The sequence below is a fragment of the Camelus bactrianus genome, chromosome 20, assembly GCF_048773025.1.
Source record: "Camelus bactrianus isolate YW-2024 breed Bactrian camel chromosome 20, ASM4877302v1, whole genome shotgun sequence".
Classification (NCBI taxonomy): Eukaryota; Metazoa; Chordata; class Mammalia; order Artiodactyla; family Camelidae; genus Camelus; species Camelus bactrianus.
The window spans coordinates 44,338,270-44,482,448 of record NC_133558.1 but is presented as its reverse complement, the minus strand read 5'-3'; the positions used below and the strand labels follow the sequence as shown (position 1 = coordinate 44,482,448).

The 144,179-nt window shown below is 44.5% G+C and overlaps 2 protein-coding genes and 4 pseudogenes across 2 annotated transcripts; 4 read left to right on the top strand and 2 right to left on the bottom strand.

The window, feature by feature from the left end:
• Nucleotides 1–77,880: 77,880 nt before the first annotated feature.
• On the bottom strand, nt 77,881–79,309 carry LOC141574152 (ryanodine receptor 1-like; annotated as a pseudogene).
• A 360-nt stretch (nt 79,310–79,669) lies between these two features.
• Nucleotides 79,670–92,310, top strand: LOC105080962 (mitogen-activated protein kinase kinase kinase kinase 1-like; annotated as a pseudogene).
• Nucleotides 92,311–93,042: 732 nt separating this feature from the next.
• Nucleotides 93,043–102,057, top strand: LOC105074288 (mitogen-activated protein kinase kinase kinase kinase 1-like; annotated as a pseudogene).
• Nucleotides 102,058–102,573: 516 nt separating this feature from the next.
• On the top strand, nt 102,574–116,005 carry LOC141574151 (mitogen-activated protein kinase kinase kinase kinase 1-like). The gene is given in 29 exon segments (XM_074347940.1): nt 102,574–102,634; nt 102,680–102,735; nt 102,857–102,904; nt 103,070–103,112; nt 103,206–103,277; nt 103,813–103,945; nt 104,355–104,417; nt 104,646–104,727; nt 105,230–105,346; nt 105,574–105,652; nt 106,157–106,215; nt 106,289–106,332; nt 106,410–106,454; nt 108,020–108,062; nt 108,512–108,628; nt 108,630–108,694; nt 108,782–108,857; nt 109,227–109,311; nt 110,201–110,288; nt 110,385–110,439; nt 111,248–111,351; nt 111,449–111,522; nt 111,694–111,797; nt 112,339–112,513; nt 112,815–112,876; nt 113,075–113,165; nt 113,250–113,316; nt 113,976–114,035; nt 115,817–116,005. Coding segments are annotated over 29 exon segments (2,238 nt in total). The 3' UTR covers nt 115,887–116,005.
• A 90-nt stretch (nt 116,006–116,095) lies between these two features.
• Nucleotides 116,096–128,813, bottom strand: LOC141574150 (ryanodine receptor 1-like). Its single transcript, XM_074347938.1, is given in 15 exon segments — nt 116,096–116,334; nt 116,481–116,532; nt 116,722–116,828; nt 116,919–116,983; nt 117,384–117,540; nt 119,170–119,304; nt 119,561–119,614; nt 119,616–119,708; nt 120,116–120,176; nt 120,278–120,408; nt 121,674–121,716; nt 127,327–127,425; nt 128,299–128,417; nt 128,509–128,728; nt 128,809–128,813. Coding segments are annotated over 15 exon segments (1,437 nt in total). The 3' UTR covers nt 116,096–116,238.
• Nucleotides 128,814–129,584: 771 nt separating this feature from the next.
• Nucleotides 129,585–142,043, top strand: LOC141574149 (mitogen-activated protein kinase kinase kinase kinase 1-like; annotated as a pseudogene).
• Nucleotides 142,044–144,179: the final 2,136 nt, after the last annotated feature.

The following is a 144,179-nucleotide window of genomic DNA, read 5'->3' as shown; positions in this document are numbered from 1 at the left end:
TTCAAAATATGAGAAAATGCTTCAAAGTGTCAATATGGCTTTTATGGTGGATGAAATTTCGGTAATCCTTAAGCTAACAACTGTGAAGGGTATATTTGTCGAATCCGAGATGCATGTAGCGTGTTCGGAACACGGAATTTCATGGTGAGCGAATCCATGTAAATTAAATGTCTATTGTTTAGAAAAAGCTCCAAGAGGTTTTTGCCGTGAAATCTGCCTCATTTTCGAAACTGGCGTTTGGAAAATTCTGTGAAATCAGAGAAAATGCTTCTAAGCATCAATATGCCTTTTATTGTGATGAAAGTCTTGCAATCCACATGCAAACAACTCTGTAGAGTATTTTTCTCGAATCCGTTCTGCATGTAGCGTGTTCGATACACGTAATTTCACAGCAGGAGAATATATATAGATTACATATCTATTGAGTAGAACATGCTCCAAAAGTTTTTTCCTTTGAAAAATGCCTGATTTTCGAAACTGCTATTAGGACAAAGCTGCGAACTCAGAGTAAGTGTTTCTAGGTGTAAATATGATTGTATGGTGGATGAAAGATCGGTAATCCGCATGCAAACAACTCTGGAGTGAATATTTTTCGAATCCGAGATACATGAAGTGTGTTCGGAACACAGAATACCACGGTGAGCGAATCAATGTAAAATAAATGTCCCTTGTGTAGAACACGCTCCAAGAGATTTTTCTGCGAAATCTGCCTCATTTTCGAAACTGACATTTGAAAATCCCGGCAAAATCAGAGAAAATGCTTCAAAGTTTCAATATGCCTTTTATTGTGATGGAAGTTCGTAAAACCAAATGCAAACAAATCTGTGGTGAATATTTGTAGAAAGCGTTATGCATGTAGCGTGATCGTATCACGGAAATTCCCGGCGATGGAATCTATGTAAATTACACATCTATAGGGTAGAACTCGCTCCAAAAATTTTTTCTGAGATAACGGCATGATTTTCGAAACTGGCATTAGGGAAAAGCTGCAAATTCAGAATTAATGTTTCTAGGTGTAAATATGCCATGTATGGTGGGTGAAAGTTCTGTAATCTACATGTATATAACTCATTCGAGAAAGTTTGTTGAAACCATGATGCATGAAGCGTGTTCAGAAATTGGAATGTCACTGTGAGGGAAACTATGTAAATTACATTTCTATTGGGAGGTACTCACTCCACGAGAATATTTCTGCGAATATGTCTCATTTTCAAACCTGGCATTAGGAAAAATTTTCGAAATATGAGAAAATGTTTCAAAGTGTCAATATGGCTTTTATGGTGGATGAAATTTCGGTAATCCTTATGCTAACAACTCTGTAGTGATTATTTGTCGAATCCGTGATGCATGTAGGTTTTTCGGAACACGGAATTTCACGATGACGGGTTCTATGTTAATTGCATGTCTATTGAGTAGAACTCTCTCCAAGAGGGTTTTTCTGTGTAAACTGCATTATATTAAAAACTAACATTAGGGGAAATCTACTAAATCAGTATATAAATTTCTATGTATAAATATGCATTGTAAGGTGGATGAAAGTTCGGTAATACACGTGTTCACAACTCATTAAAGTATGTTTGTTGAATCCATGATGCATATAAAGTGTTCAGAACACGGAATGTCACGGTGAGTGAAACTAGGTAAATTACATATCTTTTGGGTACAACTCGCTCCAGGAGCATTTTTATACCAAATCTGCCTCATTTTCAAAACTGGCGTAAAACTAACCTGTGAAATCTGAGAAAAGTATTCAAAGTGTCAGTAAGCCATTTATGGTAGATGAAAGTGCTGTAATCCACTTGCAAACAACACTGAAGTGAATATTTGTCGAATCCGAGATGCATGCAGCGTGTTTGGAACACGGAATTTCACGGTTAGCGACTCCATGTAAATTACATGTTTATTGGTTAGAACCCGCTCCAAGAGGTTTTTGCCGTGAAATCTGACTCATTTTCAAAACTGGCATTAGGAAAATGTTTCAAAATTTGAGAAAATGCTTCAAAGTGTCAATATGGCTTTTATGGGGGATGAAATTTCGGTAATCCTTAAGCTAACAACTGTGAAGGGTATATTTGTCGAATCCGAGATGCATGTAGCGTGTTCGGAACACGGAATTTCATGGTGAGCGAATCCATGTAAATTAAATGTCTATTGTTTAGAAAAAGCTCCAAGAGGTTTTTGCCGTGAAATCTGCCTCATTTTCGAAACTGGCGTTTGGAAAATTCTGTGAAATCAGAGAAAATGCTTCTAAGCATCAATATGCCTTTTATTGTGATGAAAATCCTGTAATCCACATGCAAACAACTCTGTAGTGTATTTTTGTTGAACACTTTCTGCATGTAGCGTGTTCGATACACGTAATTTCACAGTAGGAGAATCTATGTAATTTACATATCTATTGAGTAGAATATGCTCCAACATTTTTTTCCTTTGAAAACGGCCTGATTTTCGAAACTGCTATTAGGACAAAGCTGCGAACATAGAGTAAATGTTTCTAGGTGTAAATATGACTTGTATGGTGGATGAAAATTCTGTAATCCACATGCAACCAACTCTCTAGTGAATATTTGTCGAATCCGAGATGCATGTAGCGTGTTCGGAATGCGGAATTTCACGGTGAGCGAATCCATGTAAATGACATATTTATTGGTAAGAACCCTCTCCAAGAGTTTTTTGCCGTGAAATCTGCCTCATTTTCGAAACTGGCGTTTGGAAAATGCTGTGAAACCAGAGAAAATGCTTCTAAGCATCAATATGCCTTGTATTGTGATGAAAGTCCTGTAATCCACATGCAAACAACTCTGTAGAGTATTTTTCTCGAATCCGTTCTGCATGTAGCGTGTTCGATACACGTAATTTCACAGCAGGAGAATATATATAATTTACATATCTATTGAGTAGAACATGCTCCAAAAGTTTTTTCCTTTGAAAAATGCCTGATTTTCGAAACTGCTATTAGGACAAAGCTGCGAACTCAGAGTAAGTGTTTCTAGGTGTAAATATGATTGTATGGTGGATGAAAGATCGGTAATCTGCATGCAAACAACTCTGGAGTGAATATTTTTCGAATCCGAGATACATGAAGCGTGTTCGGAACACAGAATACCACGGTGAGCGAATCAATGTAAAATAAATGTCCCTTGTGTAGAACACGCTCCAAGAGATTTTTCTGCGAAATCTGCCTCATTTTCGAAACTGACATTTGAAAATCCCGGCAAAATCAGAGAAAATGCTTCAAAGTTTCAATATGCCTTTTATTGTGATGGAAGTTCGTAAAACCAAATGCAAACAAATCTGTGGTGAATATTTGTAGAAAGCGTTATGCATGTAGCGTGATCGTATCACGGAAATTCCCGGCGATGGAATCTATGTAAATTACACATCTATAGGGTAGAACTCGCTCCAAAAATTTTTTCCGAGAAAACGGCATGATTTTCGAAACTGGCATTAGGAAAAAGCTGCAAATTCAGAATTAATGTTTCTAGGTGTAAATATGCCATGTATGGTGGGTGAAATTTGTGTAATCTACATGTTCACAACTCATTCGAGAAAGTTTGTTGAAACCATGATGCATGAAGCGTGTTCAGAAATTGGAGTGTCACTGTGAGGGAAACTATGTAAATTGCATTTCTATTGGGAGGTACTCGCTCCACGAGAATTTTTCTGCGAATATGCCTCATTTTCAAACCTGGCATTAGGAAAAAGTTTCGAAATATGAGAAAATGTTTCAAAGTGTCAATATGGCTTTTATGGTGGATGAAATTTCGGTAATCCTTATGCTAACAACTCTGTAGTGAATATTTGTCGAATCCGTGATGCATGTAGGTTTTTCGGAACACGGAATTTCACGATGACGGGTTCTATGTTAATTGCATGTCTATTGAGTAGAACTCTCTCCAAGAGGGTTTTTCTGTGTAAACTGCATTATATTAAAAACTAACATTAGGGGAAATCTACTAAATCAATATATAAATTTCTATGTATAAATATGCATTGTAAGGTGGATGAAAGTTCGGTAATACACGTGTTCACAACTCATTAAAGTATGTTTGTTGAATCCATGATGCATATAAAGTGTTCAGAACACGGAATGTCACGGTGAGTGAAACTAGGTAAATTACATATCTTTTGGGTACAACTCGCTCCAGGAGCACTTTTAGACCAAATCTGCCTCATTTTCAAAACTGGCGTAAAACTAACCTGTGAAATCTGAGAAAAGTATTCAAAGTGTCAGTAAGCCATTTATGGTAGATGAAAGTGCTGTAATCCACTTGCAAACAACACTGAAGTGAATATTTGTCGAATCCGAGATGCATGCAGCGTGTTTGGAACACGGAATTTCACGGTTAGCGACTCCATGTAAATTACATGTTTATTGGTTAGAACCCGCTCCAAGAGATTTTTGCCGTGAAATCTGACTCATTTTCAAAACTGGCATTAGGAAAAAGTTTCAAAATTTGAGAAAATTCTTCAAAGTGTCAATATGGCTTTTATGGTGGATGAAATTTCGGTAATCCTTAAGCTAACAACTGTGATGGGTATATTTGTCGAATCCGAGATGCATGTAGCGTGTTCGGAACACGGAATTTCATGGTGAGCGAATCCATGTAAATTAAATGTCTATTGTTTAGGAAAAGCTCCAAGAGTTTTTTGCCGTGAAATCTGCCTCATTTTCGAAACTGGCGTAAAACTATCCTGTGAAATCTGAGAAAAGTATTCAAAGTGTCAGTAAGCCATTTATGGTAGATGAAAGTGCTGTAATCCACTTGCAAACAACACTGAAGTGAATATTTGTCGTATCCGAGATGCATGCAGCGTGTTTGGAACACGGAATTTCACGGTTAGCGACTCCATGTAAATTACATGTTTATTGGTTAGGACCCGATCCAAGAGGTTTTTGCCGTGAAATCTGACTCATTTTCAAAACTGGCATTAGGAAAAAATTTCAAAATATGAGAAAATGCTTCAAAGTGTCAATATGGCTTTTATGGTGGATGAAATTTCGGTAATCCTTAAGCTAACAACTGTGAAGGGTATATTTGTCGAATCCGAGATGCATGTAGCGTGTTCGGAACACGGAATTTCATGGTGAGCGAATCCATGTAAATTAAATGTCTATTGTTTAGAAAAAGCTCCAAGAGGTTTTTGCCGTGAAATCTGCCTCATTTTCGAAACTGGCGTTTGGAAAATTCTGTGAAATCAGAGAAAATGCTTCTAAGCATCAATATGCCTTTTATTGTGATGAAAGTCCTGTAATCCACATGCAAACAACTCTGTAGTGTATTTTTGTCGAACACTTTCTGCATGTAGCGTGTTCGATACACGTAATTTCACAGTAGGAGAATCTATGTAATTTACATATCTATTGAGTAGAATATGCTCCAACATTTTTTTCCTTTGAAAACGGCCTGATTTTCGAAACTGCTATTAGGACAAAGCTGCGAACATAGAGTAAATGTTTCTAGGTGTAAATATGACTTGTATGGTGGATGAAAATTCTGTAATCCACATGCAACCAACTCTCTAGTGAATATTTGTCGAATCCGAGATGCATGTAGCGTGTTCGGAATGCGGAATTTCACGGTGAGCGAATCCATGTAAATGACATATTTATTGGTTAGAACCCTCTCCAAGAGTTTTTTGCCGTGAAATCTGCCTCATTTTCGAAACTGGCGTTTGGAAAATGCTGTGAAACCAGAGAAAATGCTTCTAAGCATCAATATGCCTTGTATTGTGATGAAAGTCCTGTATTCCACATGCAAACAACTCTGTAGAGTATTTTTCTCGAATCCGTTCTGCATGTAGCGTGTTCGATACACGTAATTTCACAGCAGGAGAATATATATAATTTACATATCTATTGAGTAGAACATGCTCCAAAAGTTTTTTCCTTTGAAAAATGCCTGATTTTCGAAACTGCTATTAGGACAAAGCTGCGAACTCAGAGTAAGTGTTTCTAGGTGTAAATATGATTGTATGGTGGATGAAAGATCGGTAATCCGCATGCAAACAACTCTGGAGTGAATATTTGTCGAATCCAAGATACATGAAGCGTGTTCGGAACACAGAATACCACGGTGAGCGAATCAATGTAAAATAAATGTCCCTTGTGTAGGACACGCTCCAAGAGATTTTTCTGCGAAATCTGCCTCATTTTCGAAACTGACATTTGAAAATCCCGGCAAAATCAGAGAAAATGCTTCAAAGTTTCAATATGCCTTTTATTGTGATGGAAGATCGTAAAACCAAATGCAAACAAATCTGTGGTGAATATTTGTAGAAAGCGTTATGCATGTAGCGTGATCGTATCACGGAAATTCCCGGCGATGGAATCTATGTAAATTACACATCTATAGGGTAGAACTCGCTCCAAAAATTTTTTCTGAGATAACGGCATGATTTTCGAAACTGGCATTAGGAAAAAGCTGCAAATTCAGAATTAATGTTTCTAGGTGTAAATATGCCATGTATGGTGGGTGAAATTTGTGTAATCTACATGTATATAACTCATTCGAGAAAGTTTGTTGAAACCATGATGCATGAAGCGTGTTCAGAAATTGGAATGTCACTGTGAGGGAAACTATGTAAATTACATTTCTATTGGGAGGTACTCACTCCACGAGAATATTTCTGCGAATATGTCTCATTTTCAAACCTGGCATTAGGAAAAATTTTCGAAATATGAGAAAATGTTTCAAAGTGTCAATATGGCTTTTATGGTGGATGAAATTTCGGTAATCCTTATGCTAACAACTCTGTAGTGAATATTTGTCGAATCCGTGATGCATGTAGGTTTTTCGGAACACGGAATTTCACGATGACGGGTTCTATGTTAATTGCATGTCTATTGAGTAGAACTCTCTCCAAGAGGGTTTTTCTGTGTAAACTGCATTATATTAAAAACTAACATTAGGGGAAATCTACTAAATCAGTATATAAATTTCTATGTATAAATATGCATTGTAAGGTGGATGAAAGTTCGGTAATACACGTGTTCACAACTCATTAAAGTATGTTTGTTGAATCCATGATGCATATAAAGTGTTCAGAACACGGAATGTCACGGTGAGTGAAACTAGGTAAATTACATATCTTTTGGGTACAACTCGCTCCAGGAGCATTTTTATACCAAATCTGCCTCATTTTCAAAACTGGCGTAAAACTAACCTGTGAAATCTGAGAAAAGTATTCAAAGTGTCAGTAAGCCATTTATGGTAGATGAAAGTGCTGTAATCCACTTGCAAACAACACTGAAGTGAATATTTGTCGAATCCGAGATGCATGCAGCGTGTTTGGAACACGGAATTTCACGGTTAGCGACTCCATGTAAATTACATGTTTATTGGTTAGAACCCGCTCCAAGAGGTTTTTGCCGTGAAATCTGACTCATTTTCAAAACTGGCATTAGGAAAAAGTTTCAAAATTTGAGAAAATGCTTCAAAGTGTCAATATGGCTTTTATGGTGGATGAAATTTCGGTAATCCTTAAGCTAACAACTGTGAAGGGTATATTTGTCGAATCCGAGATGCATGTAGCGTGTTCGGAACACGGAATTTCATGGTGAGCGAATCCATGTAAATTAAATGTCTATTGTTTAGAAAAAGCTCCAAGAGTTTTTTGCCGTGAAATCTGCCTCATTTTCGAAACTGGCGTTTGGAAAATTCTGTGAAATCAGAGAAAATGCTTCTAAGCATCAATATGCCTTTTACTGTGATGAAAATCCTGTAATCCACATGCAAACAACTCTGTAGTGTATTTTTGTTGAACACTTTCTGCATGTAGCGTGTTCGATACACGTAATTTCACAGTAGGAGAATCTATGTAATTTACATATCTATTGAGTAGAATATGCTCCAACATTTTTTTCCTTTGAAAACGGCCTGATTTTCGAAACTGCTATTAGGACAAAGCTGCGAACATAGAGTAAATGTTTCTAGGTGTAAATATGACTTGTATGGTGGATGAAAATTCTGTAATCCACATGCAACCAACTCTCTAGTGAATATTTGTCGAATCCGAGATGCATGTAGCGTGTTCGGAATGCGGAATTTCACGGTGAGCGAATCCATGTAAATGACATATTTATTGGTTAGAACCCTCTCCAAGAGTTTTTTGCCGTGAAATCTGCCTCATTTTCGAAACTGGCGTTTGGAAAATGCTGTGAAACCAGAGAAAATGCTTCTAAGCATCAATATGCCTTGTATTGTGATGAAAGTCCTGTAATCCACATGCAAACAACTCTGTAGAGTATTTTTCTCGAATCCGTTCTGCATGTAGCGTGTTCGATACACGTAATTTCACAGCAGGAGAATATATATAATTTACATATCTATTGAGTAGAACATGCTCCAAAAGTTTTTTCCTTTGAAAAATGCCTGATTTTCGAAACTGCTATTAGGACAAAGCTGCGAACTCAGAGTAAGTGTTTCTAGGTGTAAATATGATTTTATCGTGGATGAAAGATCGGTAATCCGCATGCAAACAACTCTGGAGTGAATATTTTTCGAATCCGAGATACATGAAGCGTGTTCGGAACACAGAATACCACGGTGAGCGAATCAATGTAAAATAAATGTCCCTTGTGTAGAACACGCTCCAAGAGATTTTTCTGCGAAATCTGCCTCATTTTCGAAACTGACATTTGAAAATCCCGGCAAAATCAGAGAAAATGCTTCAAAGTTTCAATATGCCTTTTATTGTGATGGAAGATCGTAAAACCAAATGCAAACAAATCTGTGGTGAATATTTGTAGAAAGCGTTATGCATGTAGCGTGATCGTATCACGGAAATTCCCGGCGATGGAATCTATGTAAATTACACATCTATAGGGTAGAACTCGCTCCAAAAATTTTTTCCGAGAAAACGGCATGATTTTCGAAACTGGCATTAGGAAAAAGCTGCAAATTCAGAATTAATGTTTCTAGGTGTAAATATGCCATGTATGGTGGGTGAAATTTGTGTAATCTACATGTTCACAACTCATTCGAGAAAGTTTGTTGAAACCATGATGCATGAAGCGTGTTCAGAAATTGGAGTGTCACTGTGAGGGAAACTATGTAAATTGCATTTCTATTGGGAGGTACTCGCTCCACGAGAATTTTTCTGCGAATATGCCTCATTTTCAAACCTGGCATTAGGAAAAAGTTTCGAAATATGAGAAAATGTTTCAAAGTGTCAATATGGCTTTTATGGTGGATGAAATTTCGGTAATCCTTATGCTAACAACTCTGTAGTGAATATTTGTCGAATCCGTGATGCATGTAGGTTTTTCGGAACACGGAATTTCACGATGACGGGTTCTATGTTAATTGCATGTCTATTGAGTAGAACTCTCTCCAAGAGGGTTTTTCTGTGTAAACTGCATTATATTAAAAAATAACATTAGGGGAAATCTACTAAATCAATATATAAATTTCTATGTATAAATATGCATTGTAAGGTGGATGAAAGTTCGGTAATACACGTGTTCACAACTCATTAAAGTATGTTTGTTGAATCCATGATGCATATAAAGTGTTCAGAACACGGAATGTCACGGTGAGTGAAACTAGGTAAATTACATATCTTTTGGGTACAACTCGCTCCAGGAGCACTTTTAGACCAAATCTGCCTCATTTTCAAAACTGGCGTAAAACTAACCTGTGAAATCTGAGAAAAGTATTCAAAGTGTCAGTAAGCCACTTATGGTAGATGAAAGTGCTGTAATCCACTTGCAAACAACACTGAAGTGAATATTTGTCGAATCCGAGATGCATGCAGCGTGTTTGGAACACGGAATTTCACGGTTAGCGACTCCATGTAAATTACATGTTTATTGGTTAGAACCCGCTCCAAGAGATTTTTGCCGTGAAATCTGACTCATTTTCAAAACTGGCATTAGGAAAAAGTTTCAAAATTTGAGAAAATGCTTCAAAGTGTCAATATGGCTTTTATGGTGGATGAAATTTCGGTAATCCTTAATCTAACAACTGTGAAGGGTATATTTGTCGAATCCGAGATGCATGTAGCGTGTTCGGAACACGGAATTTCATGGTGAGCGAATCCATGTAAATTAAATGTCTATTGTTTAGGAAAAGCTCCAAGAGTTTTTTGCCGTGAAATCTGCCTCATTTTCGAAACTGGCGTTTGGAAAATTCTGTGAAATCAGAGAAAATGCTTCTAAGCATCAATATGCCTTGTATTGTTATGAAAGTCCTGTAATCCACATGCAAACAACTCTGTAGTGTATTTTTGTCGAACACTTTCTGCATGTAGCGTGTTCGATACACGTAATTTCACAGTAGGAGAATCTATGTAATTTACATATCTATTGAGTTGAATATGCTCCAACATATTTTTCCTTTGAAAACTGCCTGATTTTCGAAACTGCTATTAGGACAAAGCTGCGAACATAGAGTAAATGTTTCTAGGTGTAAATATGACTAGTATGGTGGATGAAAATTCTGTAATCCGCATGCAACCAACTCTCTAGTGAATATTTGTCGAATCCGAGATGCATGTAGCGTGTTCGATACACGTAATTTCACAGCAGGAGGATATATATAATTTACATATCTATTGAGTAGAACATGCTCCAAAAGTTTTTTCCTTTGAAAAATGCCTGATTTTTGAAACTGCTATTTGGACAAAGCTGCGAACTCAGAGTAAATGTTTCTAGGTGTAAATATGACTAGTATGGTGGATGAAAGATCGGTAATCCGCATGCAAACTACTCTGGAGTGAATATTTGTCGAATCCGAGATGCATGTAGCGTGTTCGGAACGCAGAATTTCACGGTGAGCGAATCCATGTAAATTACATGTTTATTGCTTAGAACCCTCTCCAAGAGTTTTTTGCCGTGAAATCTGCCTCATTTTCGAAACTGGCTTTTGGAAAATTCTGTGAAATCAGAGAAAATGTTTCTAAGCATCAATATGCCTTGTATTGTTATGAAAGTCCTGTAATCCACATGCAAACAACTCTGTAGTGTATTTTTGTCGAACACTTTCTGCATGTAGCGTGTTCGATACACGTAATTTCACAGTAGGAGAATCTATGTAATTTACATATCTATTGAGTAGAATATGCTCCAACATATTTTTCCTTTGAAAACTGCCTGATTTTCGAAACTGCTATTAGGACAAAGCTGCGAACATAGAGTAAATGTTTCTAGGTGTAAATATGACAAGTATGGTGGATGAAAGATCGGTAATCCGCATGCAAACTACTCTGGAGTGAATATTTGTCGAATCCGAGATGATGTAGCGTGTTCGGAACGCGGAATTTCACGGTGAGCGAATCCATGTAAATTACATGTTTATTGGTTAGAACCCTCTCCAAGAGTTTTTTGCCGTGAAATCTGCCTCATTTTCGAAACTGACTTTTGGAAAATTCTGTGAAATCAGAGAAAATGTTTCTAAGCATCAATATGCCTTTTATTGTGATGAAAGTCCTGTAATCCACATGCAAACAACTCTTTAGAGTATTTTTCTCGAATCCGTTCTGCATGTAGCGTGTTCGATACACGTAATTTCACAGCAGGAGAATATATATAATTTACATATCTATTGAGTAGAACATGCTCCAAAAGTTTTTTCCTCTGAAAAATGCCTGATTTTCGAAACTGCTATTAGGACAAAGCTGCGAACTCAGAGTAAGTGTTTCTAGGTGTAAATATGATTGTATGGTGGATGAAAGATCGGTAATCCGCATGCAAACAACTCTGGAGTGAATATTTCTCGAATCCAAGATACATGAAGCCTGTTCGGAACACAGAATACCACGGTGAGCGAATCAATGTAAAATAAATGTCCCTTTTTTAGAACACGCTCCAAGAGATTTTTCTGCGAAATCTGCCTCATTTTCGAAACTGGCATTTGAAAATCCCTGCAAAATCAGAGAAAATGCTTCAAAGTTTCAATATGCCTTTTATTGTGATGGAAGTTCGTAAAACCAAATGCAAACAAATCTGTGGTGAATATTTGTAGAAAGCGTTATGCATGTAGCGTGATCGTATCACGGAAATTCCCGGCGATGGAATCTATGTAAATTACACATCTATAGGGTAGAACTCGCTTCAAAAGTTTTTTCTGAGAAAACGGCATGATTTTCGAAACTGGCATTAGGAAAAAGCTGCAAATTCAGAATTAATGTTTCTAGGTGTAAATATGCCATGTATGGTGGGTGAAAGTTCTGTAATCTACATGTTCACAACTCATTCGAGAAAGTTTGTTGAAACCATGATGCATGAAGCGTGTTCAGAAATTGGAATGTCACTGTGAGGGAAACTATGTAAATTACATTTCTATTGGGAGGTACTCGCTCCACGAGAATTTTTCTGCGAATATGCCTCATTTTCAAACCTGGCATTAGGAAAAAGTTTCGAAATATGAGAAAATGTTTCAAAGTGTCAATATGGCTTTTATGGTGGATGAAATTTCGGTAATCCTTATGCTAACAACTCTGTAGTGAATATTTGTCGAATCCGTGATGCATGTAGGTTTTTCGGAACACGGAATTTCACGATGACGGGTTCTATGTTAATTGCATGTCTATTGAGTAGAACTCTCTCCAAGAGGGTTTTTCTGTGTAAACTGCATTATATTAAAAACTAACATTAGGGGAAATCTACTAAATCAGTATATAAATTTCTATGTATAAATATGCATTGTAAGGTGGATGAAAGTTCGGTAATACACGTGTTCACAACTCATTAAAGTATGTTTGTTGAATCCATGATGCATATAAAGTGTTCAGAACACGGAATGTCACGGTGAGTGAAACTAGGTAAATTACATATCTTTTGGGTACAACTCGCTCCAGGAGCATTTTTATACCAAATCTGCCTCATTTTCAAAACTGGCGTAAAACTAACCTGTGAAATCTGAGAAAAGTATTCAAAGTGTCAGTAAGCCATTTATGGTAGATGAAAGTGCTGTAATCCACTTGCAAACAACACTGAAGTGAATATTTGTCGAATCCGAGATGCATGCAGCGTGTTTGGAACACGGAATTTCACGGTTAGCGACTCCATGTAAATTACATGTTTATTGGTTAGGACCCGATCCAAGAGGTTTTTGCCGTGAAATCTGACTCATTTTCAAAACTGGCATTAGGAAAAAATTTCAAAATATGAGAAAATGCTTCAAAGTGTCAATATGGCTTTTATGGTGGATGAAATTTCGGTAATCCTTAAGCTAACAACTGTGAAGGGTATATTTGTCGAATCCGAGATGCATGTAGCGTGTTCGGAACACGGAATTTCATGGTGAGCGAATCCATGTAAATTAAATGTCTATTGTTTAGAAAAAGCTCCAAGAGGTTTTTGCCGTGAAATCTGCCTCATTTTCGAAACTGGCGTTTGGAAAATTCTGTGAAATCAGAGAAAATGCTTCTAAGCATCAATATGCCTTTTATTGTGATGAAAGTCCTGTAATCCACATGCAAACAACTCTGTAGTGTATTTTTGTCGAACACTTTCTGCATGTAGCGTGTTCGATACACGTAATTTCACAGTAGGAGAATCTATGTAATTTACATATCTATTGAGTAGAATATGCTCCAACATATTTTTCCTTTGAAAACTGCCTGATTTTCGAAACTGCTATTAGGACAAAGCTGCGAACATAGAGTAAATGTTTCTAGGTGTAAATATGACTGGTATGGTGGATGAAAATTCTGTAATCCGCATGCAACCAACTCTCTAGTGAATATTTGTCGAATCCGAGATGCATGTAGCGTGTTCGGAACGCGGAATTTCACGGTGAGCGAATCCATGTAAATTACATGTTTATTGGTTAGAACTCTCTCCAAGAGTTTTTGCCGTGAAATCTGCCTCATTTTGGAAACTGGCGTTTGGAAAATGCTGTGAAATCAGAGAAAATGCTTCTAAGCATCAATATGCCTTGTATTGTGATGAAAGTCCTGTAATCCACATGCAAACAACTCTGTAGAGTATTTTTCTCGAATCCGTTCTGCATGTAGCGTGTTCGATACACGTAATTTCACAGCAGGAGAATATATATAATTTACATATCTATTGAGTAGAACATGCTCCAAAAGTTTTTTCCTCTGAAAAATGCCTGATTTTCGAAACTGCTATTAGGACAAAGCTGCGAACTCAGAGTAAGTGTTTCTAGGTGTAAATATGATTGTATGGTGGATGAAAGATCGGTAATCCGCATGCAAACAACTCTGGAGTGAATATTTGTCGAATCCGAGATACATGAAGCCTGTTCGGAACACAGAATACCACGGTGAGCGAATCAATATAAAATAAATGTCCCTTGTGTAGAACAAGCTCGAAGAGATTTTTCTGCGAAATCTGCCTCATTTTCGAAACTGGCATTTGAAAATCCCTGCAAAATCAGAGAAAATGCTTCAAAGTTTCAATATGCCTTTTATTGTGATGGAAGTTCGTAAAACCAAATGCAAACAAATCTGTGGTGAATATTTGTAGAAAGCGTTATGCATGTAGCGTGATCGTATCACGGAAATTCCCGGCGAAGGAATCTATGTAAATTACACATCTATAGGGTAGAACTCGCTCCAAAAGTTTTTTCTGAGAAAACGGCATGATTTTCGAAACTGGCATTAGGAAAAAGCTGCAAATTCAGAATTAATGTTTCTAGGTGTAAATATGCCAAGTATGGTGGGTGAAAGTTGTGTAATCTACATGTTCACAACTCATTCGAGAAAGTTTGTTGAAACCATGATGCATGAAGCGTGTTCAGAAATTGGAATGTCACTGTGAGGGAAACTATGTAAATTACATTTCTATTGGGAGGTACTCGCTCCACGAGAATTTTTCTGCGAATATGCCTCATTTTCAAACCTGGCATTAGGAAAAAGTTTCGAAATATGAGAAAATGTTTCAAAGTGTCAATATGGCTTTTATGGTGGATGAAATTTCGGTAATCCTTATGCTAACAACTCTGTAGTGAATATTTGTCGAATCCGTGATGCATGTAGGTTTTTCGGAACACGGAATTTCACGATGACGGGTTCTATGTTAATTGCATGTCTATTGAGTAGAACTCTCTCCAAGAGGGTTTTTCTGTGTAAACTGCATTATATTAAAAACTAACATTAGGGGAAATCTACTAAATCAGTATATAAATTTCTATGTATAAATATGCATTGTAAGGTGGATGAAAGTTCGGTAATACACGTGTTCACAACTCATTAAAGTATGTTTGTTGAATCCATGATGCATATAAAGTGTTCAGAACACGGAATGTCACGGTGAGTGAAACTAGGTAAATTACATATCTTTTGGGTACAACTCGCTCCAGGAGCATTTTTATACCAAATCTGCCTCATTTTCAAAACTGGCGTAAAACTAACCTGTGAAATCTGAGAAAAGTATTCAAAGTGTCAGTAAGCCATTTATGGTAGATGAAAGTGCTGTAATCCACTTGCAAACAACACTGAAGTGAATATTTGTCGAATCCGAGATGCATGCAGCGTGTTTGGAACACGGAATTTCACGGTTACCGACTCCATGTAAATTACATGTTTATTGGTTAGAACCCGCTCCAAGAGGTTTTTGCCGTGAAATCTGACTCATTTTCAAAACTGGCATTAGGAAAATATTTCAAAATTTGAGAAAATGCTTCAAAGTGTCAATATGGCTTTTATGGTGGATGAAATTTCGGTAATCCTTAAGCTAACAACTGTGAAGGGTATATTTGTCGAATCCGAGATGCATGTAGCGTGTTCGGAACACGGAATTTCATGGTGAGCGAATCCATGTAAATTAAATGTCTATTGTTTAGAAAAAGCTCCAAGAGGTTTTTGCCGTGAAATCTGCCTCATTTTCGAAACTGGCGTTTGGAAAATTCTGTGAAATCAGAGAAAATGCTTCTAAGCATCAATATGCCTTTTATTGTGATGAAAGTCCTGTAATCCACATGCAAACATCTCTGTAGTGTATTTTTGTCGAACACTTTCTGCATGTAGCGTGTTCGATACACGTAATTTCACAGTAGGAGAATCTATGTAATTTACATATCTATTGAGTAGAATATGCTCCAACATTTTTTTCCTTTGAAAACGGCCTGATTTTCGAAACTGCTATTAGGACAAAGCTGCGAACATAGAGTAAATGTTTCTAGGTGTAAATATGACTAGTATGGTGGATGAAAGATCGGTAATCCGCATGCAAACTACTCTGGAGTGAATATTTGTCGAATCCGAGATGCATGTAGCGTGTTCGGAACGCGGAATTTCACGGTGAGCGAATCCATGTAAATTACATGTTTATTGGTTAGAACCCTCTCCAAGAGTTTTTTGCCGTGAAATCTGCCTCATTTTCGAAACTGGCGTTTGGAAAATTCTGTGAAATCAGAGAAAATGTTTCTAAGCATCAATATGCCTTGTATTGTGATGAAAGTCCTGTAATCCACATGCAAAAACTCTGTAGAGTATTTTTCTCGAATCCGTTCTGCATGTAGCGTGTTCGATACACGTAATTTCACAGCAGGAGAATATATATAATTTACATATCTATTGAGTAGAACATGCTCCAAAAGTTTTTTCCTCTGAAAAATGCCTGATTTTCGAAACTGCTATTAGGACAAAGCTGCGAACTCAGAGTAAGTGTTTCTAGGTGTAAATATGATTGTATGGTGGATGAAAGATCGGTAATCCGCATGCAAACAACTCTGGAGTGAATATTTCTCGAATCCAAGATACATGAAGCCTGTTCGGAACACAGAATACCACGGTGAGCGAATCAATGTAAAATAAATGTCCCTTGTGTAGGACACGCTCCAAGAGATTTTTCTGCGAAATCTGCCTCATTTTCGAAACTGGCATTTGAAAATCCCTGCAAAATCAGAGAAAATGCTTCAAAGTTTCAATATGCCTTTTATTGTGATGGAAGTTCGTAAAACCAAATACAAACAAATCTGTGGTGAATATTTGTAGAAAGCGTTATGCATGTAGCGTGATCGTATCACGGAAATTCCCGGCGATGGAATCTATGTAAATTACACATCTATAGGGTAGAACTCGCTTCAAAAGTTTTTTCTGAGAAAACGGCATGATTTTCGAAACTGGCATTAGGAAAAAGCTGCAAATTCAGAATTAATGTTTCTAGGTGTAAATATGCCATGTATGGTGGGTGAAAATTGTGTAATCTACATGTTCACAACTCATTCGAGAAAGTTTGTTGAAACCATGATGCATGAAGCGTGTTCAGAAATTGGAATGTCACTGTGAGGGAAACTATGTAAATTACATTTCTATTGGGAGGTACTCGCTCCACGAGAATTTTTCTGCGAATATGCCTCATTTTCAAACCTGGCATTAGGAAAAAGTTTTGAAATATGAGAAAATGTTTCAAAGTGTCAATATGGCTTTTATGGTGGATGAAATTTCGGTAATCCTTATGCTAACAACTCTGTAGTGAATATTTGTCGAATCCGTGATGCATGTAGGTTTTTCGGAACACGGAATTTCACGATGACGGGTTCTATGTTAATTGCATGTCTATTGAGTAGAACTCTCTCCAAGAGGGTTTTTCTGTGTAAACTGCATTATATTAAAAACTAACATTAGGGGAAATCTACTAAATCAGTATATAAATTTCTATGTATAAATATGCATTGTAAGGTGGATGAAAGTTCGGTAATACACGTGTTCACAACTCATTAAAGTATGTTTGTTGAATCCATGATGCATATAAAGTGTTCAGAACACGGAATGTCACGGTGAGTGAAACTAGGTAAATTACATATCTTTTGGGTACAACTCGCTCCAGGAGCATTTTTATACCAAATCTGCCTCATTTTCAAAACTGGCGTAAAACTAACCTGTGAAATCTGAGAAAAGTATTCAAAGTGTCAGTAAGCCATTTATGGTAGATGAAAGTGCTGTAATCCACTTGCAAACAACACTGAAGTGAATATTTGTCGAATCCGAGATGCATGCAGCGTGTTTGGAACACGGAATTTCACGGTTAGCGACTCCATGTAAATTACATGTTTATTGGTTAGAACCCGCTCCAAGAGGTTTTTGCCGTGAAATCTGACTCATTTTCAAAACTGGCATTAGGAAAATGTTTCAAAATATGAGAAAATGCTTCAAAGTGTCAATATGGCTTTTATGGTGGATGAAATTTCGGTAATCCTTAAGCTAACAACTGTGAAGGGTATATTTGTCGAATCCGAGATGCATGTAGCGTGTTCGGAACACGGAATTTCATGGTGAGCGAATCCATGTAAATTAAATGTCTATTGTTTAGAAAAAGCTCCAAGAGGTTTTTGCCGTGAAATCTGCCTCATTTTCGAAACTGGCGTTTGGAAAATTCTGTGAAATCAGAGAAAATGCTTCTAAGCATCAATATGCCTTTTATTGTGATGAAAGTCCTGTAATCCACATGCAAACAACTCTGTAGTGTATTTTTGTCGAACACTTTCTGCATGTAGCGTGTTCGATACACGTAATTTCACAGTAGGAGAATCTATGTAATTTACATATCTATTGAGTAGAATATGCTCCAACATATTTTTCCTTTGAAAACTGCCTGATTTTCGAAACTGCTATTAGGACAAAGCTGCGAACATAGAGTAAATGTTTCTAGGTGTAAATATGACTAGTATGGTGGATGAAAGATCGGTAATCCGCATGCAAACTACTCTGGAGTGAATATTTGTCGAATCCGAGATGCATGTAGCGTGTTCGGAACGCGGAATTTCACGGTGAGCGAATCCATGTAAATTACATGTTTATTGGTTAGAACCCTCTCCAAGAGTTTTTTGCCGTGAAATCTGCCTCATTTTCGAAACTGGCATTTGGAAAATTCTGTGAAATCAGAGAAAATGTTTCTAAGCATCAATATGCCTTGTATTGTGATGAAAGTCCTGTAATCCACATGCAAAAACTCTGTAGAGTATTTTTCTCGAATCCGTTCTGCATGTAGCGTGTTCGATACACGTAATTTCACAGCAGGAGAATATATATAATTTACATATCTATTGAGTAGAACATGCTCCAAAAGTTTTTTCCTCTGAAAAATGCCTGATTTTCGAAACTGCTATTAGGACAAAGCTGCGAACTCAGAGTAAGTGTTTCTAGGTGTAAATATGATTGTATGGTGGATGAAAGATCGGTAATCCGCATGCAAACAACTCTGGAGTGAATATTTCTCGAATCCAAGATACATGAAGCCTGTTCGGAACACAGAATACCACGGTGAGCGAATCAATGTAAAATAAATGTCCCTTGTGTAGGACACGCTCCAAGAGATTTTTCTGCGAAATCTGCCTCATTTTCGAAACTGGCATTTGAAAATCCCTGCAAAATCAGAGAAAATGCTTCAAAGTTTCAATATGCCTTTTATTGTGATGGAAGTTCGTAAAACCAAATACAAACAAATCTGTGGTGAATATTTGTAGAAAGCGTTATGCATGTAGCGTGATCGTATCACGGAAATTCCCGGCGATGGAATCTATGTAAATTACACATCTATAGGGTAGAACTCGCTTCAAAAGTTTTTTCTGAGAAAACGGCATGATTTTCGAAACTGGCATTAGGAAAAAGCTGCAAATTCAGAATTAATGTTTCTAGGTGTAAATATGCCATGTATGGTGGGTGAAAATTGTGTAATCTACATGTTCACAACTCATTCGAGAAAGTTTGTTGAAACCATGATGCATGAAGCGTGTTCAGAAATTGGAATGTCACTGTGAGGGAAACTATGTAAATTACATTTCTATTGGGAGGTACTCGCTCCACGAGAATTTTTCTGCGAATATGCCTCATTTTCAAACCTGGCATTAGGAAAAAGTTTTGAAATATGAGAAAATGTTTCAAAGTGTCAATATGGCTTTTATGGTGGATGAAATTTCGGTAATCCTTATGCTAACAACTCTGTAGTGAATATTTGTCGAATCCGTGATGCATGTAGGTTTTTCGGAACACGGAATTTCACGATGACGGGTTCTATGTTAATTGCATGTCTATTGAGTAGAACTCTCTCCAAGAGGGTTTTTCTGTGTAAACTGCATTATATTAAAAACTAACATTAGGGGAAATCTACTAAATCAGTATATAAATTTCTATGTATAAATATGCATTGTAAGGTGGATGAAAGTTCGGTAATACACGTGTTCACAACTCATTAAAGTATGTTTGTTGAATCCATGATGCATATAAAGTGTTCAGAACACGGAATGTCACGGTGAGTGAAACTAGGTAAATTACATATCTTTTGGGTACAACTCGCTCCAGGAGCATTTTTATACCAAATCTGCCTCATTTTCAAAACTGGCGTAAAACTAACCTGTGAAATCTGAGAAAAGTATTCAAAGTGTCAGTAAGCCATTTATGGTAGATGAAAGTGCTGTAATCCACTTGCAAACAACACTGAAGTGAATATTTGTCGAATCCGAGATGCATGCAGCGTGTTTGGAACACGGAATTTCACGGTTAGCGACTCCATGTAAATTACATGTTTATTGGTTAGAACCCGCTCCAAGAGGTTTTTGCCGTGAAATCTGACTCATTTTCAAAACTGGCATTAGGAAAATGTTTCAAAATATGAGAAAATGCTTCAAAGTGTCAATATGGCTTTTATGGTGGATGAAATTTCGGTAATCCTTAAGCTAACAACTGTGAAGGGTATATTTGTCGAATCCGAGATGCATGTAGCGTGTTCGGAACACGGAATTTCATGGTGAGCGAATCCATGTAAATTAAATGTCTATTGTTTAGAAAAAGCTCCAAGAGGTTTTTGCCGTGAAATCTGCCTCATTTTCGAAACTGGCGTTTGGAAAATTCTGTGAAATCAGAGAAAATGCTTCTAAGCATCAATATGCCTTTTATTGTGATGAAAGTCCTGTAATCCACATGCAAACAACTCTGTAGTGTATTTTTGTCGAACACTTTCTGCATGTAGCATGTTCGATACACGTAATTTCACAGTAGGAGAATCTATGTAATTTACATATCTATTGAGTAGAATATGCTCCAACATATTTTTCCTTTGAAAACTGCCTGATTTTCGAAACTGCTATTAGGACAAAGCTGCGAACATAGAGTAAATGTTTCTAGGTGTAAATATGACTGGTATGGTGGATGAAAATTCTGTAATCCGCATGCAACCAACTCTCTAGTGAATATTTGTCGAATCCGAGATGCATGTAGCGTGTTCGGAACGCGGAATTTCACGGTGAGCGAATCCATGTAAATTAAATGTTTATTGGTTAGAACTCTCTCCAAGAGTTTTTGCCGTGAAATCTGCCTCATTTTGGAAACTGGCGTTTGGAAAATGCTGTGAAATCAGAGAAAATGCTTCTAAGCATCAATATGCCTTGTATTGTGATGAAAGTCCTGTAATCCACATGCAAACAACTCTGTAGAGTATTTTTCTCGAATCCGTTCTGCATGTAGCGTGTTCGATACACGTAATTTCACAGCAGGAGAATATATATAATTTACATATCTATTGAGTAGAACATGCTCCAAAAGTTTTTTCCTCTGAAAAATGCCTGATTTTCGAAACTGCTATTAGGACAAAGCTGCGAACTCAGAGTAAGTGTTTCTAGGTGTAAATATGATTGTATGGTGGATGAAAGATCGGTAATCCGCATGCAAACAACTCTGGAGTGAATATTTGTCGAATCCGAGATACATGAAGCCTGTTCGGAACACAGAATACCACGGTGAGCGAATCAATATAAAATAATTGTCCCTTGTGTAGAACAAGCTCGAAGAGATTTTTCTGCGAAATCTGCCTCATTTTCGAAACTGGCATTTGAAAATCCCTGCAAAATCAGAGAAAATGCTTCAAAGTTTCAATATGCCTTTTATTGTGATGGAAGTTCGTAAAACCAAATGCAAACAAATCTGTGGTGAATATTTGTAGAAAGCGTTATGCATGTAGCGTGATCGTATCACGGAAATTCCCGGCGAAGGAATCTATGTAAATTACACATCTATAGGGTAGAACTCGCTCCAAAAATTTTTTCTGAGAAAACGGCATGATTTTCGAAACTGGCATTAGGAAAAAGCTGCAAATTCAGAATTAATGTTTCTAGGTGTAAATATGCCATGTATGGTGGGTGAAAGTTGTGTAATCTACATGTTCACAACTCATTCGAGAATGTTTGTTGAAACCATGATGCATGAAGCGTGTTCAGAAATTGGAATGTCACTGTGAGGGAAACTATGTAAATTACATTTCTATTGGGAGGTACTCGCTCCACGAGAATTTTTCTGCGAATATGCCTCATTTTCAAACCTGGCATTAGGAAAAAGTTTCGAAATATGAGAAAATGTTTCAAAGTGTCAATATGGCTTTTATGGTGGATGAAATTTCGGTAATCCTTATGCTAACAACTCTGTAGTGAATATTTGTCGAATCCGTGATGCATGTAGGTTTTTCGGAACACGGAATTTCACGATGACGGGTTCTATGTTAATTGCATGTCTATTGAGTAGAACTCTCTCCAAGAGGGTTTTTCTGTGTAAACTGCATTATATTAAAAACTAACATTAGGGGAAATCTACTAAATCAGTATATAAATTTCTATGTATAAATATGCATTGTAAGGTGGATGAAAGTTCGGTAATACACGTGTTCACAACTCATTAAAGTATGTTTGTTGAATCCATGATGCATATAAAGTGTTCAGAACACGGAATGTCACGGTGAGTGAAACTAGGTAAATTACATATCTTTTGGGTACAACTCGCTCCAGGAGCATTTTTATACCAAATCTGCCTCATTTTCAAAACTGGCGTAAAACTAACCTGTGAAATCTGAGAAAAGTATTCAAAGTGTCAGTAAGCCATTTATGGTAGATGAAAGTGCTGTAATCCACTTGCAAACAACACTGAAGTGAATATTTGTCGAATCCGAGATGCATGCAGCATGTTTGGAACACGGAATTTCACGGTTAGCGACTCCATGTAAATTACATGTTTATTGGTTAGGACCCGCCCCAAGAGGTTTTTGCCGTGAAATCTGACTCATTTTCAAAACTGGCATTAGGAAAAAATTTCAAAATATGAGAAAATGCTTCAAAGTGTCAATATGGCTTTTATGGTGGATGAAATTTCGGTAATCCTTAAGCTAACAACTGTGAAGGGTATATTTGTCGAATCCGAGATGCATGTAGCGTGTTCGGAACACGGAATTTCATGGTGAGCGAATCCATGTAAATTAAATGTCTATTGTTTAGAAAAAGCTCCAAGAGGTTTTTGCCGTGAAATCTGCCTCATTTTCGAAACTGGCGTTTGGAAAATTCTGTGAAATCAGAGAAAATGCTTCTAAGCATCAATATGCCTTTTATTGTGATGAAAGTCCTGTAATCCACATGCAAACAACTCTGTAGTGTATTTTTGTCGAACAATTTCTGCATGTAGCGTGTTCGATACACGTAATTTCACAGTAGGAGAATCTATGTAATTTACATATCTATTGAGTAGAATATGCTCCAACATATTTTTCCTTTGAAAACTGCCTGATTTTCGAAACTGCTATTAGGACAAAGCTGCGAACATAGAGTAAATATTTCTAGGTGTAAATATGACTAGTAAGGTGGATGAAAATTCTGTAATCCGCATGCAACCAACTCTCTAGTGAATATTTGTCGAATCCGAGATGCATGTAGCGTGTTCGGAACGGTGAATTTCACGGTGAGCGAATCCATGTAAATTACATGTTTATTGGTTAGAACCCTTTCCAAGAGTTTTTTGCCGTGAAATCTGCCTCATTTTCGAAACTGGCGTTTGGAAAATTCTGTGAAATCAGAGAAAATGTTTCTAAGCATCAATATGCCTTGTATTGTGATGAAAGTCCTGTAATCCACATGCAAACAACTCTGTAGAGTATTTTTCTCGAATCCGTTCTGCATGTAGCGTGTTCGATACACGTAATTTCACAGCAGGAGAATATATATAATTTACATATCTATTGAGTAGAACATGCTCCAAAAGTTTTTTCCTCTGAAAAATGCCTGATTTTCGAAACTGCTATTAGGACAAAGCTGCGAACTCAGAGTAAGTGTTTCTAGGTGTAAATATGATTGTATGGTGGATGAAAGATCGGTAATCCGCATGCAAACAACTCTGGGGTGAATATTTGTCGAATCCAAGGTACATGAAGCCTGTTCGGAACACAGAATACCACTGTGAGCGAATCAATGTAAAATAAATGTCCCTTGTGTAGAACACGCTCCAAGAGATTTTTCTGCGAAATCTGCCTCATTTTCGAAACTGGCATTTGAAAATCCCTGCAAAATCAGAGAAAATGCTTCAAAGTTTCAATATGCCTTTTATTGTGATGGAAGTTCGTAAAACCAAATGCAAACAAATCTGTGGTGAATATTTGTAGAAAGCGTTATGCATGTAGCGTGATCGTATCACGGAAATTCCCGGCGATGGAATCTATGTAAATTACACATCTATAGGGTAGAACTCGCTTCAAAAGTTTTTTCTGAGAAAACGGCATGATTTTCGAAACTGGCATTAGGAAAAAGCTGCAAATTCAGAATTAATGTTTCTAGGTGTAAATATGCCATGTATGGTGGGTGAAAGTTGTGTAATCTACATGTTCACAACTCATTCGAGAAAGTTTGTTGAAACCATGATGCATGAAGCGTGTTCAGAAATTGGAATGTCACTGTGAGGGAAACTATGTAAATTACATTTCTATTGGGAGGTACTCGCTCCACGAGAATTTTTCTGCGAATATGCCTCATTTTCAAACCTGGCATTAGGAAAAAGTTTCGAAATATGAGAAAATGTTTCAAAGTGTCAATATGGCTTTTATGGTGGATGAAATTTCGGTAATCCTTATGCTAACAACTCTGTAGTGAATATTTGTCGAATCCGTGATGCATGTAGGTTTTTCGGAACACGGAATTTCACGATGACGGGTTCTATGTTAATTGCATGTCTATTGAGTAGAACTCTCTCCAAGAGGGTTTTTCTGTGTAAACTGCATTATATTAAAAACTAACATTAGGGGAAATCTACTAAATCAGTATATAAATTTCTATGTATAAATATGCATTGTAAGGTGGATGAAAGTTCGGTAATACACGTGTTCACAACTCATTAAAGTATGTTTGTTGAATCCATGATGCATATAAAGTGTTCAGAACACGGAATGTCACGGTGAGTGAAACTAGGTAAATTACATATCTTTTGGGTACAACTCGCTCCAGGAGCATTTTTATACCAAATCTGCCTCATTTTCAAAACTGGCGTAAAACTAACCTGTGAAATCTGAGAAAAGTATTCAAAGTGTCAGTAAGCCATTTATGGTAGATGAAAGTGCTGTAATCCACTTGCAAACAACACTGAAGTGAATATTTGTCGAATCCGAGATGCATGCAGCGTGTTTGGAACACGGAATTTCACGGTTAGCGACTCCATGTAAATTACATGTTTATTGGTTAGAACCCGCTCCAAGAGGTTTTTGCCGTGAAATCTGACTCATTTTCAAAACTGGCATTAGGAAAATGTTTCAAAATTTGAGAAAATGCTTCAAAGTGTCAATATGGCTTTTATGGTGGATGAAATTTCGGTAATCCTTAAGCTAACAACTGTGAAGGGTATATTTGTCGAATCCGAGATGCATGTAGCGTGTTCGGAACACGGAATTTCATGGTGAGCGAATCCATGTAAATTAAATGTCTATTGTTTAGAAAAAGCTCCAAGAGGTTTTTGCCGTGAAATCTGCCTCATTTTCGAAACTGGCGTTTGGAAAATTCTGTGAAATCAGAGAAAATGCTTCTAAGCATCAATATGCCTTTTATTGTGATGAAAGTCCTGTAATCCACATGCAAACATCTCTGTAGTGTATTTTTGTCGAACACTTTCTGCATGTAGCGTGTTCGATACACGTAATTTCACAGTAGGAGAATCTATGTAATTTACATATCTATTGAGTAGAATATGCTCCAAAATTTTTTTCCTTTGAAAACGGCCTGATTTTCGAAACTGCTATTAGGACAAAGCTGCGAACATAGAGTAAATGTTTCTAGGTGTAAATATGACTAGTATGGTGGATGAAAGATCGGTAATCCGCATGCAAACTACTCTGGAGTGAATATTTGTCGAATCCGAGATGCATGTAGCGTGTTCGGAACGCGGAATTTCACGGTGAGCGAATCCATGTAAATTACATGTTTATTGGTTAGAACCCTCTCCAAGAGTTTTTTGCCGTGAAATCTGCCTCATTTTCGAAACTGGCGTTTGGAAAATTCTGTGAAATCAGAGAAAATGTTTCTAAGCATCAATATGCCTTGTATTGTGATGAAAGTCCTGTAATCCACATGCAAAAACTCTGTAGAGTATTTTTCTCGAATCCGTTCTGCATGTAGCGTGTTCGATACACGTAATTTCACAGCAGGAGAATATATATAATTTACATATCTATTGAGTAGAACATGCTCCAAAAGTTTTTTCCTCTGAAAAATGCCTGATTTTCGAAACTGCTATTAGGACAAAGCTGCGAACTCAGAGTAAGTGTTTCTAGGTGTAAATATGATTGTATGGTGGATGAAAGATCGGTAATCCGCATGCAAACAACTCTGGAGTGAATATTTCTCGAATCCAAGATACATGAAGCCTGTTCGGAACACAGAATACCACGGTGAGCGAATCAATGTAAAATAAATGTCCCTTGTGTAGGACACGCTCCAAGAGATTTTTCTGCGAAATCTGCCTCATTTTCGAAACTGGCATTTGAAAATCCCTGCAAAATCAGAGAAAATGCTTCAAAGTTTCAATATGCCTTTTATTGTGATGGAAGTTCGTAAAACCAAATACAAACAAATCTGTGGTGAATATTTGTAGAAAGCGTTATGCATGTAGCGTGATCGTATCACGGAAATTCCCGGCGATGGAATCTATGTAAATTACACATCTATAGGGTAGAACTCGCTTCAAAAGTTTTTTCTGAGAAAACGGCATGATTTTCGAAACTGGCATTAGGAAAAAGCTGCAAATTCAGAATTAATGTTTCTAGGTGTAAATATGCCATGTATGGTGGGTGAAAGTTGTGTAATCTACATGTTCACAACTCATTCGAGAAAGTTTGTTGAAACCATGATGCATGAAGCGTGTTCAGAAATTGGAATGTCACTGTGAGGGAAACTATGTAAATTACATTTCTATTGGGAGGTACTCGCTCCACGAGAATTTTTCTGCGAATATGCCTCATTTTCAAACCTGGCATTAGGAAAAAGTTTTGAAATATGAGAAAATGTTTCAAAGTGTCAATATGGCTTTTATGGTGGATGAAATTTCGGTAATCCTTATGCTAACAACTCTGTAGTGAATATTTGTCGAATCCGTGATGCATGTAGGTTTTTCGGAACACGGAATTTCACGATGACGGGTTCTATGTTAATTGCATGTCTATTGAGTAGAACTCTCTCCAAGAGGGTTTTTCTGTGTAAACTGCATTATATTAAAAACTAACATTAGGGGAAATCTACTAAATCAGTATATAAATTTCTATGTATAAATATGCATTGTAAGGTGGATGAAAGTTCGGTAATACACGTGTTCACAACTCATTAAAGTATGTTTGTTGAATCCATGATGCATATAAAGTGTTCAGAACACGGAATGTCACGGTGAGTGAAACTAGGTAAATTACATATCTTTTGGGTACAACTCGCTCCAGGAGCATTTTTATACCAAATCTGACTCATTTTCAAAACTGGCGTAAAACTAACCTGTGAAATCTGAGAAAAGTATTCAAAGTGTCAGTAAGCCATTTATGGTAGATGAAAGTGCTGTAATCCACTTGCAAACAACACTGAAGTGAATATTTGTCGAATCCGAGATGCATGCAGCGTGTTTGGAACACGGAATTTCACGGTTAGCGACTCCATGTAAATTACATGTTTATTGGTTAGAACCCGCTCCAAGAGGTTTTTGCCGTGAAATCTGACTCATTTTCAAAACTGGCATTAGGAAAATGTTTCAAAATATGAGAAAATGCTTCAAAGTGTCAATATGGCTTTTATGGTGGATGAAATTTCGGTAATCCTTAAGCTAACAACTGTGAAGGGTATATTTGTCGAATCCGAGATGCATGTAGCGTGTTCGGAACACGGAATTTCATGGTGAGCGAATCCATGTTAATTACATGTCTATTGTTTAGAAAAAGCTCCAAGAGGTTTTTGCCGTGAAATCTGCCTCATTTTCGAAACTGGCGTTTGGAAAATTCTGTGAAATCAGAGAAAATGCTTCTAAGCATCAATATGCCTTTTATTGTGATGAAAGTCCTGTAATCCACATGCAAACAACTCTGTAGTGTATTTTTGTCGAACACTTTCTGCATGTAGCGTGTTCGATACACGTAATTTCACAGTAGGAGAATCTATGTAATTTACATATCTATTGAGTAGAATATGCTCCAAAATTTTTTTCCTTTGAAAACGGCCTGATTTTCGAAACTGCTATTAGGACAAAGCTGCGAACATAGAGTAAATGTTTCTAGGTGTAAATATGACTAGTATGGTGGATGAAAGATCGGTAATCCGCATGCAAACTACTCTGGAGTGAATATTTGTCGAATCCGAGATGCATGTAGCGTGTTCGGAACGCGGAATTTCACGGTGAGCGAATCCATGTAAATTACATGTTTATTGGTTAGAACCCTCTCCAAGAGTTTTTTGCCGTGAAATCTGCCTCATTTTCGAAACTGGCGTTTGGAAAATTCTGTGAAATCAGAGAAAATGTTTCTAAGCATCAATATGCCTTGTATTGTGATGAAAGTCCTGTAATCCACATGCAAACAACTCTGTAGAGTATTTTTCTCGAATCCGTTCTGCATGTAGCGTGTTCGATACACGTAATTTCACAGCAGGAGAATATATATAATTTACATATCTATTGAGTAGAACATGCTCCAAAAGTTTTTTCCTCTGAAAAATGCCTGATTTTCGAAACTGCTATTAGGACAAAGCTGCGAACTCAGAGTAAGTGTTTCTAGGTGTAAATATGATTGTATGGTGGATGAAAGATCGGTAATCCGCATGCAAACAACTCTGGAGTGAATATTTCTCGAATCCAAGATACATGAAGCCTGTTCGGAACACAGAATACCACGGTGAGCGAATCAATGTAAAATAAATGTCCCTTGTGTAGGACACGCTCCAAGAGATTTTTCTGCGAAATCTGCCTCATTTTCGAAACTGGCATTTGAAAATCCCTGCAAAATCAGAGAAAATGCTTCAAAGTTTCAATATGCCTTTTATTGTGATGGAAGTTCGTAAAACCAAATACAAACAAATCTGTGGTGAATATTTGTAGAAAGCGTTATGCATGTAGCGTGATCGTATCACGGAAATTCCCGGCGATGGAATCTATGTAAATTACACATCTATAGGGTAGAACTCGCTTCAAAAGTTTTTTCTGAGAAAACGGCATGATTTTCGAAACTGGCATTAGGAAAAAGCTGCAAATTCAGAATTAATGTTTCTAGGTGTAAATATGCCATGTATGGTGGGTGAAAGTTGTGTAATCTACATGTTCACAACTCATTCGAGAAAGTTTGTTGAAACCATGATGCATGAAGCGTGTTCAGAAATTGGAATGTCACTGTGAGGGAAACTATGTAAATTACATTTCTATTGGGAGGTACTCGCTCCACGAGAATTTTTCTGCGAATATGCCTCATTTTCAAACCTGGCATTAGGAAAAAGTTTTGAAATATGAGAAAATGTTTCAAAGTGTCAATATGGCTTTTATGGTGGATGAAATTTCGGTAATCCTTATGCTAACAACTCTGTAGTGAATATTTGTCGAATCCGTGATGCATGTAGGTTTTTCGGAACACGGAATTTCACGATGACGGGTTCTATGTTAATTGCATGTCTATTGAGTAGAACTCTCTCCAAGAGGGTTTTTCTGTGTAAACTGCATTATATTAAAAACTAACATTAGGGGAAATCTACTAAATCAGTATATAAATTTCTATGTATAAATATGCATTGTAAGGTGGATGAAAGTTCGGTAATACACGTGTTCACAACTCATTAAAGTATGTTTGTTGAATCCATGATGCATATAAAGTGTTCAGAACACGGAATGTCACGGTGAGTGAAACTAGGTAAATTACATATCTTTTGGGTACAACTCGCTCCAGGAGCATTTTTATACCAAATCTGACTCATTTTCAAAACTGGCGTAAAACTAACCTGTGAAATCTGAGAAAAGTATTCAAAGTGTCAGTAAGCCATTTATGGTAGATGAAAGTGCTGTAATCCACTTGCAAACAACACTGAAGTGAATATTTGTCGAATCCGAGATGCATGCAGCGTGTTTGGAACACGGAATTTCACGGTTAGCGACTCCATGTAAATTACATGTTTATTGGTTAGAACCCGCTCCAAGAGGTTTTTGCCGTGAAATCTGACTCATTTTCAAAACTGGCATTAGGAAAATGTTTCAAAATATGAGAAAATGCTTCAAAGTGTCAATATGGCTTTTATGGTGGATGAAATTTCGGTAATCCTTAAGCTAACAACTGTGAAGGGTATATTTGTCGAATCCGAGATGCATGTAGCGTGTTCGGAACATGGAATTTCATGGTGAGCGAATCCATGTAAATTAAATGTCTATTGTTTAGAAAAAGCTCCAAGAGGTTTTTGCCGTGAAATCTGCCTCATTTTCGAAACTGGCGTTTGGAAAATTCTGTGAAATCAGAGAAAATGCTTCTAAGCATCAATATGCCTTTTATTGTGATGAAAGTCCTGTAATCCACATGCAAACATCTCTGTAGTGTATTTTTGTCGAACACTTTCTGCATGTAGCGTGTTCGATACACGTAATTTCACAGTAGGAGAATCTATGTAATTTACATATCTATTGAGTAGAATATGCTCCAAAATTTTTTTCCTTTGAAAACGGCCTGATTTTCGAAACTGCTATTAGGACAAAGCTGCGAACATAGAGTAAATGTTTCTAGGTGTAAATATGACTAGTATGGTGGATGAAAGATCGGTAATCCGCATGCAAACTACTCTGGAGTGAATATTTGTCGAATCCGAGATGCATGTAGCGTGTTCGGAACGCGGAATTTCACGGTGAGCGAATCCATGTAAATTACATGTTTATTGGTTAGAACCCTCTCCAAGAGTTTTTTGCCGTGAAATCTGCCTCATTTTCGAAACTGGCGTTTGGAAAATTCTGTGAAATCAGAGAAAATGTTTCTAAGCATCAATATGCCTTGTATTGTGATGAAAGTCCTGTAATCCACATGCAAAAACTCTGTAGAGTATTTTTCTCGAATCCGTTCTGCATGTAGCGTGTTCGATACACGTAATTTCACAGCAGGAGAATATATATAATTTACATATCTATTGAGTAGAACATGCTCCAAAAGTTTTTTCCTCTGAAAAATGCCTGATTTTCGAAACTGCTATTAGGACAAAGCTGCGAACTCAGAGTAAGTGTTTCTAGGTGTAAATATGATTGTATGGTGGATGAAAGATCGGTAATCCGCATGCAAACAACTCTGGAGTGAATATTTGTCGAATCCAAGGTACATGAAGCCTGTTCGGAACACAGAATACCACTGTGAGCGAATCAATGTAAAATAAATGTCCCTTGTGTAGGACACACTCCAAGAGATTTTTCTGCGAAATCTGCCTCATTTTCGAAACTGGCATTTGAAAATCCCTGCAAAATCAGAGAAAATGCTTCAAAGTTTCAATATGCCTTTTATTGTGATGGAAGTTCGTAAAACCAAATACAAACAAATCTGTGGTGAATATTTGTAGAAAGCGTTATGCATGTAGCGTGATCGTATCACGGAAATTCCCGGCGATGGAATCTATGTAAATTACACATCTATAGGGTAGAACTCGCTTCAAAAGTTTTTTCTGAGAAAACGGCATGATTTTCGAAACTGGCATTAGGAAAAAGCTGCAAATTCAGAATTAATGTTTCTAGGTGTAAATATGCCATGTATGGTGGGTGAAAATTGTGTAATCTACATGTTCACAACTCATTCGAGAAAGTTTGTTGAAACCATGATGCATGAAGCGTGTTCAGAAATTGGAATGTCACTGTGAGGGAAACTATGTAAATTACATTTCTATTGGGAGGTACTCACTCCACGAGAATTTTTCTGCGAATATGCCTCATTTTCAAACCTGGCATTAGGAAAAAGTTTCGAAATATGAGAAAATGTTTCAAAGTGTCAATATGGCTTTTATGGTGGATGAAATTTCGGTAATCCTTATGCTAACAACTCTGTAGTGAATATTTGTCGAATCCGTGATGCATGTAGGTTTTTCGGAACACGGAATTTCACGATGACAGGTTCTATGTTAATTGCATGTCTATTGAGTAGAACTCTCTCCAAGAGGGTTTTTCTGTGTAAACTGCATTATATTAAAAACTAACATTAGGGGAAATTTACTAAATCAGTATATAAATTTCTATGTATAAATATGCATTGTAAGGTGGATGAAAGTTCGGTAATACACGTGTTCACAACTCATTAAAGTATGTTTGTTGAATCCATGATGCATATAAAGTGTTCAGAACACGGAATGTCACGGTGAGTGAAACTAGGTAAATTACATATCTTTTGGGTACAACTCGCTCCAGGAGCATTTTTATACCAAATCTGCCTCATTTTCAAAACTGGCGTAAAACTAACCTGTGAAATCTGAGAAAAGTATTCAAAGTGACAGTAAGCCATTTATGGTAGATGAAAGTGCTGTAATCCACTTGCAAACAACACTGAAGTGAATATTTGTCGAATCCGAGATGCATGCAGCGTGTTTGGAACACGGAATTTCACGGTTAGCGACTCCATGTAAATTACATGTTTATTGGTTAGAACCCGCTCCAAGAGGTTTTTGCCGTGAAATCTGACTCATTTTCAAAACTGGCATTAGGAAAAAGTTTCAAAATATGAGAAAATGCTTCAAAGTGTCAATATGGCTTTTATGGTGGATGAAATTTCGGTAATCCTTAAGCTAACAACTGTGAAGGGTATATTTGTCGAATCCGAGATGCATGTAGCGTGTTCGGAACACGGAATTTCATGGTGAGCGAATCCATGTTAATTACATGTCTATTGTTTAGAAAAAGCTCCAAGAGGTTTTTGCCGTGAAATCTGCCTCATTTTCGAAACTGGCGTTTGGAAAATTCTGTGAAATCAGAGAAAATGCTTCTAAGCATCAATATGCCTTTTATTGTGATGAAAGTCCTGTAATCCACATGCAAACAAATCTGTAGTGTATTTTTGTCGAACACTTTCTGCATGTAGCGTGTTCGATACACGTAATTTCACAGTAGGAGAATCTATGTAATTTACATATCTATTGAGTAGAATATGCTCCAACATATTTTTCCATTGAAAACTGCCTGATTTTCGAAACTGCTATTAGGACAAAGCTGCGAACATAGAGTAAATATTTCTAGGTGTAAATATGACTAGTAAGGTGGATGAAAATTCTGTAATCCGCATGCAACCAACTCTCTAGTGAATATTTGTCGAATCCGAGATGCATGTAGCGTGTTCGGAACGCGGAATTTCACGGTGAGCGAATCCATGTAAATTACATGTTTATTGGTTAGAACCCTCTCCAAGAGTTTTTTGCCGTGAAATCTGCCTCATTTTCGAAACTGGCGTTTGGAAAATTCTGTGAAATCAGAGAAAATGTTTCTAAGCATCAATATGCCTTGTATTGTGATGAAAGTCCTGTAATCCACATGCAAACAACTCTGTAGAGTATTTTTCTCGAATCCGTTCTGCATGTAGCGTGTTCGATACACGTAATTTCACAGCAGGAGAATATATATAATTTACATATCTATTGAGTAGAACATGCTCCAAAAGTTTTTTCCTCTGAAAAATGCCTGATTTTCGAAACTGCTATTAGGACAAAGCTGCGAACTCAGAGTAAGTGTTTCTAGGTGTAAATATGATTGTATGGTGGATGAAAGATCGGTAATCCGCATGCAAACAACTCTGGGGTGAATATTTGTCGAATCCAAGGTACATGAAGCCTGTTCGGAACACAGAATACCACTGTGAGCGAATCAATGTAAAATAAATGTCCCTTGTGTAGAACACGCTCCAAGAGATTTTTCTGCGAAATCTGCCTCATTTTCGAAACTGGCATTTGAAAATCCCTGCAAAATCAGAGAAAATGCTTCAAAGTTTCAATATGCCTTTTATTGTGATGGAAGTTCGTAAAACCAAATGCAAACAAATCTGTGGTGAATATTTGTAGAAAGCGTTATGCATGTAGCGTGATCGTATCACGGAAATTCCCGGCGATGGAATCTATGTAAATTACACATCTATAGGGTAGAACTCGCTTCAAAAGTTTTTTCTGAGAAAACGGCATGATTTTCGAAACTGGCATTAGGAAAAAGCTGCAAATTCAGAATTAATGTTTCTAGGTGTAAATATGCCATGTATGGTGGGTGAAAGTTGTGTAATCTACATGTTCACAACTCATTCGAGAAAGTTTGTTGAAACCATGATGCATGAAGCGTGTTCAGAAATTGGAATGTCACTGTGAGGGAAACTATGTAAATTACATTTCTATTGGGAGGTACTCGCTCCACGAGAATTTTTCTGCGAATATGCCTCATTTTCAAACCTGGCATTAGGAAAAAGTTTCGAAATATGAGAAAATGTTTCAAAGTGTCAATATGGCTTTTATGGTGGATGAAATTTCGGTAATCCTTATGCTAACAACTCTGTAGTGAATATTTGTCGAATCCGTGATGCATGTAGGTTTTTCGGAACACGGAATTTCACGATGACGGGTTCTATGTTAATTGCATGTCTATTGAGTAGAACTCTCTCCAAGAGGGTTTTTCTGTGTAAACTGCATTATATTAAAAACTAACATTAGGGGAAATCTACTAAATCAGTATATAAATTTCTATGTATAAATATGCATTGTAAGGTGGATGAAAGTTCGGTAATACACGTGTTCACAACTCATTAAAGTATGTTTGTTGAATCCATGATGCATATAAAGTGTTCAGAACACGGAATGTCACGGTGAGTGAAACTAGGTAAATTACATATCTTTTGGGTACAACTCGCTCCAGGAGCATTTTTATACCAAATCTGCCTCATTTTCAAAACTGGCGTAAAACTATCCTGTGAAATCTGAGAAAAGTATTCAAAGTGTCAGTAAGCCATATATGGTAGATGAAAGTGCTTTAATCCACTTGCAAACAACACTGAAGTGAATATTTGTCGAATCCGAGATGCATGCAGCGTGTTTGGAACACGGAATTTCACGGTTAGCGACTCCATGTAAATTACATGTTTATTGGTTAGAACCCGCTCCAAGAGGTTTTTGCCGTGAAATCTGACTCATTTTCAAAACTGGCATTAGGAAAAAGTTTCAAAATATGAGAAAATGCTTCAAAGTGTCAATATGGCTTTTATGGTGGATGAAATATCCGTAATCCTTAAGCTAACAACTGTGAAGGGTATATTTGTCGAATCCGAGATGCATGTAGCGTGTTCGGAACACGGAATTTCATGGTGAGCGAATCCATGTAAATTAAATGTCTATTGTTTAGAAAAAGCTCCAAGAGGTTTTTGCCGTGAAATCTGCCTCATTTTCGAAACTGGCGTTTGGAAAATTCTGTGAAATCAGAGAAAATGCTTCTAAGCATCAATATGCCTTTTATTGTGATGAAAGTCCTGTAATCCACATGCAAACAACTCTGTAGTGTATTTTTGTCGAACACTTTCTGCATGTAGCGTGTTCGATACACGTAATTTCACAGTAGGAGAATCTATGTAATTTACATATCTATTGAGTAGAATATGCTCCAAAATTTTTTTCCTTTGAAAACTGCCTGATTTTCGAAACTGCTATTAGGACAAAGCTGCGAACATAGAGTAAATGTTTCTAGGTGTAAATATGACTAGTATGGTGGATGAAAGATCGGTAATCCGCATGCAAACTACTCTGGAGTGAATATTTGTCGAATCCGAGATGCATGTAGCGTGTTCGGAACACGGAATTTCACGGTGAGCGAATCCATGTAAATTACATGTTTATTGGTTAGAACCCTCTCCAAGAGTTTTTTGCCGTGAAATCTGCCTCATTTTCGAAACTGGCGTTTGGAAAATTCTGTGAAATCAGAGAAAATGTTTCTAAGCATCAATATGCCTTGTATTGTGATGAAAGTCCTGTAATCCACATGCAAACAACTCTGTAGAGTATTTTTCTCGAATCCGTTCTGCATGTAGCGTGTTCGATACACGTAATTTCACAGCAGGAGAATATATATAATTTACATATCTATTGAGTAGAACATTCTCCAAAAGTTTTTTCCTTTGAAAAATGCCTGATTTTCGAAACTGCTATTAGGAAAATGCTGCGAAATCAGAGTAAACGTTTCTAGGTGTAAATATGATTGTATGGTGGATGAAAGATCGGTAATCCGCATGCAAAGAACTCTGGAGTGAATATTTGTCGAATCCGAGATACATGAAGCCTGTTCGGAACACAGAATACCACAGTGAGCGAATCAATATAAAATACATGTCCCTTGTGTAGAACACACTCCAAGAGATTTTTCTGCGAAATCTGCCTCATTTTCGATACTGGCATTTGAAAATCCCTGCAAAATCAGAGAAAATGCTTCAAAGTTTCTATATGCCTTCTATTGTGATGGAAGTTCATAAAACCAAATGCAAACAAATCTGTGGTGAATATTTGTAGAAAGCGTTATGCATGTAGCGTGATCGTATCACGGAAATTCCCGGCGATGGAATCTATCTAAATTACACATCTATAGGGTAGAACTCGCTCCAAAAATTTTTTCTGAGAAAACGGCCTGATTTTCGAAACTGGCATTAGGAAAAAGCTGCAAATTCAGAATTAATGTTTCTAGGTGTAAATATGCCATGTAAGGTGGGTGAAAGTTCTGTAATCTACATGTTCACATCATATTCGAGAAAGTTTGTTGAAACCATGATGCATGAAGCGTGTTCAGAAATTGGAATGTCACTGTGAGGGAAACTATGTAAATTACATTTCTATTGGGAGGTACTCGCTCCACGAGAATTTTTCTGCGAATATGCCTCATTTTCAAACCTGGCATTAGGAAAAAGTTTCGAAATATGAGAAAATGTTTCAAAGTGTCAATATGGCTTTTATGGTGGATGAAATTTCGGTAATCCTTATGCTAACAACTCTGTAGTGAATATTTGTCGAATCCGTGATGCATGTAGGTTTTTCGGAACACGGAATTTCACGATGACGGGTTCTATGTTAATTGCATGTCTATTGAGTAGGACTCTCTCCAACAGGGTTTTTCTGTGTAAACTGCATTATATTAAAAACTAACATTAGGGGAAATCTACTAAATCAGTATATAAATTTCTATGTATAAATATGCATTGTAAGGTGGATGAAAGTTCGGTAATACACGTGTTCACAACTCATTAAAGTATGTTTGTTGAATCCATGATGCATATAAAGTGTTCAGAACACGGAATGTCACGGTGAGTGAAACTAGGTAAATTACATATCTTTTGGGTACAACTCGCTCCAGGAGCATTTTTATACCAAATCTGCCTCATTTTCAAAACTGGCGTAAAACTAACCTGTGAAATCTGAGAAAAGTATTCAAAGTGTCAGTAAGCCATTTATGGTAGATGAAAGTGCTGTAATCCACTTGCAAACAACACTGAAGTGAATATTTGTCGAATCCGAGATGCATGCAGCGTGTTTGGAACACGGAATTTCACGGTTAGCGACTCCATGTAAATTACATGTTTATTGGTTAGAACCCGCTCCAAGAGGTTTTTGCCGTGAAATCTGACTCATTTTCAAAACTGGCATTAGGAAAATGTTTCAAAATTTGAGAAAATGCTTCAAAGTGTCAATATGGCTTTTATGGTGGATGAAATTTCGGTAATCCTTAAGCTAACAACTGTGAAGGGTATATTTGTCGAATCCGAGATGCATGTAGCGTGTTCGGAACACGGAATTTCATGGTGAGCGAATCCATGTAAATTAAATGTCTATTGTTTAGAAAAAGCTCCAAGAGGTTTTTGCCGTGAAATCTGCCTCATTTTCGAAACTGGCGTTTGGAAAATTCTGTGAAATCAGAGAAAATGCTTCTAAGCATCAATATGCCTTTTATTGTGATGAAAGTCCTGTAATCCACATGCAAACAACTCTGTAGTGTATTTTTGTCGAACACTTTCTGCATGTAGCGTGTTCGATACACGTAATTTCACAGTAGGAGAATCTATGTAATTTACATATCTATTGAGTAGAATATGCTCCAAAATTTTTTTCCTTTGAAAACGGCCTGATTTTCGAAACTGCTATTAGGACAAAGCTGCGAACATAGAGTAAATGTTTCTAGGTGTAAATATGACTAGTATGGTGGATGAAAGATCGGTAATCCGCATGCAAACTACTCTGGAGTGAATATTTGTCGAATCCGAGATGCATGTAGCGTGTTCGGAACGCGGAATTTCACGGTGAGCGAATCCATGTAAATTACATGTTTATTGGTTAGAACCCTCTCCAAGAGTTTTTTGCCGTGAAATCTGCCTCATTTTCGAAACTGGCGTTTGGAAAATTCTGTGAAATCAGAGAAAATGTTTCTAAGCATCAATATGCCTTGTATTGTGATGAAAGTCCTGTAATCCACATGCAAACAACTCTGTAGAGTATTTTTCTCGAATCCGTTCTGCATGTAGCGTGTTCGATACACGTAATTTCACAGCAGGAGAATATATATAATTTACATATCTATTGAGTAGAACATTCTCCAAAAGTTTTTTCCTTTGAAAAATGCCTGATTTTCGAAACTGCTATTAGGAAAATGCTGTGAAATCAGAGTAAATGTTTCTAGGTGTAAATATGATTGTATGGTGGATGAAAGATCGGTAATCCGCATGCAAAGAACTCTGGAGTGAATATTTGTCGAATCCGAGATACATGAAGCCTGTTCGGAACACAGAATACCACAGTGAGCGAATCAATATAAAATACATGTCCCTTGTGTAGAACACACTCCAAGAGATTTTTCTGCGAAATCTGCCTCATTTTCGATACTGGCATTTGAAAATCCCTGCAAAATCAGAGAAAATGCTTCAAAGTTTCTATATGCCTTCTATTGTGATGGAAGTTCATAAAACCAAATGCAAACAAATCTGTGGTGAATATTTGTAGAAAGCGTTATGCATGTAGCGTGATCGTATCACGGAAATTCCCGGCGATGGAATCTATCTAAGTTACACATCTATAGGGTAGAACTCGCTCCAAAAATTTTTTCTGAGAAAACGGCCTGATTTTCGAAACTGGCATTAGGAAAAAGCTGCAAATTCAGAATTAATGTTTCTAGGTGTAAATATGCCATGTAAGGTGGGTGAAAGTTCTGTAATCTACATGTTCACATCATATTCGAGAAAGTTTGTTGAAACCATGATGCATGAAGCGTGTTCAGAAATTGGAATGTCACTGTGAGGGAAACTATGTAAATTACATTTCTATTGGGAGGTACTCGCTCCACGAGAATTTTTCTGCGAATATGCCTCATTTTCAAACATGGCATTAGGAAAAAGTTTTGAAATATGAGAAAATGTTTCAAAGTGTCAATATGGCTTTTATGGTGGATGAAATTTCGGTAATCCTTATGCTAACAACTCTGTAGTGAATATTTGTCGAATCCGTGATGCATGTAGGTTTTTCGGAACACGGAATTTCACGATGACGGGTTCTATGTTAATTGCATGTCTATTGAGTAGAACTCTCTCCAAGAGGGTTTTTCTGTGTAAACTGCATTATATTAAAAACTAACATTAGGGGAAATCTACTAAATCAGTATATAAATTTCTATGTATAAATATGCATTGTAAGGTGGATGAAAGTTCGGTAATACACGTGTTCACAACTCATTAAAGTATGTTTGTTGAATCCATGATGCATATAAAGTGTTCAGAACACGGAATGTCACGGTGAGTGAAACTAGGTAAATTACATATCTTTTGGGTACAACTCGCTCCAGGAGCATTTTTATACCAAATCTGCCTCATTTTCAAAACTGGCGTAAAACTATCCTGTGAAATCTGAGAAAAGTATTCAAAGTGTCAGTAAGCCATATATGGTAGATGAAAGTGCTTTAATCCACTTGCAAACAACCCTGAAGTGAATATTTGTCGAATCCGAGATGCATGCAGCGTGTTTGGAACACGGAATTTCACGGTTAGCGACTCCATGTAAATTACATGTTTATTGGTTAGAACCCGCTCCAAGAGGTTTTTGCCGTGAAATCTGACTCATTTTCAAAACTGGCATTAGGAAAAAGTTTCAAAATATGAGAAAATGCTTCAAAGTGTCAATATGGCTTTTATGGTGGATGAAATATCCGTAATCCTTAAGCTAACAACTGTGAAGGGTATATTTGTCGAATCCGAGATGCATGTAGCGTGTTCGGAACACGGAATTTCATGGTGAGCGAATCCATGTAAATTAAATGTCTATTGTTTAGAAAAAGCTCCAAGAGGTTTTTGCCGTGAAATCTGCCTCATTTTCGAAACTGGCGTTTGGAAAGTTCTGTGAAATCAGAGAAAATGCTTCTAAGCATCAATATGCCTTTTATTGTGATGAAAGTCCTGTAATCCACATGCAAACAACTGTGTAGTGTATTTTTGTCGAACATTTTCTGCATGTAGCGTGTTCGATACACGTAATTTCACAGTAGGAGAATCTATGTAATTTACATATCTATTGAGTAGAACATGCTCCAACATTTTTTTCCTTTGAAAACTGCCTTATTTTCAAAACTGCTATTAGGACAAAGCTGCGAACATAGAGTAAATGTTTCTAGGTGTAAATATGACTAGTATGGTGGATGAAAATTCGGTAATCCGCATGCAACCAACTCTGTAGTGAATATTTGTCGAAACCGAGCTGCATGTAGCGTGTTCGGAATGCGGAATTTCATGGTGAGCGAATCCATGTAAATAACAAGTCTATTGGTTAGAACGTGCTCCAAGAATATTTGCCGTGAAATCTGCCTCATTTTCGAAACTGGCGTTTGGAAAATACTGTGAAATCAGAGAAAATGCTTCTAAGCATCAATATGCCTTGTATTGTGATGAAAGTCCTGTAATCCACATGCAAACAACTCTGTAGAGTATTTTTCTCGAATCCGTTCTGCATGTAGCGTGTTCGATACACGTAATTTCACAGCAGGAGAATATATATAATTTACATATCTATTGAGTAGAACATGCTCCAAAAGTTTTTTCCTTTGAAAAATGCCTGATTTTCGAAACTTCTATTAGGACAAAGGTGCGAAATCAGAGTAAATGTTTCTAGGTGTAAATATGATTGTATGGTGGATGAAAGATCGGTAATCCGCATGCAAACAACTCTGGAGTGAATATTTGTCGAATCCGAGATACATGAAGCGTGTTCGGAACACAGAATATCACGGAGAGCGAATCAATGTAAAATACGTGTCCCTTGTGTAGAACACGCTCCAAGAGATTTTTCTGCGAAATCTGCCTCATTTTCGAAACTGGCATTTGAAAATCCCTGCAAAATCAGAGAAAATGCTTCAAAGTTTCAATATGCCTTGTTTTGTGATGGAAGTTCGTAAAACCAAATGCAAACAAATCTGTGGTGAATATTTGTAGAAAGCGTTATGCATGTAGCGTGATCGTATCACTGAAATTCCCGATGATGGAATCTATGTAAATTACACATCTATAGGGTCGAACTCGCTCCAAAATTTTTTTCTGAGAAAACGGCCTGATTTTCGAAACTGGCATTAGGAAAAAGCTGCAAATTAAGAATTAATGTTTCTAGGTGTAAATATGCCATGTATGGTGGGTGAAAGTTCTGTAATCTACATGTTCACAACTCATTCGAGAAAGTTTGTCGAAACCATGATGCATGAAGCGTGTTCAGAAATTGGAATGTCACTGTGAGGGAAACTTTGTAAATTACATTTCTATTGGGAGGTACTCACTCCACGAGAATTTTTCTGCAAATATGCCTCATCTTCAACCTGGCATTAGGAAAAAGTATCGAAATATGAGAAAATGTTTCAAAGTGTCAATATGGCTTTTATGGTGGATGAAATTTCGGTAATCCTTATGCTAACAACTCTGTAGTGAATATTTGTCGAATCCGTGATGCATGTAGGTTTTTTGGAACACGGAATTTCACGATGACGGGTTCTATGTTAATTGCATGTCTATTGAGTAGAACTCTCTCCAAGAGGGTTTTTCTGTGTAAACTGCATTATATTAAAAACTAACATTAGGGGAAATCTACTAAATCAGTATATAAATTTCTATGTATAAATATGCATTGTAAGGTGGATGAAAGTTCGGTAATACACGTGTTCACAACTCATTAATGTATGTTTGTTGAATCCATGATGCATATAAAGTGTTCAGAACACGGAATGTCACGGTGAGTGAAACTAGGTAAATTACATATCTTTTGGTTACAACTCGCTCCAGGAGCATTTTTATACCAAATCTGCCTCATTTTCAAAACTGGCATTAAAACTAACCTGTGAAATCTGAGAAAAGTATTCAAAGTGTCAGTAAGCCATTTATGGTAGATGAAAGTGCTGTAATCCACTTGCAAACAACACTGAAGTGAATATTTGTCGAATCCGAGATGCATGCAGCGTGTTTGAACACGGAATTTCACAGTTAGCGAATCCATGTAACTTACAAGTTTATTGTTTAGAACCCGCTCCAAGAGGTTTTTGCCGTGAAAGCTGCCGCATTTTCGAAACTGGCATTTGGAAAGCTCTGTGAAATCACAGAAAATGCTTCTAAGCATCAATATGCCTTGTATTGTGATGAAAGTCCTGTAATCCACATGCAAACAACTCTGTAGAGTATTTTTCTCGAATCCTTTCTGCATGTAGCATGTTCGAAACATGTAATTTCAGAGCAGTAGAATATATATAATTTACATATCAATTGAGTAGAATATGCTCCAAAAGTTTTTTCTTTGAAAACTGCCTAATTTTCGAAACTGCTATTCGGACAAAGCTGCGAACTCAGAGTAAATGTCTCTAGGTGTAAATATGATTGTATGGTGGATGAAAGACCTGTAATCCACATGCAAACAACTCTGGAGTGAATATTTGTCGAATCCGAGATACATGAAGCATGGTCGGAATACAGAATATCACGGACAGCGAATCAATGTAAAATACATGTCCCTTGTGTAGAATACGCTCCAAGAGATTTTTCTGCGAAATCTGCCTCATTTCCGAAACTGGCATTTGAAAATGCCTGCAAAATCAGAGAAAATGCTTCAAAGTTTCTATATGCCTTGTATTGTGATGGAAGTTCATAAAACCAAATGCAAACAAATCTGTGGTGAATATTTGTAGAAAGCGTTATGCATGTAGCATGATCATATCACGGAAATTCCCGGCGAGGATATCTATGTAAATTACACATCTATAGGGTAGAATACGCTCCAAAAATTTTTTCTGAGAAAACGGCCTGATTTTCGAAACTGGCATTAGGAAAAAGCTGCAAATTCAGAATTAATGTTTCTAGGTGTAAATATGCCATGTAAGGTGGGTGAAAGTTCTGTAATCTACATGTTCACAACTCATTTGAGAAAGTTTATTGAAACCATGATGCATGAGGCGTGTTCAGAAATTGGAATGTCACTGTGTGGGAAACTTTGTAAATTACATTTCTATTGGGAAGTACTCACTCCATGAGAATTTTTCTGCAAATATGCCTCATTTTCAAACCTGGCATTAGGAACAATTTTCGAAATATGAGAAAATGTTTCAAAGTGTCAATACGGCTTTTATGGTGGATGAAATTTCGGTAATCCTTATGCTAACAACTCTGTAGTGAATGTTTGTCAAATCCGTGATGCATGTAGGTTTTTCGGAACACGGAATTTCACGATGACGGGTTCTATGCTAATTGCATGTCTATTGAGTAGAACACTCTCCAAGAGGGTTTTTCTGTGTAAACTGCATTACATTAAAAACTAACATTAGGTGAAATCTACTAAATCAGTATATAAATTTCTATGTATAAGTATGCATTGTAAGGTGGATGAAAGTTCGGTAATACACGTGTTCACAACTCATTAAAGTATGTTTGTTGAATCCATGATGCATATAAAGTGTTCAGAACACGGAATGTCACGGTGAGTGAAACTAGGTAAATTACATATCTTTTGGGTACAACTCGCTCCAGGAGCATTTTTATACCAAATCTGCCTCATTTTCAAAACTGGCGTAAAACTAACCTGTGAAATCTGAGAAAAGTATTCAAAGTGTCAGTAAGCCATATATGGTAGATGAAAGTGCTTTAATCCACTTGCAAACAACACTGAAGTGAATATTTGTCGAATCCGAGATGCATGCAGCGTGTTTGGAACACGGAATTTGACGGTTAGCGACTCCATGTAAATTACATGTTTATTGGTTAGAACCCGATCCAAGAGTTTTTGCCGTGAAATCTGACTCATTTTCAAAACTGGCATTAGGAAAAAGTTTCAAAATATGAGAAAATGCTTCAAAGTGTCAATATGGCTTTTATGATGGATGAAATTTCGGTAATCCTTAAGCTAACAACTGTGAAGAGTATATTAGTCGAATCCGAGATGCATGTAGCGTGTTCGGGACACGGAATTTCATGGTGAGCGAATCAATGTAAATTAAATGTCTATTGTTTAGAAAAAGCTCCAAGAGCTTTTTGCCGTGAAATCTGCCTCATTTTCGAAACTGGCATTTGGAACATTCTGTGAAATCAGAAAAAATGCTTCTAAGCAACAATATGCCTTTTTTTGTGATGAAAGTCTTGTAATCCACATGCAAAAACTCTGTAGTGTATTTTTGTCGAATAATTTCTGCATGTAGCGTGTTCGATACACGTAATTTCACAGTAGGAGAATCTATGTAATTTACATATCTATTGAGTAGAACATGCTCCAACATTTTTTTCCTTTGAAAACTGCCTGATTTTCGAAACTGCTATTAGGACAATGCTGCGAACATAGAGTAAATGTTTCTAGGTGTAAATATGACTTGTATGGTGGATGAAAATTCGGTAATCTGCATGCAACCAACTCTGTAGTGAATATTTTTCGAATCCGAGATACATGAAGTGTGTTTTGAACACAGAATATCACGGTGAGCGAATCTATGTAAAATATATTTCTCCTTGGTAGAAATGGCTCAAAGAGATTTTTCTGTGAAATCTACCTCATTTTCGAACCTGGCAATTGAAAATCTCTGCAAAATCAGAGAAAATGCTTCAAAGTGTCAATATGGCTTTTATGGTGGATGAAAGTTCGGTAATCCTTATGCTAACAACTCAGTAGTGAATATTTGTCGAATCCGAGATCCATGAAGCGTGTTCGGAACAGGAATTTCACGATGACGGGTTCTATGTAAATTGCATATGTATTGGGTAGAGCTCCCTCCAAGGTGATTTTTCTGTGTAAACTGCATTATATTAAAAACTAACATTAGGGGAAATCTACTAAATCAGTATAAAATTTCTATGTATAAATATGCATTGTAAGGTGGATGAAAGTTCGGTAATACACGTGTTCACAACTCATTAAAGAATATATCCTAAATCCGTGATGCATATAATTTGTTCAGAACACGGAATGTCACGGTGAGTGAAACTAGGTAAATTACATATCTTTTGTTTACAACTCGCTCCAAGAGCATTTTTCTGCCAAATCTGCCTCATTTTCAATCCTGGTGTTAAATCTAAGCTGTGAAATCTGAGAAAATTCTTCAAAGTGTCAGTAAGCCATGTGTGGTCAATGAAAGTGCTGTAATCCACATGCTAACAACTCTGTAGTGAATACTTGTCAAATCCAAGATTCATGTAGCACGTTCGGAACACGGAATTTCATGGTGAGCGAATACATGTAAATTATTATTCAATTGGTTAGAACGTGCTTCAAGGATTTTTTGCCGTGAAATCTACATCATTTTCAAAACTGGCGTTTGGAAAATTCTGTGAAATCAGAGAAAATGCTTCTAAGCATCAATATGCCTTGTATTGTGATGAAAGTCCTGTAATCCACATGCAACCACTATGTAGTGTATTTTTGTCGAATACTTTCTGCATGTAGCGTGTTCGATACACATAATTTCACAGCAGGAGAATATATGTAATTTACATATCTATTGAGTAGAACATGCTCCAACATTTTTTTCCTTTGAAAACTGCCTGATTTTCGAAACTGCTATTAGGACAAAGCTGCGAACATAGAGTAAATGTTTCTAGGTGTAAATATGACTAGTATGGTGGATGAAAATTCGGTAATCCGCATGCAACCAACTCTCTAGTGAATATTTGTCGAATCCGAGATGCATGTAGCGTGTTCGGAATGCGGAATTTCATGGTGAGCGAATCCATGTAAATTACAAGTCTATTGGTTAGAACGTGCTCCAAGAATTTTTTGCCGTGAAATCTGCCGCATTTTCGAAACTGGCGTTTGGAAAATTCTGTGAAATCAGAGAAAATGCTTCTAAGCATCATTATGCCTTGTATTGTGATGAAAGTCCTGTAATCCACATGCAAACAACTCTGTAGAGTATTTTTCTCGAATCCTTTCTTTTGTAGAGTGTTCGATACACGTAATTTCACAGCAGGAGAATATATATAATTTACATATCTATTGAGTAGAACATGCTCCAAATTTTTTTCCTTTGAAAAATTCTTGATTTTTGAAACTGCTATTAGGACAATGCTGCGAACACAGAGTAAATATTTCTAAGTGTAAATATGACTAGTATGGTGGATGAAAGATTGGTAATCCACATGCAAACAACTCTGGAGTGAATATTTGTCGAATCCGAGATACATGAAGCATGTTCGGAACACAGAATATCACGGTGAGTGAATCAATGTAAAATACATGTCCCTTGTGTAGAACACGCTCCAAGAGATTTTTCTGCAAAATCTGCCTCATTTTCGAAACTGGCATTTGAAAATCCATGCAAAATCAGAGAAAATGCTTCAAAGTTTCAATATGCCTTGTATTGTGATGGAAGTTCGTAAAACCAAATGCAAACAAATCTGTGGTGAATATTTGTAGAAAGCGTTATGCATGTAGCGTGATCGTATGACGGAAATTCCCGGCGATGGAATATATGTAAATTACACATCTATAGGGTAGAACTCGCTCCAAAAATTTTTTCTGAGAAAACGGCCTGATTTTCGAAACTGGCATTAGGAAATAGCTGCAAATTAAGAATTAATGTTTCTAGGTGTAAATATGTCATGTATGGTGGGTGAAAGTTCTGTAGTCTACATGTTCACAACTCATTCGAGAAAGTTTGTTGAAACCATGATGTATGAAGTGTGTTCAGAAATTGGAATGTCACTGTGAGGGAAACTATGTAAATTACATTTCTATTGGGAGGTACTCGCTCCACGAGAATTTTTCTGCAAATATGCCTCATTTTCAAACCTGGCATTAGGAAAAAGTTTCAAAATATGAGAAAATGTTTCAAAGTGTCAATATGGCTTTTATGGTGGATGAAATTTCGGTAATCCTTATGCTAACAACTCTGTAGTGAATATTTGTCGAATCCGTGATGCATGTAGGTTTTTCGGTACATGGAATTTCACGATGACGGGTTCTATGTTAATTGCATGTCTATTGAGTAGAACTCTCTCCAAGAGGGTTTTTCTGTGTAAACTGCATTATATTAAAAACTAACATTAGGGGAAATCTACTAAATCAGTATATAAATTTCTATGTATAAATATGCATTGTAAGGTGGATGAAAGTTCGGTAATACACGTGTTCACAACTCATTAAAGTATGTTTGTTGAATCCATGATGCATATAAAGTGTTCAGAACACGGAATGTCACGGTGAGTGAAACTAGGTAAATTACATATCTTTTGGGTACAACTCGCTCCAGGAGCATTTTTATACCAAATCTGCCTCATTTTCAAAACTGGCGTTGAAACTAACCTGTGAAATCTGAGAAAAGTATTCAAAGTGTCAGTAAGCCATTTATGGTAGATGAAAGTGCTGTAATCCACTTGCAAACAACACTGAAGTGAATATTTGTCGAATCCGAGATGCATGCAGCGTGTTTGGAACACGGAATTTCATGGTTAGCGAATCCATGTATATTACAGGTTTATTGGTTAGAACCCGCTCCAAGAGGTTTTTGCCGTGAAATCTGCCGCATTTTCGAAACTGGCATTTGGAAAGCTCTGTGAAATCAGAGAAAATGCTTCTAAGCATCAATATGCCTTCTATTGTGATGAAAGTCCTGTAATCCACATGCAAACAACTTGGTAGAGTATATTTCTCGAATCCGTTCTGCATGTAGCGTGTTCGATACATGTAATTTCACAGCAGGAGAATATATATAATTTACATATCTATTGAGTAGAACATGCTCCAAATTTTTTTCCTTTGAAAACTGCCTAATTTTCGAAACTGCTATTCGGACAATGCTGCGAACTCAGAGTAAATGTTTCTAGGTGTAAATATGATTGTATGGTGGATGAAAGATCGGTAATCCGCATGCAAACAACTCTGGAGTGAATATTTGTCGAATCCGAGATACATGAAGCATGGTCGGAATACAGAATATCACGGACAGCGAATCAATGTAAAATACATGTCCCTTGTGTAGAACACGCTCCAAGAGATTTTTCTGCGAAATCTGCCTCATTTTCGAAACTGGCATTTGAAAATCCCTGCAAAATCAGAGAAAATGCTACAAAGTTTCTATATGCCTTGTATTGTAATGGAAGTTCATAAAACCACATGCAAACAAATCTGTGGTGAATATTTGTAGAAAGCGTTATGCATGTAGCATGATCGTATCACGGAAATTCCCGGCGATGGAAACTATGTAAATTACACATCTATAGGGTAGATCTCGCTCCAAAAATTTTTTCTGAGAAAACGGCCTGATTTTCGAAACTGGCATTAGGAAAAAGCTGCAAATTCAGAATTAATGTTTCTAAGTGTAAATATGCCATGTATGGTGGATGAAAGTTCTGTAATCTACATGTTCACAACTCATTCGAGAAAGTTTGTTGAAACCATGATGTATGAAGCGTGTTCAAAATTGGAATTTCACTGTGAGGGAAACTATGTAAATAATATTTCTATTGGGAGGTACTCGCTCCACGAGTATTTTTCTGCGTATATGCCTCATTTTCAAACCTGGCATTAGGAAAAAGTTTCGAAATATGAGAAAATGATTCAAAGTGTCAATATGGCTTTTATGGTGGATGAAATTTCGGTAATTCTAATGCTAACAAATCTGTAGTGAATATTTGTCGAATCCGTGATGCATGTAGGTTTTTCGGAACACGGAATTTCACGATGACGGGTTCTATGTTAATTGCATGTCTATTGAGTAGAACTCTCTCCAAGAGTGTTTTTCTGTGTAAACTGCATTATATTAAATACTAACATTAGGGGAAATCTACTAAATCAGTATATAAATTTCTATGTATAAATATGCATTGTAAGGTGGATGAAAGTTCGGTAATACACGTGTTCACAACTCATTAAAGTATGTCTTTTGAATCCATGATGCATATAAAGTGTTCAGAACACGGAATGTCACGGTGAGTGAAACTAGGTAAATTACATATCTTTTGGGTACAACTCGCTCCAGGAGCATTTTTATACCAAATCTGCCTCATTTTCAAAACTGGCGTTGAAACTAACCTGTGAAATCTGAGAAAAGTATTCAAAGTGTCAGTAAGCCATTTATGGTAGATGAAAGTGCTGTAATCCACTTGCAAACAACACTGAAGTGAATATTTGTCGAATCCGAGATGCATGCAGCGTGTTTGGAACACGGAATTTCATGGTTAGCGAATCCATGTATATTACAGGTTTATTGGTTAGAACCCGCTCCAAGAGGTTTTTGCCGTGAAATCTGCCGCATTTTCGAAACTGGCATTTGGAAAGCTCTGTGAAATCAGAGAAAATGCTTCTAAGCATCAATATGCCTTCTATTGTGATGAAAGTCCTGTAATCCACATGCAAACAACTTGGTAGAGTATATTTCTCGAATCCGTTCTGCATGTAGCGTGTTCGATACATGTAATTTCACAGCAGGAGAATATATATAATTTACATATCTATTGAGTAGAACATGCTCCAAATTTTTTTCCTTTGAAAACTGCCTAATTTTCGAAACTGCTATTCGGACAATGCTGCGAACTCAGAGTAAATGTTTCTAGGTGTAAATATGATTGTATGGTGGATGAAAGATCGGTAATCCGCATGCAAACAACTCTGGAGTGAATATTTGTCGAATCCGAGATACATGAAGCATGGTCGGAATACAGAATATCACGGACAGCGAATCAATGTAAAATACATGTCCCTTGTGTAGAACACGCTCCAAGAGATTTTTCTGCGAAATCTGCCTCATTTTCGAAACTGGCATTTGAAAATCCCTGCAAAATCAGAGAAAATGCTACAAAGTTTCTATATGCCTTGTATTGTAATGGAAGTTCATAAAACCACATGCAAACAAATCTGTGGTGAATATTTGTAGAAAGCGTTATGCATGTAGCATGATCGTATCACGGAAATTCCCGGCGATGGAAACTATGTAAATTACACATCTATAGGGTAGATCTCGCTCCAAAAATTTTTTCTGAGAAAACGGCCTGATTTTCGAAACTGGCATTAGGAAAAAGCTGCAAATTCAGAATTAATGTTTCTAAGTGTAAATATGCCATGTATGGTGGATGAAAGTTCTGTAATCTACATGTTCACAACTCATTCGAGAAAGTTTGTTGAAACCATGATGTATGAAGCGTGTTCAAAATTGGAATTTCACTGTGAGGGAAACTATGTAAATAATATTTCTATTGGGAGGTACTCGCTCCACGAGTATTTTTCTGCGTATATGCCTCATTTTCAAACCTGGCATTAGGAAAAAGTTTCGAAATATGAGAAAATGATTCAAAGTGTCAATATGGCTTTTATGGTGGATGAAATTTCGGTAATTCTAATGCTAACAAATCTGTAGTGAATATTTGTCGAATCCGTGATGCATGTAGGTTTTTCGGAACACGGAATTTCACGATGACGGGTTCTATGTTAATTGCATGTCTATTGAGTAGAACTCTCTCCAAGAGTGTTTTTCTGTGTAAACTGCATTATATTAAATACTAACATTAGGGGAAATCTACTAAATCAGTATATAAATTTCTATGTATAAATATGCATTGTAAGGTGGATGAAAGTTCGGTAATACACGTGTTCACAACTCATTAAAGTATGTCTTTTGAATCCATGATGCATATAAAGTGTTCAGAACACGGAATGTCACGGTGAGTGAAACTAGGTAAATTACATATCTTTTGGGTACAACTCGCTCCAGGAGCATTTTTATACCAAATCTGCCTCATTTTCAAAACTGGCGTTGAAACTAACCTGTGAAATCTGAGAAAAGTATTCAAAGTGTCAGTAAGCCATTTATGGTAGATGAAAGTGCTGTAATCCACTTGCAAACAACACTGAAGTGAATATTTGTCGAATCCGAGATGCATGCAGCGTGTTTGGAACACGGAATTTCATGGTTAGCGAATCCATGTATATTACAGGTTTATTGGTTAGAACCCGCTCCAAGAGGTTTTTGCCGTGAAATCTGCCGCATTTTCGAAACTGGCATTTGGAAAGCTCTGTGAAATCAGAGAAAATGCTTCTAAGCATCAATATGCCTTCTATTGTGATGAAAGTCCTGTAATCCACATGCAAACAACTTGGTAGAGTATATTTCTCGAAACCGTTCTGCATGTAGCATGTTCGATACATGTAATTTCACAGCAGGAGAATATATATAATTTACATATCTATTGAGTAGAACATGCTCCAAATTTTTTTCCTTTGAAAACTGCCTAATTTTCGAAACTGCTATTCGGACAATGCTGCGAACTCAGAGTAAATGTTTCTAGGTGTAAATATGATTGTATGGTGGATGAAAGATCGGTAATCCGCATGCAAACAACTCTGGAGTGAATATTTGTCGAATCCGAGATACATGAAGCATGGTCGGAATACAGAATATCACGGACAGCGAATCAATGTAAAATACATGTCCCTTGTGTAGAACACGCTCCAAGAGATTTTTCTGCGAAATCTGCCTCATTTTCGAAACTGGCATTTGAAAATCCCTGCAAAATCAGAGAAAATGCTACAAAGTTTCTATATGCCTTGTATTGTAATGGAAGTTCATAAAACCACATGCAAACAAATCTGTGGTGAATATTTGTAGAAAGCGTTATGCATGTAGCATGATCGTATCACGGAAATTCCCGGCGATGGAAACTATGTAAATTACACATCTATAGGGTAGATCTCGCTCCAAAAATTTTTTCTGAGAAAACGGCCTGATTTTCGAAACTGGCATTAGGAAAAAGCTGCAAATTCAGAATTAATGTTTCTAAGTGTAAATATGCCATGTATGGTGGATGAAAGTTCTGTAATCTACATGTTCACAACTCATTCGAGAAAGTTTGTTGAAACCATGATGTATGAAGCGTGTTCAAAATTGGAATTTCACTGTGAGGGAAACTATGTAAATAATATTTCTATTGGGAGGTACTCGCTCCACGAGTATTTTTCTGCGTATATGCCTCATTTTCAAACCTGGCATTAGGAAAAAGTTTCGAAATATGAGAAAATGATTCAAAGTGTCAATATGGCTTTTATGGTGGATGAAATTTCGGTAATCCTTATGCTAACAATTCTGTAGTGAATATTTGTCGAATCCGTGATGCATGTAGGTTTTTCGGAACACGGAATTTCACGATGACGGGTTCTATGTTAATTGCATGTCTATTGAGTAGAACTCTCTCCAAGAGTGTTTTTCTGTGTAAACTGCATTATATTAAATACTAACATTAGGGGAAATCTACTAAATCAGTATATAAATTTCTATGTATAAATATGCATTGTAAGGTGGATGAAAGTTCGGTAATACACGTGTTCACAACTCATTAAAGTATGTCTTTTGAATCCATGATGCATATAAAGTGTTCAGAACACGGAATGTCACGGTGAGTGAAACTAGGTAAATTACATATCTTTTGGGTACAACTCGCTCCAGGAGCATTTTTATACCAAATCTGCCTCATTTTCAAAACTGGCGTTGAAACTAACCTGTGAAATCTGAGAAAAGTATTCAAAGTGTCAGTAAGCCATTTATGGTAGATGAAAGTGCTGTAATCCACTTGCAAACAACACTGAAGTGAATATTTGTCGAATCCGAGATGCATGCAGCGTGTTTGGAACACGGAATTTCATGGTTAGCGAATCCATGTATATTACAGGTTTATTGGTTAGAACCCGCTCCAAGAGGTTTTTGCCGTGAAATCTGCCGCATTTTCGAAACTGGCATTTGGAAAGCTCTGTGAAATCAGAGAAAATGCTTCTAAGCATCAATATGCCTTCTATTGTGATGAAAGTCCTGTAATCCACATGCAAACAACTTGGTAGAGTATATTTCTCGAATCCGTTCTGCATGTAGCGTGTTCGATACATGTAATTTCACAGCAGGAGAATATATATAATTTACATATCTATTGAGTAGAACATGCTCCAAATTTTTTTCCTTTGAAAACTGCCTAATTTTCGAAACTGCTATTCGGACAATGCTGCGAACTCAGAGTAAATGTTTCTAGGTGTAAATATGATTGTATGGTGGATGAAAGATCGGTAATCCGCATGCAAACAACTCTGGAGTGAATATTTGTCGAATCCGAGATACATGAAGCATGGTCGGAATACAGAATATCACGGACAGCGAATCAATGTAAAATACATGTCCCTTGTGTAGAACACGCTCCAAGAGATTTTTCTGCGAAATCTGCCTCATTTTCGAAACTGGCATTTGAAAATCCCTGCAAAATCAGAGAAAATGCTACAAAGTTTCTATATGCCTTGTATTGTAATGGAAGTTCATAAAACCACATGCAAACAAATCTGTGGTGAATATTTGTAGAAAGCGTTATGCATGTAGCATGATCGTATCACGGAAATTCCCGGCGATGGAAACTATGTAAATTACACATCTATAGGGTAGATCTCGCTCCAAAAATTTTTTCTGAGAAAACGGCCTGATTTTCGAAACTGGCATTAGGAAAAAGCTGCAAATTCAGAATTAATGTTTCTAAGTGTAAATATGCCATGTATGGTGGATGAAAGTTCTGTAATCTACATGTTCACAACTCATTCGAGAAAGTTTGTTGAAACCATGATGTATGAAGCGTGTTCAAAATTGGAATTTCACTGTGAGGGAAACTATGTAAATAATATTTCTATTGGGAGGTACTCGCTCCACGAGTATTTTTCTGCGTATATGCCTCATTTTCAAACCTGGCATTAGGAAAAAGTTTCGAAATATGAGAAAATGATTCAAAGTGTCAATATGGCTTTTATGGTGGATGAAATTTCGGTAATTCTAATGCTAACAAATCTGTAGTGAATATTTGTCGAATCCGTGATGCATGTAGGTTTTTCGGAACACGGAATTTCACGATGACGGGTTCTATGTTAATTGCATGTCTATTGAGTAGAACTCTCTCCAAGAGTGTTTTTCTGTGTAAACTGCATTATATTAAATACTAACATTAGGGGAAATCTACTAAATCAGTATATAAATTTCTATGTATAAATATGCATTGTAAGGTGGATGAAAGTTCGGTAATACACGTGTTCACAACTCATTAAAGTATGTCTTTTGAATCCATGATGCATATAAAGTGTTCAGAACACGGAATGTCACGGTGAGTGAAACTAGGTAAATTACATATCTTTTGGGTACAACTCGCTCCAGGAGCATTTTTATACCAAATCTGCCTCATTTTCAAAACTGGCGTTGAAACTAACCTGTGAAATCTGAGAAAAGTATTCAAAGTGTCAGTAAGCCATTTATGGTAGATGAAAGTGCTGTAATCCACTTGCAAACAACACTGAAGTGAATATTTGTCGAATCCGAGATGCATGCAGCGTGTTTGGAACACGGAATTTCATGGTTAGCGAATCCATGTATATTACAGGTTTATTGGTTAGAACCCGCTCCAAGAGGTTTTTGCCGTGAAATCTGCCGCATTTTCGAAACTGGCATTTGGAAAGCTCTGTGAAATCAGAGAAAATGCTTCTAAGCATCAATATGCCTTCTATTGTGATGAAAGTCCTGTAATCCACATGCAAACAACTTGGTAGAGTATATTTCTCGAATCCGTTCTGCATGTAGCGTGTTCGATACATGTAATTTCACAGCAGGAGAATATATATAATTTACATATCTATTGAGTAGAACATGCTCCAAATTTTTTTCCTTTGAAAACTGCCTAATTTTCGAAACTGCTATTCGGACAATGCTGCGAACTCAGAGTAAATGTTTCTAGGTGTAAATATGATTGTATGGTGGATGAAAGATCGGTAATCCGCATGCAAACAACTCTGGAGTGAATATTTGTCGAATCCGAGATACATGAAGCATGGTCGGAATACAGAATATCACGGACAGCGAATCAATGTAAAATACATGTCCCTTGTGTAGAACACGCTCCAAGAGATTTTTCTGCGAAATCTGCCTCATTTTCGAAACTGGCATTTGAAAATCCCTGCAAAATCAGAGAAAATGCTACAAAGTTTCTATATGCCTTGTATTGTAATGGAAGTTCATAAAACCACATGCAAACAAATCTGTGGTGAATATTTGTAGAAAGCGTTATGCATGTAGCATGATCGTATCACGGAAATTCCCGGCGATGGAAACTATGTAAATTACACATCTATAGGGTAGATCTCGCTCCAAAAATTTTTTCTGAGAAAACGGCCTGATTTTCGAAACTGGCATTAGGAAAAAGCTGCAAATTCAGAATTAATGTTTCTAAGTGTAAATATGCCATGTATGGTGGATGAAAGTTCTGTAATCTACATGTTCACAACTCATTCGAGAAAGTTTGTTGAAACCATGATGTATGAAGCGTGTTCAAAATTGGAATTTCACTGTGAGGGAAACTATGTAAATAATATTTCTATTGGGAGGTACTCGCTCCACGAGTATTTTTCTGCGTATATGCCTCATTTTCAAACCTGGCATTAGGAAAAAGTTTCGAAATATGAGAAAATGATTCAAAGTGTCAATATGGCTTTTATGGTGGATGAAATTTCGGTAATTCTAATGCTAACAAATCTGTAGTGAATATTTGTCGAATCCGTGATGCATGTAGGTTTTTCGGAACACGGAATTTCACGATGACGGGTTCTATGATAATTGCATGTCTATTGAGTAGAACTCTCTCCAAGAGTGTTTTTCTGTGTAAACTGCATTATATTAAATACTAACATTAGGGGAAATCTACTAAATCAGTATATAAATTTCTATGTATAAATATGCATTGTAAGGTGGATGAAAGTTCGGTAATACACGTGTTCACAACTCATTAAAGTATGTCTTTTGAATCCATGATGCATATAAAGTGTTCAGAACACGGAATGTCACGGTGAGTGAAACTAGGTAAATTACATATCTTTTGGGTACAACTCGCTCCAGGAGCATTTTTATACCAAATCTGCCTCATTTTCAAAACTGGCGTTGAAACTAACCTGTGAAATCTGAGAAAAGTATTCAAAGTGTCAGTAAGCCATTTATGGTAGATGAAAGTGCTGTAATCCACTTGCAAACAACACTGAAGTGAATATTTGTCGAATCCGAGATGCATGCAGCGTGTTTGGAACACGGAATTTCATGGTTAGCGAATCCATGTATATTACAGGTTTATTGGTTAGAACCCGCTCCAAGAGGTTTTTGCCGTGAAATCTGCCGCATTTTCGAAACTGGCATTTGGAAAGCTCTGTGAAATCAGAGAAAATGCTTCTAAGCATCAATATGCCTTCTATTGTGATGAAAGTCCTGTAATCCACATGCAAACAACTTGGTAGAGTATATTTCTCGAATCCGTTCTGCATGTAGCGTGTTCGATACATGTAATTTCACAGCAGGAGAATATATATAATTTACATATCTATTGAGTAGAACATGCTCCAAATTTTTTTCCTTTGAAAACTGCCTAATTTTCGAAACTGCTATTCGGACAATGCTGCGAACTCAGAGTAAATGTTTCTAGGTGTAAATATGATTGTATGGTGGATGAAAGATCGGTAATCCGCATGCAAACAACTCTGGAGTGAATATTTGTCGAATCCGAGATACATGAAGCATGGTCGGAATACAGAATATCACGGACAGCGAATCAATGTAAAATACATGTCCCTTGTGTAGAACACGCTCCAAGAGATTTTTCTGCGAAATCTGCCTCATTTTCGAAACTGGCATTTGAAAATCCCTGCAAAATCAGAGAAAATGCTACAAAGTTTCTATATGCCTTGTATTGTAATGGAAGTTCATAAAACCACATGCAAACAAATCTGTGGTGAATATTTGTAGAAAGCGTTATGCATGTAGCATGATCGTATCACGGAAATTCCCGGCGATGGAAACTATGTAAATTACACATCTATAGGGTAGATCTCGCTCCAAAAATTTTTTCTGAGAAAACGGCCTGATTTTCGAAACTGGCATTAGGAAAAAGCTGCAAATTCAGAATTAATGTTTCTAAGTGTAAATATGCCATGTATGGTGGATGAAAGTTCTGTAATCTACATGTTCACAACTCATTCGAGAAAGTTTGTTGAAACCATGATGTATGAAGCGTGTTCAAAATTGGAATTTCACTGTGAGGGAAACTATGTAAATAATATTTCTATTGGGAGGTACTCGCTCCACGAGTATTTTTCTGCGTATATGCCTCATTTTCAAACCTGGCATTAGGAAAAAGTTTCGAAATATGAGAAAATGATTCAAAGTGTCAATATGGCTTTTATGGTGGATGAAATTTTGGTAATTCTAATGCTAACAAATCTGTAGTGAATATTTGTCGAATCCGTGATGCATGTAGGTTTTTCGGAACATGGAATTTCACGATGACGGGTTGTATGTTAATTGCATGTCTATTGAGTAGAACTCTCTCCAAGAGTGTTTTTCTGTGTAAACTGCATTATATTAAATACTAACATTAGGGGAAATCTACTAAATCAGTATATAAATTTGTATGTATAAATATGCATTGTAAGGTGGATGAAAGTTCGGTAATACACGTGTTCACAACTCATTAAAGTATGTTTGTTGAATCCATGATGCATATAAAGTGTTCAGAACACGGAATGTCACGGTGAGTGAAACTAGGTAAATTACATATCTTTTGGGTACAACTCGCTCCAGGAGCATTTTTAGACCAAATCTGCCTCATTTTCAAAACTGGCGTAAATCTAACCTGTGAAATCTGAGAAAAGTATTCAAAGTGTCAGTAAGCCATTTATGGTAGATGAAAGTGCTTTAATCCACTTGCTAACAACACTGAAGTGAATATTTGTCGAATCCGAGATGCATGCAGCGTGTTTGGAACACGGAATTTCACGGTTATCGAATCCATGTAAATTACATGTTTAATGGTTAGAATCCGCCTCAAGAAGTTTTTGCCATGAAATCTGCCACATTTTCAAAACTGGCGTTTGGAAAATTCTGTGAAATCAGAGAAAATTCTTCTAAGCATCAATATGCCCTGTATTTTAATGAAAGTCTTATAATCCACATGCAAACAACTGTGTAGTATATTTTTGTTGAAAAATTTCTGCATGTAGAGTGTTCTATACACGTAATTTCACAGTAGGAGAATCTATGTAATTTACATATCTATTGAGTAGAACATGCTCCAACATTTTTTTCCTTTGAAAACTGCCTGATTATCGAAACTGCTCTTATGACAAAGCTGCGAACATAGAGTAAATGTTTCTAGGTATAAATATGACTTTTATGTTGGATGAAAATTCGGTAATCCACATGCAACCTACTCTGTAGTGAATATTTGTCGAATCCGAGATTCATGAAGCGTGTTTGGAACACAGAATATCACGGTGAGCGAATCTATGTAAAATATATGTCTCCTGGTTAGAACTGGCTCAAAGAGATTTTTCTGCGACATCTACCTCATTTTCGAAACTGGCAATTGAAAATCTCTGCAAAATCAGAGAAAATGCTTCAAAGTGTCAATATGGCTTTTATGGTGGATGAAATTTCGGTAATCCTTATGCTAACAACTCAGTAGTGAATATTTGTCGAATCCGAGATCCATGAATTGTGTTCGGAACAGGAATTTCACGATGACGGGTTCTATGTAAATTGCATATCTATTTGGTAGAACTCTCTCCAAGGGGATTTTTCTGTGTAAACTGCATTATATTAAAAATTAACATTAGGGGAAATCTACTAAATCAGTATAAAAATTTCTATGTATATATATGCATTGTAAGGTGGATGAAAGTTCGGTAATACACGTGTTCACAACTCATTAAAGAATGTTTGTTGAATCCGTGATGCATATAACGTGTTCAGAACACGGAATGTCACGGTGAGTGAAACTAGGGAAATTACATATCTTTTGGGTACAACTCGCTCCAAGAGCATTTTTCTGCCAAATCTGCCTCATTTTCAGTCCTGGCGTTAAATCTAAGCTGTGAAATCTGAGAAAATTCTTCAAAGTGTCAGTAAGCCGTGTGTGGTGAATGAAAGAAATGTAATCCAAATGCTAACAACTCTGTAGTGAATATTTTTCGAATCCGAGATACATGAAGCACGTTCAGAGCACGGAATTACATGGTGAGCGAATCCATGTAAATTACAACTCTATTGGTTAGAACGTGCTCCATGAATTTTTTGCCGTGAAATCTGCCTCATTTTCGAAACTGGCGTTTGGAAAATACTGTGAAATCAGAGAAACTGCTTCTAAGCATCAATATGCCTTGTATTGTGATGAAAGTCCTGTAATCCACGTGCAAACAACTCTGTAGAGTATTTTTCTCGAATCCTTTCTACATGTAGCGTGTTCAATACACGTAATTTCACAGCAGGAGAATATATATAATTTACATATCTATTGAGTAGAACATGCTCCAAAAGTTTTTCCTTTGAAAAATGCCTGATTTTCGAAACTGCTATTCGGACAATGCTGCGAACTCAGAGTAAATGTTTCTAGGTGTAATTATGTTTGTATGGTTAATGAAAGTTCTGTAATCCGCATGCAAACAACTCTGGAGTGAATATTTGTCGAATCCGAGATACATGAAGTGTGTTCGGAACAAAGAATATCACAGTGAGCGAATCAATGTAAAATATATGTCCCTTGTGTAGAACACGCTCCAAGAGATTTTTTTGCAAAATCTGCCTCATTTTCGAAACTGGCATTTGAAAATCCCTGCAAAATCAGAGAAAATGCTTCAAAGTTTCTATATGCCTTGTTTTGTGATGGAAGTTCGTAAAACCACATGCAAACAAATCTGTGGTGAATATTTGTAGAAAGCATTATGCATGTAGCGTGATCGTATCACGGAAATTCCCGGCGATGGAATCTATGTAAATTACACATCTCTTGCTTGGATCTCCCCCCAAAAATTTTTTCTGAGAAAACGTCCTGATTTTCGAAACTGGCATTAGGAAAAAGCTGCAAATTCAGGGTTAATATTTCTAGGTTTAAATATGCCATGTATTCTGGATGAAAGTTTTGTAACCTACATGTTCACAACTCATTCGAGAAAGTTTGTTGAAACCTTGATGCATGAAGCGTTTCGGAAATTGGAATGTCACTGTGAGGGAAACTATGTAAATTAAATTTCTATTGGGAAGTACTCACTCCACGAGAATTTTTCTGCGGATATGCCTTATTTTCAAACCTGGCATTAGGAAAAAATTTCGACATATGAGAAAATGTTTCAAAATGTCAATGAGGCTTTTATGGTTTATGAAATTTCGGTAATCCTTATGCAAACAACTCTGTAGTGAATATTTGTCGAATCCATGATGCATGTAGGTTTTTTGGAGCACGGAATTTCACGATGATGGGTTCTATGTAAATTGCATGTCTATTGGGTGGAACTCACTCCAAGAGGATTTTTCTGTGTAAACTGCATTATTTCAAAAACTGACATTAGGAGAAATTTACTAAATCATATTAAACTTTCTATGTATGTATTTGCATTGTAAGGTGGATGAATGTTCGGTAATACACATGTTCACAACTCATTAAAGCATGTTTGTTGAATCCGTGATGCATATAACGTGTTCAGAATACGGAATGTCACGGTGAGTGAAACTAGGTAAATTACATATCTTTTGGGTACAACTCGCTCCAAGAGCATTTCTCTGCCAAATCTGCCTCATTTCAAAACTGGCGTTAAAACTAACCTCTGAAATCTGAGAAAATTTTCAAAATGTCAGTAAGCCTTGTATGGTGAATGAAAGTGCTGTAATCCACTTGCTAACAACTCTGTAGTGAATATTATTCTAATACGAGATGTATGCAGCATGTTCGGTACACGGAATTTCAGAGTGAGCGAATCCAAAAGCAGTTGCTCAAAGACTTTAAGATATTCAATAGCTATATCCAGTTTACAGGAAAGAATTAAGTTTTCTGAATGTTAAAATATATATATTCTTCTGAAAATGAAGTTCTGTCATATCTGTTGACCATAAGCCTAAAGGCTCTAAATTAATGCTCCCTTTACTGTTTTCCTCCCAGCATAGGCCATGATCATTGCTTTCACACCAGACACGATCTCCTGCCCAGTGTATCACTGGTCCTTCTCTGTCCCACTCTAGGGTGAACGCCTGCATGACACCATGCTGTGATTCATCAACAAAACTCTATGCTAGTTCAGCATCATGGACTTCAAAAGCAGAAGGAAGGAAAATCCATACATTAGGGTTAATAACCATACATCATGCAGTTAAGTTCTGTTTATAGGTGTTTAAAATGCTTTTCATCTTTTATAGGACTTTTATTGTAATATAATTCTGTTTAGTTTCACAGCTGCCAGAGGTTTTTTATTTTTTCCTAGTTTTCTTTTCAATTAAACTTAAAAAAGGAAAAGATATAAAAGTTAATACAGACTAGTGTTAGAACCTTCAAACCAAACCATAAAGCAACATTTTAAAATGAGAGTTTCAAGTGATTACAGGGAGATGTATCCAGGAGAAAACTCTGTTTTTTTTTTTTTTCTGTTTTAAATTTGAGCGTTTTATTTTGTGTTAAAAATGTTTCTTTTTTCTTCTTTTTCTCTTTTTAAATGTTTTTATTGAGTAATAGTCATTTTACAGTGTTGTGTCAAATTCCAGTGTAGAACACAATTTTTCAGTTATACATGAACATACATATATTCATTGTCAGTTTTTTTCCACTGTGCAAGGGAAAACTCTCATATGTTAGTAGTGTAGAATCTCTTAAGAGTCCCAAAAAGTAAGACAATTCAATTGTTATGAGTAATGTGTTATTTAAGCACAACCTGATGATCCTGAATGATGACAAACTAGCACAGTCACTTAACAAAGCAACACAAAGACAACAAATGTAACCTGGTAACCACTAGTTTGTTCTCTATAAGTCTGTTTCTTTTTTGTTATATTCACTAGCTTGTAATTTGTTGTATTTTTAAGATTCCAAGTATAAGTGTTATCATGCAGTATTTGTCTTTCTCTGTCTGACTTATTTCACCAATCATAATACCCTGCAAGTCCATCCGTGTTGTTGTAAATGGCAAATTTTCACTTTTTATGGCTGATTAGTATCCCATTGTATGTATGTGTGTGTGTATATATGTATGTATGTGTATGTGTGTGTGTGTATATATATATATATATATATATATATATATATATATATATATACCAAGGAACATATGGTAGTTCCATTTTTAGCTTTTTGAGGAGCATCCATACTGTTTTCTACAGTGGCTACACCAATTTACATTCTCACCAACAGCATATGAGGGATTCCTTTTCTCCATATCCCTGCCAACATTTGTTATTTGTGTTCTTTTAGATGACCACTCTGACAGGTGTGAAGTGATGCCTCATTGTGGGATTGATTTGCATTTCCCTGATTATTAGTGATGTTGAGCATCGTTTCATGTGCTTGTTGGCCATCTGTATGTCTTATTTGGCAAAATGTCTATTCAGGTCTCCTGCCTATTTTTCAATTGAATTTTTATACAAATGTAGTTTATAATGATATTTGTAACAAACATCAAATATCCTAAATATATGAAGCAAACATTGAAAAACTTGAAGGGAGAAGCAGACAGCTCTACAATAATAGTAGGAGACATCAATAACACACTTTCAATAATAGGTAGAACAACAAGACAGAAGGTCAATAAGGAAATAGGGGGCTTGATCAACATTATAGATCAGTTGAACCTAAGAGATATATATCGAAAACTCCACTTCACAACAGCAAAACACATTTTTCTCTAGTACATATGGAATATTCTCCAGGTTACACTATGTCAGGCCACAAAAATGTCTCAATAAATTTAAAAAGATTGAAATCATATAAATAATCTTTTAAATCAAAATGGAATGAAACTAAATATCAATAGCAGAAGAAAAACTTGGAAGATCCACTAATGTGAGGAATTAACACCCTTAAACAACCCATGGGTCAGAGAAGGTATCATAAGAAAATTTAGGAAAACTGAGTCAAATGAAAATGAAAACCTAGCATATAAAACTTAGGGATTCTGTAAAAGTAGTACTAAGAAGGAAATTTATACCTGCAAATGCTTATATTAAAAAAAGAAAGATTCCCAAAGCAACAGTTTACACCTTAAAGAACTAAAAAAGAACAAACTAAATGCAAAACTAGTGGCAGGAAGTTAATAATAAAGTTTCAAGCAGAGATATTCAAAATGAGAACAGAAAAGCTACAGAGAAAAATCAATAAAACCAAGAGTTGCTTTATTGAAAACATAAACAAAATTGACAAACTTTTCGCTAGGTTGACTATGGAAAAAAGAGACAGACTCAAATAACTAAAATCATAAATGAAAGAAGGGATATTACAATAAAATTTACAGAAATAAAAAGTGTTATAAGAGCATTATGAAAAATTGTACACCAACAAATTGGATATCTGAGATGAAATGGACAAATTCCTAGAATCACAAAACCTACCAAGACTGAACCATAAAGGAATAGAAAATCTAAACATCCAAAACTAGTTAGGAGATTGAATCAGTCATCAAAAATCTTCCAATAAATAAAAGCTCAGGACCAGAAGACTTCACTTGTGAAGTCTACCAAACATTTACAGCAGAATTAACACTATTTCTCCCCCAAACTCTTCCAAGAAATTGAAGAGGTGGGAACATTTCCAGACTCATTTTATGGTGTCAGCATTACACTGATACCAAATCCTGACAAGGACACTATAAAAATTGCAGATCAGTATCCCTGATGAAAATTCTCAAGAAAATATCAGCAGACAGAATTTAACAGCACATTTTTAAGTATTATACACTGTGACCAAGTGGAATTTATTCCTAGAATGCAAGAATGGTTCAACATACAAATATTAATTAATTTAATATGCCACAGTAGCAGAATAAAGGTGAAGGGAACCCATGATCATCTCAATTTATGCAGAAAGAGCATTCGACATAATTTAACACCTTTTAATGATGTAAACCCTTAACAAACAAGAATAAAAGATAACTACTTCAACATAATAAATGCTACATATGAAAAGCCCACAGCTAACATACTGAACGGTGAGGCTGAGAGCTTTCTCTCTAAGAAAGCTTAATAAATAGACTAAATTCTTCACAAGGAAATTCACAAAATACCATTAAATAGAATAATATTCAAGATTATCTATGTCTTTTTTATAGGGCAAAAAAAGCCACCCCCAAACCAAAAAACTTACACCAAGAACATAATGATAAGAGTCCCTGGTTGAGGAAGCAATGAACAGGAGACTACAGTAGACAGGCTACTATATTGTATAGTAGGAAATATTTAGACCCATTACATAAAATTTATATTAGTCAATAGACACATTAGTCAATGGAATAGAATAGAAAACCCAGAAATAGCCCCTACCCAAGGACAGGCAACTGATTTTTGACAAATATACAAAAAGCAATTTTTGAAGAGTCTTTTCAACCAATGGTACTGGGACAATTGGATATGCATAGAAAAAAAGTGAACCTTGACCTAAGTCTTACACCTTATGTAAAAATTAACTCAAAATGAATCATAGACCTTCATGTAAAACATAAATTATAAAACTTTTAGATGTAGCATAGGAGAAACCATGGGGAGCTGATGCTGATTGGTGACTTCTTAGACTTGACACCAGAAGCATGACCTATAAAGGGGAAAAAAAATCAGCATATTGGATTTCATCACAATGAAAAATGTTTGCTATATGAAAGAGACTGTTGAGAGGATAAAAAGAGAAGCTAGAGCAAGGGAGAAAATATTTGCTAACCACACATCTGACCAAGGATTCATCTCTTAAGTCCATAACAAAACTCCACAGTAAAATAAAGAAACAAAGACAATTCAATTCAAAAAATGGGCAAAAGACATTAAAGGCATTTCACCAATGATATAGGATTGTAAAATACACACATGAAAAGATAGGTGACATGAGTAGTCATTTATGGAAGAATTGAGCTTTAAGACTGACCTCAGATAGAATTTCAAAAATTAATAGGAGTGTAAAGCATAAGCTCAGAGATCCCAATGGATCCCAATAATGTTCTTTCATCTACCATTTACTTTTAACTTTGTTAGTTGATCACTTATGACGTTTTAAACTTTGTCCATGTAATCTTTTGGAAGTTGAGAGTCTTAGACACTTGATCTAACAAAACAGGTATCATTGCTTGACTCTGTGAATGGAAGAATCCCAGTATAGTTTCCTTCTAGTATATTTTATTAAAAATAATAAAGAATTCTTGCTCTCTAATAAAGCAACAGACAGAAGCACATACTGAGTGTTTAAAATAAATCAGACTATAGGTTGACTTATGTAAACAAGTCCAGATAGTATTGGGAAAAAACTATGAATTTGAAAGAAAATATATTTTATGCAATTAATATTCTATTTTTAAGAAGCAAATGATAAAAAAAATTATTCATTTATCTACAAAGGAGTTATATAAAGCCAACTTATTTTCATGAGTGTTACATATACAAAAGGGGTACCTGTTTTGTTAGTTTAAATTATTCTGCAATAAACTAGCATTATGTCTAGTATAGTTCCTTTATATATATGTATATAGTTTATATATTTTTCAGATATTTAGGAATACTTGAACACTACTTCATTTTATTGAAGTTATTTATTTAGAAAATTTTAGGTATGGTAATGGTGTATAAATGTCATGTTTTAGAGATAAATAAATACTAAAATATTGACTAATAAAATATTATGCCTTTTTTTTTTTTCACAAATAACCCAGTGAGGGATGGAAGACATTGGGTGGGAGTGTGGATGAAGCAAGACTGAGGAAAAATGGAAAGAGTTCAATTTGTGTGAAAGGTATATATTCGCTCATTATAATATTCTAATTTCCACAGCTTTGAAATTTTTCACAGTAAAGATTAAACTAAATTAAAATCTATGTACACACATGTTTCTATGTGAATTGGAAAATAAAATCTGAAAAGATACATGTCAAAATGTTAACCATGGTTATCTCTGGCATGTAAAATTGGAGAGAAGGAAAGGGAAATTTCTATTTTAACTTTACAGATGTTGAGAATTGCACAATGAACATATTTTTAAATTAGAAACAATGACTGTGAAATTCATGATTCCTTTTTATAATTAATCCCTTTAATCAGTGGATTATACATTACAGAAAGTTTTCAAGTTTTTAAAACTTTAAGAAGACTCAAATATTGTTAGAAATGTAAAGAAAGAAATGCACATAAAACATATTGATGAAGCTAAACTCGAACCTCTTATCCACAATGTGATCCAGATATTATGATTCTTTTTAAAAAGAAAATAAAATAATCCAAATGCACTGGCTAATCCACCAGATATACATTTATTTCTTCAAGACATAACAACAGAGTTGGGAAAATTACATAGTAGAAATATTCAACAATGATCCAGAAGAATGAATTTACCTTGGGCTCAGTTCTTGAAATTTGAGTCTTTGAAAATACACTTAATTATATTCATAATCACTAGGGCTCCATGTCTTCTTTAAAATGTGAAATTAATGATGCATTTTTAGAAAACAAAAGAGATCACAAAACTTATTCTAACTTGGTGCTAAGTAGATAAGAAACTGTCTTTGGGACAGTCTCTGGTCTTATCTAAAACAAAATGTCGGGGAAATTTGTAAAAGATAGTGATGGGTCCCCATTAAGACACTTCTATTTACTCCTGAGATGACTGAGAAGAATGTTGTTTGCAAATTAAAAAACAAAACAATACTGCCTCTAGTGATGGATTTATATTTTCAGTCATTATTTGAATTTTTTTTTCAAATGGAGGGACTGGGAATTGAACCCGGGACGTCATGCATGCTAACATGTGCTGAATCGCTGAACTATGTCCCCCACCCTGAACTGATGCACTTAGAATATTGATGTTCAAAGTGATCACAGATATAGCTGGTTAATATCCATCCATTACAGCCCAGGTTTTCTTGCTCCAGCAATGATTCCTGTGGCAGTTTCTGCTGGTGAGTCTCTGCTCTAGTGAGCCATGTCTCCCTATATTTACCTGTATGTCTCTCCAAACTTGGAAGTAGCAGCTTGTCATGTGTCCTCTCTTTTCTTATGGATCCTAGAAGAGTTGCTGATTTCTCAATCCATTAAACTTTTTACTTATTGTTAGAATGAAGTAGTGACTTCCAGTCTCTTTGCATGTGGAACTAGAAACTGGACATCTTTCTTAAGATTTTGAACAAAGAAATATGGAAAAAAGTCCAAGTCTGTGAGAGGCAACTGAGCAAATAAGTTACAGAATTCAGCTGAGGTGGCTGTGCTGGTCAGTGTGGGAGAGAATTCACAACAGAAGGAGAGGAGGGTGATCGGTTAGAGGGATGGTGAGGCTCCCTGCAACCACCAAGACACTACATTTCCAGTTCTTTTGGCTGGGCAGTTTTACACAGGAGCCAACTGGATCAGCAGCCCTGCACAAAAATATTTTGTTTACAGAACTATTCGAATTGGCTGAGAATAGTATGCCTGTCAATAAATATTGAGATAAAAGATACTACTGAATGCAAAGCAAAGTTTTAAGGTTGGAAGTAAAGAGTGGCACAAGGAGAGAACCTATGGTTTTCCATAAAATCATAGGTCCACAGATGAGAGTTGAGAAATATGTGTTTTGAGATCCTTAGAGTTTTGGACATAAATCAAGCCACTTTACCCAATTGTTAAATATAAAGGTTTCTTTTCTTTTCTTTTCTTTTCTTTTCTTTTCTTTTCTTTTCTTTTCTTTTCTTTTCTTTTCTTTTCAAGTAGTCTAAGTTACCTCTAAGTTTACCTCCAAGTTTACTTCAATAAACTTGATGTGTCCTTCACAAAAGTGACTATAGCTCACTTGTGTGGTATATGTTTGTGTGGCTAAAAAATCACTTTGAATTTATTTTTCTACTTCACTGAGTGCCTGTATGTGCTGGATTCTCTGTGCTAAAGATACAATGGAAAATAATCCAATTTCCAATTTCCAGAATTCGAATTCTCATCACTCTGTAAGTAAGTAAGAAGAGTAGGGGCATACTAACACTGGAAAGATTTTGTCTCATGGAATACTAGTTGCAGATACAGTGTGGTGCTTGATTTATTTATTTATACACTGTTTTTCCTGACCACTATTTTTATTCCACTTCTTTATGGTCCTAAGTTGCCTAGTTACTCTAATTTTATGCCAGGTACTTGAGAGTGAATCTAGAAGTGGAAGGTAAAACAGACAGTCACAAATTAGCTTCTAGGTAAACATATTGCCCACTGGTGATTTTTCTTGTAAGAACCTTAGAGTATTCAAAAGCTAAGTTACATAGGGTATTCAAAGAATAAGGTGACAGTCCAGTGACATTTATAAATAGCCATTGCATGCAATCTGTTAGGTCTTAGGAATTAAGTAACACAGTCACTCTTCTTCTTTTGCCATAAATATCAAGAGAAAACTTGACAAGTTTATAAGAAGTAAGTTTTTTAAATCTTTAAGAGAATAAGGTATTACATGGGAGATATATCAAGGAATTATGTATTTAAAGTTTCACAGAAAGGTGATACACGAGATAATGTTACTGAATTCCTCTACAGTAAATAGTGCTGGTCTTATGGATTTCAGAAAGGAAATATGTGAATTAGGCTGGATAAAGATACTCCCTACAAACACTTACCATGGTTTCTCAGCAATTTTACTACAGCCAGTTTCAAGTTAAAGGCAGTTTGCTCTGGAAAACCTAGTAGGAGCAAGTGCCCCCCCTTTATGTATATGGGTAGGTCAGTCAACCTAACACAGAAACTATGGGTTCCCAACAAGCTAGGTGAAGGATGGCTTCCACACACATTCTGATCCCAGAATGGAACATGTGGAGAAGCTGTCTTTCAGTTAGCCTGAAAAGTAAGGGTACATCTAGAAACACTTACCCTGATATCCTAGCATGTATCCTAGAGAAGGTTTCAAGGTAAAGAAAGTTTGTGCTGGAAAACCGAGTTCGAGTGAGTGCCTCCCCTTATGTATATATTTAGGCCTGTGAACCTACCACAGAAACTGTTCCCAACAAAGTAGGAGGACAGTTTCCACACACATTCGGATCCCAAACTGGAACACGTCAGAAAGCGTTCATTTACCTACCATTAATGGCAAAGTTACATCTAGAAACACATACTCTGATTTCTCAGCATGTTTCCTAGAGAAAGTTTCAAATTAAGGCAGTTTGTGCTGGGAAATCGAGTTGGAGTGATTGCTCCCCTTGTATATATAGGTAAGCCTGTCAACCTAACACAGAAAATCTACCAACAAGGTAGTTGAAGGACAGCTTCCAACACATTCGGATCCCAGATTGGAACATGTGGAGAAGCGTTCATTCAGCTAGCCAGAATAGCCATGGTATATCTAGAAACAATTACCCTGAAATAAAAATCAAGCTCTGTAGAGATGGTTTGAAGGTAAAGGAGGCTTGAGCTGGAAAACCGACTTGGAGAGAGTGCCTCTCATTATGTATTTAGGAAGGCCTGTCAACATAACATAAAAAATCTGTGTTCCCAACATGGTAGGTGAATAACAGCCTGCACACACGTTCAGATCAAAAAATGGAACACGTGGGGATGCCTTCATTCAGCTAGACTGAAAGTGAAGGGTACAAGTATAAACAACACGAATTCTCAGCAAGTTTCAAAGAGCTGGATTCAAGGGAAAGGACGTTTGTGCTGAAAAACTGAGTTTTAGTGAGTGACTCCCCTTATATATACAGGTAGGCCAGTGTCCCTAACTCAGAAACTCTGTGTTACCAACAAGGCAGGTGAAGGACGGCTTCCACACACACATTTGGATACCAGAATGGAACATGTGGAGAAGCATTCATTCATCTAGCACAATGGGCAAGGATATACCTGGAAACACGTACCATGATTTCTCAGCATGTTTCCTAGAGCCAGTTTCAAGGAAAAGGCAGTATGCCCTGGAAAACCAAGTTGGAACGCATGCCACTCCTTATATATGTAGGCTAGTGTCCACAACCTAGAAACTGTGTTTTCCAAACAAGGTAGTTGAAGGATGGTTTCTAAACACATTCAGATCCCAGAATGGAACATATGCTGAAGCATTTATTCATCTAGAACAAAGAAAAAGGGTACATCTAGAAACACTCTGATTTCTCAGCATGTTTCCAAGAGAGGGTATTAAGGTAAAGGCTCTTTGCTCTATAAAACAGAGTTGGAGCGAGTGTCTCCCATTATATATATATAGCTAGACCAGTGCCACAGAATGAGAAACCCTATATTCCCAAGAAGTTAGTTGAAGAACAGTTCCCACACACAGTCAGATCCCAGAATGGAACATGTGCATAAGCGTTCATTTGTCTAGCACAAAGGGCAAGGATATATCTAGAAACACTTACCATGATTTCTCAGCATGTTTTCTAGTGCTGGTTTTAAGGTAAAGGCTTTTTGCCCTGGAAAAGCTAATTGGAGAGAGTGCATCTGCTTATATTTATAGTTAGGCCAGTGCCCCTAACCCAGAAACTCTCTGTTCCCAACAAGGTAGTTGAAGGACGGCTTCCACACACATTAGGATACCAGAATGGAACATGTGGAGAAGCGTTCATTCATTTAGCACAATGGGCAAGGATATACCTGGAAACACATATGATGATTTCTCAGCATCTTCCTGGAGATGGTTTCCAAGTAATCACAGTTTGTGCTGGAAAACCGAGTTTTAACAAGTGACTCCCCTTATGTATACAGGTAGGCCAGTGCCCCTAACTCAGAAACTCTGTGTTCCCAACAAGATGAAGGACAGCTTCCACAGACAATCAGATCCCAGAATGGAACAATTGGAGAAACATTCATTCATCTAGCACAAATGGGAAGGATACATCTACAAACACTTACCCTGAATTCTCAGCATGTTTCCTCAAGCTGTCTCAAGGTAAAGGCAGATTGTTTGGAAAACAGTTGAAGCACGTGCCTCCCATTATATATAAAGGTAGGACAGCCCCCTAACCCAGAAACTCCGTTTTCCCAGCATGGTAGTTACATGACGGTTTCCACACACATTGGGATGCCAAAATGCCACATGTTGAGAAGCGTTCATTCATCTAGCACAAAGGGCAAGAGTACATCTAGAAACACATACCCTGATTTCTCTGCATGTTTCCTCCAGCTGGTTTCAAGGTAAAGGCTCTTTGCTTTGGATAACAGTTTTGGAGAGAGGGTCTCCCTTGTATATACAGGTAGGCCAGTGCCACTAACCAAGAAACTTTGTGTTCATAAAAATGTAGTTGAATGAAGGCTTCCACACAGTCAGATCTCAGAATGTAACATGTAAAGAACCGTTCATTCATGTAGCACAAAAGACAAGGGTACTTCTGGAAGCAATTACCCTCATTTCTCGGCATGTTTCCTGCAGCCAGTTTCAAGGTAAAGCCAGTTTGGTCAGTAAACCCTAGTTGGAGTGAGTGACTCCCCTTTTATATACAGGCAGGCCAGTGCCAGTAACCGAGAAACTCTGTGCTCAGAACAAGGTATGTGAAGGACGGATTCGACACACATTTGGATACCAGAATGAATCGTGTAGAGAAGTGTTCATTCATCTAGCAGAAAAGGCAAGATTACATCTAGAAACACTTACCCTGATTTCTTATCATGCTCCTTAAGCTGATTTCAAGGTAAAGGAAGTTTGTGCTGGAAAACCGAGTTGGAGTGTGTGCTTCCCTTATATATAAAGTTTGGCTAGTTCCACTAACCCAGAATCTCTATTTTCCCAAAAATGTAGGTGAAGGAATGCTTCTACACACATTCAGATCCCAGAATGGAACAAGTGGAGAAACGTTCATTCTTGCAGCACAAAGGGTATGGACATATTTAGAAACAGTTACCCTAAATTCTCAACATGTTTCCTAGAGACGGTTTCAAAGTAAATTCTGTTTGTGCTGGAAAACTAAGTTGGAGGGAGTGACTCCCCTTTTCATATATAGAGGTAGGCCAGTGCCTCTAAACCAGAAACTGTTCCGAACAAGGTAGCTGAAGGGTGGTTTACACACACACGTTCGGATCCCAGAATGGAACATGTGGAGAAGCTTTCATTCAGCTAGCACAAAGGGCAAATGTACATCTAGAAACAATTACTGTGACTTCTCAGCATGTTTCCTACAGGGGGTTTCAAGGTAAAGGCAGTTTGCTCTGGAAAACTGAGTTGAGTGAATGCCTCCCCTTCTATAAATACGTAGGCCACTGCAACTAACCGAAAAACACTGCATTCAGAATAAAGCAGGTGAAGGACTGTTTCCAAACACAGTCTGATCCCAGAACTAAAGATGTGCAGAAGTGTTCATTCATCAAGCAGAAAGTGCAAGAGTACTTCTAGAAACACCCTGATTTTTCAGCAGGTTTTCTAGAGACAGTTTCAAGGTAAACGCAGTTTGTGCTGGAAAACCGAGTTGGAGCAATTTACTCCACTTTTACTACAGGTAGACCATTACCCTTAACCCAGAAACCCTTTTTTCCCAACAAGGTAGTTGAAGGGTGGCTTACACACACATTCAGATCCCAGAATGTGACACGTGGAGGAGCGTTCATTGAGCTAGCACAAAGGGCAAGGGTACCTCTAGAAATACTAACCCTGATTTCTCAACATATTTCCTAGAGCAGGTTTCAAGGTAAAGCTTTTGCACTGGTAAACCAAGGTGGAGCGATGGCCTCCCTTTACATATATAGGTAAACCAGTGCCACTAACCGAAAAACTCTCTGCTACAAACAACATAGGTGAAGAACGGCTTCCACACACATTCGGATCCCAGAATGGAACATGTGCAGAAGTGATCAATTATCTAGAAGAAAGGGCAATGGTAAATCTATAAACACTTACCCTGATTTCTCAGCATGTTTCCTAGTGTTGGTTTCAACATAAAGGCAGTTTTTGCTGGAAAACTGAGTTGTAGTGAGTGCCTCCCTGTATATATATAGGTAAGCCAGTGACCCTAACCCAGAAACTCTGTGTTACCAGCAACATAAGTATAGGACAGGTTCTACACACATTTGAATCCCAGAATGGAACTTATGGAGAAGGGTTCATTCATTTAGCACAATGGGCAAGGGTACATTTAGAAACACTTACCCTGATTTCTCAGCATGTTTCCTAGAGATGGCTTCAAGTTAAAAGAAGTTTTCACTGGAAAACCGATTTGGGAACAGTACCTCCTCTAATATATATAGGTAAGCCAGTGACTCTAACCCAGAAACTCTGTGTTCCCAACAAGGTATGTGAAGGACAGATTCCAGACACATTCTGATACCAGAATGGAACATGTGCAAAAGCTTTCATTCATCTAGCACAATGAGTAAATCTAGAAAAATTTCCCCTGATTTCTCAGCATGTTTCTTCAAGCCAGTTTCAAGGTAAAGGCAGTTTGCACTAAAACACTGTGTTGGAGGGATTGCCCCTTAATGTATATAGGTAGGCCAGTGCCCCTAAAACAGAAACTGTGTTTGGAAAAGGGAAGGTGAATGACAGTATTTGACATAATTTTGGATCCCAGAATGGAACATGGGCAGAAGCATTCATTCATCTAGCAGAATGGGCAAGTGTACATGTAGAAATACTCTGAATTCTCAGCATGTTTCCTACAGCCGGCTTCAAGGTAAAAGCAGTTTGTGCTTGAAAACGGAGTTCAAGCTAGTGCCTCTCCTTACATCTATAGGTAGGCCAGTGACCCGAACCCAGACACTCTTGTGTTCACTAAAAGGAAGGTGAAGGACGGCCTCCACACACATTTGGATCCCAGAATGGAACATGTACAGAAGCGATTAGTCATTCAGCACAAAGGACAAGGGTACATCTAGAAACACGTACCCTGATATCTCAGCATGTTTCCTAGAGCTGGTTTAAAGGTAAAATCAATTTGTACTAAAAAACTGAGTTGGAGCAAGTGGGTCCCCTAATATATATAGGTAGGCCAGGGCCCACAAACCACAAACTCTGTTCCCAGCAAGGTAGGTGAAAGAGGGCTTCCACACACATTTGGATCCAGAATGGAAAATATGGAGAAACTTTCATTCACCAAGCACAAAGGGCAATGAACATCTATTAACACTTACCCTAATTTCTCAGCATGTTTCCTAGAGCCTGTTTCAAGGTAAAGACAAAACGCTTTGGAAAACCAAGCTGTAGTGAGAGCCTCCCCTAATATATATATATAGGTAGGCCAGGGCCCCCAACCCACAAACCCCATGTTCCTAACATTTTACGTGAAGGGTGGCTTATACACATTTGGATCCCAGAATTGAACATGTGCAGAAGCGTTCATTCATTTAGCACAAAGAGAAAGGGTACATCTAGGAACACGAACCCTCAAATCTCAGCATGTTACCTAGAGCTGGTTTCAAGGTAAAGGATGTTTGCTCTGGAAAACTGATTTGGAGAGAGTGCCTCCCATTATATATATAGTTATGCAAATTCCCGTAATCCATAATGTCTGTGTTCCCAACAAAGAAGGGAAAGGATTGCTTGATTACACATTCAGATTCCAGAATGGAATATTTGGAGAAGCGTTCATTCATATAGCATAATGGACAAGGGTGCATCTAGAAACACTTATTCTGATTTCTCAGCATGTTTCTTAGAGCGGGTTTAAGGTAAAGGCAGTTTGCCCTGGAAAACCAAGTTGTGGCCAGTGACTGAACTTACATACAGTTAGGCAAGTGCCCCTAACCCAGAAACTCTGTGTTCCCAACAACATAGTTGAAGAACGGCTGCTACAGACATTCAAATCCCAGAATTCAACATGTGAAAAAGCTTTCATTCTTCTAGCACAAAGGGCAGGGATACATCTAGAAAGAATTACCCTCATTTCTCAGCATGTTTCCTACTGCTGGTTTCAAGGTAAAGGCAGTTTGTGCTAAGAAAACATGTTGGAGTGAGTGCAACCCCTAATATATATAGGTAGGCCAGTTCCCGTAAACCACAATCTCTGTGTTCGGAACAAGGTAGGTGAATGACGGTTCCCACACACATTAGGGTCACAGAATGGAACATCTGCAGAAGCGTTCCTTCATCTACTAGAGTGGGAAAGGGTACACGTGGAAATAATTTCCCTGAATTCTCAGCATGTTTCATTGAGCCAGTTTCAAAGTAGAGGCTGTTTGCACTGGAAAATTGAGTTGGACTGAGTGCCTCCCTTTATATACATAGGTAGCCCAGTGCCTTTAACACAGAAACTGTGTTCCGAACAAGGTATGTGAGGGGGGCTTGCGTACACATTCGAATGTCAGAATGGAACACGTGGATAAGCGTTCTTTCATCTAGCTCCAAGGGCAAGGTTATACCTAGAAACACTTATCTTGTTTTCTCAGCGTGTTTCCTATAGCCGGTTCATGGTAAAGGCTGTTTGTGCTAGAAAACCAAGTTGGAGTGAGTGCCTCATCTTCTATATATAAGTAGGCCAGTGCCCAAAATCAGAAATTCTGTATCCCCTTTACACAGATTCCTCATATTTTATTTTTTAACCACATTTGCTTTCTTCTTCTCTTTCATATACGTTTAGTATTTTTTCTATGTGCATGTGAATTATAGACATGATGACATGGTGTCCATTTATCCATAAATACTTCAATATATGTTACCTATACCAACGCAAGGACATACTCCTACAAACCACAATACAGCTGTCAAAATCAAGGTACAAAAACTGAGCTCTCACTGCTTTCTAATTCACATACACTTTCAAGTCTCACCAGTTGTCCCAGTGATGCTCTTTATAACCAAAAATCATACTTTTTTTTTTGTTCTGGTCCAGGAAATGACCTAGGACAATGGGTTGCATTTGGGAGTCATGTTTATTTATTCTTGAACCAGAAACAATTCTTCAGAATTTTCTTTGCATTTCATGACCTTGATACATTTGAAGCATACAGGAAATTTGTTTTATCAAACGTCCCTCAATTTTCTTTGAGGTTTCCAGGTTAGGCGTTTTGGGCAAGAACACCACAGAAATGATGGTGTGTCCTCCTCACTGTATCAGATCAGGAAGCAGATGTCAGTTTGTCCCATTACAGGCAACGTTACCTTGGTTATTTGGACAAGGTGGAGTCAGCCAAGTTCCCCATTAGAAATTTACACTTTTTTCCTTTGTATTAATACGTATCTTTTCTGATGATTTGTTGAGATGTTTGTAAATTTGCTATTCCTCATCAGACTTCCACCCACTAGTTTTACCTTTGATGAATCTTGCCTGAGTCTACTATTAGGAAGGTTACTAAATGGTGATTTTCTATTTTTATCACTCCTTCTACATGTATTAGTTAGCATTCTACTGCAAGGAAGAGCTGTCCCTTCTCCAACATGTATGTTTGCATACATGTGCTGGTGTGTTATTCCAGCATAGTCTCAATAGTTTCCATTTTATTCTATGGGATGTAATCTATTACTATCAGTATTTAGAGGCAAAAATTCTCCCAGATTTAGCCATGAGAGCCCCTTCAAGGACCTCTTTCATCTTTTGACATGGCACAGGTGGTCTTTTAAAATCCAGATCTGACTGTGTCACCCTCCAACTGTTCAACACCCAATCCTGGCCACAGCCCACACAACCATGATTTCTGCTGTCAAGCCCCCTCCCACCTCAAGGCCTTTGTGCAGGCTGTACTCTCTGCTCAGAACACTCTTCCCTGCCCTTTCACCAAGTTCCCTTCTGAACCTCTTTCAGGCTCCACCATCCACTATTGGGGGGGGCACCTTGGCCGACCCGTAGGCTAGGTTTCCTGGCTGGGTGCCTCACGCTGCTTTGCACTCACATCATTCACTGATTCATGTTGGGCTGCTGCTCCAGAATGAGCTCCCCGAGAGCAGGAGCCGTGCCTGCTCACGCACTGCTGAAGCCCAGCATTGAGGTGGCACACACTCTGTAGACTCCTTTGTGAATATATGAATGAATGAAGGAATGAATGAACAAATGAATGAGTAAACTGATTTACTCTTCCTTCCTCAAGACTGTGGTAGTGGAGAGACGCCCAGCAGATAATCCTACTGCCCCCAGCAACCTCTTTATCAGGAATGAGTCCCTGGGGTTGGGGGTGAGTGTTAGGAATCAGTCTCTGCACACACACCCTTCCCCATTGGACACAATATAGTGGTCATGACATGCCTGTGTCTCCCAATAAACGTGATTTTAGCCTCTGCTGTCATCTTGGTTTTCTGGGGGAAGGGGAGGAGGGCCGAATTCCTGGATGCCTACTGACCCCCCCAAATTCAACGATCCAGTACAACGTCAGGGATGTAGCACAGATTTTATTTCTACAGCACATGGTCACCTCTCCCCCAGCTGCCTTGGGAGGAGGGATTTGGGGACTAAGGGGCTTGCTGTAAGAATAAGGCACTTGAAGTGGGAGTGAAGGGCCAGCTGTGGGTGTCTCAGCTAAGCTGGTCCTCATACTGCTTGTGGAAACAATCACCAGCAGGGAAGAAATTTCAACATCTCTCTTGGTACATCTTCCAGACGTAAGACTCCTAGGGGTTGGGGATGGGGAAGAGTTGGTTGGTCACATCTTCAAATGCTTGATGTGTTCTGAGCTTTTTACTGCCACCTGATGATTGACGTTATATTAAAATTCTCCATGTCCTTGCCCATTTTTCTCCCATTAACACCCCCTTACCTGACCCGTGTGATCTGTCTCATCCTTGTTTATCAGACACATCAGGAAAAACCTGGGGTAGGAAGGGCAGTGGGAGACATGTCACAACCAGCCTTACTTACCTTCTCCTGATTGGCTGGCTGAGAACCCAACCACATGGATGCCACAGCCCATTTCCTAACTGACCAAAGCCCGGTATCCCCTCCCCGGATGTTGGCGGCCACGCCCTCACCCTCCAGATTGGACAGCGGGCAAAGCTCACATGTAATTCGCCAGGTTGTGCTCCTCTAGCGTGTGGGTCTCAAAACCATGCGGTCTCATATCAAAGTCATCGCTGCCGATGCCGATGCCGCATATGAAGCACTTGGTCTGTGGGTGGCAGGAAACATCAGAGTCGAGGCCCATTTGACCCACCCAGGGTCCTGTAATCCCTCTGGATCGTGCCCTGATATGACCTACCACCATATCTTCCCTCATTTGCTCTTGTTGGTCTCAGATCTCACCAAAAACGTCAATGATCAGATCTGGGGTGGCACGGTGCAAGTCAGTGCCTAAACTCTGACCAAATTCAGACTGCTCCTACTTCTGGCTACCCCCTTCTGAGCCTTGCCTCCCATTCCCTAATCTCTCATCTCCCTAATCTCACCCTGCTGCTTGAAAATAATACCTAGCATTTATTGAGCACTTAGCATGAGACCCTTACTACCTATGAATTGACTTATTTCTCACAACGACCCTACAAGATTATTATAATTAATATCCCCATTTTACAGATGGAGAAACTGAGGTTCAGAGAGGTAACTTGCCCAAAGTCTCACAGTAGGGAGAAACAGAGCCAGGTCAAACAGATCCCGGGCCTGCACTCTCACAGGAGCTAGTCTGCCTCTGGGCATCCCCACTCCCACAACCCCGACCAGCACTGACCCTGGATGATGGCCAGCAGGATGACGATGACAAAGAAGAAGAAGGTGATGTCGAAGACCACCCGGTACAGCTCATATTCATCACCTGCTGGGTCCTCAAATTCGTCCCCAATGCCCCCACCAGGTCGGACACCCACGTACATGTGAAACAGGTAACACTGTGGGGGCAAGTTGAGAAGCACATTAGTCATGCATTCAATCATTTGGTATTCACAAATTACCTACAGGACTCTGGGCTAGTGGGGCAGGAGACTCACAGTAATGGCTGAGACAGCCCTGGGCTCCGCCCTCACATGGCATCAGACAGTGACAGCCCAGAAATTATCAGGGTTGTGATAGGAACAGCTCAGGCAGAGGGCTGAGGGCTGGGACGGGGAAAGCACAGTGTAATCGGGGGCGAGATGGGGGGAGTACAGGAAGCGCTGAAGCTCTGAAAGCCTCACAAAGCCTGGGTGATCAGGCAAGGCTTCCTAGAAGCAGGAACATGTGTGAACTGGAACTTGAAGGAAATGTTAGGTGGAAGAGAGTGTTCCAGGCAGGGAAAACCACACATGCAACGTCACCACTGGGGAGGAAAGAAGACATCTCGTTCCTGTGAGGAAGTGAAAGAGGGTCAGTGAAGCTGGAAAGTAGAGCTCCCGTGAGCAAGAACAGCAAGAGGAATGAGGTGCAGCCGATGGTCAAGGAGGGCTTCCTGTAGGAGGCAGCACTTAAGTTGAAAGGTGAGGCATCAATGGAAGGGGTATTTGTACTCAGGGTCTGAGGTGGAGGTGGGGCAGAGAGACCGTCAGATGCAAAGGGCTTGGGTTGGGAGGAAATACATGATCTTAGGGGAACTGAGGGGCACCAGGCAGCCAGAGAGCAAAAAGCAAGAAGGACTGTGGTTAGACTCAGGCCAGGCTAGCTATTCCCTGGCTATTCATAAGCCATGCTGAAGGCACTGGGGAACCAAGAGGAAGTTCTGAGAAGAGAGAGGAACATGGTCTGCCTGGCATGTGGGAAAGATTTTACACTGTCCTTTTTGTGTCCCTGGGAAGTGGGAGAACCTAGTTGTCTTAGGTAAGGGCTAAGACCAGTGACTGGAGGGAACAAGGCTGAGTGGCAAGGCCAGGTCTGGGTGGTGGGGCTCAAATGTCAGGCTGAGGAACTGGATAGATTCCAAGAGCACGGTGCCTGATTACAGGCCATCTTCTGAGATAAAGCCCTGGGACAATTCATTTAAATGTGGCCCATGCCTCTAGTAGGAGAAACTCAATTTGGTTATGATCATCTCTAGCAGAATAGAAGAGAAAAAAATGAAACCTGCATGGCATTCTTTGGGTGAAACTTTTAATTACAGATAATGATGACAATAGCTCACATCTATGGAATCCTTAATCCCTACCAGGCAGTGTTCTATAACTATTAATTCTTAGATGATCAGGGAACATCACTACGTCCTAAAAGCCACCCTAGGATATAAGCACTGTTATTATACACTCATTTTACAGGTGAGGACAACAGAGCATAGGGAAGCTGGGTAGCTAAACCCCAAAACATGTAGCTTGTAATTCAGGCACTGTGCCTGAGCACCTTTCCAATAATAACAGCTTTAAAATCTCAAATAATAAGACAACAGTGGCTAACGTTTATTGAGCACTGTTCGAAGTACCTCACAAGTATCAGCTCATTGAACCCTCATGATAAGCCTACAAGGTAGGCAAAATTCCTAAGCCCCTTAACACCTCCTCCTTCCCCCGCCCAATCTTCCTCTGTGTCTGCTTTTGTAGCCAAAGTCTACTCACAAAATTGAGTATTTCTGCATTTCTAGCTCATTGTTATTTCATGCCCACATGTTCATTTAAGGAGTGAAGGCATTTCTGATTCTCTCAGCCTGCTTTTCGCTCTCTTGGAGAATATGAGAGTGGCGGCGGGGTGGGTCTCTGATCACTTCTGGATTTCTGATGAGCACCTATGTCTCTGACAATCTCCCTGTCTCCAAAAGGTCAGGAAAGGAAGGAATTCATTCGGAAGCACTAGGCATGGAAACTGAGGCCCACAGAGAGGAAGTGACACACATCACCAGCTGTCAGACCTGCTCTGTGCCCTCTCTGCCTGGTTCTATACAGTCCCCTCTGAATCTCTCTTTCTCAATGTGTCTGCTTTTCCACTTCTTGGTCTCTGCCCAGCTCGCTCTTTGTCTGCCTCAGTTTGGATCTGTTTCTGATTTTCTGTCCCTGTCTCTGTCTCCCTCTGACTTTCCTCATTTTAACAAAGTCACATCAGCTCCTGCTCAGAGCCTTCTCAAGCCTTCCATTTCCTTCAAACAATAAGCCAAAATTTTGCATCAGAGCCCACGAGTCTGATGCACACAAACACCCAAGGCTGAACCACCTTCTCTCCACTCCACCCACTTTGCCACTTTCCAGGCCCACCAGGCAATTTCCTAACTCTGGGACTTTGAACTTGCACATCTTGTTCACGTTGAGTGGGAATGCTTCCGCCCTCAACCCCGTCACCTTCAAAGAGTTGCCTTTGCTGATCACACAGTATAAAATGTCATAACATTTCCCACACATATTACCTGTTGTCTTTTCTTGCTTTTGTTTTTTTCTATTTATTCACAGCTCACATACTGTTCCTTTCACGTATATCTGTTGTCTAATATCCGTTTCCCCCACTGGAATATTCTCTCCACGAGTGTGGGGATCTCTGTCTCTATGTCCACAGATATGTCCCCATTGCCAACCACGACGCTTGGCACGCAGTAAATGTGTAGTCTATTGAATGAATCTATCTCCCTCTGTACTCGGGTTCTCTGTATCGCTGCCTCTCTCTTTTGCTGACCATTCCTTGTCCCCTCATGTTACCCCCTCCCCATGTGGTACCTGGTGTGGGTGGCAGCCAGGGGCTCCTGGGGCCAGGTTTCCTGGTCCCCATCTGACACCATGCCGGGGTGACCTTTGCAGTCACAGGCTCCCTGTCAGAGCTCCAGATCAGCTATGTCTGCCGGGAAGTGCACCAGGTGAGGCAATGCTTGGTGGCTTTCGGTGGGGGCAGGGCCCTGCTCACACCCCCAGAACACTCACAAACCCCTCTCAACCATTCTCCACAGGGAATGGACTATCTACACTCACAGAAGAAGATACACCGGGACATCAAGGTGATCCAGGGGCAGAAAAGTAGCCTTGGTGGGTGGGGGCCTCTGGGAGATGGTAGTGGTATTTGGAGGGCTCAGGCGGTGTGTGACAAGGGAGCAGAGGCAGAGTTGGGCTGGCAGTAGGGAGGGGTGTCTCTGACAGCCTCTGATCCCCCCTCTCTTCACCACGGAGCCAACATCCCCATGAACGATCCTGGGGAGGTCAGACTGGGTGAGTGTGGCTGGTGGAGGTGGGGAGGGCGACTGGCTGGGAGCCAGAGGGGACAGGGACCCTAGGTCAGTATGTCTCTCCCTCTGCCTCCAGCTGACTTTGGTATATCGGCCCAGATCGGGGCCACACTGGCTCGACGCCTCTCTTTAATTGGGACACCCTACTGGTGAGGGGTGCCTGGCAGGCAGCCAGGGGTGGTGCGGGGTTGGTGGTGGTGGCCAGCGGCTTTCCCCAACATGGATCTCTGGGAATCTCCATCCTGCCTTTTTGCCTTGCCACTGCTTTTCTCTCTTGAGCGATCTGTGTACTCTGTGGCTCTCCCTTGAGTTTTCCATTTCCCTAGATTTTTCTGTGCATGTCTCCCCTTCACGTGTTTTTCTCAGTGTTTCTGTTGATTTTGATCCTGATCTCTGTCTCTCCATATCTGTCCATGGCTGTCTTTTCTGTCTGTTTCAGTCTGTGGCTCTCCCAGTCCCTTTGCCTCTTTCTGTCTATATTTCTTAGTCTATCTCTGACTCTCTGTCTTTACTTCTCTCCATCTTTATTTCTGTCTGTCTGCCTCTTTATGTGTCTGCATCCAACTCTCTTTGTGTTCCATTCTCAGGCTCGCACCCTATCTCTCTCCTGTCCCCCCACCCTCTACCTAGGAGTCTCCCCTCCCCTTCATCATGTCACCCCTGGCTCTCTGAGGGTCTCTGCCAATAGGATGGCTCTGGAAGTGGCGGCCGTGGCCCTGAAGGGGGGATAAAATGAGCTGTGTGACATCTGGTCACTGGGCATCACAGCCATTGAATTAGCAGAACTACAGCCACACCTCTTTGACGTTCACACTCTAAGGTAGGCAGATGTGGCAGGTCCACCTGGTCCCAGAGATCCCACTCGACTCTGACCCTGAACACCACCCCCCGCCTGCTTCCCAACATCAAAATCCCCCTACAGGAGATCCCTCTCCCTTCGAGCCCAACCCGAGAATCTCAACCCAGAAAGCATTTTCTCCAGTCAAAACCAGGAGCCCCCAATGCAGGGAGTCATGTATTGAGGCCCCCCTGAGACTTCTGGAACTCTGTCACATGATGAGCAGCATCCCCTGGAAGTGGCGTCCTATGCATCCTAAAACCTACCCCTCATTCTCCTGTCCCTAACTGCTCTCTGCTGACTCAGTGTCATCGGGGGTCCCTCACATCGTGAGATCTGAACTCCACTGGGAAGTCTGAAACCCATGTTCTGTTCTTGCTTTCTAGAATTCTCTTCCTCATGACCAAGAGTGGCTATCAGCCTCCTCGGCTAAAGGAAATAGGTAAATGGTAGGAGAGAGTAATGGGAAGGCGGGGGAGAGAGGGCAGAGTCAGGGCTGATGGTCTGATGGGAGGGTCCCTGGTCCCCTCATCCCAGAACTTGCCTTTTGGGGGGGTTATTTATTTATTTATTTACTTTTAGAGGAGGGGGTTGAACCTACAGCCTCCTGCATGCTAAGCATGCGTTCCAACACTTGAACTGTACCCTCCCCCAGTACTTGCCTTTTTCTTCCCAAGGTCGGCTGCCTTCCACATCTTCGTCAAAGTCACCCTCAACAAGACCGCCAAGAAACGACCTGGCACCACCAAGATGCTCAGTGTAAACCTCCCCTCCCTGAGCAGCCTTCGAAACTCACCCCCTGTGAGAACCCCCCAGGGCCTCCCTCGGCTCCCTAGAACACTGATGATTTTATTCCACAGAACGCTTATGGCCCTTTCAAAGTCCCTGCTCCTTCTGAAATCCCCAGGGCTCCGCCTTCCAAGACCCTCCAAATTGTACCCCAGTCCTTTACCCCAAGGTATGCTGAGTTCTAAAACCTCACAAGTTGCCAACGGATTCAGGACCCATTCCTGGGGGTTCTCTGGAAGTCCAGGGGACACCCGAGACACCTCTGGAATTCTCCAACTTCTCTAAATTCGTCTGATCACTTCAGACACCTCACAATCCCCCAGGTGGCAGCTGCCCAGACTTCCCCGCCTTCTTCCTCTATTGGCACCTTCACCGCCAGATTCCCTTAGATGGGTTCTCAAGCCCCTGTGCCAGCCCTCTCCCTGCAGCCCAGCCCTCTGTCTGCTGACCGCCTCCTCCTCCCACCCCCAGCATCAACTGGTGACCCAGCCCGGGCTAAACAGAGGCCTGATCCTAGAGCTTCTTGACAAACTGAGGAACCCAGGGAAGGGGGCAGCTGTTGGCGAGATTGAAGATGAGGAGCCTGAGGTGAGTGGGCCTTGCTCGGATGACAAAAGCACTGGACGGTCCCCACCTTTGCTCAGGCTGCTCCCCTGCCTGGGCTGTCCCCTTGTTGCCTCTCTAAGAAGGAGAAAAGCCAGGGAGCATGGGAGGCTTGGCACAGAGCTGGGGGCACAGAGGTTACGGGAGAGCCGAGGGCTCCAGACTGGGCTGCTGGAGGCAGGTGGGCCCGATGCGGCTGCCGCTCTGCCCAGCTACCCCCCGCTATCCCTCGGCGGATCTGATCCACCCATCGATCCAGCTCTGTGGGGATCCCAGATGCGGACTGCTGTCATCACTAGAGAATCCTTAAGATTAGGAAACGCTTGTAACCCCCTCATCAGATTGCTAGAGACCCCAGAGACCCTCCTCGCTTCCAAACAGACCCTCAGAGGCCCCCCATTACCATCTGATCCCACAAGAGGCCCCAGAGAACCTCATCTACAAAATGATTCTAGAGACCCCTACCTCTCCGCTCTGCACACGGACCCCATAAGATTTCCTATAACCACCAGGACTCCCAGAGACCTCAGAAACCTTGTTCTGATCCCAGATACCCAAGTGGAATCTAAAAACAAACACTCTATAACCATGTTGAGCACCCATCTCCCTGATCACAAAACTTGACCCCAAAATGAGACCCCTGTAAACCAAGATCCCTCCCCTGAAGGGACAGCTCCACTCCTAAGATCCTGGCTGCAGACCACTCCCCCACCCCACTTCGATTCTTTCTATTCCCGAATCCATGTCCGCAGCTCACTGTGTGTCACCTGCATACCACCCCACCCCAACCCCCTTGGCGGCACATGGATTTCAGGAAGCTCAGAGGCATGTAGTCCAGACCCACAGCTGACACGGTGAGACGCCTCCCCACTGACCCGCCGCCCTCCCCTCCCCCTGGGCAACTGCTGACCCTTTCCTAAACCACAGGCTCGCTTACAACCCCCTGGAGGCTTCAAGAGCAGCAGTCCTAGCTCAGGGACCCTCAGCGTGGGAGGGGGGCTGGGATAGATGTGGAGACCGCTCAAGGCTCATGCCTGTCCCTCCTCAGGAGGAACCTGTCAGAGTCCGAAGATGACTAGGACAACGTGGACATGTGAGAGAGCTCTTTAGACCCCACCCAGCCCCACCATCCATGACCACAACCTCAGCCCCCGCTTTCCTTCCACCACTCAGCCGTGACCCCTGGCTGGACACTCAGTACCCACACCTACCTTCACCCTAACCCTGACCCTCCCACACCAGACCCCACTCTCCTCCCCACCAACCCTTCTCCCGTAACATCACCCCAGCTCAACCCTGGAGCCCCTGCCACATCCTAGTACCCAGCACTCACGTCATTCACTGATTCATGTTGGGCTGCTGCTCCAGACTGAGCTCCTCGACAGCAGGAGCCCTGCCTGCTCTCGCACTGCTGAAGCCGAGCATTGTGCTGGCATACCCTCTGTAGACTCTTTGTGAATGTATGTATGAATGAATGAATGAATGAATGAACAAATGAATGAGTAAACAGATTTTTCTCTTCCTTCCCCAGGCCTGTGGTAGTGGAGACACGCCCAGCAGATGATCTACTGCCCCCAGCAACCTCTATATCCAGGAATGTGTCCCTGGGGTTCGGAGTGGGTGTTATGAATCAGTCTCTGCACCACCTCGCCTCCCCAGTGGACACAATATATTGGTCATAACATGCCTGTGTCTGCCAATAAACGTGATTTTAGCCTCTGCTGTCATCTTGGTTTTCTGTGGTGAGGGGACGAGGGACGAATTCTTGGATGCCTACTGACCCCCCGCCAAATTCAACGATCCTGTACAACGTAAGGGATGCAGCACAGAAATTATTTCTACAGCACATAGTCACCTCTCCCCCAGCGGCCTTGGGAGGAGGGATTTGGGGACTAAGGGGCTTGCTCTAAACATAAGGCATTTGAAGTGGGAGTGAAGGGCCAGCTGTGGGTGTCTCAGCTAAGCTGGTCCTCATACTGCTTGCAGAAACAATCACCAGCAGGGAAGAAATCCAAATATCTCTCTTGGTAGAGACCAGCCACCACGTTCCTCCCCACCAACCCTTGACCCCTAACCTCACCGCAACTCAACCCTGGAGCCCCTGCCACATCCTGGTCCCCAGCTCCTCCTAGATGTTGCTCCAATAACCAGACCTCAACTGCAGCCATAAACCTCAACCCCTGGCCCTCATTTTTCTTCATCTTCTCACCCAAACTCACACTGAACCTCACCACTTGGGAATTCTGCCCCTCCAGAACCTCAGTCCCAGAACTCAACCTCAACTCCAGGAGTCAACCCAGGCCCCCATCACACTCAGACCCAGGCCTAGGGGAGATCCATTCCACACATCTCAGCTTTAATAGGCTCCCATGCAGCGTGCCCAGCACCAAGTGAGAACCCGACCCCCAGGAGCTCATAGGACCTGTGTTACTAGGTGGCTGTGATGATGCAGAGACCTAATGCACTGTCAACACTGATACCCAAGTGTTTCTGTTACAAAGATCGTCATGGATATTAGTCCTTTAACCCTCAGCTCCAGCCCAGACAGAGTCACATCCTGGCCCTCCTGAGCTGACTTCCAGCCGTAACCCACCCGTGTCCTTGCTCCCAACACACTCCTCCCCCACTTAAACCATCTGTGTGTTTCAGCCCCACCCTCGCAGAAGAGATACCTCCTCCTCTATTCCCCAATGTAAGGTTCTGGGCAAAAGCTGGTGGGCTGGGGGCCAGGAGCCCAGGGTCCACAGATGGTGGGATACCAAGCTCTCCAGGGCTGGAGTCTAGGACACAAGTTCCCTTGAAGTCTGGGACGACCAGGATGATGATCCCACTGGGATGTGGAAGGGGCATCCCTGAACCTAGGGGTGGGACTCAAAATATTTAGCCTGATGAACACTCATCAGTAGCTGGTCCTCGGAAACTACTGCTGTACCCAGCATTCACCCTTTAGTTGTCGGAGTTTGTTGATTTTGTTCGGGGGGGGCGGTTAGAGGGGAAGTCTGCAGTGGTGGTTGGATAATGTGGGGAGGGTCAGACCCAAGATGCAGCATCAGATCTGGCAGAGGCAGACTGCAGGGTGCCCTCTCTCAGAGATCATCTCATGTATTTCCCCACCCTCCCTCTCTGTTTCCAAAATCCAAGATCCGTTCTCCATCTGACGAGGGTCCTGAGGGTACTGCGGATGAGGGGCAGCTGAGCCCAGGCGTAGTGTTCCACTGTGCCAGTTGGTCTCACCCCCGCACCCCCCATCATTGTCCTTCCCCAGCCACCTGAAGCCCCTACCTAACCGCTCACTCAGGTAACAAGGCAGGCTGGGGAAAGAGGTGGGCAGAGGTGGAGGTTGGACAGGGCAGGGGGTGCTTTGGGGGCTGATTTTCCCCACCTCATCTCAGAAACTTCACTGTGGAACCCAGCACTCGGGTACATGACCAGCCCCCACTGTTGCCCCCCAAGTAGGAATAGATGAAGAGAAAGGTGAGGCCAGCTGTGCTGAGGACTCACACCCCTGATCGGGGATGGGGATGCCTGGTTGTGGTTGCGGGGCCGAAGACTAATAATGATGACACGTGACATTTGTTGAGCAACTCCTCTGTGCCAGACACTGACCTCATGTCTTTACATGGTGTATACCTTCACAGATGGAGATAGATAGCACAGAGATAGATATTGTCCCCCATTTAAAAATGGGGAAAACTGAGGCACAGCGGGGTAAGTAGATTTCGAAGGTCATAAACCTTTGAGGAGGCAGAGGCAGGATTTGAACCTTGGCACTCCAGAGTCTTAACCACGGAAACTTCCTGTCCCCTCCTCTTTTCTGCTGGATGGGCTGCTGCCCTGCCCCTATGGCACACCCAGGGATGTGCCCTTCTCCTAAAGTTGTTCAATGGCTGCCCTCTCTGGATCCACAGCACGGCGGCCTCGACACACCCTTCCACCAAAGGTGAGCATTCAGGAGATTCTCAGAGAATGCGATGGGGATGGGGAGGGTCCTTAATGGAGGTGGAGATGCAGGGACAAGGGGAGGGTCTTAATGGGGTTGGGGGAGTTTAGGAGCAGTGGCGGGGGCAGAGCTAGGGGTGACAGTTGGGGTTTAAGGATCAAAGATGGGTAGAGTGAAGATGAGTTTGAGAGTGAAAACCAGAAAAATTAGAGTTTGGAGGCCAGGAGTGTCAGATAAGGCAGAAAGGCCAGCGTTTGGGGTACAAGCCTAGGGACAGATGGACCCCATTTACCTCAGTTGGAGGTTAGTGGTAGAGAGGCTAAGATCAGCATATTGGGGTCAGGAGACTTAGGGATTAGAATGTAGCCGAAAGGGAAAGTATTTGGGGATCAAAGATGTGGAGACAAGGTCAGTGAAGGGTAAATGTTAAGGAAACAGTATTAGAATTTACTTTCTGTCACACTGGACAGAAAAAGCTATCCGTCAGGGCATCTGAATTTGAGGATCAGTGTTGAGATAAGAGTTTAATTTAGGGACCAGACTGGTGAGAAGTGGGGATAGAAATTTGAGGGCTCTTACAGGAGGCATGTTTAGTGTTGAGGTCAGAATTGAGGAGACAGAGGGTCAGGATTTGTGGGTCAGAAATGGAAGAACCAGCAGAACGTGGGAGGTCAGAAGCTGGGGAGAATGAGACCGGCTCCAGGGAACAGGTCAGGGTTTGAGTTCAGATTTGGGAAAACAGGGACTGGAAATGTCACTGTTGGATGCAAGTAGAGAATTGAGGGTCAGGGCTGGGAACAGAGTACCCGTGTTTGGGGTCAGATGAGGGGGCCTGGGAGGTCCTCGATGATGAGGCAGGTCCCAGCATCTTCATATCTGTTCCCCAAGACCAGCACTTACTCCTGGGAGCTGAGGAAGGCATTTTCATTCTGAACCGAAATGATCCGGGGGCCACGCTGGAGATGGTGAGGGCCAGGCAGCAATGCGGCTGAGCCAAGGGTGGGAGGCTGGAATTGGGAAGTGCTGGGGTTTACAGGAGCTGTCTCCTCCATGCTCTGCAGCTCTTTCTAGCAGGAGTACCCGGGTGTACTCCATCAACAATTTCCTCATGTCTCTCTCAGGACTGGCTGTGGGTTGGTTGGGATGGGTTGGAGTGGGGGGGTTAGAAATTAAGGAGTCAAGGGTCAGGGGGTGGTAGCTAGCTGGGCACAGCTGGAAAAAGCACTTAGGATCCCCTTCCACAGAGCCCACAATTCGAATCCCAGCCACGTTTTCAATGTAGGACTTGGGGCAAGAGACTTTGGCTTCCCAAGCCTCTGTTTCCCCATCTGTAAAATGGGGCTCACAATACTGCCACCTCTCAAGTCAGTTTTGAGGTATTCCTACAATGAGTTAGTCTTTACATTTCTTTGATGGTCATATGACAGTCCTTATCCCACATTTTACTAAACTAGAGTGAGCGAGCTGTAGGTTAAAATTTTGTGTCATTGCTTTACAAACGCTTTGTGTAAAAGAATTTCTGATTTGTGAGGAAACACCAAGCCAGATAGGATTTGTGAGCTCATTAATATCACATCCGGGATGAGAAACTTTTACAGAATCTCTAGGTATGTTTCTTCTTAAACTTTTGTAATATGTGTTACTTCAGCTGACTGGTTAAGTGTCCATAGTTTCTCATGTGACTACAGGCACCTCTAGGGTTAGGACCATACATATTTTAGGCACCATTGTTCACCAGAGAAAATCACACTGCCTGGCCTCCCGTGGGCATTTAATATATGTTAAGTGAGAAGCCAAGAAATACAGGTGCTTGAGATTTAAAGGCTTGGGCATTTCAAAGGGATGGGGCCCAGGGAAGGGATGGGGAAAGCTGGGAGTGTGCAGTGCCCTATAACTTCCTGCTTCCCCTAAATACACACACCCTGCACGAAAGTCCCCCCACCTGTATTCTCATAGCATCCTGGGCCTGCTGGAACGGAAAGAGGCCAGAGCAGGAAGCCCCATTGCTCACATCAGTCCCCACTGGCTCCTAGCAAGGTACGAGACCCCAGTGGAACCACAGACCCCTCTAATATCGGATTCCTGCCCCCCAACCCCCACCCCCAACCCCACTCACGCCTACCTTGTTCTGCAGGAAGAACATGGTCTCCACTAAGTTCCGGGATACCAAAGGTTGCCGGGCGTGCTGTGTGGGGGAGAGAGAATCTCGTGGATATGCAGAGGGGAGCGGGGCCAGGGGCATGACTTGGACTCTAGCCACTGAAGAGGGTTGCGATTTAAGGCAGGGTGTCCAGAGCCCGGGGAAAGATGTGTGGCCTTTGGGGGCGCGGGGCAGGGGAGACAGGATTGACCCTAACCCATCCTTCCCCACCTCCACAGCGGAGGGCGCTAGCCCCGGGGGCCCGTTCCTGTGTGGGGCATTGGAGACATCCGTGGTCCTGCTTCAGTGGCAGCAGCCCATGAACAAGTTCTTGATTCTCAGGGTAGGGGGCTTGTAAGCACTGGGGACTTTGTCAGGTTCTGTGGCGGGGGCCTTTCACTCGTCTGCTGAGAGCTCTTTGAAGTCGGGCTTCCACCCGAGGTCTCTTCCCAGTCACCCCGAGAGCCAGCTCACCTGGAGGCTTCTCCTTCTGAGGCCCTCCGGTTCTTTAAGCCCCGCCCTTCGCCCCGGGCCTAATTCTTCTTCAGGCCCTGTGCCCCGCCAGGTCTCTTAGGAGACCTTATGCAGGTTCATGGAGCCTTTAAGTCTTTGGTGCCTTGGAGGCCACGCCCCCTGGGGGCCCGGCCTTTCTGTCCCCAAGGCGGCACGCCCCCTAGTGGAAGCCACGCCCACTCTGAGACCACACCCGTCAACTTCTAAGCCCTCTGAGGCCTCAGACAATCAAGTTTCTACATGGCACCTCACAAGACTGAGGGCTCCGGAACTCTTTCCGGAGCCTCAGGCCAACTCCCTTCCAAGGCCCCGCCCCTCCCAGGCCCCGCCTCAAACCTCCTCTGAGTCCGCCCCTTCCCGTGCGGCCCGCAGCAGGTGCTCTTCCCGCTACCCACGCCTCTGCCCGTGTTCTCAGTGCTGAGCGGGCCAGGCTCCGAGCTGCCCGCCGTGTGCATCGGTGTGAGCCCCGGGCAGCCGGCGAAGTCGGTGTTCTTCCACACCGTGCGCTTCGGCGCGCACTCCTGCTGGCGGGGCGAGATGAGCGCAGGTGAGTGGGACAGGTCCTGGGAGGGGTGCGGCTTATCAGGTTAGCGGCTTTGGGTCTGGATAGCTGGGAGGTGCTTAGCCTGAAGCATAACTGGGAAGCGCGCTGAGCTAAGAGGGGACTGGAGAAGGTTGGGTATATATAACTGGTGAGATGGATGAAGGGGAGGGGGAGAAGGAGGGTGTGAGGAACTCTGTGATGGCTGGGGTTTAGCCTGCTTGCCTGGGGATACAGACGATGCCTAGCAGAGTTTAGGGGAAAGAGGTGGAATTGGTCCTTGCACTTCCGCCTCTCAAGCAGAGCCCAAGGGACCAGTACAAGTGACTCAGGTCGAGGAAGACCAGGTGATGGGCACTTCTGGATTTCGGATGTGCACCTCTGTCTCTGACCATCTCCCTGTCTCCACAAAGCTCAGGAAAGGAAGGACTTCATTAGGAAGTCCTAGGCGGGGAATCTGAGGCCCACAGAGAGGAAGTGACTCACATCACCTGTTGTCAGACCTGCTCTGTGCCCTCTCTGTCTGTGTGTATATTGTCCCCTCTGAATCTCTGTTTCTCAATGTGTCTGTTTTCCCACTTCTTGGTCTCTGCCCAGCTCGCTCTTTGTCTGCCTCAGTTTGGATCTGTTTCTGATTTTCTGTCCCTGTCTCTGTCTCCCTCTGACTTTCCTCATTTTAACAAAGTCACATCACCTCCTGCTCAGAGCCCTCCCAAGCCTTCCATTTCCCTCCAACAATAAGCCCAAATTTCGCATCACAGCACTCGAGTCTGACGCCCACAACCACCCCAGGCTGACCCACCTTCTCTCCACTCCACCCACTTTGCCACTTTCCAGGCCCACCAGGCACTTTCCTACCTCCGGGACTTTGCATTGCTCAATTTGTTCTCGTTGAGTGGGAATACTCCCATCCTCAACCCAGTCACCTTCTCAGAGTTGACTTCGCTGATCACCCAGTATGAAACGTCATACCCCTTCCTACACGTATTTCCTGTTGTCTTTTCTTGCTTTTGTTTTTTCTATTTAATCACATCTCACATACTGTTTCTTTCTCCTAATTCTCTTGTCTACTGTCCGTATCCCCCACTGGAATATTCTCTCCACGAGGGTGGGGATCTCTGTCTCTGTGTCCACAGCTGTGTCCCCATTGCCTACCACGGCAACTGGCACACAGTAAACGTGTAGTCGGTTGAATGAATCTATCTCCATCTGGCTTCTGTTTCCCTGTATCGCTGCCTCTCTCTTTTGCTGACCATTCCTTGTCCCCTCATGTTATCCCCTCCCCATGTGGTACCTGGTGTGGGTGGCAGCCAGGGGCTCCTGGGGCTAGGTTTCCTGGTCCCCATCTGACACCATGCCGGGGTGACCTTTGCAGTCACAGGCCCCCAGTCAGAGCTCCAGATCAGCAATGTCTGCCGGGAAGTGCTCCAGGTGAGGCGATGCTTGGTGGGTTTGGGTGGGGAGAGGCGATGCTTGGTGGGTTTGGGTGGGGGCAGGCCCCTGCTCACACCCCCAGAACTCTCACAACCCCCATCTCCACCCTCCTCCCAAGGGACTGGCTTATCTACACTCACATAAGAAGATACACCGGGACATCAAGGTGATCTGGGGGCAGAAAAGTAGCCTTGGTGGGTGGGGGCCTCTGGGAGATGGTAGTGGTTATTGGAGGGCTCAGGCGGTGTGTGACCAGGGAGCAGAGGCAGAGTTGGGCTGGCAGTAGGGAGGGGTGTCTCTGACAGCCTCTGATTCACCCTCTCTTCCCCTAGGAGCCAACATCCCTATCAACGACCCTGGGGAGTTCAGACTTGGTGAGTCTGGCTGGTGGGGGTGGGGAGGGGGACTGACTGGGAGCCAGAGGGGACAGGAACCCTAGGTCAGTATGTCTCTCCCTCTGCCTCCAGCTGACTTTGGTATATCGGCCCAGATCGGGGCCACACTGACTCGAAGCCTCTGATTTTTTGGGACACCCTTCTGGTGAGGGGTGCCTGGCTGGCAGCCAGGGGTGGTGCGGGCTTGGTGGTGGTGGGCAGAGGCTTTCCCCTCCATGGATGTCTGGGAATCTCCATCCTGGCTTTTGCCCTGCCTCTGCTTTTCTCTGTTGAGCGATCTGTGTACTCTGTGGCTCTCCCTCGAGTATTCCATTTCCCTAGGTCTTTCTGTGCATGTCTCCCCTCCACGTGTTTTTCTCAGTGTTTCTGTTGATTTTGATCCTGATCTCTGTATCTCCATATCTGCCCATGGCTGACTTTTCTGTGTGTTTCAGTCTGTGGCTCTCCCAGTTTTTGCCTCTCTCTGTCTATATTTTCTAGGCTATCTCTGACACTCTGTCTTTACCTCTCTCTGTATTATTTCTGTCTGTCTGTCTCTTTATGTGTCTGCATCCAACTCTCTCTGTGTCCCATTCTCCGGCTCGCTCCCTGTCTCTCTCCTGTTTCCCCACCCCCTATTTAGGAGACTCCCCTCCCCTTCATCATGTCACCCCTGGCTCTCTGAGGGTCTCTGCACCTAGGATGGCTCCAGAAGGGGCGGCCGTGGCCCTGAAGGGGGGATACAACGAGCTGTGTGACATCTGGTCACTGGGCATCACAGCCATTGAATTAGCCGAGCTACAGCCACCCCTCTTTGACGTTCACCCTCTCAGGTAGGCAGGTGTGGCAGGTCCACCTGGTCCCAGAGATCCCACTCGACTCTGACCCTGAACACCACCCCCCGCCTGCTTCCCCACATGAAGACCCCCCCTACAGGGGATCCCTCTCCCTTCGAGCCCAACCCGAGAACCTCAACCCAGAAAGCATTTTCTCCAGTCCACACCACGAGCCCCCAATGCAGGGAGTCATGCCTTGAGGCTCCCCTGAGACTTCTGGAACTCTGTAACATGATGAGCAGCATCCCCTGGAAGTGGCGTCCTATGCATCCTAAAACCTACCCCTCATTCTCCTCCTGTCCCTCACTGCTCTCTGCTGACCTCAGTGCCATCGGGGGTCCCTCACATCGTGAGATCTGATTTCCACTGGGAAGTCTCAATCCCATGTTCTGTCCTTGCTTTCTAGAGTTCTCTTCCTCATGACCAAGAGTGGCTATCATCCTCCTCGGCTAAAGGAAAAAGGCAAATGGTAGGAGAGAGTCATGGGAAGGCGAGGGAGAGAGGCCAGAATCAGGGCTGATGGTCTGATGGGAGGGTCTCTGGTCCCCTCATCCCAGAACTTGCCTTTTGGAGGGGTTATTTATTTATTTATTTACTTTTAGAGGAGGGGGTTGAACCTAGGGCCTCCTGCATGCTAAGCATGCGCTCTAACACTTGAAGTGTACCCTCCCCCAGTACTTGCCTTTTTCTTCCCAAGGTCGGCTGCCTTCCACATCTTCCTCAAAGTCACCCTCACCAAGAGCGCCAAGAAACGACCTGGCGCCAACAAGATGCTCAGTGTAAACCTCCCCTCCCTGAGCAGCCTTCCCAAACTCACCCCCTGTGGGAACCCCCCAGGGCCTCCCTCGGCTCCGTAGAACACTGATGATTTTATTCCACAGAACGCCTATGGCCCTTTCAAAGTCCCTGCTCCCTCTGAAATCCCCAGGGCTCCGCCTTCCAAGACCCTCCAAATTGTACCCCAGACCTTTCCCCCAAGATATGCTGAGTTCTAAAACCTCACAAGTTGCCAACGGCTTCAGGACCCATTCCTGGGGGTTCTCTGGAAGTCCAGGGGACACCCGAGACACCTCTGGAATTCTCCAACTTCTCTGAATTCGTCGGATCCCTTCAGACACCTCAGAATCCCCCAGGTGGCAGCTGCCCAGACTTCCCCGCCTTCTTCCTCTATTGGCACCTTCACCGCCAGATTCCCTTAGATGGGTTCTCAAGCCCCTGTGCCAGCCCTCTCCCTGCAGCCCAGCCCTCTGTCTGCTGACCGCCTCCTCCTCCCACCACCAGCATAAACTGGTGACCCAGCCCGGGCTAAACAGAGGCCTGAACCTAGAGCTTCTTGACAAACTGAGGAACCCAGGGAAGGGGGCAGCTGTTGGCGAGATTGAAGATGAGGAGCCTGAGGTGAGTGGGCCTTGCTTGGATGATAAAAGCACTGGACGGTCCCCACCTTTGCTCAGGCTGCTCCCCTGCCTGGGGTGTCCCATTGTTGCCTCTCTTAGAAGGAGAAAAGCCAGGGAGCATGGGGGGCTTGGCACAGAGCTGGGGGCACAGAGGTTACGGGAGAGCCGAGGGCTCCAGACTGGGCTGCTGGAGGCCGGTGGGCCTGACGCGGCTGCCGCTCTGCCCAGCTACCCCCCGCCATCCCTCGGCGGATCCGATCCACCCATCGATCCAGCTCTGTGGGGATCCCAGATGCGGACTGCTGTCATCACTAGAGAATCCTTAAGCTTTGGAGACCCTTGTAACCCCCTCATCAGATTGCCAGAGACCCCAGAGACCCTCCTCGCTTCTAAACAGACCCTCAGAGGCCCCCCATTACCATCTGATCCCACAAGAGGCCCCAGAGAACCTCATCTACAAAATGATTCTAGAGACCCCTACCTCTCCGCTCTGCACACGGACCCCATAAGATTTCCTATAACCACCAGAACTCCCAGAGACCTCAGAAACCTTGTTCTGATCCCAGATACCCAAGTGGAATCTAAAAACAAACACTCTATAACCATGTTGAGCCCCCATCTCCCTGATCACAAATCTTGACCCCAAAATGAGACCCCTGTAAACCAAGATCCCTACCCTGAAGGGACAGCTCCAGTCCTAAGATCCTGGCTGCAGACCACTCCCCCACCCCACTTCTATTCTTTCTATTCCCGAATCCATGTCCCCAGCTCACTGTGTGTCACCTGCATACCACCCCACCCCAACCCCTATGGCAGCACATGGAGTTCAGGAAGCTCAGAGGCATGTAGTCCAGACCCACAGCTGACACGGTGAGACGCCTCCCCACTGCCCCGCCACCCTCCCCTCCCCCTGGGCCACTGCTGACTCTTTCCTATCCCACAGGCTCGCTTACAACCCCCTGGAGGCTTCAAGAGCAGCAGTCCTAGGTCAGGGACCATCAGCGTGGGAGGGGGGCTGGGATAGTTGTGGGGACCGCCCGAGGCTCATGCCTGTCCCTCCTCAGGAGGAACCTGTCAGAGTCCGAAGATGACTACGACAACGTGGTCATGTGAGAGAGCGCCACAGACCCCACCCAGCCCCACCATCCATGACCCCAACCTCAGCCCCTGCTTTCCTTCCACCACTCAGCCGTGACACCTGGCTGGACACTCAGTACCCACACCTATCTTCACCCTATCCCTGACCCTCCCACTCCAGCCCCCACTATCCTCCCCACCAACCCTTCACCCCTAACCTCACCCCAACTCCACCCTGGAGCCCCTGCCACATCCTAGTACCCAGCACTCACGTCATTCACTGATTCATGTTGGGCTGCTGCTCCAGACTGAGCTTCTCGACAGCAGGAGACCTACCTGCTCTCGCACTGCTGAAGCCGAGCATTGTGCTGGCACACCCTCTGTAGACTTTGTGAATGTATGTATGAATGAATGAATGAATGAATGAACAAATGAATGATTAAACAGATTTTTCTCTTCCTTCCCCAGGCCTGTGGTAGTGGAGACACGCCCAGCAGATGATCTACTGCCCCCAGCAACTTCTATATCCAGGAATGAGTCCCTGGGGTTCGGAGTGGGTGTTAGGAATCAGTCTCTGCACACCCTCACCTCCCCAGTGGACATAATATAGTGGTCATGACATGCCTGTGTCTCCCAATAAACGTGATTTTAGCCTCTGCTGTCATCTTGGTTTTCTGTGGTGAGGGGAGGAGGGCCGAATTCTTGGATGCTACTGACCCCCCCGCCAAATTCAACGATCCAGTACAACGTCAGGGATGCAGCACAGACATTATTTATACAGCACATAGTCACCTCTCCCCCAGCGGCCTTGGGAGGAGGGATTTGGGGACTAAGGGGCTTGCTCTAAGCATAAGGCATTTGAAGTGGGAGTGAAGGGCCAGCTGTGGGTGTCTCAGCTAAGCGGGTCCTCATACTGCTTGCGGAAACAATCACCAGCAGGGAAGAAATCCCAACATCTCTCTTGGTAGAGACCAGCCACCACGTTCCTCCCCACCAACCCTTGACCCCTAACCTCACCGCAACTCAACCCTGGAGCCCCTGCCACATCCTAGTCCCCAGCTCCTCCTAGATGTTGCTCCAACCCCCAGACTTCAACTGCAGCCATAAACCTCAACCTCTGGCCCTCATCTTTCTTCAGTTTCTCACCCAAACTCACACTGAACCTCAGCCCCTGGGAATTCTGCCCCCTCCAGACCCTCAGTCCCAGAACTCAACCTCAACTCCAGGAGTAAACCCAGGCCCCCATCTCCCTCAGACCCAGGCTTGGGGGAGATCCATTCCACACATCTCATCTGTAATAGGCTCCCATGCGGCGTGCCCGGCACCAAGTGAGAACCCGACCCCCAGGAGCTCATAGGACCTGTGTTACTAGGTTTCTGTGGTGATGCAGAGACCTAATGCACTGTCAACACTGATACCCAAGTGTTTCTGTTACTAAGATCGTCATGGTTATTAGTCCTTTAACCCTCAGCTCCAGCCCAGACAGAGTCACATCCTGGCCCTCCTGAGCTGACTTCCAGCCCTAACCCACCCGAGTCCTTGCTCCCAACACACTCCTCCCCCACTTAACCCATCTGTGTGCTTCAGCCCAACCCTCGCAGAAGAAATACCTCCTCCTCTACTCCCCAAGGTAAGGTTCTGGGCAAAAGCTGGTGGGCTGGGTGCCAGGAGGCCAGGGTCCACAGATGGTGGGATACCAAGCTCTCCAGGGCTGGAGTCTAGGACACTAGTTCCCTTGAAGTCTGGGACGACCAGGATGATGATCCCACTGGGATGTGGAAGGGGCATCCCTGAACCTAGGGGTGGGACTCAAAATATTTAGCCTGATGAACACTCATCAGTAGCTGGTCCTCGGAAACTCCTGCTGTAGACAGCATTCACTCTTTAGTTGCCGGAGTATGTTGATGTTGTGGGGAGGGGGCGGTTAGAGGGGAAGACTGTAGTGATGGTCAGATATTGTGGGGAGGGTCAGACCCAAGATGCAGCATCAGATCTGGCAGAGGCAGACTGCAGGGTGCCCTCTCTCAGAGATCATCTCATGTATTTCCCCACCCTCCCTCTCTGTTTCCAAAATCCAAGATCCGTTCTCCATCTGACGAGGGTCCTGGGGGGACTGCGGATGAGGGGCAGCTGAGCCCAGGAGTAGTGGTCCGCTGTGCCAGTGGGTCTTTGCCACGCACCCCCCAACTTTGGCCTCCCCCAGCCACCAGAAGCCCCTACCTAACCGCTCACTCAGGTAACAAGGCAGGCTGGGTTAATAGGTGGGAAGATGTTGAGGTTGGGCAGCGCAGGGGGTGCTTTGGGGGCTGATTTTCCCCACCCTATCTCAGAAACTTCACTGTGGATACCAGACCTCGGGAACATGACCAGCCCCCGCTGTTGCCCCCCAAGGAAGAATAGATGAAGAGAAAGGTGAGGCCAGCAGTGCTGAGGACTCACAACCCTGATCGGGGCTGGGGATGCCTGGTTGGGGTTGCGGGGCCGAAGACTAATAATGATGACACGTGACATTTGTTGAGCAACTCCTCTGTGCCAGACACTGACCTCATGTCTTTACATGATGTATACCTTCACAGATGGAGATAGATAGCAGAGAGATAGATATTGTCCCCCATTTAAAAATGGGGGAAACTGAGGCACAGCGGGGTAAGTAGATTTCGAAGGTCATAAACCTTTGAGGAGGCAGAGGCAGGATTTGAACCTTGGCACTCCAGAGTCTTAACCACGGAAACTTCCTGTCCCCTCCTCTTTTCTGCTGGATGGGCTGCTGCCCTGCCCCTATGGCACACCCAGGGATGTGCCCTTCTCCTAAAGTTGTTCAATGGCTGCCCTCTCTGGATCCACAGCACGGCGGCGTCGACACACCCTTCCACCAAAGGTGAGCATTCAGGAGATTCTCAGAGAATGCGATGGGGATGGGGAGGGTCCTTAATGGAGGTGGAGATGCAGGGACAAGGGGAGGGTCTTAATGGGGTTGAGGGAGTTGAGGAGCAGTGGCGGGGGCCGAGCTAGGGGTGACAGTTGGGGTTTAAGGATCAAAGATGGGTAGAGTGAAGATGAGTTTGAGAGTGAAAACCAGAAAAATTAGAGTTTGGAGGCCAGGAGTGTCAGATAAGGCAGAAAGGCCAGCGTTTGGGGTACAAGCCTAGGGACAGATGGACCCCATTTACCTCAGTTGGAGGTTAGTGGTAGAGAGGCTAAGATCAGCATATTATGGTCAGGAGACTTAGGCATTAAGTATCATCCCCAATACCACTCACGCCTACCATGTTTTGCAGGAAGGACATGCTCTCCACTAAGTTCCGGGATAGCAAAGGTTGCCGGGCGTGCTGTGTGGGTGAGAGAGAATCTCGTGGATATGCAGAGGGGAGCGGGGCCAGCGGCATGACTTGGACTCTAGCCACTGAAGAGGGTTGCGATTTAAGTCAGGGTGTCCAGAGCCCGGGGAAAGATGTGTGGCCTTTGGGGGCGCGGGGCAGGGGAGACAGGATTGACCCTAACCCATCCTTCCCCACCTCCACAGCGGAGGGCGCTAGCTCCGGGGGCCCGTTCCTGTGTGGGGCATTGGAGACATCCGTGGTCCTGCTTCAGAGGTAGCAGCCCGTGAACAAGTTCCTGCTGGTCCGGGTGGGGGGCCTGTAAGCACTGGGGACTTTGTCAGGTTCTGTGGCGGGGGCCTTCCACTCTTCTGCTGAGAGCTCTTTGAAGTCGGGCTTCCACCCGAGGTCTCTTCCCAATCACCCCGAGAGCCCGCTCACCTGGAGGCTCCCCTTCTGAGGCCCTCCGGTTCTTTAAGCCCCGCCCTTCGCCCCGGGCCTAATTCTTCTTCAGGCCCTGTGCCCCGCCAGGTCTCTTAGGAGACCCTATTCAGGTTCTTGGAGCCTCTAAGACTTTGGTGCCTTGGAGGCCACGCCCCCTGGGGGCCCGGCCTTTCTGTCCCCAAGGCGGCACGCCCCCTAGTGGAAGCCACGCCCACTCTGAGACCACACCCGTCAACTTCTCAGCCCTCTGAGGCCTCAGCCCCTCAAGTTTCTACATGGCACCTCCCAAGACTGAGGGCTCCGGAACTCCTTCAGGAGCCCCAGGCCGACTCTCTTCCAAGGCCCCGCCCCTCCCAGGCCCCGCCTCAAACCTCCTCTGAGTCCGCCCCTTCCCGTGCGGCCCGCAGCAGGTGCTCTTCCCGCTACCCACGCCTCTGCCCGTGTTCTCAGTGCTGAGCGGGCCAGGCTCCGAGCTGCCCGCCGTGTGCATCGGCGTGAGCCCCGGGCAGCCGGCGAAGTCGGTGTTCTTCCACACCGTGCGCTTCGGCGCGCTCTCCTGCTGGCGGGGCGAGATGAGCGCAGGTGAGTGGGACAGGTCCTGGGAGGGGTGCGGCTTATCAGGTTAGCGGCTTTGGGTCTGGGTAGCTGGGCGGTGCTTAGCCTGAAGCGTAACTGGGAAGCGGGCTGAACTAAGAGGGGACTGGAGAACGTTGGGTATATATAACTGGTGAGATGGATGACGGGGAGGGGGAGAAGGAGGGTGTGAGGAACTCTGTGATGGCTGGGGTTTAGCCTGCTTGCCTGGGGATACAGACGATGCCTAGCAGAGTTTAGGGGAATGAGGTGGAATTGGTCCTTGCACTTCCGCCTCTCAAGCAGAGCACAAGGGACCAGTCCAAGTGACTCATGTCGAGGAAGACAAGGTGATGGTCACTTCTGGATTTCGGATGTGCACCTCTGTCTCTGACCATCTCCCTGTCTCCACAAAGCTCAGGAAAGGAAAGACTTCATTAGGAAGTCCTAGGCGGGGAATCTGAGGCCCACAGAGAGGAAGTGACTCACATCACCAGCTGTCAGACCTGCTCTGTGCCCTCTCTGTCTGTGTGTATATTGTCCCCTCTGAATCTCTGTTTCTCAATGTGTCTGTTTTCCCACTTCTTGGTCTCTGCCCAGCTCGCTCTTTGTCTGCCTCAGTTTGGATCTGTTTCTGATTTTCTGTCCCTGTCTCTGTCTCCCTCTGACTTTCCTCATTTTAACAAAGTCACATCACCTCCTGCTCAGAGCCCTCCCAAGCCTTCCATTTCCCTCCAACAATAAGCCCAAATTTCGCATCACAGCACTCGAGTCTGATGCCCACAACCACCCCAGGCTGACCCACCTTCTCTCCACTCCACCCACTTTGCCACTTTCCAGGCCCACCAGGCAATTTCCTACCTCAGGGCCTTTGCATTGCTCAATTTGTTCTCTTTGAGTGGGAATGCTCCCATCCTCAACCCAGTCACCTTCTCAGAGTTGCCTTCGCTGATCACCCAGTATGAAACGTCATACCCCTTCCTACACGTATTTCCTGTTGTCTTTTCTTGCTTTTGTTTTTTCTATTTAATCACATCTCACATACTGTTTCTTTCTCCTAATTCTCTTGTCTACTGTCCGTATCCCCCACTGGAATATTCTCTCCACGAGGGTGGGGATCTCTGTCTCTGTGTCCACAGCTGTGTCCCCATTGCCTACCACGGAACCTGGCACACAGTAAATGTGTAGTCGGTTGAATGAATCTATCTCCCTCTGGCCTCTGGTTCCCTGTATCGCTGCCTCTCTCTTTTGCTGACCATTCCTTGTCCCCTCATGTTACCCCCTCCCCATGTGGTACCTGGTGTGGGTGGCAGCCAGGGGCTCCTGGGGCCAGGTTTCCTGGTCCCCGTCTGAAACCATGCCGGGGTGACCTTTGCAGTCACAGGCCCCCAGTCAGAGCTCCAGATCAGCAATGTCTGCCGGGAAGTGCTCCAGGTGAGGCGATGCTTGGTGGTTTTGGGTGGGGGGAGGCGATGCTTGGTGGGTTTGGGTGGGGGCAGGGACCTGCTCACAACCCCAGAACACTCACAACACCCATCTCCACCCTCCTCTCAAGGGACTGGCTTATCTACACTCACATAAGAAGATACACCGGGACATCAAGGTGATCTGGGGGCAGAAAAGTAGCCTTGGTGGGTGGGGGCCTCTGGGAGATGGTAGTGGTTATTGGAGGGCTCAGGCGGTGTGTGACCAGGGAGCAGAGGCAGAGTTGGGCTGGCAGTAGGGAGGGGTGTCTCTGACAGCCTCTGATCCCCCCTCTCTTCCCCAGGGATCCAACATCCCCATCAACGACCCTGGGGAGGTCAGACTGGGTGAGTGTGGCTGGTGGGGGTGGGGAGGGGGACTGGCTGGGAGCCAGAGGGGACAGGGAACCTAGGTCAGTATGTCTCTCCCTCTGCCTCCAGCTGACTTTGGTATATCGGCCCAGATCGGGGCCACACTGGCTCGACGCCTCTCTTTTATTGGGACACACTACTGTCGAGGGGTGCCTGGCTGGCAGCCAGGGTTGGTGCGGGCTTGGTGGTGGTGGGCAGAGGCTTTCCGACCATGGATCTCTGGGAATCTCCATCCTGCCTTTTTGTCCTGCCGCTGCCTTTCTCTGTTGAGCGTTCTGTGTACTCTGTGGCTCTCGCTTGAGTTTTCCATTTCCCTAGGTCTTTCTGTGCATGTCTCCCCTCCACGTGTTTTTCTCAGTGTTTCTGTTGATTTTGATCCTGATCTCTGTCTCTCCATATCTGTCCATGGCTGTCTTTTTTGTCTGTTTCAGTCTGTGTCACTCCCTGTCTCTTTACCTCTCTCTGTCTGTTTTCTAGGCTATCTCTGACTCTCTGTCTTTTCCTCTCTCTGTATTATTTCTGTCTGTCTGTCTCCTTATGTGTCTGCATCCAACTCTCTCTGTGTCCCATTCTACGGCTCGCTCCCTGTCTCTCTCCTGTCCCCCCACCCCCTATTTAGGAGACTCCCCTCCTCTTCATCATGTCACCCCTGGCTCTCTGAGGGACTCTGCAACTAGGATGGCTCCGGAAGTGGCGGCCATGGCCCTGAAGGGGGGATAAAACGAGCTGTGTGACATCTGGTCTGTGGGCATCACAGCCATTGAATTAGCCAAGCTACAGCCACCCCTCATTAACGTTCACCCTCTCAGGTAGGCAGATGTGGCAGGTCAACCTGGCCCCAGAGATCCCACTCGACTCTGACCCTGAACACCACCCGCCGCCTGCTTCCCCACATCAAAACCCCCCCTACAGGGGATCCCTCTCCCTTCGAGCCCAACCCGAGAACCTCAACCCAGAAAGCATTTTCTCCAGTCCACACCAGGAGCCCCCAATGCAGGGAGTCATGCCTTGAGGCTCCCCTGAGACTTCTGGAACTCTGTAACATGATGAGCAGCATCCCCTGGAAGTGGCGTCCTATGCATCCTAAAACCTACCCCTCATTCTCCTCCTGTCCCTCACTGCTCTCTGCTGACCTCAGTGCCATCGGGGGTCCCTCACATCGTGAGATGTGACCTCCACTGGGAAGTCTAAATCCCATGTTCTGTCCTTGCTTTCTAGAGTTCTCTTCCTCATGACCAAGAGTGGCTATCAGCCTCCTCGGCTAAAGGAAAAAGGCAAATGGTAGGAGAGAATCATGGGAAGGCGAGGGAGAGAGGGCAGAGTCAGGGCTGATGGTCTGATGGGAGGGTCTCTGGTCCCCTCATCCCAGAACTTGCCTTTTGGAGGGGTTATTTATTTATTTATTTACTTTTAGAGGAGGGGGTTGAACCTAGGGCCTCCTGCATGCTAAGCATGCGCTCTAACACTTGAACTGTACCCTCCCCCAGTACTTGCCTTTTTCTTCCCAAGGTCGGCTGCCTTCCACATCTTCGTCAAAGTCACCCTCACCAAGAGCGCCAAGAAACGACCTGGCGCCAACAAGATGCTCAGTGTAAACCTCCCCTCCCTGAGCAGCCTTCCCAAACTCACCCCCTGTGAGATCCCCCCAGGGCCTCCCTCGGCTCGCTGGACCACTGATTACTTTATTCCACAGAACGCCTATGGCCCTTTCAAAGTCCCTGCTCCCTCTGAAATCCCCAGGGCTCTGCCTTCCAAGACCCTCCAAATTGTACCCCAGACCATTCACCCAAGATATGCTGAGTTCTAAAACCTCACAAGTTGCCAACGGCTTCAGGACCCATTCCTGGGGGTTCTCTGGAATTCCAGGGGACACCCGAGACACCTCTGGCATTCTCCAACTTCTCTGAATTCGTCTGATCCCTTCAGACACCTCAGAATCCCCCAGGTGGCAGCTGCCCAGACTTCCCCGCCTTCTTCCTCTATTGGCACCTTCACCGCCAGATTCCCTTAGATGGGTTCTCAAGCCCCTGTGCCAGCCCTCTCCCTGCAGCCCAGCCCTCTGTCTGCTGACCGCCTCCTCCTCCCACCCCCAGCATCAACTGGTGTCCCAGCCCGGGCTAAACAGAGGCCTGATCCTAGAGCTTCTTGACAAACTGAGGAACCCAGGGAAGGGGGCAGCTGTTGGCGAGATTGAAGATGAGGAGCCTGAGGTGAGTGGGCCTTGCTCGGATGACAAAAGCACTGGACGGTCCCCACCTTTGCTCAGGCTGCTCCCCTGCCTGGGGTGTCCATTTGTTGCCTCTCTTAGAAGGAGAAAAGCCAGGGAGCATGGGGGGCTTGGCACAGAGCAGGGGGCACAGAGGTTACGGGAGAGCCGTGGGCTCCAGACTGGGCTGCTGGAGGCAGGTGGGCCTGATGCGGCTGCCGCTCTGCCCAGCTACCCCCCGCTATCCCTCGGCGGATCCGATCCACCCATCGATCCAGCTCTGTGGGGATCCCAGATGCGGACTGCTGTCGTCACTAGAGAATCCTTAAGCTTTGGAGACCCTTGTAACCCCCTCATCAGATTGCCAGAGACCCCAGAGACTCTTCTCGCTTCTAAACAGACCCTCAGAGGCCCCCCATTACCATCTGATCCCACAAGAGGCCCCAGAGAACCTCATCTACAAAATGATTCTAGAGACCCCTACCTCTCCGCTCTGCACACGGACCCCATAAGATTTCCTATAACCACCAGGACTCCCAGAGACCTCAGAAACCTTGTTCTGATCCCAGATACCCAAGTGGAATCTAAAAACAAACACTCTATAACCATGTTGAGCCCCCATCTCCCTGATCACAAATCTTGACCCCAAAATGAGACCCCTGTAAACCAAGATCCCTCCCCTGAAGGGACAGCTCCAGTCCTAAGATCCTGGCTGCAGACCACTCCCACACACCACTTCTATACTTTCTATTCCCGAACCAATGTCCCCAGCTCACTGTGTGTCACCTGCATACCACCCCACCCCAACCCCCATGGCGGCACATGGAGTTCAGGAATCTCAGAGGCATGTAGTCCAGACCCACAGCTGACACGGTGAGACGCCTCCCCACTGACCCGCCGCCCTCCCCTCCCCCTGGGCCACTGCTGACTCTTTCCTATCCCACAGGCTCGCTTACAACCCCCTGGAGGCTTCAAGAGCAGCAGTCCTAGGTCAGGGACCCTCAGCGTGGGAGGGGGGCTGGGATAGGTGTGGGGACCGCCCGAGGATCACGCCTGTCCCTCCTCAGGAGGAACCTGTCAGAGTCCGAAGATGACTACGACAACGTGGACATGTGAGAGAGCGCCTCAGACCCCACCCAGCCCCACCATCCATGACCCCAACCTCAGCCCCTGCTTTCCTTCCACCACTCAGCCGTGACCCCTGGCTGGACACTCAGTACCCACACCTACCTTCACCCTAACCCTGACCCTCCCACACCAGCCCCCACTCTCCTCCCCACCAACCCTTCACTCCTAACCTCACCCCAACTCAACACTGGAGCCCCTGCCACATCCTAGTACCCAGCACTCACGTCATTCACTGATTCATGTTGGGCTGCTGCTCCAGACTGAGCTCCTTGACAGCAGGAGCCCTGCCTGCTCTCGCACTGCTAAAGCCGAGCATTCTGCTGGCACACCCTCTGTAGACTCTTTGTGAATGTATGTGTGAATGAATGAATGAATGAATGAATGAACAAATGAATGAGTAAACAGAATTTTCTCTTCCTTCCCCAGGCCTGTGGTAGTGGAGACACGCCCAGCAGATGATCTACTGCCCCCAGCAACCTCTATATCCAGGAATGAGTCCCCTGGGTTTCGGAGTGTGTGTTAGGAATCAGTCTCTGCACCCCCTCCCCTCCCCAGTGGACACAATATAGTGGTCATGACATGCCTGTGTCTCCCAATAAACATGATTTTAGCCTCTACTGTCATCTTGGTTTTCTGTGGCGAGGGGAGGAGGGCCGAATTCCTGGATGCCTACTGACCCCCCCGCCAAATTCAATGATCCTGTACAACATCAGGGATGCAGCACACAGACATTATTTCTACAGCACATGGTCACCTCTCCCGCAGCGGCCTTGGGAGGAGGGATTTGGGGACTAAGGGGCTTGCTCTAAGCATAAGGCATTTGAAGTGGGAGTGAAGGGCCAGCTGTGGGTGTCTCAGCTAAGCGGGTCCTCATACTGCTTGCGGAAACAATCACCAGCAGGGAAGAAATCCCAACATCTCTCTTGGTAGAGACCAGCCACCACGTTCCTCCCCACCAACCCTTGACCCCTAACCTCACCGCAACTCAACCCTGGAGCCCCTGCCACATCCTAGTCCCCAGCTCCTCCTAGATGTTGCTCCAACCCCCAGACCTCAACTGCAGCCATAAACCTAAACCCCTGGCCCTCATCTTTCTTCATCTTCTCACCCAAACTCACACTGAACCTCAGCCCCTGGGAATTCTGCCCCCTCCAGACCCTCAGTCCCAGAACTCAACCTCAACTCCAGGAGTCAACCCAGGCCCCCATCTCCCTCAGAGCCAGGCCTGGGGGAGATCCATTCCACACATCTCATCTATAACAGGCTCCCATGCGGCGTGCCCGGCACCAAGTGAGAACCAGACCCCCAGGAGCTCATAAGACCTGTGTTACTAGGTGGCTGTGATGATGCAGAGACCTAATGCACTGTCAACACTGATACCCAAGTGTTTCTGTTACTAAGATCGTCATGGTTATTAGTCCTGTAACCCTCAGCTCCAGCCCAGACAGAGACACATCCTGGCCCTCCTGAGCTGACTTCCAGCCCTAACCCACCCGAGTCCTTGCTCCCAACACCCTCCTCCCCCACTTAACCCATCTGTGTGCTTCAGCCCAACCCTCGCAGAAGAAATACCTCCTCCTCTACTCCCCAAGGTAAGGTTCTGGGCAAAAGCTGGTGGGCTGGATGCCAGGAGGCCAGGGTCCACAGATGGTGGGATACCAAGCTCTCCAGGGCTGGAGTCTAGGACACTAGTTCCCTTGAAGTCTGGGACGACCAGGATGATGATCCCACTGGGATGTGGAAGGGGCATCCCTGAACCTAGGGGTGGGACTCAAAATATTTAGCCTGATGAACACTCATCAGTAGCTGGTCCTAGGAAACTCCTGCTGTACCCAGCATTCACCCTTTAGTTGCCGGAGTTTGTTGATGTTGTTCGGGGGGGGCGGTTAGAGGGGAAGGCTGGAGTGGTGGTCAGATATTGTGGGGAGGGTCAGACCCAAGATGCAGCATCTGATCTGGCAGAGGCAGACTGCAGGGTGCCCTCTCTCAGAGATCATCTCATGTATTTCCCCACCCTCCCTCTCTGTTTCCAAAATCCAAGATCCGTTCTCCATCTGACGAGGGTCCTGGGGGGACTGCGGATGAGGGGCATCTGAGCCCAGGGGTAGTGGTCCGCTGTGCCAGTGGGCCTCACCCCCACACCCCCCAACTTTGGCCTACCCCCAGCCACCCGAAACCCCTACCTAACCGCTCACTCAGGTAACAAGGCAGGCTGGGGTAAGAGGTGGGCAGAGGTGGAGGTTGGGCAGGGCAGGGGGTGCTTTGGGGGCTGATTTTCCCCACCCCATCTCAGAGACTTCACTGTGGAAAGCAGCCCTCGGGAACATGACCAGCCCTCGCTGTTGCCCCCCAAGGAGGAATAGATGAAGAGAAAGGTGAGGCCAGCTGTGCTGAGGACTCACACCTCTGATCGGGGCTGGGGATGCCTGGTTGGCGTTGCGGGGCCGAAGACTAATAATGATGACAGGTGACATTTGTTGAGCAACTCCTCTGTGCCAGACACTGACCTCATGTCTTTACATGGTGTATACCTTCACAGATGGAGATAGATAGCACAGAGATAGATATTGTCCCCCATTTAAAAATGGGGGAAACTGAGGCACAGCGGGGTAAATAGACTTCGAAGGTCATAAAACTTTCAGGTGGCAGAGGCAGGATTTGAACCTTGGCACTCCAGAATCTTAACAACAGCAACTTCCTGTCCCCTCCTCTCTTCTGCTCGATGGGCTGCTGCCCTACCCCTATGGCCCACCCAGGGATGTGCCCTTCTCCTAAAGTTGTTCAATGGCTGCCCTCTCTGGATCCACAGCACGGCGGCCTCGACAAACCCCTCCACCAAAGGTGAGCATTCAGGAGATTCTCAGAGAATGTGATGGGGATGGGGAGGGTCCTTAATGGAGGTGGAGATGCAGGGACAAGGGGAGGGTCTTAATGGGGTGGGGGGAGTTTAGGAGCAGTGGCGGGGGCAGAGCTAGGGGTGACAGTTGGGGTTTAAGGATCAAAGATGGGTAGAGTGAAGATGAGTTTGAGAGTGAAAACCAGAAAAATTAGAGTTTGGAGGCCAGGAGTGTCAGATAAGGCAGAAAGGCCAGCGTTTGGGGTACAAGCCTAGGGACAGATGGACCCCATTTACCTCAGTTGGAGGTTAGTGGTAGAGAGGCTAAGATCAGCATATTGGGGTCAGGAGACTTAGGGATTAGAATGTAGCCGAAAGGGAAAGTATTTGGGGATCAAAGATGTGGAGACAAGGTCAGTGAAGGGTAAATGTTAAGGAAACAGTATTAGAATTGACTTTCTGTCACACTGGACAAAAAAAGCTATCCGTCAGGGCATCTGAATTTGAGGATCAGTGTTGAGATAGGAGTATAATTTAGGGACCAGACTGGTGAGAAGGGGGGATAGAATTTAGAGGGCTATTACGGGAGGCATGTTTAGTGTTGAGGTCAGAATTGAGGAGACAGAGGGTCAGGATTTGTGGGTCAGAGATGGAAGAACCAGCAGAACATGGGAGGTCAGACGCTGGGGAGAATGAGACCGGCTCCAGGGAACAGGTCAGGGATTGAGTTCAGATTTGGGAAAACAGGGACTGGAAATGTCAGTGTTGGAGGCAAGTAGAGAATTGAGGGTCAGGGCTGGGAACAGAGTACCCGTGTTTGGGGTCAGATGAGGGGGGCCTAGGAGGTCCTCGATGATGAGGCAGGTCCCAGCATCTTCATATCTGTTCCCCAAGACCAGCACTTACTCCTGGGAGCTGAGGAAGGCATTTTCATTCTGAACCGAAATGATCAGGGGGCCACGCTTGAGATGGTGTGGGCCAGGCAGCACTGCGGGTGAGCCAAGGGTGGGAGGCTGGAATTGGGAGGTGCTGGGGTCTTACAGGAGCTGTCTCCTCCATGCTCTGCAGCTCTTTCTAGCCGGAATACCCAGGTGTACTCCATCAACAATGTCCTCATGTCTCTCTCAGGTCTGGCTGTGGGTTGGTTGGGATGGGTTGGAGTGGGGGGTTCAGAACTTAAGGAGTCAAGTGTCAGGGGATGGGAGCTAGCTGGGCACAGCTGGAAAAAAACACTTAGGATCCCCTTCCACAGAGCCCACAATTCAAATCCCAGCCACGTTTTCAATGTAGGACTTGGGGCAAGAGACTTTGGCTTCCCAAGCCTCTGTTTCCCCATCTGTAAAATGGGGCTCACAATACTGCCACCTCTCAAGTCAGTTTTGAGTTATTCCTACAATGAGTTAGTCTTTACATTTCTTTGATGGTCATATGACAGTCCTTATCCCACATTTTACTAAACTAGAGTGAGCGAGCTGTAGGTTAAAATTTTGTGTCATTGTTTTACAAACGCTTTGTGTAAAAGAATTTCTCATTTGTGAGGAAACACCAAGCCAGATAGGATTTGTGAGCTCATTAATATCACATCCGGGATGAGAAACTTTTACAGAATCTCTAGGTATGTTTCTTCTTAAACTTTTGTAATATGTGTTACTTCAGCTGACTGGTTAAGTGTCCATAGTTTCTCATGTGACTACAGGCACCACTAGGGTTACGAACGTACTTATTTTAGGCAACGTTGTTCACCAGATCCAAGCACACTGCCTGGCCTCCCGTGGGCATTTAAAATATGTTAAGTGAGAAGCCAAGAAATACAGGTGCTTGAGATTTAAAGGCTTGGGCATTTCAAAGGGATGGGGCCCAGGGGAGGGATGGGGAAAGCTGGGAGTGTGCAGTGCCCTATAACTTCCTGCTTCCCCTAAATACACACACCCTGCACGAAAGTCCCCCCACCTGTATTCTCATAGCATCCTGTGCCTGCTGGAACGGAAAGAGGCCAGAGCAGGAAGCCCCATTGCTCACATCAGTCCCCACCGGCTCCTAGCAAGGTACGAGACCCCAGTGGAACCACAGACCCCTCTAATATCTGATTCCTGCCTCCCAACCCCCACCCCCACCCCCACTCACGCCTACCTTGTTCTGCAGGAAGGACATGGTCTCCACTAAGTTCCGGGATACCAAAGGTTGCCGGGCGTGCTGTGTGGGGGAGAGAGAATCTCGTGGATATGCAGAGGGGAGCGGGGCCAGGGGCATGACTTGGACTCTAGCCACTGAAGAGGGTTGCGATTTAAGGCAGGGTGTCCAGAGCCCGGGGAAAGATGTGTGGCCTTTGGGGGCGCGGGGCAGGGGAGACAGGATTGACCCTAACCCATCCTTCCCCACCTCCACAGCGGAGGGCGCTAGCTCCGGGGGCCCGTTCCTGTGTGGGGCATTGGAGACATCCGTGGTCCTGCTTCAGTGGCAGCAGCCCATGAACAAGTTCCTGCTTCTCCGGGTAGGGGGCCTGTAAGCACTGGGGACTTTGTCAGGTTCTGTGGCGGGGGCCTTCCACTCTTCTGCTGAGAGCTCTTTGAAGTCGGGCTTCCACCCGAGGTCTCTTCCCAATCACCCCGAGAGCCCGCTCACCTGGAGGCTCCCCTTCTGAGGCCCTCCGGTTCTTTAAGCCCCGCCCTTCGCCCCGGGCCTAATTCTTCTTCAGGCCCTGTGCCCCGCCAGGTCTCTTAGGAGACCCTATTCAGGTTCTTGGAGCCTCTAAGACTTTGGTGCCTTGGAGGCCACGCCCCCTGGGGGCCCGGCCTTTCTGTCCCCAATGCGGCACGCCCCCTAGTGGAAGCCACGCCCACTCTGAGACCACACCCGTCAACTTCTAAGCCCTCTGAGGCCTCAGCCCCTCAAGTTTCTACATGGCACCTCCCAAGACTGAGGGCTCCGGAACTCCTTCGGGAGCCCCAGGCCGACTCTCTTCCAAGGCCCCGCCCCTCCCAGGCCCCGCCTCAAACCTCCTCTGAGTCCGCCCCTTCCCGTGCGGCCCGCAGCAGGTGCTCTTCCCGCTACCCACGCCTCTGCCCGTGTTCTCAGTGCTGAGCGGGCCAGGCTCCGAGCTGCCCGCCGTGTGCATCGGCGTGAGCCCCGGGCAGCCGGCGAAGTCGGTGTTCTTCCACACCGTGCGCTTCGGCGCGCTCTCCTGCTGGCGGGGCGAGATGAGCGCAGGTGAGTGGGACAGGTCCTGGGAGGGGTGCGGCTTATCAGGTGAGCGGCGTTGGGTCTGGGTAGCTGGGCCCCAGGTGCTTAGCCTGAAGCGTAACTGGGAAGCGGGCTGAACTAAGAGGGGACTGGAGAAGGTTGGGTATATATAACTGGTGAGATGGATGACGGGGATGGGGAGAAGGAGGGTGTGAGGAACTCTGTGATGGCTGGGGTTTAGCCTGCTTGCCTGGGGATACAGACGATGCCTAGCAGAGTTTAGGGGAATGAGGTGGAATTGGTCCTTGCACTTCCGCCTCTCAAGCAGAGCACAAGGGCCCAGTACAAGAGACTCAGTTCGAGGAAGACAAGGTGATGGTGTTGATGGACGCTAAGGACCCTTCTGGCTCTCCCTCACTATTCCTAGATCTCGGATTTCCGACCCCCACATCATGTAACTGTCAGAAACACTGACTCTGGTCTTTGCCCGTCTTGCTTTGCTTTTCACACTGAACTTATTGTCTGGTCCCTCAGTAACCTTCTAAGCCTCACTTACTGCTCTTAAAGCTCCCTCTCTATCTCCTTCGAGGGTCTCTGAATCTGGTGACCCCAGAGGGGGCCCCAGTCCGGGGGCTTCGAACTCCAGAGATCAACATGACTGAAGCAGTGGAGGCCGTAGGTATGTGCAAGGACGTTTGGGCCTGGGGTCCCGGTTGGAGTGTTAAGTGAATTCCAAGGGTAACAGGCACTGGTTTCCTCCCAGCTTTGGTCGGGGGTCGGCTCCAAGCCTTCTGGAAGCATGGAGTGCAGGTGTGGGCTCTAGGCTCAGACAAGGGAAGCTCCTGCATCCCAGCACCCACAACCCAGTCCCTCCTTCAAACATCTCATTCATCACACGGATGGGAAAACTGAGTCAGGGTGTGAAGTCCTGGAGAAGCTTCCTCCAGTGTCAGTTCAGACAGGTCTCCCTTCTCTACCCCAGTTTCTCTTAGGTCCAGGGCTCATCCAGGGCCACCGTGTGACCTTGGGTAAGGGACTTTGCTTCTCTCTGAGCCTCAGTCTCCCAACTATAAAATGGGATCACTATAGAGATATGTGGGTTAAGAGCATGCACCAGACTGCCTGGGTTGGAATCCAGCTCAATGACCTTAGGCATATGACCTAATCTTCCTGTGCCTCACTTTCCTCCTCTGGAAAATGGAATGAAAAATGGTGCTTGGCTCACAGAACACTATGTGTCAGACTTTGCCCTTACGCTTTTGTATTTTACTTAATCCTTTTGGTCACCTCTCAGGTAGGTATTATGATGTCAAAGGTTGGTATTCTGAGGTGCAGAGAGATTAAGTCACTTGCTTGAGGTCACACAGTGGATAAGTGGTGTTAGCAAGACTGGTTATTTCTGGACCTGAGGATTGCAGAGACTACCTCCCTGCTCTCTTTGAGGGAGAGGGGAGGAGTCTTCTAGACACTGACACATGCACCTTTTCCCCCAGCTGCTGCAGGAGCTGAGAGGCCCCACCCTCACCTTCCATCTGCTTGGCTCCCCCAGGTATGAGCTTGGGTAGGGGACCGAGGACTGGGAAGGGGGAGGCTTCTGATGGAGAGAGGGCATCCTGACATGTCCCCAGCCACCTGGATCTTTGGCCTGAACATTCTCTCACTTGGTCTCCCTGCTAGCATCTCTGCCCCCTATAGTCCATTCCCCAACACAGCAGCTGAGGGGGAATTTTCATTTTGTATTTTTATTTTAGCTTTTTATTTTGACATGACTTTTAGACTCTCAGAGAAGTTACAAAAATAAAACTAAAAATTCTGTATCCCCTTCACCCAGATTCCTCATATTTTATTTTTTAACCACATTTGCTTTTTTCTTCTCTTTCATATACGTTTAGTATTTTTTCTATTTGCATGTGAATTATAGACATGATGACATGATGCCCATTTATCCCTAAATACTTCAATATATGTGACCTATACCAACGCAAGGACATACTCTTACAAACCAAAATACAGCTGTCAAAATCAAGGAACTAACACTGAGCTCTCACTGCCTTCTAATTCACACACCCATTCAAGTCTCACCAGTTGTCCCAGTGATGCTCTTTATAACCAAAAATCATACTTTTTTTTTTTTTCTGGTCCAGGACATGACCTAGGACAATGGGTTGCATTTGGGAGTCATGTTTATTTTTTCTTGAACCCGAAACAATTCTTCAGACTTTTCTTTGCATTTCATGACCTTGACACTTTTGAATCATATGGGATATTTGTTTTACCAAACGTCCCTCAAGTTTGATTGAGGTTTCCAGGTTAGGCATTTTGGGCAGGAACACCACAGTAATGATGGTGTGTCCTCCTCACTGTATCAGATCAGGAAGCAGATGTCAGTTTGTCCCATTACAGGCAACGTTACTTTGGTTATTTGGACAAGGTGGAGTCAGCCAAGTTCCCCATTAGAAATTTACACTTTTTTCCTTTGTATTAATACGTATCTTTTCTGATGATTTGTTGAGATGTTTGTAAATTTGCTATTCCTCATCAGACTTCCACACACTAGTTTTACCTTTGATGATTTTTGCCTGAGTCTACTATTAGGATGGTTACTAAATGGTGGTTTTCTACTTTTATCACTCCTTCTACATGTATTGGTTAGCATTCTACTGCAAGGAAGAGCTGTCCCTTCTCCACCATGTATGTTTGCATACATGTCCTGGTGTGTTCTTCCAGCATAGTCTGAATAGTTTCCATTTTATTCTACGGGTTGTAATCTATTAGAATCATTATTTGCAAGCACAAATACTCCCAGATTTAGCCATGAGAGCCCCTTCAAGGACCTCTTTGATCTTTTGACATGACACAGGCGGACTTTTCAAATCCAGATCTGACTGTGTCAGCCTCCACCTGTTCAACACCCAATCCTGGCCACAGCCCACACAACCATGACTTCTGCTGTCAAGCCCCCTCCCACCTCAAGGCCTTTGTGCAGGCTGTTCTCTCTGCTCAGAACACTCTTCCCTGCCCTTTCACCAAGTTCCCTCCTGAACCTCTTTCAGGCTCCAGCATCCACTCTTGGGGGGGCACCTTGGCCGACCCGTTGGGCTAGGACTCCTTGCTGTGTGCCTCACGCTGCTTTGCACTCACGTCATTCACTGATTCATGTTGGGCTGCTGCTCCAGACTGAGCTCCCCGAGAGCAGGAGCCCTGCCTGCTCTCGCACTGCTGAAGCCCAGCATTGTGCTGAGACACCCTCTGTAGACTCTTTGTGAATGTATGTATGAATGAATGAATGAATGAATGAATGAGTAAATGATTTTTCTCTTCCTTCCCCAGGCCTGTGGTAGTGGAGACACGCCCAGCAGATGATCCTACTGCCCCCAGCAACCTCTATATCCAGGAATGAGTCCCTGGGGTTGGGGGTGGGTGTTTGGAATCAGTCTCTGCACCCCCTCCCCTCCCCAGTGGACACAATATAGTGGTCATGACATGCCTGTGTCTCCCAATAAACGTGATTTTAGCCTCTGCTGTCATCTTGGTTTTCTGGGGGGAGGGGAGGAGGGCCGAAATCCTGGATGCCTACTGACCCCCCCCTAAATTCAACGATCCAGTACATCAGGGATGTAGCACAGACTTTATTTCTACAGCACATGGTCACCTCTCCCCCAGCAGCCTTGGGAGGAGGGATTTGGGGACTAAGGGGCTTGCTGTAAGAATAGGGCACTTGAAGTGTGAGTGAAGGGCCAGCTGTGGGTGTCTCAGCTAAGCTGGTCCTCATACTGCTTGCGGAAACAATCACCAGCAGGGGAGACATCCCAACATCTCTCTTGGTACATCTTCCAGACATAAGACTCCTAGGGTTTGGGGTTGGGGAAGAGTTGGTTGGTCACATCTTCAAATGCTTGATAAGATCTGAGCTTTTTACTGCCACCTGCTGATTGAACTTTTATTAAAATTCTCCATGTCCTTGCCCATTTTTCTCCCATTAACACCCCCTTACCTGACCCGTGTGTTCTGTCTCATCCTTGTTTATCAGACACTTCAGGAAAAACCTGGGGTTGGAAGGGATGTGAGAGATAGGTCAGAACCAGCCTTACTTACCTTCTCCTGATTGGCTGGCTGAGAACCCACCCACATGGAAGCCACAGCCCTTTCCTAACTGACCAAAGCCCGGTATCCCCTCCCCGGATGTTGCCGGCCACGGCCCCACCCTCCTGATTAGCCAGCGGGCCCACACTCACATGTAATTTTCCAGGTTGTGCTCCTCTAGCATGTGGGTCTCGAAACCATGCAGTGTCGTATCAAAGTCATCGCTGCCGATGCTGATGCCGCAGATGAAGCACTTGGTCTGTGGGTGGCAGGAAGCATCAGAGTCGAGGCCCATTTGACCCCCCCAGGGTCCTGTAATCCCTCTGGATCGCCCCCTGATATGGCCTACCTCCATATTGTCCCTCACTTGCTGTTGTTGGTCTCGGAGCTCACCAAGAGCGTCAGTGATCAGACCTGGGGAGGCAGGGTGCAAGTCAGTGCCTAATCTCTGACCAAATTCAGACTGCTTCTTCTTCTGGCTACCCCCTTCTGAGCCTTGCCTCCCATTCCCTAATCTCTCATCTCCCTAATCTCACCCTGCTGCTTGAAAGTAATACCTAGCATTTATTGAGCACTTAGCATGAGACCCTTACTACCTATGAATTGACTTATTTCTCACAACGACCCTATAAGACTAGTATAATTAATATCCCCATTTTACAGATGGAGAAACTGAGGTTCAGAGAGGTAACTTGCCCAAAGTCTCACAGTAGGGAGAAACAGAGCCAGGTCAAACAGATCCCGGGCCTGCACTCTCAGAGGAGCTAGTCTGCCTCTGGGCATCCCCACTCCCACAACCCCGACCAGCACTGACCCTGGATGATGGCCAGCAGGATGACGATGACAAAGAAGAAGAAGGTGATGTCGAAGACCACCCGGTACAGCTCATATTCATCACCTGCTGGGTCCTCAATCTCGTCCCCAATGCCCCCACCAGCTCGGACACCCACGTACATGTGAAACAGGTAACACTGTGGGGGCAAGGTGAGAAGCATATTAGTCATGCATTCAATCATTCGGTATTCACAAAGTACCTACAGGACCCTGGGCTAGTGGGGCAGGAGACTCACAGTAATGGCTGAGACAGCCCTGGGCTCCGCCCTCACATGGCATCAGACAGTGACAGCCCAGAAATGATCAGGGTTGTGACAGGGACAGCTCAGGCAGAGGGCTGAGGGCTGGGACAGGGAAAGCACAGTGTAATCGGGGGCGAGATGGGGGGAGTACAGGAAGCGCTGAAGCTCTGAAAGCCTCACAAAGCCTGGGTGATCAGGCAAGGCTTCCTAGAAGCAGGGACATGTGTGAACTGGAACTTGAAAGAAATGTTAGGTGGAAGAGAGTGTTCCAGGCAGGGAAAACCACACATGCAACGTCACCACTGGGGAGGAAAGAAGACATCTCGTTCCTGTGAGGAAGTGAAAGAGGGTCAGTGAAGCTGGAAAGTAGAGCTCCCGTGAGCAAGAACAGCAAGAGGAATGAGGTCCAGCTGATGGTCAAGGAGGGCTTCCTGTAGGAGGCAGCACTTAAGTTGAAAGGTGAGGCATCAAGGGAAGGGGTATTTGTACTCAGGGTCTGAGGTGGAGGTGGGGCAGAGAGACCGTCAGATGCAAAGGGCTTGGGTTGGGAGGAAATACATGATCTTAGGGGAACTGAGGGGCACCAGGCAGCCAGAGAGCAAAAAGCAAGAAGGACTGTGGTTAGACTCAGGCCAGGCTAGCTATTCCCTGGCTATTCATAAGCCATGCTGAAGGCACTGGGGAACCAAGAGGAAGTTCTGAGAAGAGAGAGGAACATGGTCTGCCTGGCATGTGGGAAAGATTTTACACTGTCCTTTTTGTGTCCCTGGGAAGTGGGAGAACCTAGTTGTCTTAGGTAAGGGCTAAGACCAGTGACTGGAGGGAACAAGGCTGAGTGGCAAGGCCAGGTCTGGGTGGTGGGGCTCAAACGTCAGACTGAGGAGCTGGATAGGTCCCAGGAGCACGGTGCCTGATTACAGGCCATCTTCTGAGATAAAGCCCTGGGACAATTCATTTAAATGTGGCCCATGCCTCTAGTAGGAGAAACTCAATTTGGTTATGATCATCTCTAGTAGACTAGAAGAGAAAAAAATGAAACCTGCATGGCATTCTTTGGGTGAAACTTTTAATTACAGATAATGATGACAATAGCTCACCTCTATGGAATCCTTGATCCCTACCAGGCAGTGTTCTACAACTATTTATTCTTAGATGATCAGGGAGCATCACTACGTCCTAAAAGCCACCCTAGGATGTAGGCACTGTTATTATACACTCATTTCACAGGTGAGGACACCAGAGCATAGGGAAGCTGAGTAGCCAACCCCAAAACATGTAGCTTGTAAGTCAGGCACTGTGCCTGAGCACCTTTCCAATAATAACAGCTTTAAAAGCTCAAATAATACGACAACAGTGGCTAACGTTTATTGAGCACTGTTCGAAGTACCTCACAAGTATCAGCTCACTGAACCCTCACGATAAGCCTACAAGGTAGGCACTGTTCCTAAGCCCCTTGGCAGATGGGAAACCTGAGGGTCAGGGGTGGTCGGAAGTTGCCCAAGAGCGTTGGGGGGAAGGGCTCACCGTCATCATGTCGTCACACTTCATGTCAGGCTCGTCCTCGTCCTCGCTCTTGCTGTAGAGCTTGCGGAAGAAGTTGAAGGCCACCACGGTGTACAGGTAGAGCACCACCGCCAGGAGGCCCACGGTCATCACCAGCTGGGGGCAGGCAATGGGCGGGTCAGCGCCATGTTCAGCCGGCCCCTCCACCTTGCCCAGCCTTCGGGCTCCTGACCCTGCTGCTACCCAGGTGGCTCTCCCTGCTGGGGCCTCACGACCCACACCCACCCTGGCTCAGCCTACTCGCCTGGCCCCTCCTCACCCTGGCCGCCCAGCCCTCACCCCTCCACCCTTGCTCAGACTGCCATGCTTGGCCCTGCCCGGCTCACATCCCTCAGGCAGTTCCTCTCCACACCTGTTTCCCATCGTGGGTGACGGAGGAGAGGATGGTGCGCAGTGTCTTGACCCCCCATGGCAATGTCCAGGAGGTGAGCAGCGAAAAAGAAGTTGTTGTAGTGCCCCAGGAGGGACATCACCATGTACCAGCCCAGGTTCAGGAAAGACTGTGGGCACACAGAGTCAGGGTCAGAGAGCATTCCTGAGGGTCAAGGAGAGCTCGGGGAGCCCCCGGAACATTCAAGAGGGTCAGGTGCGCTCTGGGGGGTCAGGGTGCCATCGCTGGCTTGGGATTACTTGAGGGATCAGGAACACTCTAGAACAATGGAGCACTCTGGGTGAGAAGCCATCCTGGGTGGGGTTGAGGAGCCCTCTGCAGGACGTAGTCTGGAAATCCAAGAGCATTCTAGGGGACAAGGAGCCTTGGGCGGGTGTTCAGAGGGTGCCCGAGGAACAGAGGTGCACAGAGGCTCAGGACTCAGTCCCTGGTCAGGGCTCCCTGGTGCTGGAGCCCCCAACCCTCCCAGGGCCCTTCTCCTGCAGGTCCCTCCCCCACCTACAAGTCCCTCCTCACATTGTCGGTGAAGATGACCCCGAACTTCCAGATCTGGTACTTGACGCCGATGGACATGAGCCTGTCAGGTGGAGGGAAGAGGGATGGCCAGATGCCGGAGGGTCAGACCCTGGCCACCTCCCCTGCCTGCCCCTGGCCTGGGCAGGATCACCCCTGGCTCACCAGATAAGCAGCCCCGGCGGTGGCTCAGGCTTGCGTTCACTGTGCGCTGTGATCTCCAGCGTGGACAGATCCATGCCCAGCAGCTCGGCGATCCACTCCCGCCCACAGATGTCCCTGTGCTTGTCCAGGACCTGCGCAGGAGAGCAGAGGGCAAGCAGACAGCACTGGAGTGGGGCGAGTCATGGCCTGGGTTGCAGAGGCATCTGGGAACACTCTGAATTTTGTGTGAAAAATTGGGAATGCATTTTTCTGGGAAGAAGGGCCAGAGCTTTTTTCAGATCCTCAGGGGGAGGGTCCAAACGTGATAAAGGTCCAGTTAATTCATTAGCCAAATTATTTGGGATAACATTATTATTAGGCAGGTGGGCAAAGAATCCTATACAACTGGGCCGCCTGTCATCTATGGACTTATCTCCTCCCCCTCACCCCCTTACTCACTCTGCTCCAGCCACACTGGCCCCCCTCACGGCTCCTCAAATACGCCAGGCACGTTCCTCCCCCAGGACCTTTGCACTGGCTGTTCCCCCTGCCCAGGGCGGTCTTCCCCCAGATTTCCCCCTGGCTCACTCCCTTACCACCCTGCACAAGAAAGAGCAACCTCTCTGGGCCAGCACCCACGCACCCCCCAACCCTCTTACTGGACTATGTTTTCCTTCTGCAGCACACTTATCACCGCCTGAACACCATAAACGTGTTCCTCATCTGTCTGTCCAACTCGAGCATCAAAATGTGTTTACTGCTTGAAACGTACCTACTGCTTGGACTCCACGCCCTCCAAAATTGTTCTTGGCACGTAGTAGGTGCTCAGCAAACATCTGCTGAGTGAATGAACGTATCAGCAAACATGTATCTTTTTTTTTTTAGGTGCAGGTACTGGGGATTGGACCCAGGACCTCATGCATGGTGGGCATGTGCTCTGCCACTGAGCATACCGCAGCCCTGATGTTTTCCTATGGGCCAGATACTGTGCACCTAGTAGGTCATATAAACTTTACAACAACCCTGTGGGGGCGGCCCTCTTATTACCTCACTTTGAACGTGAGGGAAACTGAGACACCGAAAGGCTCACACAGCTAGGAGGAGACAAACAAGACAGTCCAGCTCCCGAGTCAATGTGCTTAAAACACAATGCTTTACTTCCTCCCCTAAAATTAGTATTTATTGAGTACTTACTCTGTGCCAGGCACTGCGTCATGCTTGTTATGCACATCGTCGCTTTCCAGAGAGGGGTGTTCTCATGCCTATTTCCAGATGGGCAAACTGAGGTGCTCCCTCAGCAAATCCCCTCGCCCAAGGTCACACACACAGCGAGTGCCTGATGGGGCTTAGATGGCCAGGTGGCAGGAAGGGACCCAGCCCAGGAGGCCCATCTACTGCCCCATTCACATTCTCTCACCTTCCGCTTGACGAACTTGTCCCAGTAGTTGCTGGGGAAAGACCTGCCGAGAGAAAGAGGCCACAAGATGTCAGGGCAGGAGGGAAGAGGAGCCACCAGCCAGGCCAGGGGGCTTTGGAATTCCAGTCCTTCTCTCACAGGGGACTCCACACAGTGGGGTCGCATCTCACTCGGGGTCAGGCTCTAAAGACCCCGTGCCAGGTGAAGTTTGTCCTTCCCCCCTACTGCCATCTTTTGGGGAGCTTAGGGGAGGTAGGTGGCTTGCATTTGGAGCCGGGATGTGCAAAAACAAAAAACAAAAGACAAACAACATAGACCTGAATTCAGGTGGGGAGGCAGGGCCAGCGGTCTGGCCTTGCTCTGGCTCTGGGGAACGGTGTGCTTCCTCAGTGTTTCATTTAATTTTGTCTGATGAATCAGACTCTTTAGTTACCAGTTTTATAAATGACGAGTTGATGCTCTAACATCCTGCCAAGGTGGCCAATGGGTTTTGTTAGCAGGGGGTGGGATGGGGAGTGGAACAGAGATTTACTATGAATCCATGGATTTAGATCTATTTGCTGTTTCAATTCATAGCCCTTCCTGTCCTTCCTGATGCTCAGATTGTCCCTGATTTGCCCAGTGGGGACCCCTTCTAGGTGGTGGCTGGGTCCTTTCAGCCTGTCACCATTTTTCATTCAGCACATCCTTGCTTTCTGATAAGGTAATCCACTCTCATCTTGCATTTCCCTGCCCCAGCCCTGAAATCTGCCACTTCTCCAAGCTGCTTGGCTCCTCGTTGAGGAAAATGGTATTTAGAAGTCAAGGTCTTAGGTGGGTAGGTATAGATTAGTGGTAGAGCACATGCTTAGCATGCATGAGGTCCTGGGTTCAATCCCCAGTACCTCCATTAAAAAAGAAGATAAATAAATAACCTAATACCCCCCCTGTCTTGTTGTCCTAAATGCCCAAGTTAATGTCGCCCCCTTTGAACACTCAAGCCACCTCAGAATTCAGACTCATAAGAGTTAATTAAGCACATCTTCCTCCTTCCCCTCCCTCCCATCCCTCCTTCCTTCTTTCCTCTCTCCCTCCCTCTCTCCTTTGTCATTCATTCACTTAGCTTATAAGGCCACTTCATAGGGCCTCAAAGACCGAGTGATGCTTTCTCTCTCCAAATCCAAGTCCATGATGGACACACTGAGTAGGCAATCTGTGGTCCAGCCCGCTGTGCCTGTCTTAGGTTGTCCTCCTCTGAGGATCTTACCCGTCGTTGGCTATCCAGCCGTCCATGCTGGACACATTCAGCAGGTAATCTCTTGTCCAGCCAGCTGTGCCTGTCTTAGGTTGTCCTCCTCTGAGAATCTTACCCGTCATTGGCTAGTCAGCTGTTCATGATGGACACACTGAGTAGGCCATCTGTAGTCCAGCCGGCTGTGCCTGTCTTAGGTTGTCCTCCTCTGAGGATCTTACCCGTCATTGGCTATCCAGCCGTCCATGCTGGACACACTGAGTAGGCCATCTGTGGTCCAGCCGGCTGTGCCTGTCTTAGGTTGTCCTCCTCTGAGGATCTTACCCGTCGTTGGCTATCCAGCCGTCCATGCTGGACACATTCAGCAGGTAATCTCTTGTCCAGCCAGCTGTGCCTGTCTTAGGTTGTCCTCCTCTGAGAATCTTACCCGTCATTGGCTAGTCAGCTGTTCATGATGGACACACTGAGTAGGCCATCTGTAGTCCAGCCGGCTGTGCCTGTCTTAGGTTGTCCTCCTCTGAGGATCTTACCCGTCATTGGCTATCCAGCCGTCCATGCTGGACACACTGAGTAGGCCATCTGTGGTCCAGCCGGCTGTGCCTGTCTTAGGTTGTCCTCCTCTGAGGATCTTACCCGTCGTTGGCTATCCAGCCGTCCATGCTGGACACACTGAGTAGGCCATCTGTGGTCCAGCCGGCTGTGCCTGTCTTAGGTTGTCCTCCTCTGAGGATCTTACCCATCGTTGGCTATCCAGCCGTCCATGCTGGACACACTGAGTAGGCCATCTGTGGTCCAGCCGGCTGTGCCTGTCTTAGGTTGTCCTCCTCTGAGGATCTTACCCGTCGTTGGCTATCCAGCCGTCCATGCTGGACACATTCAGCAGGTAATCTCTTGTCCAGCCAGCTGTGCCTGTCTTAGGTTGTCCTCCTCTGAGAATCTTACCCGTCATTGGCTAGTCAGCTGTTCATGATGGACACACTGAGTAGGCCATCTGTAGTCCAGCCGGCTGTGCCTGTCTTAGGTTGTCCTCCTCTGAGGATCTTACCCGTCATTGGCTATCCAGCCGTCCATGCTGGACACACTGAGTAGGCCATCTGTGGTCCAGCCAGCTGTGCCTGTCTTAGGTTGTCCTCCTCTGAGGATCTTACCCGTCGTTGGCTATCCAGCCGTCCATGCTGGACACATTCAGCAGGTAATCTCTTGTCCAGCCAGCTGTGCCTGTCTTAGGTTGTCCTCCTCTGAGAATCTTACCCGTCATTGGCTAGTCAGCTGTTCATGATGGACACACTGAGTAGGCCATCTGTAGTCCAGCCGGCTGTGCCTGTCTTAGGTTGTCCTCCTCTGAGGATCTTACCCGTCGTTGGCTATCCAGCCGTCCATGCTGGACACATTCAGCAGGTAATCTCTTGTCCAGCCAGCTGTGCCTGTCTTAGGTTGTCCTCCTCTGAGAATCTTACCCGTCATTGGCTAGTCAGCTGTTCATGATGGACACACTGAGTAGGCCATCTGTAGTCCAGCCGGCTGTGCCTGTCTTAGGTTGTCCTCCTCTGAGGATCTTACCCGTCATTGGCTATCCAGCCGTCCATGCTGGACACACTGAGTAGGCCATCTGTGGTCCAGCCGGCTGTGCCTGTCTTAGGTTGTCCTCCTCTGAGGATCTTACCCGTCGTTGGCTATCCAGCCGTCCATGCTGGACACATTCAGCAGGTAATCTCTTGTCCAGCCAGCTGTGCCTGTCTTAGGTTGTCCTCCTCTGAGAATCTTACCCGTCATTGGCTAGTCAGCTGTTCATGATGGACACACTGAGTAGGCCATCTGTAGTCCAGCCGGCTGTGCCTGTCTTAGGTTGTCCTCCTCTGAGGATCTTACCCGTCGTTGGCTATCCAGCCGTCCATGCTGGACACATTCAGCAGGTAATCTCTTGTCCAGCCAGCTGTGCCTGTCTTAGGTTGTCCTCCTCTGAGAATCTTACCCGTCATTGGCTAGTCAGCTGTTCATGATGGACACACTGAGTAGGCCATCTGTAGTCCAGCCGGCTGTGCCTGTCTTAGGTTGTCCTCCTCTGAGGATCTTACCCGTCATTGGCTATCCAGCCGTCCATGCTGGACACACTGAGTAGGCCATCTGTGGTCCAGCCGGCTGTGCCTGTCTTAGGTTGTCCTCCTCTGAGGATCTTACCCGTCGTTGGCTATCCAGCCGTCCATGCTGGACACACTGAGTAGGCCATCTGTGGTCCAGCCGGCTGTGCCTGTCTTAGGTTGTCCTCCTCTGAGGATCTTACCCATCGTTGGCTATCCAGCCGTCCATGCTGGACACACTGAGTAGGCCATCTGTGGTCCAGCCGGCTGTGCCTGTCTTAGGTTGTCCTCCTCTGAGGATCTTACCCGTCATTGGCTATCCAGCCGTCCATGCTGGACACATTCAGCAGGTCATCTCTTGTCCAGGCAGCTATGCCTGTCTTAGGTTGTCCTCCTCTGAGGATCTTACCCGTCATTGGCTATCCAGACGTCCATGCTGGACACATTCAGCAGGTCATCTCTTGTCCAGCCGGCTGTGCCTGCTGAGTGCCCTTGGACTACTTATCTTAAACACTCTGTGCATCAGTTTCCCCTCTTGCACGATGGGACAGTAACAACCAGACCTACCTCACAAGGGCCATACAGCACCTAAGAGAGCTCATGCACCAAAGCTTACAGCACAGAAGCTACCATGTGGGGAGCACTCTCTCAGCAGTGTCATCACCAGTAACAACCTCACAAACACAAGCACCGTTATCTACATTTTACAGGTCAAAACCGAGCCCGTGCAACCTGTAAAAATCAACAAAGCACTGAGGCGGAAGACATCAAACGTCCGCCAGCAGGAGAACAGTCCCACGTGGAACACTATACAGCCATGACAACAAACAAATCGCATCCACACAGAGAGGGGATGGATCTCACTAACCCAGGGCTGAGTGGAAGATGCCAGGAGAGCTCCCCGTTCAGAGCAGGCAAACCTGAGCTAAGCTAACTGGGACGCACACGTGTGCGGTAAACCCACATAAAGCTGGGCCGTGAGAGCATAAAGGTGGTGAGCAGGGTGGGGGCGGTTGGCACAAAACATATGAGACAAAGGACGAGGGGCGCCAGCAACACAAAGCTTTGCAATTTGGATGGTGATCACACGGGTGTTCATTTACAATTACTTGCTGAACTCTGTATTTATGTACTAGCCTTTATGTTTTATAACCAATTTTTAAAACGCCATCCCTCCTCCTGCCCCAACTTCCTTGGCTTCCTAATCCTGCACATCAAAGGAAGCCACATCTTATCCAAAATATACAAAGAGTTCATACAACTCAATGTCAAAAACCAAAATAAACCAAACCAAACCAAACAAACAAAAACAAACCACCCTGTTAAAAAAAGGGCAGAAGACCTGAACAGACATTTTCCCAAAGATGTACAGATGGCCAACAGACACAAGAAAAGATGTTCGACGCTGCTAATCACCAGGGAAATTCAAATCAAAACCACCATAAGATATTACTTCACAGCTGTCAGAATGGCTATCGTCAAAAAGGCAAGAAACAACAAAATGTTGGTGAAGGTGTAGAGAAGAGAGAACTCTTGTTGGTAGAAATGTAAACTGGTGCAGCCACTTTGGAAAACAGGATGGAAGTTCCCCACAAAATTAAAAACAGAACTACCAAGTGACCCAGCAATTCCACTCACGACTATATATCCAAAGAAAACAAAAATACCAATTCCAAAAGATACATGCACATTTTCATGGCAGCACTATTTACAACAGCCAAAATATGGAAACAACCTAAGTGTCCATCAACAAATGAATGGATAAAGAAAATGTGACACCTAAACACACACACAATGGAATATCACTCAGCCATGAAAGAATGAAATTTTGCCATTTGCAACAACATGAATGGACCTCGAGGCTATTGTGCTTAGTGAAATGAATCAAAAGAAGACAAATACTGTATGTTTTGACTTACATGTGGAATCTAAAAAATAATAAATAAAACAAATGAATGTAACAAAACAGAAAGAGACTCACAGATACAGAGCACAAAGTAGTGGTTACCAGAGGGGAGTGGGGTTGAGGAGAGGCAAAGACAGGGGAAGGGGATTAAGAGGTACGAAATACTAGGCATAAAATTAGTAAGATACAGGATAATGTACAGCACACGAATATAACTGATATTTTATAACTTTACGTAAAATATAGTCTATAAAAATACGTAACCACTATGTTTCACATCTGAGGCTAATGTAATATTGTAAATCAACCATACTTCAATTAGAAAAGAAAAAAGATAGCCACACCCTGCAGGCTACCCCCAACTCCCACCCCCCCAGTGTTGTGAGTGGCACCATGCTGGCTACTGGCATGGGGGTGGGAATGGAGGTAGAAACTCACAGCTTTAGGACAGCCAGGTTGGCTTCCAGGTCATAGGCATTCTCCTTGGCCTGTGTCTCCACATAGCGCTCCAGGGTGGCCAGATTCTCAGGATTATACCTAGAGGAGAATAAAGATGGATGAACAGAGAGGAGACAGGAGTTGAGCTCAGTTACTCTGTGGGGCCAGGGAGGAGGGTCACTGTAGCCTGCGCCTCTCTCTCTTCCTTTCTTCCCTTTCTTTAGCTCTGTCGCTGGCCACTTAGGCTCTACCCAAATACTGAATCAGCTCTATAATTTCTAATAAAACTTATCCACACCCCAGACCTAAGCCAAAGCTCTAAACTGCATCAGAGCCTTGGGTCTTTTCTAGCTTGCCTCCTCAACCTTTCAGACAGCCAGTCATTGCAGACTGTATACCTAGCCTCCTAGACATCTTTGCTACCCACCCTTACCTTCCCTCCCCAGATCTCATTCTGGTCTAGCCCCGTCCTCTCCTGCCTAGCTCCCCTCATCACACCCTGACCACTACTGGTTCTAACTAGCTACTTGGTTTGTTTGGATTCTGAACTGGGAACCCTATGAAAGCATGGCCTGCGGCTGTCTTGGTCAACTCTGGTCTGCAGCATTGCCCAGCACTCACAGACTAGATTTTAGTAAACATGTGTTAAATGAATAATGAGAGGTGAAGGAAGGGAGAGATAAAGAGGCACTAAGAGACACGAAGAGACTGAGGAGCAGACACAGAGAGACATTAAGGCAATTAAAGGGGAGACTGGCGGTAGGAAACGCTATCTTCTGCCTTTAGGTCTTCGCAGTGCTATTTCCTTAAACACCTCCAGGATGATAGGTGAGAACCCCAGGGCAAGCCCAGGACTGACCACGCCTTACTCCAGAAAGTTCTCTCCTCCGCCCCGCTTGGCCAGAAGCGCTCCCTACCACCGAACTCAGACCTGTCGATACCCTTGAGCGTCTTGCCCACGTTTGCTCTCACCTGCTCAAACATCGCCAGGACTCCGTCGCCTCCCACACCCGGGGTGAAGCCGCAGACCCGGCCGCCGCAGACCCGGCCGCCGCAGACTCGGCCGCCGCAGACCCGGCCGACGCGGACTCCTCGAGGACCGGAAAAGGAAAGATTGGTGGAAACGGAAACTACGTCATTGTTTTCGCTCCGGCGCAGTTAGCGCATGCGTGTATGCTCCACCCGAGCAGAATCAACGGCGTGAGAAAAAGCCTGGTCTAGCCAAGTGCGCAGGCGCCCTCTCGAGGCACGCTGGCCAGGAGGCGGGGCTGAGGTTTTCCCCGGCCTCGCGTACCCTGTTCTAGTGCCTGCGGTGTGCGCGCGAGCTGCCAGGGAAGGAGACGGATCCCTGACGGCGTGCACGCACGTCGCGTTGCTCGCGACCGTGAACTCAAAAGCTGTGCTGGAATGCACGTATCAGTCTCCCTTTGGGCCATGGCCAAGTCCCGAGGAAGGTGCTTTTTGAGGTCCCCTTTGCCTCACGCCATGATCCCTAAAGCAAGATCCGAGCTCCACAATTTCAAGTCCTGAACCCGGTCCCCACGCTGCACCCTGACGCCAGGGTTAGGGGCCTGCAAAGCTGTTGTGCTCTGCCTGTCAGGGACAGGGGTGAGGGCTCCTGGACCCCGCCAGATCACGCCCAGGCCCCATAGGCTCCTGTCTTGTGGGTGAGAGCGAGCACCGCATGTGTGTACAGGTTCTGCACACTGCAGGCATGAAAGCACATGCATGTGTCGTATATGTGGAGGTATATGCTCTGGGTACATCCACATGTACGCACACGGGTATCCAGACACGTGCACGTTGACTGGTCTTCACACTGCACAGGGGGTTACCACTAAGTGCCTTATGAGCCCCACCCCCACCACCCCGGAACAGTAATGGACACTGCATGGTCATCCCCGTGCAGACCTGCCGTCTACCGGTTGTGGCCAAAGTCTCAAGCACTCAGCAGAGGTTCAACTACAGTTTTTAGCTGCCACCCAGAACGAGGGAGGGAGTGTCAGGGCACCCCCCCCACCCCAGGTCATAATTAAGATAGTTTGCATCTGGTTTACATTCAGCCCAAGGCCCTGGAGGTGGAGGGGGGTCCCCTGGGTCCCAAGGCAAGCTGCCTCTCACAGGCTTTCAGGGCCCAGGGGACAGGGGGTGGAGCCAGCCGCACAACCCTGCTGGGGCAGGAAGCCAGAGTGGGGAGGGGGAAGGCCACAGCCAGTGGAGGCAAGACAGGTGCAGGGCCTGTGGGGAGGGAAGGAGGTGCCAGCACTCCGAGCCCTGAGGCTCTGCTGGCCCCTGGGCACAGGCCCAGCTCCGGCCCCCAGGAATGGACCTTGCGGACCCCGACATCTTTAATAGGGACCCCCGGGACCACTATGACCTGCTGCAACGGCTGGGCGGCGGCACCTATGGGGAAGTCTTCAAGGTGAAGAATCCCCTCCTTCTCCATCACCCTCAGACCAGAGATCTTTGGGGTGAGGCCCAAGAAGGGAAGGGGATGCAATAGGGTCCCAGTCCTTGGCTTTGGTTCAAGGATGCTGAGGAGAGCTCAGGCGAATGGAGCCTGCCTGACTGCCAACTTCCCCTTTATAAGGCTCGAGACAAGGTGACGGGGGACCTGGTGGCACTGAAGATGGTGAAGATGCAGCCTGGTGAGGAGAGAACCCAGGAGTGCCTTCCCCACACCCCCACCTCCTGGGACACTGGGATGTCTCCCAGACCCCTTCCCTGCAGCGGCCTTTTCTCTCCGGCCCCTCCTTGCAGATGATGATGTTTCTACACTTCAGAAGGAAATCCTCATCTTGAAAACTTGTCGGCATGCCAACGTCGTGGCCTACCATGGGAGTTATCTCTGGTGATGAGCTTAAGACCTGCCCTGGGACCCAGCCCAGTCCCTACCCCCGAACTCCCATTCCTGAAGAGGGTACCCCCTACCCTGACCTCAATCATGGATCCTCATTTTTAACTGGGGCACCCCTAACTGGATCTCCAAGTCAAAGTCCCACTTCTCTGACCAAAGGATCCCCAAATCTAATCTCCAATCCAGAACTCCCATTTCTTACAAGGGGTCCCCAAAACGGATCCCTTTGTAGTAACCAAACCTGAACCAAGTCCCCTAAAACCAATCTTTCATACTCCTGCTCATCGGGTCCCCCGGTTTCACTTTCTGTTCCTTTAATATGAACCCCTAAATTCCCTGACCCTCAAACTAATATCCCAGGTACCTCAATAATGACTTCTGTTCCCTATACCTGGCACCCTGGCCTCCTCTGTCGCCTCCAAACTTTCACAGCCTGTGAAGTCTCTACCCTGTCTTCCAGATTAGTGTGGAACAGCAGAGGTGCTCTGGCTTAGGAGCCAAAGACCTGGGTTTGATTCCAGTTGACCTTGAACATATTATTTCCTCTCTGACCCTCAAATTCCCCATCGGTAAAATGGAAACGGGACTGTCTCACTCTGGTGGGCGAGAGAGACATGGCAGCTCTTACACTGAAGATCTTGTTGAACTAGAACAAGGCAGTGGGCTAGGAGCTGTCCTACAAATGATTTATTACTGCTACTGTGATTGCTCTCGAACGGTTGTAGGCTGCAGGGGCTCTGGATCTGCATGGAATTCTGTGGGATGGGTTCTCTCCAGGGTATCTACCAAGGTGAGAGGAGCCCCTGCTCCTCCAATCCACCCCTTCTGTCCCTCTGCCTTTGTGTCTCCTGGGACTGCCTTTCTGGTCCATATTTCACACAATGAGCCCCTTCTCTGGGCCTGACCTGACCTGGATGATGCTGGGGATGTGACAGAGCAGGCCCTGAGCCCTGTCCTCCAGGACCTGAGAGTCCAGCCCTAGTATTTCTGCAGGCAGTGACCCCTCCTCCTTCCCCCGCCCCATCTTCCTCTGTGTCTGCTTTTCCTCGCCAAGGTCTACTCACAAATTTGAGTATTTCTGCATTTCTAGCTAATTCTCATTTCATGCCAACACGTTCATTTAAGGAGTGAATGCATTTCTGATTCTCTCAGCATGCTTTTTGCTCTCTTGCAGCATTTGTGTGTGGGGGCGGGGTGGGTCTCTGATCACTCCTGGATTTCTGATGTGCACCTCTGTCTCTGATCATCTCCCTGTCTCCACAAAGCTCAGGAAAGGAAGGACTTCATTAGGAAGTCCTAGGCGGGGAATCTGAGGCCCACAGAGAGGAAGTGACTCACATCACCAGCTGTCAGACCTGCTCTGTGCCCTCTCTGTCTGTGTGTATATTGTCCCCTCTGAATCTCTGTTTCTCAATGTGTCTGTTTTCCCACTTCTTGGTCTCTGCCCAGCTCGCTCTTTGTCTGCCTCAGTTTGGATCTGTTTCTGATTTTCTGTCCCTGTCTCTGTCTCCCTCTGACTTTCCTCATTTTAACAAAGTCACATCACCTCCTGCTCAGAGCCCTCCCAAGCCTTCCATTTCCCTCCAACAATAAGCCCAAATTTCGCATCACAGCACTCGAGTCTGACGCCCACAACCACCCCAGGCTGACCCACCTTCACTCCACTCCACCCACTTTGCCACTTTCCAGGCCCACCAGGCACTTTCCTACCTCCGGGCCTTTGCACTTGCTCATCTTGTTCACGTTGAGTGGGAATGCTCCCATCCTCAACCCCGTCACCTTCTCAGAGTTGCCTTCGCTGATCACCCAGTATGAAACGTCATACCCCTTCCTACACGTATTTCCTGTTGTCTTTTCATGCTTTTGTTTTTTCTATTTATTCGCATCTCACATACTGTTCCTTTCTCCTATTTCTCTTGTCTACTGTCCGTATCCCCCACTGGAATATTCTCTCCACGAGGGTGGGGATCTCTGTCTCTATGTCCACAGCTGTGTCCCCATTGCCTACCACGGCACCTGGCACACAGTAAATGTGTAGTCGGTTGAATGAATCTATCTCCCTCTGGCCTCTGGTTCCCTGTATCGCTGCCTATCTCTTTTGCTGATCATTCCTTGTCCCCTCATGTTACCCCCTCCCCATGTGGTACCTGGTGTGGGTGGCAGCCAGGGGCTCCTGGGGCCAGGTTTCCTGGTCCCCATCTGACACCATGCCGGGGTGACCTTTGCAGTCACAGGCCCCCTGTCAGAGCTCCAGATCAGCTATGTCTGCCGGGAAGTGCTCCAGGTGAGGCGATGCTTGGTGGGTTTGGGTGGGGGGAGGCGATGCTTGGTGGGTTTGGGTGGGGGCAGGGCCCTGCTCACACCCCCAGAACACTCACAGCCCCCCTCTCCACCCTCCTCCCCAGGGACTAGCCTATCTACAAACACAGAAGAAGATACACCGGGACATCAAGGTGATCTGGGGGCAGAAAAGTAGCCTTGGTGGGTGGGGGCCTCTGGGAGATGGTAGTGGTATTTGGAGGGCTCAGGCGGTGTGTGACCAGGGAACAGAGGCAGAGTTGGGCTGGCAGTAGGGAGGGGTGTCTCTGACAGCCTCTGATCCCCCTTCTCTTCCCGAGGGAGCCAACATCCCCATCAACGACCCTGGGGAGGTCAGACTGGGTGAGTGTGGCTGGTGGGGGTGGGGAGGGGGACTGGCTGGGAGCCAGAGGGGACAGGGACCCTAGGTCAGTATGTCTCTCCCTCTGCCTCCAGCTGACTTTGGTATATCGGCCCAGATCGGGGCCACACTGGCTCGACGCCTCACTTTTATTGGGATACCCTAGTGGTGAGTGGTGCCTGGCTGGCAGCCAGGGGTGGTGCGGGGTTGGTGGTGGTGGGCAGCGGTTTTCCCCACCATGGATCTCTGGGAATCTCCATCTTGGCTTTTGCCCTGCCTCTGCCTTTCTCTGTTGAGCGATCTGTGTACTTTGTGGCTCTCCCTTGAGTTTTCCATTTCCCTAGGTCTTTCTGTGCATGTCTCCCCTCCACGTGTTTTTCTCAGTGTTTCTGTTGATTTTGATCCTGATCTCTGTCTCTCCATATCTGTCCATGGCTGTCTTTTCTGTCTGTTTCAGTCTGTGTCTCTCAGTGTCTCTTTGCCAATCTCTGTCTATGTTTTCTAGTCTATCTCTGACTCTCTGTCTTTACCTCTCTCTGTTTTTATTTCTGTCTGTCTGCCTCTTAATGTGTCTGCATCCAACTCTCTCTGTGTCCCATTCTCCGGCTCGCTCCCTGTCTCTCTCCTGTCCCCCCACCCCCTACCTAGGAGTCTCCCCTCCCCTTCATCATGTCACCCCTGGCTCTCTGAGGGTCTCTGCCCCTAGGATGGCTCCAGAAGGGGCGGCCGTGGCCCTGAAGGGGGGATACAACGAGCTGTGTGACATCTGGTCACTGGGCATCCCAGCCATTGAATTAGCCAAGCTACAGCCACCCCTCTTTGACGTTCACCCTCTCAGGTAGGCAGGTGTGGCAGGTCCACCTGGTCCCAGAGATCCCACTCGACTCTGACGCTGAACACCCCCCCCCGCCTGCTTCCCCACATCAAGACCCCCCTATAGGGGATCCCTCTCCCTTCGAGCCCAACCCGAGAACCTCAACCCAGAAAGCATTTTCTCCAGTCCACACCAGGAGCCTCCAGTGCAGGGAGTCCTGTCTTGAGGCTCCCCTGAGACTTCTGGAACTCTGTAACATGATGAGCAGCATCCCCTGGAAGTGGCGTCCTATGCATCCTAAAACCTACCCCTCATTCTCCTCCTGTCCCTCACTGCTCTCTGCTGACCTCAGTGCCATCGGGGGTCCCTCACATCGTGAGATGTGACCTCCACTGGGAAGTCTAAATCCCATGTTCTGTCCTTGCTTTCTAGAGTTCTCTTCCTCATGACCAAGAGTGGCTATCATCCTCCTCGGCTAAAGGAAAAAGGCAAATGGTAGGGGAGAATCATGGGAAGGCGAGGGAGAGAGGGCAGAGTCAGGGCTGATGGTCTGATGGGAGGGTCTCTGGTCCCCTCATCCCAGAACTTGCCTTTTGGAGGGGTTATTTATTTATTTATTTACTTCTAGAGGAGGGGGTTGAACCTAGGGCCTCCTGCATGCTAAGCATGCGCTCTAACACTTGAAGTGTACCCTCCCCCAGTACTTGCCTTTTTCTTCCCAAGGTCGGCTGCCTTCCACATCTTCGTCAAAGTCACCCTCACCAAGAGCGCCAAGAAACGACCTGGCGCCACCAAGATGCTCAGTGTAAACCTCCCCTCCCTGAGCAGCCTTCCCAAACTCACCCCCTGTGGGAACCCCCCAGGGCCTCCCTCGGCTCCCTAGACCACTGATGATTTTATTCCACAGAATGCCTATGGCCCTTTCAAAGTCCCTGCTCCCTCTGAAATCCCCAGGGCTCCGCCTTCCAAGACCCTCCAAACTGTACCCCAGACCTTTCCCCCAAGATATGCTGAGTTCTAAAACCTCACAAGTTGCCAACGGCTTCAGGACCCATTCCTGGGGGTTCTCTGGAATTCCAGGGGACACCCGAGACACCTCTGGCATTCTCCAACTTCTCTGAATTCGTCTGATCCCTTCAGACACCTCAGAATCCCCCAGGTGGCAGCTGCCCAGACTTCCCCGCCTTCTTCCTCTATTGGCACCTTCACCGCCAGATTCCCTTAGATGGGTTCTCAAGCCCCTGTGCCAGCCCTCTCCCTGCAGCCCAGCCCTCTGTCTGCTGACCGCCTCCTCCTCCCACCCCCAGCATCAACTGGTGACCCAGCCCGGGCTAAACAGAGGCCTGATCCTAGAGCTTCTTGACAAACTGAGGAACCCAGGGAAGGGGGCAGCTGTTGGCGAGATTGAAGATGAGGAGCCTGAGGTGAGTGGGCCTTGCTCGGATGACAAAAGCACTGGACGGTCCCCACCTTTGCTCAGGCTGCTCCCCTGCCTGGGCTGTCCCCTTGTTGCCTCTCTAAGAAGGAGAAAAGCCAGGGAGCATGGGAGGCTTGGCACAGAGCTGGGGGCACAGAGGTTACGGGAGAGCCGAGGGCTCCAGACTGGGCTGCTGGAGGCAGGTGGGCCCGATGCGGCTGCCGCTCTGCCCAGCTACCCCCCGCCATCCCTCGGCGGATCCGATCCACCCATCGATCCAGCTCTGTGGGGATCCCAGATGCGGACTGCTGTCATCACTAGAGAATCCTTAAGCTTTGGAGAACCTTGTAACCCCCTCATCAGATTGCCAGAGACCCCAGAGACCCTACTCGCTTCTAAACAGACCCTCAGAGGCCCCCCATTACCATCTGATCCCACAAGAGGCCCCAGAGAACCTCATCTACAAAATGATTCTAGAGACCCCTACCTCTCCGCTCTGCACACGGACCCCATAAGATTTCCTATAACCACCAGGACTCCCAGAGACCTCAGAAACCTTGTTCTGATCCCAGATACCCAAGTGGAATCTAAAAACAAACACTCTATAACCATGTTGAGCCCCCATCTCCCTGATCACAAATCTTGACCCCAAAATGAGACCCCTGTAAACCAAGATCCCTCCCCTGAAGGGACAGCTCCAGTCCTAAGATCCTAGCTGCAGACCACTCCCCCACCCCACTTCTATTCTTTCTATTCCGGAATCCATGTCCCCAGCTCACTGTGTGTCACCTGCATACCACCCCACCCCAACCCCCATGGCGGCACATGGAGTTCAGGAAGCTCAGAGGCATGTAGTCCAGACCCACAGCTGACACGGTGAGACACCTCCCCACTGACCCGCCGCCCTCCCCTCCCCCTGGGCCACTGCTGACTCTTTCCTATCCCACAGGCTCGCTTACAACCCCCTGGAGGCTTCAAGAGCAGCAGTCCTAGGTCAGGGACCCTCAGCGTGGGAGGGGGGCTGGGATAGGTGTGGGGACCGCCCGAGGATCATGCCTGTCCCTCCTCAGGAGGAACCTGTCAGAGTCCGAAGATGACTACGGCAACGTGGACATGTGAGAGAGCGCCTCAGACCCCACCCAGCCCCACCATCCATGACCCCAACCTCAGCCCCTGCTTTCCTTCCACCACTCAGCCGTGACCCCTGGCTGGACACTCAGTACCCACACCTACCTTCACCCTAACCCTGACCCTCCCACACCAGACCCCACTCTCCTCCCCACCAACCCTTCACCCCTAACCTCACCCCAACTCAACCCTGGAGCCCCTGCCACATCCTAGTACCCAGCACTCACGTCATTCACTGATTCATGTTGGGCTGCTGCTCCAGACTGAGCTCCTCGACAGCAGGAGCCCTGCCTGCTCTCGCACTGCTGAAGCCGAGCATTGTGCTGGCACACCCTCTGTAGACTCTTTGTGAATGTATGTATGTATGAATGAATGAATGAATGAATGAACAAATGAATGAGTAAACAGATTTTTCTCTTCCTTCCCCAGGCCTGTGGTAGTGGAGACACGCCCAGCAGATGATCTACTGCCCCCAGCAACCTCTATATCCAGGAATGAGTCCCTGGGGTTCGGAGTGGGTGTTAGGAAACAGTCTCTGCACCCCCTCCCCTCCACAGTGTACACAATATAGTGGTCATGACATGCCTGTGTCTCCCAATAAACGTGATTTTAGCCTCTGCTGTCATCTTCGTTTTCTGTAGCGAGGGGAGGAGGGCCGAATTCCTGGATGCCTACTGACCCCCCCGCCAAATTCAACGATCCAGTACAACGTCAGGGATGCAGCACAGACATTATTTCTACAGCACATGGTCACCTCTCCCCCAGCGGCCTTGGGAGGAGGGATTTGGGGACTAAGGGGCTTGCTCTAAGCATAAGGCATTTGAAGTGGGAGTGAAGGGCCAGCTGTGGGTGTCTCAGCTAAGCGGGTCCTCATACTGCTTGCGGAAACAATCACCAGCAGGGAAGAAATCCCAACATCTCTCTTGGTAGAGACCAGCCACCACGTTCCTCCCCACCAACCTTTGACCCCTAACCACACCGCAAATCAACCCTGGAGCCCCTGCCACATCCTAGTCCCCAGCTCCTCCTAGATGTTGCTCCAACCCCCAGACCTCAACTGCAGCCATAAACCTCAACCCCTGGCCCTCATCTTTCTTCATCTTCTCACCCAAACTCACACTGAAACTCAGCCCCTGGGAATTCTGCCCCCTCCAGACCCTCAGTCCCAGAACTCAACCTCAACTCCAGGAGTAAACCCAGGCCCCCATCTCCCTCAGAGCCAGGCCTGGGGGAGATCCATTCCACACATCTCATCTGTAACAGGCTCCCATGCGGCGTGCCTGGCACCAAGTGAGAACCCGACCCCCAGGAGCTCATAGGACCTGTGTTACTAGGTTTCTGTGGTGATGCAGAGACCTAATGCACTGTCAACACTGATACCCAAGTGTTTCTGTTACTAAGATCGTCATGGTTATTAGTCCTTTAACCCTCAGCTCCAGCCCAGACAGAGTCACATCCTGGCCCTCCTGAGCTGACTTCCAGCCCTAACCCACCCGAGTCCTTGCTCCCAACACCCTCCTCCCCCACTTAACCCATCTGTGTGTTTCAGCCGCACCCTCGCAGAAGACATACGTCCTCCTCTACTCCCCAAGGTAAGGTTCTGGGCAAAAGCTGGTGGGCTGGGTGCCAGGAGGCCAGGGTCCACAGATGGTGGGATACCAAGCTCTCCAGGGCTGGAGTCTAGGACACTAGTTCCCTTGAAGTCTGGGACGACCCGGATGATGATCCCACTGGGATGCGGAAGGGGCATCCCTGAACCTAGGGGTGGGACTAAAAATATTTAGCCTGATGAACACTCATCAGTAGCTGGTCCTCAGAAACTGCTGCTGTACCTAGCATTCACCCTTTAGTTGCCGGAGTATGTTGATGTTGTTCGGGGGGCAGTTAGACGGGAAAGCTGGAGTGGTGGTCGGATATTGTGGGGAGGGTCAGACCCAAGATGCAGCATCTGATCTGGCAGAGGCAGACTGCAGGGTGCCCTCTCTCAGAGATCATCTCATGTATTTCCCCACCCTCCCTCTCTGTTTCCAAAATCCAAGATCCGTTCTCCATCTGACGAGGGTCCTGGGGGGACTGCGGATGAGGGGCAGCTGAGCCCAGGGTTAGTGGTCTGCTGTGCCAGAGGGCCTCACCCCTGCACCCCCCAACTTTGGCCTCCCGCAGCCACCTGAAGCCCATACCTAACCGCTCACTCAGGTAACAAGGCAGGCTGGGGTAAGAGGTGGGCAGAGGTGGAGGTTGGGCAGGGCGGGGGTTGCTTTGGGGGCTGATTTTCCCCACCCCATCTCAGAAACTTCACTGTGGAACCCAGCCCTCGGGAACATGACCAGCTTCCGCTGTTGCCCCCCAAGGAGGAATAGATGAAGAGAAAGGTGAGGCCAGCTGTGCTGATGACTCACACCGCTGATCGGGGCTGGGGATGCCTGGTTGGGCTTGTGGGGCCGAAGACTAATAATGATGACAGGTGACATTTGTTGAGCAACTCCTCTGTGCCAGACACTGACCTCATGTCTTTACATGGTGTATACCTTCACAGATGGAGATAGATAGCACAGAGATAGATATTGTCCCCCATTTAAAAATGGGGGAAACTGAGGCACAGCGGGGTAAGTAGATTTCGAAGGTCATAAACCTTTGAGGAGGCAGAGGCAGGATTTGAACCCTGGCACTCCAGAGTCTTAACCACGGCAACTTCCTGTCCCCTCCTCTCTTCTGCTCGATGGGCTGCTGCCCTACCCCTATGGCCCACCCAGGGATGTGCCCTTCTCCTAAAGTTGTTCAATGGCTGCCCTCTCTGGATCCACAGCACGGCGGCCTCGACAAACCCCTCCACCAAATGTGAGCATTCAGGAGATTCTCAGAGAATGTGATGGGGATGGGGAGGGTCCTTAATGGAGGTGGAGATGCAGGGACAAGGGGAGGGTCTTAATGGGGTGGGGAGAGTTGAGGAGCAGTGGCGGTGGCAGAGCTAGGGGTGACAGTTGGGATTAAAGGATCAACGATGGGTAGAGTGAAGATGAGTTTGAGAGTGAAAACCAGAAAAATTAGAGTTTGGAGGCCAGTAGTGTCAGATAAGGCAGAAAGGCCAGCGTTTGGGGTACAAGCCTAGGGACAGATGGACCCCATTTACCTCAGTTGGAGGTTAGTGGTAGAGAGGCTAAGATCAGCATATTGGGGTTAGGAGACTTAGGGATTAATTCTCACCCCCACCCCCACTCACGCCTACCATGTTCTGCAGGAAGGACATGGTCTCCACTAAGTTCCGGGATAGCAAAGGTTGCCGGGCGTGCTGTGTGGGGGAGAGAGAATCTCGTGGATATGCAGAGGGGAGCGGGGCCAGGGGCATGACTTGGACTCTAGCCACTGAAGAGGGTTGCGATTTAAGGCAGGGTGTCCAGAGCCCGGGGAAAGATGTGTGGCCTTTGGGGGCGCGGGGCAGGGGAGACAGGATTGACCCTAACCCATCCTTCCCCACCTCCACAGCGGAGGGCGCTAGCTCCGGGGGCCCGTTCCTGTGTGGGGCATTGGAGACATCCGTGGTCCTGCTTCAGTGGCAGCAGCCCATGAACAAGTTCCTGCTTCTCCGGGTAGGGGGCCTGTAAGCACTGGGGACTTTGTCAGGTTCTGTGGCGGGGGCCTTCCACTCTTCTGCTGAGAGCTCTTTGAAGTCGGGCTTCCACCCGAGGTCTCTTCCCAATCACCCCGAGAGCCCGCTCACCTGGAGGCTCCCCTTCTGAGGCCCTCCGGTTCTTTAAGCCCCGCCCTTCGCCCCGGGCCTAATTCTTCTTCAGGCCCTGTGCCCCGCCAGGTCTCTTAGGAGACCCTATTCAGGTTCTTGGAGCCTCTAAGACTTTGGTGCCTTGGAGGCCACGCCCCCTGGGGGCCAGGCCTTTCTGTCCCCAAGGCGGCACGCCCCCTAGTGGAAGCCACGCCCACTCTGAGACCACACCCGTCAACTTCTAAGCCCTCTGAGGCCTCAGCCCCTCAAGTTTCTACATGGCACCTCCCAAGACTGAGGGCTCCGGAACTCCTTCGGGAGCCCCAGGCCGACTCTCTTCCAAGGCCCCGCCCCTCCCAGGCCCCGCCTCAAACCTCCTCTGAGTCCGCCCCTTCCCGTGCGGCCCGCAGCAGGTGCTCTTCCCGCTACCCACGCCTCTGCCCGTGTTCTCAGTGCTGAGCGGGCCAGGCTCCGAGCTGCCCGCCGTGTGCATCGGCGTGAGCCCCGGGCAGCCGGCGAAGTCGGTGTTCTTCCACACCGTGCGCTTCGGCGCGCTCTCCTGCTGGCGGGGCGAGATGAGCGCAGGTGAGTGGGACAGGTCCTGGGAGGGGTGCGGCTTATCAGGTGAGCGGCGTTGGGTCTGGGTAGCTGGGCCCCAGGTGCTTAGCCTGAAGCGTAACTGGGAAGCGGGCTGAACTAAGAGGGGACTGGAGAAGGTTGGGTATATATAACTGGTGAGATGGATGACGGGGATGGGGAGAAGGAGGGTGTGAGGAACTCTGTGATGGCTGGGGTTTAGCCTGCTTGCCTGGGGATACAGACGATGCCTAGCAGAGTTTAGGGGAATGAGGTGGAATTGGTCCTTGCACTTCCGCCTCTCAAGCAGAGCACAAGGGACCACTACAAGTGACTCAGGTCGAGGAAGACAAGGTGATGGTGTTGATGGACGCTAAGGACCCTTCTGGCTCTCCCTCACTATTCCTAGATCTCGGATTTCCGACCCCCACATCATGTAACTGTCAGAAACACTAACTCCGGTCTTTGCCCGTCTTGCTTTGCTTTTCACACTGAACTTATTGTCTGGTCCCTCAGTAACTTTCTAAGGCTCTCTTACTGCTCTTAAAACTCCCTCTCTTTCTCCTTCTAGGGTCTCTGAATCTGGTGACCCCAGAGGGGGCCCCAGTCCGGGGGCTTCGAACTCCAGAGATCAACATGACTGAAGCAGTGGAGGCCGTAGGTATGTGCAAGGACGTTTGGGCCCGGGGTCCCGGTTGGAGTGTTAAGTGAATTCCAAGGGTAACAGGCACTGGTTTCCTCCCAGCTTTGGTCGGGGGTCGGCTCCAAGCCTTCTGGAAGCATGGAGTGCAGGTGTGGGCTCTAGGCTCAGACAAGGGAAGCTCCTGCATCCCAGCACCCACAACCCAGTCCCTCCTTCAAACATCTCATTCATCACACGGACGGGGAGAACTGAGTCAGGGTGTGAAGTCCTGGAGAGGCTTCCTCCAGTGTCAGTTCAGACAGGTCTCCCTTCTCTACCCCAGTTTCTCTTAGGTCCAGGGCTCATCCAGGGCCACCGTGTGACCTTGGGTAAGGGACTTTGCTTCTCTCTGAGCCTCAGTCTCCCAACTATAAAATGGGATCACTATAGAGATATGTGGGTTAAGAGCATGCACCAGACTGCCTGGGTTGGAATCCAGCTCAATGACCTTAGGCATATGACCTAATCTTCCTGTGCCTCACTTTCCTCCTCTGGAAAATGGAATGAAAAATGGTGCTTGGCTCACAGAACACTATGTGTCAGACTTTGCCCTTACGCTTTTGTATTTTACTTAATCCTTTTGGTCACCTCTCAGGTAGGTATTATGATGTCAAAGGTTGGTATTCTGAGGTGCAGAGAGATTAAGTCACTTGCTTGAGGTCACACAGTGGATAAGTGGTGTTAGCAAGACTGGTTATTTCTGGACCTGAGGATTGCAGAGACTACCTCCCTGCTCTCTTTGAGGGAGAGGGGAGGAGTCTTCTAGACACTGACACATGCACCTTTTCCCCCAGCTGCTGCAGGAGCTGAGAGGCCCCACCCTCACCTTCCATCTGCTTGGCTCCCCCAGGTATGAGCTTGGGTAGGGGACCGAGGACTGGGAAGGGGGAGGCTTCTGATGGAGAGAGGGCATCCTGACATGTCCCCAGCCACCTGGATCTTTGGCCTGAACATTCTCTCACTTGGTCTCCCTGCTAGCATCTCTGCCCCCTATAGTCCATTCCCCAACACAGCAGCTGAGGGGGAATTTTCATTTTGTATTTTTATTTTAGCTTTTTATTTTGACATGACTTTTAGACTCTCAGAGAAGTAACAAAAATAAAACTAAAAATTCTGTATCCCCTTCACCCAGATTCCTCATATTTTATTTTTTAACCACATTTGCTTTTTTCTTCTCTTTCATATACGTTTAGTATTTTTTCTATTTGCATGTGAATTATAGACATGATGACATGATGCCCATTTATCCCTAAATACTTCAATATATGTGACCTATACCAACGCAAGGACATACTCTTAACAAACCAAAATACAGCTGTCAAAATCAAGGAACTAACACTGAGCTCTCACTGCCTTCTAATTCACACACCCATTCAAGTCTCACCAGTTGTCCCAGTGATGCTCTTCATAACCAAAAATCATACATTTTTTTTTTCTGGTCCAGGACATGACCTAGGACAATGGGTTGCATTTGGGTTAGGATTGACCTCATAGAACTGTTGTAAGGATCAAATGAATTAAAATACACAAAGTGCTTTGAATAGTACTTGGTTGTTAGTAAACACTGTAAGTACTTGTTATTTTTACATGTTTAATGTCATGTATGTATTTGTCACACAAGTGTCCTAAATTTGTATATATTCAAAAGTATCAGTCTTTTCTTGTATGATTTCTGCCTATGGGTCATGCTTAAAAGATCTTTACCTGAAGATTATTTTTAAAAGTTTCCCCCTATTTCTTTTTTTTTAATGAAGTATTGTCAGTTTACGATGTTGTGTAAGTTTCTGGTGTACAGCATAATGCTTCAGTCATACATGAACATACATATATTCCGTTTCATATTTTTTTCATTATAAGTTATTACAAGATATCAAATATAGTTTCCTGTACAGAAGAATTTTTTAAAAATCTTTTTTATATATAGTTGTTAGTATTTGCAAATCTTGAACTCCCAATTTATCCCTTCCCACCCCCTTCCCCCTGGTAACCATTGTAAGTTTGTTTACTATGTCTGTGAATCTGTTTCTGTTTTGTAGATAAGTTCATTAATGAATTTTTTTTTAGATTCCATATATGAGTGATATCATATAGTATTTTTCTTTCTCTTTCTGGTTTACTTCTTATTTCTTATTTGCACACGTCTTAGCATTTAAATCTTAAATTAAAAAAAACTCTAGCACTCCCTTTTGTGGCATTGTATGTTGGTAATGTTGAGTTTATAACCATCTTGGAAATGACTGATGGTGATAACTATTCTGTATAATTCGTAATGCAGCATCTCATTCTGGAAGGCTATTCATGGATTTGACAATTATCAAAAGGCAAATACTGCAGTGTCTCTCTGTGGAAAAATTTCATTTTGGTGCAGCTTAGATATTTAGGAATGCAATTTGTGGTGATTTCCAATCCAGTAATGTTACTTTTAATTTGGTGTACAGTGGCAAAAAAGTAGATTTCCTAGCCTGGATCAGAATGTTTGTGGTAGGTTGAAAAGCATAGCTACGACCTTCTGTAGTTCATCTTATCAAAAAGTGGAGTCTGCACAGACATAGAAACAAACTGTGGTAACCAAAGGGGAAAGGACAGGGGAGGGATAAATTGGGAATTTGGGGTTAACAGATAGACACTACTATATATAAAATAGATAAACAACAAGGACCTACCATATAGCACAGGGAAATACATTCAATTTCTTATGACATATAATGGAAAAGAATCTGAAAAAAAAAATGTGTATGTATATGTATAAGTGAATCACTTTGCTGTACACCTGAAACTAACGTTTAAAATAAACTAAACTTTAGTAAAATTTTTTTAAAAAAAATAAGTGGAGTCTGTTGCCCTACCCCTTGGGTCTGAGTTGGCCATGTGACTTGCTTTGCTGGATAGAATGTGGTGTATGAGTTCCAGAGTCCTTTTCCTCTTTGAGCACTTCCCCAAGATCACCATTCCATGAAGTCCTGGATGAAGGGCCACGTGGAGAGAGAGGCTGGGCTATGCCA